This window comes from Cyprinus carpio, chromosome B14 (genome assembly GCF_018340385.1).
Source record: "Cyprinus carpio isolate SPL01 chromosome B14, ASM1834038v1, whole genome shotgun sequence".
Taxonomy (NCBI): Eukaryota; Metazoa; Chordata; class Actinopteri; order Cypriniformes; family Cyprinidae; genus Cyprinus; species Cyprinus carpio.
The window spans coordinates 27,160,578-27,281,061 of NC_056610.1; the positions used below are offsets into that span (position 1 = coordinate 27,160,578).

Sequence of the window (120,484 nt, forward strand, 5' to 3'; positions counted from 1 at the left end):
CTGCTGTGAGGAAAGGGAGGAGTGGGACTAAAATTGGTGCCCCTGAGCAGGAAAGCCCATATATGGAATCTGATAACGCTGTCATGCGACGTCAAAAATAGCAGGTACATTGAGTGTGGGCTGAGAGAAAAAGAGGGGGGGGGGGCTACGTGCGTGTGGCATTCAGTACGTGAGTGCGTCAAAACGGGAAGCTGGCAGTCTGTGAGAGTGCCGTCTATGTCAAGTGTGTGCGTCAGTCTGAGTCAGATAGCGTTACTCATCGCGAGTGTGCGTCAGTGCTGTTGCTGAGCCCCCCCCCAGTCTGCGCTCCAGGGAAAGAGTGAGGGAGAATGCTCTGAAAAGAAGGGATACAGCGACAATGGTGGATGGAGTAATGGAAGCGAGGAAAGGACAGTGGTTAGCAAAGGGAAGGCATTAGGAGGAATAGGAAACAACGACACATGAGTACTTTTAAGTGCACTTTAATATAAATGCCTCTGTTTTGACGATCAAATACACTATCAGCGACACAAAAGAACACTGATCCACAATGTCCATTCTTCATAAATAGCATATGTCAAGTATGTTTTCATCTCATACGATAGAAATGTCTCTGAATATGTACAGACGGTTGTTTGTACAAATGTACAAATGATTACAATCTTTAACCATTCCGCTCATGCCTAACTAGAGGCATGTGCACCAAGCACCCTGTAAATCAGCATACATACAATAAAATACTTTTTTATTTTTAAAACTTAGCATGTAAATAGCTAGAACATAGGAATCAATCCTTTACTTGACCGTAGACAACTCTACGTTAGCATGTCGACACCATGGGAATAGAACCATTCTCAACCCGTGTCGATTAGAAAAATGAATAGAAATAGAACCCCATCCATATTTTCTCACTCATTTTTTAAAACAAAACTTTGCTTTGTTTTTTTAACCCCTCTCAAAAAAGAAGAATCGATCATTCACACAATCATTGTCACCACTCCACACCGCAGACAGCAAAGTTACGATGTCACTGTGGTATTCACTGAATAAAGGTGCTGTTTCACTTAGGTCTGCAAACTCTTGATGTGCCAGGCACACAAGAGTTTCAGCAGATTTGCAAGCATTACAAATATTGATGCTGCAAAAGGTCCAGTGCAATTCCTTCTAGCTATGTCCATCGGAGTAGCGTTGAATGGATTTGTTACTCCGTCCCTCAGTAGTAGCTAGAAATAAGTCCAGTAATGTCCGTGCATGCAAAGCCATGCACAATATTTTGTCCCTCTCCCTGGGCGGCTTCCCTGCAGCTTGTGTCCACCGGCCAGTAGGAGGAACAATGTGAAAACTTGACTTGTTGCACACAAAGTGGAATTTGTTTCACATTTGTACATCACATTGAAACACATTTGAAATGACATGTCCAAGAATTGCATTCACAAACTCAAAGCCCAATGTAGTCTGAATTCAGTCGTTTTTGTTATTGTGTCTGACTTTATGGTTACTGAGCTGGAAGATTGGAGAGTAAAGTGAATCAGCTGTGGTAAACATGCTGATATTGATACTTTTAGAAACTGGTCACTTTTTGAAATACCAAATATTGATTTATTATGTGAATACTTTACACACATTGGGCTTTGTGTGTATGATGCTGGATGACAAGCGTTGAGCTCTCTGTTGTTTCTTACTAAAAGGTTAATCTTTTTTCATGTCCTCAAAGTTCACAACTGAGGTTTTTCACTACAAGTGAATACAAATGCAAGTCTGTAAGTCAGTTTACACTTACAAAGTCAGAGCTGTAACTCTCACTCATAAGCTCATGTTACATTATAGCAGAAAGACATAAATTGATCTCTTAGTCCTCTTAGGACTTGTTTAAGACTGGTATATTGCATTGCTACCAAAGGGTTTTGCACCATTATCAACACAAATGAATGGATAATTAGATGAACAATTGTGAAACATGATGATTTACTCTCCATGGATTTGAGGAAGTTCAAGTCTTTTTTTGGCACTATATACATTATGTATATATTTATATAGTTAATTAATATTAACTTTTCAGCAAAAGTAGCTCCATGAAATATGACAATATGCCATACTTAATGAAGTAAGTCACAGACTTATTTTAGAACGGAGGATCACTTCCACTCCCATCTGAAAGACAAAAAGAATGAACGGGACAAAATGTTAAAACCAATAATAACATCAGTTTGACAAAAATGGCAACAAAGCAAAGTGATCAGCAAAAGGCCAGCTCTCACCTTTGCGGAAGCACTGTTGCGGTGCATGAATTTGGAGTTGATACAACTCAGGTTGTTGCCCCAAGCCGGGGGGTGATCGAGGGCACCTGCCCCAAACATGGGTTTCCAGGGCGGCCCAGCTCCTCGAGGAGGGACTGGGCGCAGGGCAGGCCGGGCGATGCGGGGGCTGACAGGCGAAGAGACAGGCAACAAAACTGGGGTGGTGGTGGGGGGAGGCAGTCAGCTGCAGTGGTGGAGATGTTGGTATGCCCGTGAACAGAGGCGATGATGCTACCTCTGTCTCCATGGCAACTTCACCTGCCGCCTTCCCATCTGCCATGTTGCCTGTGTTGACTGGCGACATCATAGCCCCTCGCCCGCCTCATTGTTACAGTGCGCCGATTGGACGCTACAGAACTGACCGGCACTCACAGCAGAGACCCCGTCAAAGTGCAAGGGTGGGCACCAGCACTCAGGACTGGAGGGGGAGGAGGGGGTGCTGGAGTGGGAGTAGGAAGAGGGGTGTCGGTGAGAGGGGAACGGAGGACGTGAGGTCCTGCAGAAGGGTCTCCAAGACACTCTCCTCAAACAGAGAGTCCATCATCAGGGAAGATGGGCAGGTCCAGGCCTTTCCAGGACTTCAGTGGGTAGAATTCACCCAACAGTGGGGATTGAATCAGTTCCCGCAGAATCAAGAGATGGAGACTGAGAGCGTTCAGAAATGGTGGAAGGAACCAGCTTGGTCAGGAGTGGATCTAGGTAGAAGCCCTCTACTAGTGTGCTGATGTGCTGGGCTAAAAGCGAGATCTCCCTTCTCTCTTTTTCTCTCTCACGTAGTGAGGAGAAGAAGGGTAGACTGGGCTGTTTTCCAGGTGAGGCTTCAGGTGTGAGGAGACCTTCTGGTGGACAAAGGGAGTGGCCCATGGGGGACGTCAACATACAGTGGACCACGGACTTCTGGTAAAGTCATAACTGTACAGTCACCATCACCTGGACTGTCAGGAGTAGGAGGGGAGTTTCTCATAGAGTGACCCCACTGCAAGGCTCCACTGGGAAGAGGATCTCTGTGGTCGGAGATGTTATATTGAGAGGCAAAATAGTTGAGAGTGTTGTCGTTGGAGGAGGTGGACTGCTTTGTGGGTTTGATGGCGCAGATGGAGAAAGAGATGGAGCCATTGTCGTTGTTACTGTTGCAGTTGGAGCAAGGGAGGTGGTGAGGTAGCCCCGGTAGGATCAAAGCTAAAATGAGGTTCCCCAAGGGGGAAACTGCTTCCACCTAGTTGAGGTGTGTAGGGGGGTGTGCACACGAACTCCTTGGTCTGTTGGGCCTGGGAGGTAGGCACAGGTGGAAGTTGGAAGGGGCAAGGCAGGTAGAAGAGGATCTATTTGGAATGCGGTGGCAGGCAGAATATTCTGAGTGAGGAAGTCCAAGTCAGACACTGTTGCAACCGTGACTGGAATGGGAGATGATGCAGAAGAAGGACTGGCCACAGTTTCACTGGGCTCATGTTGGAAGAAGCTCTCCTCTTCCAAAGAGGAGAGACTGGAACGTGGGCCACTCTCTAGTGTGCAGGCTCCATTGAGGAGCTTCCACCTTGTTCCTCAGTAGATCCTGCACTGCATGTGGCCGTGCTGAAGTCAAATGACTGACCAGAGAGGCCACTGCTTCCTGGTGTAACACACTTGGTCCGGGCTTGAGAGTGTTTTCTGGACTCTGTAAGCTTAGGCCTTTCTTGTTGGGAAGTGCTTGAGCCCAGCACCAAGGAAAGCTGGGTTTGTTCAGAGCTCAGCTGCTGCCTGATTGACCAAGCCTCTGTCTCACTGTGGCAAAGAGAAAAGAGACACAGAATTAATGATATTCTTACTTATTTCAGTTTTGGCCATTATTCTTGACTTAACAGATGTAGGCTGAGCCTTACCTGATGATGAAATTGTTACTGACAATAGGGGTTTCCCCAGTTTCCAGTTGCAAGACCATGTAAAGCCAGACCCATGAGTGATCTGCAGTCTCTACACGGACCACCATCTCAGCCCTGCCTTCTCCTCCCTCTTTTACTGTGTGTGGTAAAAAGATGGGTAAGTTAAGACATTTTCAACTTTTTGCAAGGTTTTGTGTCATGTCTTGATGGTTGGTCAGAAGTGCTTTTTAACTGCAGATGCACATTACTCTGTATTGCTTTCTGTAAGTGTCAAATGTTTGATAGCCAACTGTGAGCTAGAAGAGTGCTCATGCTGGACCTAACCAAGCAAATGTGGCTGAGTTTTGTGTGTTTAGTCATTCAGGAGTGAGACTCACATAGGCTGCAGTGCTGAGCTGAGGCATGTGAAAGATCCTGAGGATGCAGGAAGCTGTACCAAGATTGGGATCGCAGAGTCTCCACATTTAGACCCAAATAAACATTCACACTGTAAGTAGCAAAAAAAAGGGAAAATGTAAGAAAATTCTTTTTTTTTTTTTTCAAAGCACATTTATTAGTTAGTACATCACAGGATTTATAAAATGACTTCAGTCATTTAACCTCACCTGTCTTGTGCTTCCTGAAGTCTCATGTCACGGCTGTGCTGAGAATGGAAACATGGCAGGAAGAAGCTGCTCTCTAGTGCTGGAGCTGAAGGTGGTTCTCTGTCTGGGGCAGTTCCACCTTGGGAAGTGTGAGGCTCCAGAGGAGCACAGAAACAATATCCACACTGGGTTGGAAGTCCAATAGGCTCCTGGGGAAGACTCGGTGGGAGTTTGTGACAGGCAGCGGGCACGGATTAAAACAAGCTTATTGCCTGCACTCTGCCTACGCACTGATTTGGAGGTGTTGAATCTGCAGCGGAACAGACGATCTAAAGAGGAAAGGCACAAAAATAATGAGCACATAGATATCTCATATGTATTATATCTCAAATGTGTGCCATTTTTTAAGGTCTTACCTGTGTCAGGTGAAGTTGGAGGCACCAAGTTACTCCTCATAATAAAATGGTCTGCAGTGTCTATTATGTCGTACACACTGTCCCCTTGAGCGACCAAATCTACCTAAATATTCAAAAAAGAATACAATGTGGGTGAACTTCCTCTTTCATTCATATTGCTTATGAATAGGCTGAAATAACTTGAGATGAAAGGGGGAGGGTATCTATAAACATTTAATGAGAATAACTTTTTTGTCTGTTTCACTCACCATTGAGTGTCCGAGATGCTCAGAGACGCTGTCTGACAGGTACAGTAACTTGCCTTCTCCAGTCAATAGCAGAAGAAAACCTGGCATCATTTGTACCAACTCATTCAGTTCATGAAATGTGAGGAATTCCGCAGTTTCCTCAGCACTGCTAGCTGCAGCTGTATCTGAAAGAAGTAATTTTAAGTCTGAATAAACTATTACATTTCATTCATAAGAAAAAGCAAATCCACAAATGCGATAGCACGATTTAATTTCAGCACCATGGACAGCGTTTCTGTTTCAGCACCATGGAGAGAAATGTCGTTTTAAAGCGCAGTTTGAACTACATGTTCTTTTGTATCTTAAACATAGTTCTCTAGTCGTATATTTATACGCATAAGCAGCTCAGATAGTGTTAAAAAAAATCAAGATGCACCTGTTGGCAACAACTCGTGGCAACAAGAGCCTAAAATGCAGCAATTCCTCAACACCTAATTCAAGGATTACAGAAAAGACTTTTATATTTTCCAAAACAACTGAAATTATATATTTACCTTGACTAAAGAAGACAGACTTTCTCGTGTACATGCAAGCCAGTGACATGATATGAAGATAGGACAGACGAGACTTGTCCGCATCGGAGATGGGCAACAAGTCCTTCAGGTTCCTCATTTCCGCGTTTATCTGGTCTCTTCGAGCTTTCGACGCTCCTTTTGTGGACCGATACATTGTGGTGACTGACGCTAAGGACTCTTACTGAGCTTCGCTAAAAGTGTAGACTAGGGTGCAAGTTGAGAAAAGTGTGAGGCTCCTTCCCAAAAGAGTTTAGGCGCGTTCCACAGGTGTGTCATCTCAGCACATGTCCAGAGTACGTCTGCTCTTCTCCTTTCGCCTGCCTGTCCCGGGTTTCCCCCCGCGGTTCCGCCACAGCGCCTTGCTCAGGTTGCGGACCGGAGGCTGGATGGATCTTTTCTCCGGGTCGGAGATTGAGTCAGTCGGCTGCTGCTGGAGCCGTTTCTCGCCCAGATATCCGGAGTCCGTAAATCTGGTGGAGTAACATTGCAAGCCGGTAACTTATATAGGCTGGGGCTTCACCAGTGTAGGGGGGCTCCCAACGCGCCAACACCGACGTAAAAAAAGAGCGCAGGGGAGGGGGATGGAGTATAAGGGGGGGCCCAGGGGGATTTATACGTTTCATATCAGTGTAAGCAATACTGAATCTCACTCGTCTCACCCCTCCCAAACCGTGAGCTCTGACTCTGCTCCGACGTCAGCATCCCCTCTCTCCGTTGATGACGTTGGCTTGAAATCGGGAGCTCCGGCGACGCAAAAAGCCCGATTTGGAACAAAACGAGCAATGGGCGGGGACAGAGTGAAACGTAGACGGAGTCACCGCACTCCGGTGTATAGACGTGTACAGAGAAGGGGGGTTCTGTTTCTGAGCTGCATACGAACTAGATAGAGGACTACTCTCCCCAAAATCCTCTTGGCAGTGCTGATTGCCTCCAACCGACCGAGTTCAGATATGATTCAGAAAATGACTTCGTGTTGTAGGGCTATTCCAATGTCTTGCATAGAAATGGTCATAGATGCAGAAAGTGTTTGCATGGAAGCACGGATGCAATCCTTGACATTAGTGCTGTAATTTCACGCATTGCTGCTTTATTTGCATCAGTTTCCACATCTGACAAGCTGTGTGACGACAGAATATATTAAGGGAATACAGTAGCCTACATTCACAAAAATGGCAGTTGTAGTAGCTCTGACAGCATGCGTGACAATGCGCTGCGCTTATTATGACTTTTAAATGCAGTAGTGCATGGGGTAATCGGACGAAACAGAAATCTCCTGCTAATTATTATAAATGCTTTATTTCTGTCCTTATAAGGGAACATTGGGCGAGCATAGACAAGGACAGCAGCACTTAGTTATGTCTTATTGAGCTTTGTGTGCGTAAAGGCGACATTGTGGGGAAGAGCCCAATGGCTCACTCAGAATCTATCCAGCGCAATATGTAGTCACAGTAATAGGGGACACTAATTGGTTTTCTCCATTATGAACTTGAGATGCTCCTGACGAAGGCAGTCTGAATGAGACAATAAGTTTTAAGAATTAAATGGACATCAGGTAGGGTTATCCAACATGCTTAACTCCAATGAATGATATTTTGTTCATGACGTGATATCTCTTAAAAAATACCCAATGTATGTCCGGGAAGTGTAATATATTTTGTCTAAATTGCATTCAAATACATGCAAATTACAAAAGTATATGTGGTAACACTGGTATTGTGCTATGTTTACACATTTTAATTCAACATGGTAAACACATAAGAAAACGTATTTAAAAAACAACAAAATTTGAAATCAATGCATAAAATATAGGTTAACGACTACACTCTCAAATTTCTGTCTACACGGTCACACATTCTCTGTTATCTAATGTCAGTTATGATCACAAAAATCAAATTTAAACCACATATCCAAATTTTGCTTTAAACTACCGAACCTCTGGGTGGGGGCGTGGTGTCATTTTACCCATGTAAGCTCATGTAATGGTGTTTAAAATGGTAGTTAAAACTTGAAACCACTCCCTGGTTTCCCCCTAATTAACGTAAAAACACCTGTCAAACCAATTGTTCATTATATGTCTCACAAGCTCTACTGACGCCTCTTTGCATCCTCTCTGGACAGTTGTTCAATCATAATCTCCGGACAAGCCGAGTGTTACAGTCTCGTGCAGAGAGACTCCAGCCCTCGCTGCGGTTCTGCCATTCGAGTCTATTCCTTTTCCAGAGAGGAAAGCGAAGTAGTCTGTTTAGGTGAAGGTGAGCTATTTTTAGCAACATGCAGAAACTCGAGTGCTTTTAGGAAAGTTACCACAGTGTTATCCTTGTGGCTTGCTGAGGTCATTCATTCAACGATGCATAAAGCAACGCGTTTCATTTTCATTCATGATAATTTGACCAGCAGCGATCAAATACATAATACAAATGGAGAGAATAGCTACTTTATTATTTTTTTTGTCAGAAACATGCTATTTTATACGAATGAATTAAACGTGTTCGTCACTCATTCACCGATCCGTCACAGAGGCACCCGCATTGTCTCTGAAACCTGTGTGCGCGCTTGATGAGGAGTTCGCTTTTTCTAAAATATAGTCCATGGCTAGTGTCTGACAAACGCACGCAGAAAGATTTCACCGTCCTCGGCGACACATTTAGTCTTCTTAATCACACATTTGTGTTTCGTTCGTCAAAAATAGATAGAGGAGTATTTGGGGGTTCGAATATTAATGGTCAGTGGTGTGGTTATTGATATCTGCGTGATAGGCTATCCCTTAAACAAAGCCTAAAATGGTTTGCGGGTTTGTTGGTCTCAGGATAGACTAGCTGTTCTTCCAGCCTAAATCCTGTCTTCATCCTAGCAAACAGACAAGCTGACGGAAGACCAGCATATTGGTATACACTGGTTTAAGATGTTTTTTCAGCAGACTTTACAATAGAGATGTTTTCAATAAGTTCTGATCACATTTATACAGAATTTGTGCAAATGTGGATTATAGAGGGAACATCAGACAGGACGACACAGCTGAAACACAAAAGGAATCCTGAGGGTGTTTGCTGGTACACATGACCATTAATTTGCCTCCAGGGTCTCAATTATCAAGAGTTAATGTCCTATTTGGTCAGCTCTAAACTAACTATTGACTATGCAAGATCACTGAATTAAAGTTTTACATTAGTTCCCTTTGATGGGATAGAAAGACCATCTTGTAGTTGGTCTAGACTAATTTAGGATGCACTCATATTCGTGGCAGAATATCCTCATGTAAGCTGATGCTGGTTATAGAATTCAGGCTAGATCCCTAATGGATACTGCATATCACAAGTGCACCATCCGGTGATTAAACCATGGCAGGTGGCACCAGTTAACAATTTCACCATCATGGAAAATAGTTGGTGGGTTTTTGTGTTTTTGAGCAGCCCACAGAGTGGATTCAGAAACCATTGAGCCATGCAAGGCTTTCTGTTTTTGGCTTTCTCAAGGTATATTTTGTATGAATTGCCTATGCTGTTGTGATATCTCAAACAGGAGCGACTGCATAATATGGAACACCATTGATATTGAGGGGGTTCCGTCAAGCACCCATTTCTTGTACATTGGTTGTATGTCAATTAGCACCCCTGAGTGCAAATTCTTTACAGTTAACCAGGGTGGTCACCGTATTTTAGGATCCAGTGCATGAACCGGAGATTCAAATGCAAAATGAAAAGTTTAAATCGAAATCCGATTTGGAAAAGCAAGTGAATGTAATGTCTGAATTTCTCCAAATCTGATTAGATGAAGAAAACAAAAACTCATCTGCTTATTGGATGGGCCTTGAGAGTGAGACATTTCTTTTTGGTTGAAATATGTCTTAAACCACATTCAATTCCAAAATCACCCACAAGTTAAAGGTGAGAAAGGCTTGAGTGGAGTGTTCTATAATGTTGCTTGGCAGACCCGTGACATCTGTCCAAAAATGTCTTAAAAAGTTTTTTGTAGTGGTCCATTTATAGTACAGTCAGGATATTCTAAGCATCTAGGCAAAAAACTGATAGTTTCGTGCCTTCCCGGATGCGTGTGATATCGTGTTTATACTGCAAAGCAGAGACGGTCATAATATTGGAACACCATTGGATATTGAGGGGTATGAATTGTTCTGCCATTCAGCACACCATTGAATTTGAGGGGGTTATCATTTCTTGTAAATTGGTTGTAGTCAATGAGCACCACTGAGTGCAATTCTTTACAGTTAAATGGGTGGTTCACCGTATTTTAGGATCCAGTGCATGAACTGGATTCAAATGCAAATGTAAAAGTTTAATCGAAACCGATTTGGAAAGCAAGTTATGTAATGCTGAATTTCTCCAAATCTATTCCGATGAAGAAACAAACTCATCTGCTTATTGGATGGCCTGAGAGTGAGTACATTTCTTTTTGGTGAAATATGTCTTAAACCACATTCAATTCAAAATCAAGTTAAAGGTGAGAAAGGCTTCAGAGTGGATGTTCTATAATAGTTGCTGTCAGACCCGTGTTACATCTTTCCAAAATGTTTTCAAAAGTTTTTGTAGAGGTTATGTTACAATCAGGATTTTCTGATCATCTAGGGGCAAAAGATAATAGTTGAGTGCCTGCCGGATGTGAGTAAATGGATAATGCCCAGTATGACATCCCTCTGTTATACCAGTATGTCGCTAGAAACAGGAAGATGTCATTTAGCCTGTGCCCCTGACGGGTTTTCTCATTCTTCTCCCTGTGGACACACACAAAAACATTAAAAAAAAAAAAAAAAAAACAAAAACATTAAAAAAAAAAAAAAAAAAAAAAGATTGTGAATTTCATTCTTAAAATCAATATGAGACTTGTGTGAAGGCAATTTCGAGATAAAAAAATTACAGTAATAATGGTGCATTTTTGAAATTAACCATCATGCCATGCGTTACAATACATATTTATTACGTTAAGACTCAGTTGAGGTAATTCAAAAGTCATCTGTTCAAGTTTAATTCTACTTTTCCATCAAAGAGTTTTGTAAGTGCAATCAAACTGCTCCAAAAGTAAGAAGAGCTAGAAAAAATACTGGTGAATGAGAAACAAAATGTCATTGGCCTCTTGTGCTGCTGAAGTATGCCTGTCCTCTATCTCAAGATTCTTTCTCCTCTGCACTGCTGTTTATTTTTACACAGAGAATCAAGGTCTTTACTCTGCCTCTTGAAAGAAAGGAGCTAACCTGTCGCCTAGCACAACACCTCCCACTCCTGCTGAAGCCAGAGGAAGAGAAGAAGGAAAGAGGAAGGACTGAAGCTGTCTATGAAACCAATAAGAGAGACAGAGGTAAAGAGTAGGATATGGGGTTGCCTTTTAAGTCAAGAGAGGCCAGCGCATCATGCCAGTGTGGGTATATTTGTGATATCCATAGTATACCGAGAGGCCGATGAAGTTGCACCTGTCGTGGCATTTAAATCATCTACATTTAAGTCTAAATTGTCTAATGCATTGTTCAGCCGTGTGCGCTGCTTGATTCATATAAACTGTTGTGAGTGAGCAGATGTAACACTCAGACAACCCACCACACTACCTCCCTCCCTTCCCCATTTCTGTCAGAGATACTGTCCCCAGCCTGCAGCCTGGTGTATTTTTAGACCCAGGGCTCAGAAACAGTGGGAAAATGTGGACTTTTGTTAAAGTATTTCTATCTCTCTATCTCTCTTTGGGTTTCTGTGAATGGTGACTACTAATTCATGACTTTTTCGTTGACAGATGTCAGTACTTGTTTTAGTTTTGCAGATATCTTGCCCTTTAAATCAGTTCTTTCACTGTTTTTAAGGAAAATTTCCACCAATCTATTTATAGTCCAGCAAAAGTGTTCTATAATTCCATAAGGTCTTTTTTTTCCCCTCTTGCTGTTTAAGCTCTCTACTCAATTCCAGCACTACATGCCAGCACATTGTGCTCTCACCCTCCTTTTTCACTCCCATCTCTCCTCTCCTTCGTAAGTTGTTGCTGATGCAAGGTTGCCATGGTGATGTGATGTAGATGTGTGACATCAAAACAGACCTCAAGCAGCAGATTTTTTCCCCCTTTCAGTCTGTCGCTCGCTCTCTATTCTCCAATCTCATTTCATATTAAGCCAAAGGCACTGCATTACAAAACAACTCCATGAGCTTCTGATCTAAACCAACCTCACACATGTAAGAAATATCCTTTTAACTGCGCATCCTGCAATTTCTCTTAAAATAATACGGCTCTTAGTGACCATAAGAGATCCATTATCCATCTTCGCCATTCAGGTTTGCCTTTGATAGTAGCCATCATTGATTCAGTGTGTGCGTCTTTGCCCATCTCTGTGCACTTCGATCTGAACGCATTGTCAATGTGTAGTGCAACTATAATCTTTGTAACAGTATTTGTAGTGCCCAGGTTTGTTCTTTGTCTTTCTAGTTGTGTATTTGTTGTTGGGGTCCACATTAAAAATCTAGGATTTATAAATTGAAAAATATTGAAAAAAGTGAAAAGTATTTTCTAAAATGCAAGTGAATGTTTTTAATCTATTAACATCTTGTGGGCTCGAAGTGAGTAATCAGATGTTTATTTTAATTTGCCAGTTCAACTATTCAGTCAAATTGTAATGTGCTGATAAAAATGTAATTTGTTATATAAAATATGTATGAAATTAGAAATGCAAATGCAAGGTCAACAAATCAATGGAAAAACAAGTGAATATGAAATTCCATAAAACATTGCATAACTATTAGAAGAGAAGAGAGTGGGCAGAGATGGTTAGAAAGAGGAAGAGAATGAGGCACAGGGAGGGGAGGGAGAAAGTAAGGTACTTCAGTGCCTTTTTTAGCTGTAGGCTAAAGTTACGATTATTGCTTTTATCCATCCTCAATTTCCCCTTGCCTCACTCTCTTTGCAAAGCAAATATGTTTGCCCAAGAACCGATATTTTCCCCATGATTAGTGATCATCTCAGCAGAATGAACACTTCCGCACCGTTGGCAGTAAGGAAGCAGAATGGCCCATATCATTCACCCTGGCTGGATTTGAACAATAGCTTTTTTTTTTGGCCGGCTGAATCACTGGTATGAATTTATGAATGGGGAGTCCATTACCTGACAGTTTTCCTCAATTCACGCTCCGAGTCATCTACACTGAATGGACATCCTGTAAGTTTTATTGTACTACTATATGAACACTTTCAGAACTTGACTTCCTCCCTATTCCGAAAAGACAATCTATTGAGAGCAAGCTACAAAAATAGTTTGTTCTGAACTTTCAAACCAAAACAAGCCAAGGGAGTTTAATACACCTAGAGAGAGTAATGTTATCATTCCCATTCATCTCAAAACCAGATGCTTGGCTGTGGTTGTTGTTAGCCAGTCAATTCATCCTAAGTGTCAGAGAGAGGATGGAAAATGTCATGAAAAGAAAGATTCTGACTGTTTTTGATGCATGCAAAAACTTTACTAACATGTCTCATGTATGTGTGTGTGTGTGTGTGTGTGTCAGGTGGGAAATGCAATGTAAATGAACATTATCAGGAAAAAATGTGCAAAAATTGCAGTATACTCAAAGGTACACCTTTATCTACCATTAAGGTACCAATATGCAACTTACTGAGGGTAGATACAGGTACATAGGTGTACCATTGAGGGCACATTCCCAGTTAAAAGCCATTAAGGTGTACACCACGTGCATTATATATGCTTTTGTGCTTTATGAACTGAATGAAAGTCATATAGTAGAGCAGTGGAATGTGAGTGTGATTTGCATTTTTGCAATATGTTGCTAAATCTGCCTGAAGCGTCATTTCGTTTTGCCACAGAAGCTGTTTTTTAACACCCTATGTTAACACTCAGCAGTCAGACTCTCACCCGCAGGCTTTTTCATGGTGACAGTCTCTCACACATTACTCATTCACTCATCATGAGGATAGACTCACTTTACAGACTCTCTCTCTCCAACTCTGACACAGATGAGCAGCATTAGTAAGTCCGAAAAGACATCTTTTCCCCTCTCTTTGGCACTTAGCATTAGGCCTCAAATCAAAATATGTGCATGAAATACAGCAAGCCATAAAGGGTTTTACATATTATGAGATTGCAATTATGATTCTGGATGCTTAGCGTTCATATATATATATAATTTTACTGTTTTAAAAAATATGCTCTCTTCCTCAATGAAGGAATTCTCTCTTTATTGCCTTCCCTCTGCTCGCACGCCCACGCAACCATAGCAACACATTGCCGTATCATAGTAACCACATTTACGCAGGGAGAAAAAATTAAGGGTGGGTTGTAGAGGTATCTTTTCACTGACCACCATGAGCATGTAGCTTGAAGATGGCTCCTCGTTTTCAATGTATGACAAGGGTGAGATTATAAAAATCATTTATCACTAAATTCAGATAAAGTTTGAATATCAAACCTATATTTTAAGGCTTTTTAATAGAGATGAAAGCATATAAAGAAATGTAGCACACTAACCAGATATTTGCTATAGCATCTTATTTGAAATTACTGTCAGTCCTGATTCTAGTTCCCAGTTTGTGAGCCATATAATATAATTAGCCCTCCTCGTTTGGTTCATCTGAATAGCCAATCAGTGGCAGATGAGGTAGATGACTCTTGTTATCAGAGTCACTCCAGCTCAGATGAGGCCCTAATCAAGGCGCGTCGGTAATATTCAGAGGTCAATTTAATTCCCTTAAACAAATGGCCCAATTATCAGTGACAAACATGTGTCCCTTTTCACTCTCCATCTGTGAAAAAGCCCCCGTCTGCCCTTCTATGGAGATCCTCCTTTATTCAGGGTGCAGTGGACTGAAGCTAATGAGACATGCTAATGGAGCAACTCTGTAAACCCCAATCACCCATTTGGAGCTAGTTATTCTCCACACGGACCTTGCTAACTGTCTGTCGAGGGTCGCAAAACATTACAACTGACACCTTTGTTTATAAAGACAATTGATATTTCTGATCTCATATCAGCTTTATTAGACAATCCTGCTGGAAAATCCAGTTTAAGCTGTGTTGATGTTCTTTGAAACATGATCGCTGGTTTTTAATTGGTGGACCATCAGTAAACCAGATACAAACTGCTTATGCCATCTTACAGAGATAATTTAGCCAAAAATGAAAATGTCGTCATTTTACACATTCTTGTCATTTCAAATCTATATGACACAAAAGATGGGATTATAAAATGTTAGTTTTTTTTTTTTTTTTTTAGTGTACAGCAATGAAAGTCAGTGTTTTGTTCCCTCATTATTTTTTATTTTATTTTATTTTTTACAAAAATATACAAATAATCTTTACATTATTAAAAATAAAGGTTCCAAAGGGTTTTTTGTTTTGTTTTTTCATCTATGCCACAGAAGAACCATTTTTGGTTCCCCAAAGAACCTTTCAGTGAACAATTAAATTTTAATTATTCAAATTAATTAAAAGAACTATTCTAAATAACCAGTTTCCACTATGAATAACCTATATGTTCAAAGCAAGCTTCCATTTTTTTTCCTTTTTGGGCGAACTGTCTTTTTAAAATGTCAAAGTTGGTTTTCGAGACCTGGTGGATGGTCAACCATCTAAACCAGTTCCAACTAGTTTAAACTTGATTGTTATCTGTCAGACTGACATGTTTATTTGGTGTTTATATTTAGAGCTACATGTAAAATTCCATTTTGCTTCGCCCACCACCTCCCCACACATGTTTAGCAAATATAGATATCATGAATACTTGTCTGTTGTTTGTAGTTAATGCAGCGGATGTCACGGATGGTGAGTGCTTGTTTTGTAATGGCCTAATGTGTTTGAAAAAGAGGCGGAGGGCAATAGTGTTTCCCCTTTTCATTCAAAAATAACCATGGATATCCAGGTAAATATAGTACTTTTGTCTCAATGACTGACAGCAGCTGTGTTTGTGGGGAATTTCCTGAGGGGTCCCGTATCTCAATTAATGTGCGCACTCAAGCATGAAGGGAAAAACTCTCTCGTTCCTGGCTATAAAAAAAAAAAAGCATTCGTTCCTGGCTGTGCAAAGAAATAATCAGATCAGCAGTTTTTTTGGAGTTGCCCAGACTTTTTGCCACACAGTTTCACTCTGGTGAGGACAAAATGAGAGATTGCAGACACAGCATTGAGAATCACCTTCCCAGCAAGAAAGTGATTAATTATTACAGACTGAACCAAATGCAGAAACCTGCCATTTTGAAAAAACATTTTGTTTTTGGCCTCAGCAGACAGGGAACATTCTCAAAATATTGTGTCCTATAAGGTTAATAGACACAAAAACAACATTTATACATTGTTAATAGAACATTATTCTGAAACTGTTTAGTTGGACGTTAGTCCTTTTTTTTTGTTACTACTCACTGCTAGTTTCAAATGGTTCAGAGGACATTCAAAAGTAACATTCCTATAATGTTTGTAAAATGATAAAATATTAATGTTTAAAAACATTTGAACATTCTGAGAACTTTCCTCACTTAATGAGAACGTTAGCAAACATTTTGAACATTTTTGTTAGTGGTGTTCAAAAGAAAGCAAAGTTCACATGATTCAAGGTAGATGATCAGAAAGGGCATCTGAGCAAGAGGACAGTTCAATCCTGGGACATCCGGTCCATTCCCACTCCACCCACTCATCTGTTCCTGACCCATAAATGAGGTCACATTTGGCATGAACTGTGGAGTCTCCCTCCACTCCATAGGACACTGTGACACAAGTCTCTATATAAAAAAAAAAAATAATAATAATAATAATAATTCACACACTCAGGGGTTGATGTGCACACACACCTTTTCTCAAGGACACCTCCACATGCGGAGGCATATTGGCACAGCTCATCATCCCTCCTCTGTCTTTGTGCCTGCTGGGTGGGTACAGCACGTCTCGCTCCTGCGTTTGGCTTACATTTGGGTTTACCGTTTGTCTGCCGTCCAGCAGGAAATGGCATGCCACATTCTCACCCACATACATCCCCGTCACCAGCTTCCTAAAGAACATGTCTTTATCATGATCTGTGCTATGAGGCAATGATCGAAACAACCTGCTGGTACCATCTGTGTCCGTCTCTGTTTACCAAATGAATGTGCCCTTTGCATTACTTGCCTAGATTCTCAGGTGTGCGCACATTAATGTGACCAGCTGTATGCTTGTTTAAGACGCCGTTCACAGTACAGTCTCGCTTGGGAACATGTAGCCAGTCAGTTCATAGGAAGAAGGTAAAGAATCTGGTTCACTGGACAATTAGGTTACAAAACCAGCTGCAAGATTCCATCACTTCAAGTTGTGTCTATTTTGGGCCTTGGACTCTGTGTGCTGCACTGCCCCCATGTGGCAGACCAGAGTCAGTTTTCAGACCTGTGATTATGTAAGACATTGCAGGGAATGAGTCATCACTGGGTTGCTTCAGATAGGGTAGAACTCTCTGTGTGTTTGTGTGTGTGTGTGTGTGTGTGTGTGAGAGAGTTTGTTGGCACAGAGCACTGGAGACAGCAGTGGGATGGGTGAGCAGCGCTGGGGACGATGAAACGTGAATTTTCCTGTTGCTTTTTTTCGACTCTGATTGATCGGTGTAAGTGGTCACTCCTGAAGAGCTGCAAAAGAACAAATGGAAGCAGTGTGGAAGGTTCTAGGACTCCATTCTTGTATGGCTACAAATAGTCCGACTGTATCTTGAGAATCTTATCTGATCATGGAATGATCTTGATTTTATTCATTTTGCTGTCCAGGTCAGTCCATGCAGAATTAATCTTCATATTTGAGCTAAAATTTTCAAGTAAAAGCATAATTTTGGTCCAAAGCAAATTTGCTGTATTATTAACATTTATATACTATACTAAGCAGTTTGGAGGATGAATGGATAGATGTACAGTACAGTACAATACAATAATATACAGTGAAATTCTAATATATAATTCCATTTGTCAACTTTTGAAATAAAAGGACAATTTCAGTCAAAATATCAAATCACCTAGATTGTAATGTAATGTAATATAATATACATCTGGCTGAAATTGCACATATTTCAAAGGTAGACTAAATGTAATATATTTATTAATAATGTATTATAAGTGGCCTTTTTATTACAAAAGAGAGCCATTTAATTCAGAGATTATATTATTTGAATTATTATTATATAATTATGTGTCTACTAAAAGGGCTATTTCAGTTAAAAGAACATTTTTAATTAAAATACATTATATTATTTAACATTAATAAAAACAAAATATTTTTGCAAAACTGAATATGAACAAGAACACCACCTACACACAATGAAGTACTGTAAGTCTTGTGACATCATAAACCCAGTAGCCTCAAGTACAATAACTCCATTATGATTCAGGCCACTGCAATTCCATTCAGAGGGGTTCTCTTTGCCATTCTGAGAATTGAGAAAGAGCTCTTGTTTCCAGTATTGGACCTGGTTTAGGTCCAGAAAGCTCTATTAACCTGCATCTGTAATTCAGTGGAACTAAAATAGTATTGATCAGAAAAGACTGAGTTTAGTCTGTCCTACTTTACTAAATGAAATGTCACTGTCTTGCACCTTAAACATTTTCCATATATAGCTCAGACATGATGCTGTAGATTATTCTGAATATGTAGTTTTCACCACTCTAAAGCTGTTCTTTTTGTAGTCAGGCTTGTGCTAATGAGGCTGCAGAGAGGCGGACAGCTGCTCAGTAGGGTTCCAGTCTATCCCGTGGTTAGATGAGTCAAAGATCGGAAGGGTGGGCAGCAGGGTTAAGCAGGGCACGTGAGCGAGACTTTCCATTTGCCGGAAGAGGATTCATAGCAGAGAAATGCCAAGAAAACATCCCAGCGGGAAGGCAAACATATATGGGTCTGGAGCCAGAATTATGGTCTTATCAAATTTATTAGAAATCCAGGATCGAAATACAACAACGGCAGCGTGATTTTTAAAAAAAACTACACAAAGTAACATGAGCATTATTGATGGTGGTGGTGGGGTAGAGGTTTGGAATGACTGAGTGGTTACTGAATAACAACAGTGAATAAAAACAAGACTGAACGCAGAGATATATTATGCATAGTGGAAAATTAAAAGAGGCTTTTTGACACTAAGAACATAGAGAGATACTTTTTACAGCCTTGATATTGCTACATTTATTTGAATAGGAGGGATTAATTATTGCTGACATCTGAACTGGAAGAGCAAACCAGTGGAAAGAGTCTGCAGAGCTGCAGCCCTCATCCTGAGAAAGAGGCTATTTTTAGAAATGACAAAAGACAGTTTACATTGGTTGTACAGCAGGTTTGGAATCATAGTGCAGGTAGTAACTTGGCCATTTTCCATATGGCACAATATAGTGGGTTGTTATCTTGTTGGCATTTTCTCCTTAAAATATAGTGCCTGTCTCTAATAGCCTTTTTATTATTAATGATGTAGAGGTTTTATAAGTTGGTACATGTCTCGTGAAAATTACTTCTCTACAATCTTGGTAATGATGTCTGTCAGTTGGCAGACATATCCAGCTCATAAGCCCTTCTTGTTGGATGAATCGATCAGTGCTTCCACTCTTCCACCCCCTTTTTCCCCTCTCTGGGCATCTCTACATCTCTCTCGGTTAAAAGGCATGAGGCCCAACGTAGATGGTCAAGCGCAGGACAGAACTGGTGTGGTAGGTCACGAGCGGGTTCATAGAAACCATCTCCAGATCCAGCACGTACTCTCTGGGGCCATTCACGGCACGGGCGAGAACAAGCATTGCGCTGATGTTGTTGATTTGCTGAGGAAACAGATTCAAAATTTGGCTCTATAAGAAATGTACTGGCTAATGGCTGGAATCAAAGGGGTCTTCCTGATTATATACACTACCCATTAAAAGTTTGGGGTCTGTAAAATTTTTAAAACTGAAGTCTCATGCTCACTAAGGCTTACTGACTCCCCACCTTTGAACTGTAGTGTAAATATTGAAGAATTTATAAAATAAAACTTTATTCAAGATATAAATTTAGCTTGTTTTGAGGGTGTTAAGCTCAGTGTTCTGGAAGGCGACAAAATAATTTAAAAGAAAATAATGTATGTCTGTTTTCAGTATAAGAAGATTATACACTAAATAAAGTTATTCTTTCAGAATATGCATTAAGTTATATAATTTTTAAATTACCCTGATGTAAAAGTCTCCATTGTCATCTCCAGAGCGGATACGGAAGGTGTTGTAGGCTCCAGGTGAGACGCTGGTGGCCTGGATCTGAAAGAGATCTGAGGGGACGGAGCGCTCGGATGTGATGCTCATGTAGCGATGCACAATTGAGTAGGGCAGGTCTCGACAGCCAGGCTTTGTGATAGGACATGTACAGCGGCTGAATGAAGCGAGAAAATTGCATCAGTTAGGAAAGATTTCAACTAAAGTGTTCAGGACTAAACGTAAGTGAGTTGAATAGATTTGAACTGACCTGCACTGAAAAGAATCAATACGCTTTTAGAGGACTGGCCTGTTTTAGAGTGAACTGAACTGAACCAGTAACATTTTACATGACTTAAATTGAATTGATTTAAAATGAACTGAAAGGAGATACATAAACTAAATAGTACCCGCTAGGTCAGGTTTTTGCATGACTAATAATTATGTTAGCCACAACTGTACCAAATTATACAAGTATGTCTACCATATGTCCAGAAAATTTGCTTAAAATTTTGGATGCCATCCATCTAGCCAGATATTTCTTCAGAAATGCCTGACCACCTGTTATTCATCTCAAGCTTGTGGAAATGCTAATTATGTTGAGACATGCTTAGAGGCACAGACTGAAGAACTGGCCTCAGATATGGAAAAATAAACGGGTCAATTAAAAAAAAAAAAAAAAAGTCAGGTATGTCTCAAATAGACACTACTGATGAACAATAGACAATCATGTAAAGGAAAATCTCATAAATGCTGATGCATAACTGTGTGTGAGCTGAATAGTATGCAAGTGTTTGTGGTATTTACAAATTGTTTACTTACTCTGACACTTGCACGTAGGGTTCCTCACAGCTTTTGCTGTCAACACACTTGTTACCTCCATGAATGTTAACACAAGTCTGTCCATCCGAGCACTGATGAGCTCCTGTCTCACATTCATTTATGTCTAGATTCAAAAGAGAAGAAAAAGTCTCTCATTTGTCCTATGAGTGAATTGTGAAGCAGAGTCTGCAGTGAGAGAGCATTAAACTGAGGTGAACCTTGGCAGAGGCGCGTGCCCAGGAGCTGATATCCTTTAGGACAGACACAGGAGAATTTGCCATGCTCATTAACACACTGATGCTGGCACAGGTAACTGGAGTAGCTGCACTCGTCTATGTCTGAAGACAGAGAATGAATATGATCAGTTGCATTTTTCTCTAATATGTGTATTTATTTTAGTTTATCCACATTTGTTTGTGTTTGCTCCCAGATTACCATTGCAGGCAAAGCCATCTGGCCCCAGCTCATAACCCTGCTCACATCGACACAGGAACGTCCCATACGTGTTATAACACCTCTGACTGCAGGGGGCCCCCATGCTACACTCATCAACATCTAAACACAACAGAATGACAAAGCAGACAGGATTGTATATGAAAACAAAAGTAAGGCAAACGGTGAAGTATTACAGAAGATTATATAAAATACTTTCTGAGATGGACTCGTTATTTTTGTTGCCATAAATAAATGTCTGGTCATTTTAAGTAGCCACTTAAGCAATATCAAAAACTCAGTTAATTTGTTTAAGGGATACCCTAAAGGAAGGAAGTGTTTCATTTAATTTCAGTGAACCCAATGAGTCAAAATGGTTTTAATGCACATTCCTGGTATTATTGTGTACAATTAATCAGTGCATGATATTCTACAGAAAAATATCATCCTAATAAACTGAAAAAAAAAAAAAAAATTAAACTTTTAACTTTTTGAAGCTTTAAAATGATATCACTTGCTCACCAATGGATCCTGAATGGGTGCCATCAGAGTGAGAGGTCAAACAGCTGTTAAAAACACCACAATAATTCACATGACTCCAGTTCATCATGTTAACATCCCATGCTGTGAAAAACTATGCGATTGTAAGAAACAAATCCATCATTAAGACATTTTAACTTTAAACCATCACTTTTGGCTTTGGACTGTTTTCGCTTATAAACGTCCTTGTTCTGTATATATTACTCTGATGATTTAGACAAGATGACATTTTCACTGGAGAAGGCAATATTATAGAAAGAGGACTTGTATTTTAGTCAGAAGCAATGATTTGAAGTTACAAAGTCTTGATGGATTTGTTTCGTACAAATGCAAAGCCTAGCTTTTCACTTCACAAAATATTTATTTATGGACTGGAGTTGTGTGGATTATTGTGATGGTTTTTATCAGCTATTTGAAATCTTATTCTGACGGCACCCATTCACTGCAGAGGAGCCATTAATGAGCAAGTGATGGAATTGATGAATTTCTCCAAATCTGTTCTGATGAAGAAACAAACTCATCTATATCTTGGATGGCCTGAAAGTGAATACATTTTCAGCAGATTTTCTTTTCAGGGTGAACTATTCCTTGAAGCAGTATAACAAAAAGTGTAATCAATATGTTAAAAAGCAAAATGGATATTCTGACAATATTGTAGAAATCTTGAATGCATCTTGACTCCATTCTGGTGCATAGCATTCACTTTTCCTGATCCACTCAATTACTGATGGATAAAATCAAGTCCCGTTCTACTTAATTTTTATGTTGAATATCCTGTTGCAAATGGAAATGCATCCAATTATGAAAGTTACATGTGCTGCAAACGGCGATTCACACTGACTTTAATGTCTCGATTTCTTGTTTTCCACTATGCACAAAGTACTCTTTTACTGGTTTATATTTTGGCCTTTACTCAAAGAAAATGAGGTGTAGGATGGAGTTGTGTAAGTATGTGGGTTTGGATTCCAAGTGCGTGTGTGTGTGGTGGGTTGGCCTATGACTCAGGGTATGGCAAAACGGGGCGTGGGAGTGAGTGTGTGGGTTGGCTTACCAATACAGGAGCGATTGTTGGCAGCCAGCTGGAAACCAGGCTCACACTGGCAGGAGAATGAGCCAGGCACATTAACACAGCGATGTTGACAGTAGCGGTACCGGCACTCGTCGATGTCTGAAAAGTATTAAAACAAAATTAGATCACATAAATTATTTTTATTCTTCATTTGTATGACTGAACAGACAATGATTATATGATCTTGCCATTTTATGTAATTTAAGGCACACTATACTCATAAACTGGAATTCTCTCTGGCACTTAACTTTGGGAACATCTTAGTAAATCAGTAATTATATCAATAGGTGTGTATACAAAATTCCTAAGTTTTAAAAGTGTATACTGATATTATTCATAAGTATATTTATATTATAAATATTAAGATAATATTTCTATAATAAATGTATATAATTACTGTAATATAACATAATATGAGATAAAATATCATATTTAAAGATAATATTAGCTCTTGTTAAGCTAGTAATATCTTTGCAGGTACTGGAGCGAACTTTATCGACTCTTTTTGCCTGCAAACATCAATTAATATTGAAATGGCACCCAATCCAAACTTTATAAGATTAGTTCACCCAAAATGAAAGTCTGCTGACATTTACACCTTCATGACATCATACCAGTTGAGATGCATCTTGATCACACAAAACATTCATATAAATTAACAAGACTCAATTCATAGCATAAAATACATTTAAACCAAATACTGTTCCTCACGTAAATGAATCGAATGTCTTCAGATGACTTGCATAAAAGATATTTTAAGAATATAGATAACCAAACAGTTGATGGAGCTCACTGACTTCCATAGTATGGGGAAAAAATACTGTGGAAGACAATTGGGACCATTGACTGTTTGGTTACATTTTTCACAATATAATCTTTTGTGCTCAACAGAGGAAAGTAACTTGAGAGTGAGTGATGACAGAATTTTCATTTTTGGGTGAACTACCCCTTCAAGTGCACTGCTTTTTCACAAGGAAGTCTTGAAACGACTTGAGTTTAAATAATTGAGTATAAATAGAAATGACATGAGTATAAATAAAAAATCTTTTTGACTGATTGTTTTGGAGAGGTGAACTATGTTGTGGTATTACTACAAAATTAGACAGGCTTTTTAATTTCTCACCGATGCATTCTGTGCCCACTTTGCGATACCCATCTGGACACTGGCAGGAGAAGGAGCCTTCTGTATTGAAACACTGCTGACTGGGCTGGCAGTCGTGACTGTCCTGTTCACACTCATCCACATCTGTTTTTGTGAGACAGAATCATGGAAATTTGTTGTGGACACATCACTGGTTCGGTTTTTATCTTTCTTTGTCTTCTCAGTTTTAGCACTGGAGCTGCCATAACTGTAGAATGTAATTATTACAGCATTTACTGGTTCACAGCTCATGAGAAGTGAAAGCTGTGTCTACATAGCGTTCTTGAGTAACGTTATCTCTGTTCGTTTCCTCTCGACGGTAGACGACAGCTGGGATGCCGCAGTCTTAGTAAATTCTTCCACCTCCTGCTGACCAGCCCCCTGCCAAGACTTCAGCACAAATCCCACAGTTGCCTCAGTGCAAAATCTAGCTGATCATTTCCCCTGACCACCTGTTTCTGTCTGAGTCATTTAAGCGCTAACAGTCAAAACTAAAACACTGCATGCAATAATCCCCTCTTTCACCATCTTGTTCACTAATACAACTGATTAGCATTTTCATTTTGATCTGAACACACATGACACGTCTGACACCTGTTCTGAAAACACAAGCCTGTTTTCACACACTCACCCACGCAGCTGTCTCCCTGGGGCTCAAAACCTGGAGGGCAGGGGTTGAATGGCTCGCTGGCTGTGTTCTCCAGGCTGGGGTGGATCTGGTTGGGTGGTTCAGGGGCAGGGATGACCGAGGCAGAGCGAGGAAGGCACAGGTACCCACCATAGTGGTTGAAGCACTTCATCTCTCCCTTACAGGCCTCTGGGATCGTCTCACATTCATTTATATCTGCAGACACACATTCGAAGCAGAATACATAGGTGTTTATTAGTAAAAATCACACTATTTGATAACAGTTAAGAGTTACATAACACTTAAAAAGACATACATATATTATAAACACTGCAACGGTTATTTATCACTAAACTTATAAGCTTTCTGTATGTCAAATTGTATTAATTTAAATATATAATAATATACATTACCATTGTTCTAATATACTAGTCTCTTATGCTCACAAAGGCTGCATTTATTTAATTAAAAATACAGTAATATTGTGAAATATTACAATTAAATATATATATATATTTATATATAATACGAAATTTATTCACGTGATGGCAAAGCTGAATTTTCTGTCTTCAGTGTCACATGATCTTTCAGAAATCTTTCTTATATGCTGCTTAATATTTTTGTGGAAGCTGTGATGTGTGTGTGTGTGTGTGTGTGTGTGTGTGTGTGTGTGTGTGTGTGTGTGTGTGTGTGTGTGTGTGTGTGTGTGTGTGTGTGTGTATTTTCAGGATTTTTTGAAGAACAAAGTTCAAAAGAACAGCATTTATTTGAAATAGGAATGTTTTGCATAAGGATCCTTTGAACTGGATATTTTAAGTTTTGAGGGGACATGTTTTACCTTTGCAGTGTTGAGTCTGTGGATCCCAGTGATATCCATCTGTACATTCCTATAAAAAAACACATGAATTAGTGCATAGTAACACACTTTACATTGCATAGTTACACATAGTATGTGTAAATATAAGATGTAATGATGTAACACACATTATGAAGATGTATTTAAGGAGAGCAAAGGGAGGGAGAGGGACAGAGGGAGGTTTCGTTCCTTCTTACCGTGTAGGTGTCAGTTTCTGTGGGTGGCTGTGAAATAGCGTGGTGGAGAAACACATAGATGCACATACAAAAGACCAAAACACACCCGGGCCGCATCCTCACACACACCTTCAACACGCTCTGATGAGCACAGGCACAAAAACACCTCCAAGAGTGTCGACTAAAGAGGAGGGATCAGACACAGACATGCACTCTCACACACGCACATGCACACACACTGGTAGAGTCTCTGGTGTGGATTAGATGATGCTGCGATGAAGTTACACTGAGGAATCTGTGGATGAGAAGTAAACAGCTTGAGAAAACTTCAGAATCAAGATTTACGCATCACTGTTTGAACCCATATAAGTGATCCCACTGTATTGGTCATAACTGCAACTCAAAACAGATGTTTGTGGTTTATTTGAGCTTTATTAAGCGTATCAGTATAATGTAGTGTCAGGGCCTCTCATTTAATAGCAACGCACACAACCGCTGAAATTGCTTGATTACCAGACTCCCCCTAGTGGTTGTATTAAAATTGCAACAAAATCTAAAAGATTTACACTTAAACTTACCTAAGATACCAGTTAGACTTGAATGGTAATGAAAAAAAGACGTTCATTTATTTAATGAATTAACAATGACCCACCGTGTCTTTTACAGAATTTATTTATCAAGGGTTAATGTTTATTTATAAATGTTCATTCATTTTGTGTTTATAGTACATTGATGAATGTTAATTTAAAACAAGTGAAATGATCTAAATTCTCTCTCTTATTTATAGTACTTTTTTGTTAGTTTGAATAAGTACTTTCTTTATTTCAAACACCCCCAGTACAACTACTGACTGTATTAACTATAATTATTAAATATTAACTTCAATTTTTATAAAACATTTCTGGCTTTGAGGGGAGTACAAAGTTTGCTTTTCATTAATGTCAAGTATCACACAGACCTATTAAATGCAGCACTATTTTCCTGGCCTTCTTTTCTGTAAATACGCACATACATTGACATTTATTTAGAGTGTGCACACAAACAGTGTTTTCAGGCGTAGTATGGAAACACAAAAGCTGCTCCAACATGACATGAGCCCAACAGTAGCTCTTTTCTGAAAATGCTCAGAGAGTTCAGTCTAAAAGTATTGTCATGTTGACTCAGTGCAACAAACAGCAAACCGCAGGGTGACGTGCAAATCTGCACATACTATCTCAGCTGCGTCAGCCTCCAGATACAATTGTTGTGCTTTTCCTCCCAAATTACATGAAATCATTCAAGCCTCTTACAGTAGCCACCATACAGGAAACACTTGCGACTTCACACGCAAACACACTGAAACGCTGCAACAAAACAAACATGCTCGCAAATCTCTCATATGTGTGATTTACCCGCTCCTTACTGACTGACCAAAATGCTACTTATGGTTTAAATAGAGACCCGCAAAATCTCAAAGCAGGCTGTCCCTGTGGTGTTGCTCCGGACTGGGAAAAACCTGAAATCAACCATCATAAACAAACTTGAGGCCAGCAAGAGCACAGTCCAGTCACTTGGCCAGAGTGTGGGCAGTGTGGAGGTGTGGGTAATATCATCTGCCGTCATGTCTGAGTGGCACTTGACCTTCTGGAATGCCAGCGGATAGGATGTGGCCAGTGCTCTGAATAACATTCAGCCGGACACTCACTGTGTTTCCCACAGTATCACATTCCCGGGAAAACCCCCTCAAGGTTCACCAGAAAGGTCAAATGTGGTTACCCAGAATGCCCTTGTAGAAGTCTTTCTTTCTGTTGGACTATTTTTTGATTCATTTAATAATTTTCTTTAGCAGATGTGTAATTGTATGGCTACCTATGAAGCAAAATATATAAATGTGGAGCACTTCAGATGGGAATAGGCACGTCTGTTTGCATTTGGTTGGCTGGTAGTTCCGTGACTTTGTAAAGTCTGCAGTGATTATATGACCACCAATAACACAAGTAATAAAGACTGGACTTCATGGGCAGACCACACATGTCTCATAACAAATGCTCTCTTCCTCCCACTCGTTCACCCTTATAAACACACTCACACTATTCCAGTGTCATGTCTACGGTTAATTCAGTGTGCTCAGCTGGGCATTAAATTCAAAATCTGACATGGTAGCCAAAGCACTCAGGCAGGGGATCCAGGTTTAAACCTTGCTAGTCAGTGCACTTTTCATTTTATGAATACGACCTCCTCTCCTCCCACCTGTGCAAACCAAAGTGGGATTTTTATGTCGGGACCCCCATGGCTGTACTGTTAACAAAGAAAGCATAGACAGATGCAGTGGTTGTGGTTTTTGCCCAAATGAGTTGGATAGTTAAGCCACAGTATAAAATGCATGAATTTTGCATTAGACACAAAATCATTAACATTTTAGATTAGGGAGCAATTCTCACTATTAACTTGATGTTTATTAGCATGGACATTAATAGCATAATAGTAATAGGCTGTTCATTACTACTTATAAAACACATATTAATGCATTATTCTGCATAATCATATTTTAAAAGTGACGTGACATACAGCCAAGTATGGTGACCCATACTCAGAATTCCTGCTCTGCATTTAACCCATCTAAAGTGCACACACACAGCAGTGAACACACACACACACCATGAACACACACCCGGAGCAGTGGGCAGCCATTTATGCTGCGGCAACCGGGGAGCAGTTTGGGGTTCGGTGCCTTGCTCAAGGGCACCTCAGTCATGGTATTGCCGGCCCGAGACTCAAACCCACAACCTTAGGGTTAGGAGACAAACTCTCTAACCATTAGGCCACGACTTCCCCTTTTAGACCCCTTAATCCTACCTCATACCTAAACTTATACAACTAACTAACTAACTATTAATAAGCAGCAAATTAAAAGTTTATTGGGACAACAGTCATAGTTAATAGTGAAAATTGGTCTCCAAACTAAAGTGTGACTAAAATATTGACAAAGTGGCATCTACAAATAAATGAGAGGCTGTTATTTAGAAAAGCTCTCTTTTTTAGCAAATTTTGCAGTTATTCTTAACTAAATGGTCTTAAGATCATTTCTAGGGGATGTACGAAGTCAGTTCTCCTCAAGTTTACACAATTGTCCATAAATGTAGTTTATCACATTAACTGTATCATTTTAGATCATTAAACGGCAGTAACTGAAGTTTTCGAGTGACTCAGTAGTTTGTATATTGCTACAGTATTTTACAGACACTGAAAATTGTCTTCAAAAATTGTTTTACAACAACAAAAACAAGTACACTACTGTTCAAACATTTGAGGCTTGATGAATGAATTATATTCGGCTTATTATACACCAAGGTTTTATTTATATGAACAATTAAGAAATAACTGTTTTCTATTTCATGTAATTTAAATGTATTTTATTCCTGTGATGCAAAGCTAAATTTTCAGGATCATTACTCTAATCTTAAGTGCCACATGATCCTTCAGAAATCATTCTAATATGCTGCTCAAGAAACATTTCTTATTATTATCAAAATAATAATTATAATTATCAATTATTATCAAAATTATTCTTATTATCTACTTAATATGTTTGTGGAAAGCATGATAACTTTTTTCAGGATTCTTTGATGAATATAAAGATTAAAATGAACATCAATTATTTGAAATAGAAATCATTTTGTAACATGAACTTACTGTCACTTTTGATCATTTTAATGCATCCTTGCTTAATAGAAATATACATTTTTGACTGATACTGTATATATTATAAAAGTTCTAAACAAGGACTTTTGTGGCCATCAATGATGCTCACTACTTCCACGTTGCCTACTTAAGCAGCCCTGAGAAGACATTAATATTTCCAACTACCAAAAATAGAGAATTAATGAGGCTACAACAGAAAGCCCCAGTCTGATTTACTCGACTCTGTCACGCTCTCTGCTTTTAAATGAATGCCCAAGTCAGCATCCAGCCATATAAAATAAAACATCTAACATAAGTAATTAACAAAACACATAAACAAATGTGATGTCACAAGAGTGGCCTGTAAAAATACAGTAAAGCAGTGTTCCATGTTCTCATGTCACATAACCATTTTATTGAGCCTTCATTCTTATAACAACACCTGTGCTTCCAACGGAGGCCAGAATGATTTTGGTATAAACACAAGAGTAACCACAAATTCCCCGACCTTTGTGTGTCCTCAGAAACCTTTGAGAGTCTTTGCGCAATGCTCCATTCTGTTGTCTTTCACATCAAATCAGCTCTTATAAACAGATGGGAGTTTGTATGAATCAGCTTTTTGTCTTTAAAAATAGAAACATTATGTAAACAAAGTCACCCATTTTACGTTCGCAGGCTCAAATAACAACGTACAGTCAATGGCATTAGTCTGGTTGTGAAAGAGGTTGGAAAAGAGATTGGAAAGTTTTGCAACACTTCAGACATGTAGATATTTGTAAAACCATCATGATGGTTGAGTAATAAATGTTTAAAAAAAAAAAAAACACACACACAACAACATTTTATGTGTAAGCATGGAAAGTTGGCAGATATAAGATAATATGACATTCACCAGTATTTATGGTAGGAGATGTGGAATCTGCTGAATAATGTGATTGATTGTTCTCTCTCTAGTGTAGTGTCTGTAGTCGTGGATGTTTGGAAGAGAGCCGGAGAGTGAGTGTGACGTGTGCAGCCCTGGAGCAAACCGGCCAGTTGAAATTTTCCTTAGTCTGCCCTTTATTGCTTTATCTCCTTCTGCCCCACTGTCTGTGACATAACTTCAATTCAGCCTGACGTTTCTGCTTTAGTAAGATGAGCAGATCCACAATGGTCCAAAGACCCCATGCAAACAACAGCTACTGGAGTACAATGACAATATATTACAGTGCAATATTAGATTTTCTTTCGCAAATGTGCTATACTCACAGGCCGTGCTTTCTTCTTGCTGTGTTCTTGAATGCAGTGTTTTTTCTTCTTTTCTTCCGGTGAATCACTCTCTAGTTTGTTTCAGTGCAGTGGTGGCACGTCTTCTCTTCTATCCTCACTCCTCAGCCTGATAGAGTGAGTGTGGAGACGGACAGCTGGACTGTGAATGTATGCAAGGGAGGGAAAGACGGAAGAGAGGAGAGAGGGACAGCCCATTCCGACCCCCATACAGCTTCCCTGCACGGCCATCCTCCGCCCCAGACCCCTCCTCATCTGACCCCCCAGGATGAAAATTCCTGGTCTGCGGCCCAAATTCCAAAATTCCAAATGTGTCCAGCTCAACGACAGAAAACAGCATAAAGATTCACACACACATGCAGCCAACCCCCCTCCATACACATGAGCCAGCCTCCACGCACACACACACACACACACACACGGGCAGAGACCCCACCTGGTTTCATTTAAACTCGCCCTCCACAGCCTGCAACTTTCTTTCTCTTTTCCCCTCCACCCTTCATCTCTCCCATCTTTTTCAGTCTCTTGCTCTCTCTATTCCTTTCATTTGGCTGGATATTTATAGCTTGGGAGAAGTTGGTGGAATGTAGACAAAAACTAGAGAGCAAACTAGAAAGAGAGAGAGAGAGAGAGGAGGCTGGGACGCACGTCTGCTTGGAAAAGTTGTTCACTTTTTTTGCCGTTTCTAAATATTGAAACTGGAGGTACTCGAAGGCCTATATTACAAGAAATGAAAGGAAATGGAAAGCCTCACGTTCTTACTGCTGGTATACTTTTACTTCAGACAATAAAGCATGAAATAAGAATTGGAGTTTTAGTCTGTCTATGCTAAAGTACTTGTCAATGTTAACAAAATTCACTTTTAACAGATATATATATATATATATTTGAAATCATTCTTTTATGGCATTGTTGCAAAACCCCATTTTGGACATTTATTTTTAAGAGTGTAATACTGAATTCAGAATAGCAACTAACATAATACTTAATTTGACACAAACTGTAATAATACTATGTTAATATAGTATTTGTATTCATAAAAATGTCAGTGATACATGCTTTTGTATATTTGAGGCTTTAGAGGCATGTACTTAATTCTTTGTGGTGAAAGAAGGTTCTTCAGATTATAAAAAGGTAAGAAAGAGATGGTTCTTTAAAGAGCCTTTGACTAAATGGTTCTTTGTGGAACCAAAAATGGTTCTTCTAAGGCATCACTGTTAAGAACCTTTTTTTTTAAGAGTGTACCAGAACACCTGTAGAGTAATGTGGTAGGCCTGACAGCTGTCATTACATACTATTATTGCAAAAACACACACGTACACTGTGCCACCAAGGCCTGACAAATTGTGGCCCCCTACTGCTTTCCCGTCCCCAAGCGGCCCACACACAGACCTCACACCCATCATGTACCCACTTACCCTAATCAAGCCAGAGGGGTCAGGAGTAAATGGACCATAAAGACTCACATGTAAGCCACAACATCCTTTGGACTGTTAGCATGTTATTTACCATTAAGACCCCCAAATTATGTCAGTCAAAACAAGTATGATCAGTCCATAATCTTGTTCTGAACCTCCGTCATTATGAAATATACTGTTGTTGTTTTTTTCAGTGGGTTTGCTAAAAGGGAAAACCCACAAAGCAGAGTTAATGAAAACACAATGCAGACAGTGTCTATGGAAATCATGCTGTTTATTTACAAGTCATACACTTCTGGAGGCCAAAGGGTGAAAGAATAAAGCAGGGATCGAGGGAGAGGGAGGTGAAGAGATGGACAGCTGGTCGGGGGGAACATATTTGGGAAAGGATTAAAGAAAGTAGATGATAAACAGGGAAAAATTAAACATCAGGCCAAATATTCATCAGATGCACAACTGCATTTAAATGAGTTATGAAGAGGAGAGAAAAGGTGTAAATGGAGATTCTTCTTCAGTCGTGGTACATTCTAAGGATGCAACTTTTGATAACTCCCATGTACCTGGTCCAGACAGCATGGTGCCTGGGAAAAAAGAGGGAGACACAGATTTAAAAATGTGTCACAAAATATACTTTTATTCAGCTTGGACTTACAAGTGCTTGGTTTGTAAACACATGAACATTTGAAATGTTTACTCTGATATTTTGATGTGAAATTCTCTTTATATACACTACCATTGAAAAGTTTGGGGTCAGTAAGAATTTATTTTTCTTTTATTCAGCAAGATACATTAAACTGACAGTAAAGACTTCAACAAATAAATAAATGCTGTTCTTTTGAACTTTCTATTAATCCGAGAACCCTGAAAAAACAATTTTCCTCAAGAATATTAAACAGCACAACTGTTTTCAACGCTGATAACTAATAATAAGAAGAAATGTTTATTAAGCACCAAATCAGAATATTAGAATTATTTCTGTATTAGTATGTGATACTGAAGACTGGAGTAATTATGCTGAAATTTCAGCTTTGCTATCAAGAATAAATTACATTTTAAAATTTTTAAATTTAAAACTGTAGTTTGGGATAAATACATATTTTCCAAATGATTCGGAGTGCTGTGGTTTCCTTATTTATAAACAGAAAACCACATTCCACAGTGGTCAAACCACATAAATGACTGGACAGGAAACAAAGGTGACTGCAGATAAAGCAATGTGCATACGATACAGTGACCCCCACTGGCTGCAAAGAGAATTTTCCCTGAATAAAGACCTCCATATGCAGCAATTGTTTAAAACAAATATCCTCGCACACTGTGCAACAAATATAGTGAGACTTACTTGAAGGTGTCAAGGATATGTGCCGAGTTAGTATAATGAGTAAGGTAGAGGTTCACATCTATTGATGTCAATTTGTCTGATCGACAAGGTTCAATAAACTGTGAAGAGAACAAGGAATTAATGTTTTGTGAAAACTTCAGCACTTCAGCTCTGTTAGTGGTTTTATTCAATTTAAAAAGTACCTTTTCGACAAGGTCAATGAAGAAATCACGAACATCTTTTGCGTTGATTAATTTGGCAGCGATATTTACAAGGCCCCTTGAGAGATTCTACAGCAGGAGATATTTTGAAATCAAGAATTAAGTAGAAAAGCATTTATTTCACAACTAAATAAATCCTCTTACCTTGAAATTGGCTTCCATCTCATTAAAGACATTGGTTTTACCCCGCAGAGCAGTGCACACTAAACTGAGTGGATAAGAGGTTTCATTATTCAGATGGCATGCAACATTTGAACATTTACAACGGCCCTCCTCAGACCCTTATCTCTCTTCTCCCTGTCCAAATCACTTGCTCACACACTTTTTGTGTTGGTCTAAGAGATCCTTGTCTGTGATTAGAATTTTGAGGTCTTTGAGGTCTTGAAGGAATTCCTTATCCAGATCTACATCCATGTCCTCCATCATGTTATCTAAGAGAGTACAGACAAAGACATAAAAGGAGATATTTTCATCTGTCTCAATATTTTTCTAAACTACACAATTGGTCAGAGTGACAGTGTCCATTAATAACCTCGGACTAGATGCTCAAGAACATGCAGATGTCAAATTAATTCAGAACATTAGGACATTAATGAATCACTCTGTAGGAGTTGATTTTACAACAATGACCAGTTGACTGTATATTCTCACTTAATATTTGGCTCCTTACAAATAAATGGATATATCATTATTAATATATATATATATATATATATATATATATATATATATATATATATATATATTATAATAACAGAAAAATTATTAATATTGTTTTTAAAACTTAAAATTGTATTAGCTGACTGTATAGTATCTTACCCTATAAATATATATATATATATAATTTATGTAATAAATTCTTTAAAAATAACAAATAAGTGGTAAAGTGACATAATTAAGCAATCCAAAATTAGGGAATCAGCTGCCTGGCATAATGGTCATTCAGTTTAGTGGCCATTATACAAACATATTTGACACATTTATTGCCATGATTGACCAATTTCAAGTATCGCAGATGGCTGTGTAACTGGTCTTACCCACAGCTCCTACAGTCCAGTTGTTGATGAGCTGCCCAGCACAGAAGGCAAAGTCCTGGAAGGTTAGATACTGCAACTTTTTCTTCCCCGTCTCAAAACGATGATTGGCAAAGAACACTATTGCAGCATAGTCTCTGCAGGAGGAATTGGCAGGATCATTTAGCAAGAGAAGGTGAATAAAGCACACCAGATCAGCAATGAATCAACTGTTCATGGAAACTTGCATTCTTACAATGTTAATGAACACACAACTGGAAGAATGGATATGTGTAGTAAATAAGTAGTTTAGTAACATAATCATATCTAACTATGCTTTGACTGCTCTCTCTCTTTTTTTCTTTTTGCTGTTTTTCCCCCCTCATTTTCTGAGTTCAGTTCTACCAGCATTCAGGATTAATTAAAAAGCTTTGGAAAGAAATTTCTCAGAAAAAGACTTTCTTACCTGGCTAATTGATCAGGTAGCAGAAAATGTTGCCGAATGTTTTCCACCAGGGGGCCCTTGAGTTCTTCCACCACTTTGAACACTCGCTTGAAGTTATCAAACTGTTTAAGGAGACGGCCATAATCATTTCATTTCCAAAAGGGTCTCGGAAAAGTATCCAAGCATAAATCTTAGTTATCAATGAGTAGTTCATATTCTTAGGGTGTGTTTATACTTGGCAGGTTCGGTTTGATTAAAACGTACGCTGGTGAGATTGCTCTGTTAGTGCGGTTCATTTGAATAAGTATGAACGCTGCCAAACAAACCTTGATGCAAACCAAACAAGTGCTTCCAAATGAACTCTGGTGCGATTTGACTGATATATGAACGAACACAGACCAAAGACATTTAAACTAAACAAAATCGGGACATGATGTCACAAGATCCGACCCTAAAAAGACAGAATGCTCAAGCCTGTTATAGTTCAGTATAGACTGAACAACTGTCTTCTTGCAGCAGATCTCTGCGTATGCAACAAAAGAATTCCTTAATCTGTTTCAACTCCTTCACAGATTTTATAAGCTCTTTGTGAGCTGGTAAAAATACCACCATATGTACAGATATACAACAAGTGCATGTAGCCCAGCAAGCAGCATTGTTTCGGATGTTTGGTAAGTGTGCAAAATATATGTCCAGGTTGTGGCCATATCCTTATGCCATTTGTTTTGTATGTTAAGGTTTGGTGTTAAAAATTACAGTATAAACACTAAGCTAATCAGGACTAAATTTAGAGTTTTCTTTCTAGGTCCGAACCAATAGAACCAAGAGAATGGAATTCCAAGTGTAAACACACCCTTAAATGGAGTCCTTCAGCCCACCTGTCTTCTGCAGCTCTTCAGCGTAATGCCTGTCTTTATACTAACATCATCAAGGTCTTTTTTGGTTCCTTTAGAGAGCTTCTTTCCCAAGACCTCTCGAACAAATAAATCATCAAAAGCATAATACCTAAAAAGGGAAATGCAAATAAATGTTTGAAATTGAATAATGACAAAATCAAGCGAATTAAACTGGCAAGCCAGTGCATACCTTTCAATGAGCATGGCTTGTCTGTCTGGCGGTATCTGAAATAGAAGCTGATTGGCTAGTTTAGCCGGATGGTGCAAAAGTCTCTCGCACATCTGGAAAGTTCTGTACTGGTCCATGGTGTCACTGAGCAGCACTTCTGCACTCGCCTCACACTCCTCCATCACACCTCCTTCTATCCGCACCTTCACTGCATCATTCACTATGAGGTCGACCACATTGACTAGTATATTATTAATGCTCTAAACAGATATTACAGTAGCTCATGGTCTGATATATACTTTACCTGTATATCCATTCAGCCACAGCTGATACACCTCTTTGTCCATAATGGTGGTGTTTCCAACAAATACATCCAGTTCCACAGACATCTTGACATCGACACTATATAAACTCTGCAGTCACATGATCAAGGTTAGTTAATACTTAACAAAAGATTTTAAAATCCAGATTTACTTAATGAGTTGTAAGGATAAACTGGTATTAGGAGTCTCACTCTTTGGCACTAAAATCAAAGAACAAGACTGACAGACAGTTAGCAGACTAATTCAACAGCTATTAACTATTCAGCATACATAACACAGTTTAGCATGCTACATTACTATGTATTGTCAAAGAAATCTTAAGCAGACTTACCAAACACAAGCGTATAAACGCGAAAGGTGGTTTTGAATCACATTCAGATGTCACAACATTAACGGTAACTCTTGTTTTGGTATGTCTCGCTCCTTTCAACTTCTATTCGTCGAAAACATAAGCTTCTCTGATAGGTAAGCGTGCACACGGTTTAAAGGTTATTACCACGAGCTGATCATACAGTGGTAAGTGGTAACAATCACGTAAATATTTACCAAAGCCTAACTGTCATATCGAGCGACTATTCTACATCCATAGCAACAGCGTACTGTCGTGACTATTTCCGGTTGTGCTCCCGGAACACGTCACATCCACGTGACTGTCTGTTACTGTAGTTTCTGGTAGCAAGTGGCCGGGTATCATCACATCATCACAACTGTATGTTTTATTTAGACACGTTACTGAATGTTTTGACAGGATTTAGTAAAATACCACTGGCATGAAACAGCACTATTTCTTTTTAAATCATTAATTCTAATTATTATTATTATTATTTTTTTTTTTTAGAATATTGTGATAGCCTGTTTTAGTAAAATACTGAGGCCACCATCAACTAAACTATTTGTGACTATTTTGTGATACCTTTAAATAGGAATGCTGAAACTATTCACAAAAACATGGTTAGCTGTTAAGAGAGATTGTGGATCATTGAATAGATAGTGTTAAATAACTGATGCTAAAGCTTTTAATTGTGTTACAGTTATAAATGAAATGCATTTTTTTTTTAAAAGAATCCATCATTATGGCGAAAACTGTAGCCTTTTCATGAAAGGAGTTTAATTCCAGGTAGAGTTGACCTAGAAACTGAAAAGTTAATGACATCACAATCCTGCCCTATTAGTACTGTGTCCTTGAGCCATTTACTAGGAAGAAACATCCCTGGCCTATAACATACAGTAAGTCATGAAACAAAAGCATCTGGGTAGGACATCAAATTAATTAAACTTTCACATTACCAAGTTCACTAAATCAATTTATGCATGTATTTATTTAGAACTATACTTTGATAAAGTAAATGAAAATAATGTAAGATGATTTTAAAAGATGATGATTTTAAGATATTACATTTATAGTTGTTTTAACATAATTACATTACAGTCTTAAACAATTATAACCTATGTTTTTACTAAAAATCCTAAGTGGACTTACCTGACACCACCATATTTTATTTCTAGGTATTATGCTTTTGATGATTTGTTTGTTCGAGAGGTCCTCTGCTGGTTCCAGAGCTTGAAAAATATCACTTTTACATTTATTCATTTAACAGGCACTTTTATCCAATTGACTTACAATTGAGGAATACAATAAGCGATTCATTTTAAGGAGGCAATAACATGAAAAGTTTTAAATACAAAGTTTCAAACATCATCTAGTAAACTGCAGAACAGAGATATTAAGAAATAGTACCTTTTTTTTAAAGACTCAATCATGACTCTAAAAGGTTTATAAGAAATGTCTATTTTCAAATAAATTCTTAAATTCTGACAGATATAATCTGAATTTGCCATTTGTTTTATTCATATAACCATCAATACCAGATTATTAGAATATTACAAAAAATTTAAATATTTAATCCACTGCAGCATCTTAACCAACATAACTCTTTAAAATTCAAACTGCTATTAACTCTCATTGAATCCAGCAAAGGGCACAAGTATATTTTCAACACTGCCTTATTATTCTGCACCTCTCCCTTATTGTCTTGCATGCGGTTGTTCACCCCTCCCTCTCATTTATCCGAAACTGTGGCCTGTTTCCATTCTCACTCCAGCGACCCCCCTCTCACCCCAGGCCCTGGTTAACACCCCACATTGTTATGTCCTCGTGCTAGCAATTGTGCTGGAGAGCAGGGAGGAAGGATGTAGCTAAATACCATGGCTTAAAGTAGAGAAAAAGCTTTTGTCACCCTTTCCGTTAGTTTTATGTGTGTCCCATGTAGTCTCATCCCAGCAGTGGGAAGACCTCATCTGATACATTTCACCATATCCTTTGCTTTGTATTTTCAGTGTGTTATATGAGTGTGGTGAAGCTTTAGATATTAGAAACAGCTGTGAGAGGGGAACTCACTCACTATCCGGGATACAGTAGAGATTTTTACGGTAAGGGAAGAGGGGAGGGGGTGAAGAAGGGAGGGGAGGAGAGCAGGAGATGGGGGAAGACATCACTGCCTCCCCAACCATCACAATCGCCAAAGGAAACACTGTAATCTCAAGGAACATCTCAACCAATTCCTCAGGAATCACCACGAAGTAAACTCGCGGGCAGCCACCATACATTTCAGCGTCGTTGATTCGGATTAAAACCGACCAATCGCATGCAGCACTAGCATAACCAGCCTGTCCTACATTTCGACTCTTATTTATTTATTTAATTATGTTATTTACAACGCGTTTCATGGCGAACGCTTTTGCTATTTAGACATTAAATAGCACCGAGGTTATTTAGCTTACTGGACTGCACTGGAATGGGTTTAAAGCTTCAGGGCGGAGAGAGACGGACATTGTGATCCCTGATAATACAGAAGAGAAGAGATGCTCCACGGGGATTATTTTAAACCTCCGTGTTGACCTCTCATCCCAGCCAGAGGAGCAGAAACAAACACGATGTGCTTCAGTGATTCCCAGAAGCCAAAAGACTGAGAAATGAATGCTGCCAAATACATTTTAAAGCACTGAGGAGAGAGGTAGGCCTTTTTAATGTGTTGCAATCAGGATGTGTTTGATATTTTAATCATTAAACATGACAAAATAATCCAGTTTGCATATAAGAATTGTCCTTCCACCCACCCCTCCTTATTATAGGTTACAAATAGCAGAGCGAAAAGGAAATTGAGCTTTTTCTTCGTGGCTGGATGAGGAATGTTGCAATCCATTTGCAGTGACAGACATCTCATGTGCCTCGTAAGAGTTATTTTATGGTTTAACCGCTGTAATAACAATTAATTTGTGTACAATATGGGGAGCGACAGTGAAATACTGAACCGGGAACTGTCAAAGATGTCCGAAGAAGACTTGCTGGCTTGTTCTAAGGAAGAGCTGGTGAGTCGACTCCGCAGAGAAGAATCTGAAAAGATGTCTGCTCTCATACAGCGTGGTCGATTAATCAAGGAGGTCAATAAACAACTGCAGGGACATCTGCTTGAAATCAGGGAACTCAAAGTCATCAACCAGACGCTGCAAGAGGAGAACCAGGAACTTCGGGATTTATGCTGCTTTCTGGACGACGACCGTCTGAAAGTGAAGAAGCTCGCCCGTGAGTGGCAACTATTCGGCCATCACGCTGCTAAAGTGATGCGGGAGGACCTCGGCGGATACCTCAAGAAGCTCGCCGACCTGGAGCGGGATGCAGGACGGTCTGGTGAAGGAGAACCTGGATCTGAAGGAACTTTGTTTGGTGCTCGAGGAAGAGTGCGTGAGCAGAAGTGATTCCAGCCCGGGTGGCTCCACGGATCTCAACATACCGTGTATGGTGGGCCGGGATGTGGGCGACGGGAGCTCCAGCACCGGGAGTGTTGGCAGTCCAGACCAGCTGCACTTGGTGTGTTCACCAGATGAATGAAGGAGAGGAGCAGAGCCATATTACTTTACCCTTCTCTCTTGATGCTGAGACAGACATTTTATATCTACTAAAGTAGTTTACATTTTCTGACAATGACATCTCAGCTATTTCGGTGGAAATAGACTCTAAAGTAGGCTAGTTTACTCATGGCCTTTTGATGCCATAAATACAGTTTCTCTATATTTCATTGATTAACATTTTATAGTTGGCAGACCTTTAACACTTGAGTAAAATTATTGGGTGCCAGGCAAAACAGAATTATTTTTAAACTTTTAAAGTGACAGCCTTTCCTTTCAAAATCAGTCCTCCTTGCTGGGAAATCCAGCTTAAAGGGGATAAAGTTCACACGGAAATGAATGGTTTGTCATAATTTACTCCCCCTGATGTCGTTTATGCTTTCTGCTGTGGAGCACAAAATGAGATATTTTGAAGAATTATTATTTTGAAAAACTATTTTTATCCATACATAAAAAGTCAGTTCCTTCCAAAACAGAATTGGACTCCATTGAGTTTTGAAAAAAGTGAAAAAAAAAGAAAGGGGGTATTTTAACCTCTGAATCAGTGTTTTTTTTTTTTTTTTTAAGGGAACTGCAAAGAGTTTGTTAGTGGATGAAAAGCTAATAATTAATTAAATAATAAAATTGTCACATTAAAAAAATAAAAATAAAAAATAAAAAACCTACAGACAAAGATGAAATATTTTATTTGCTTACCTGCATGTCATGCTGACCATTAACTGGTATCAGAGAACCTTGAACATTATGAGAATTAACTGTTAAATTCTTAAAATATTAACTAAGGGGTATTTCAAGTAAGTATTTTAGGTTAAAGTTGTTCCGCTGACAAAAAATGTACAATATAAATTGGGGAATCCCAGATATGAGGCATTTTTCAGAGTATCTTCTTTTGTGTTCTGCAGAAAGTCACACAGGTTTGCAACAAATGTGAATGAATCATTTTGATTTACTTTCTTTTTAAGCTGGTAGCTTTGTTTTTGGAACATGGTGGCTGGTTTCTACCTGGTCTAAGCTAGTCGAAAACTATTTTGACTGAGATGATATGACCAACTGGTCTAAGATGGCCCTCCAGCTTGTACTTTCTAGAAACCATCCACCATGTTCCAAAAGCTTCAGATTTTCCAGCAGACCTATTTATTGTATTAGTAGCATTATTTGAATGTATGATTTTCCAATAGTTGCAGGAATGTTAAATAAAATAAAAAATTTAGTTTTGGGGTTGACATTTTCAACAACATTGAGAGAAACTAACCATACTGCTAACTTGTACCAGGTTTTACTGTGCACTGATTTGTTCACGGGCTGATGTTTCTCCTACGATGCACTATGACAAGGCTGCAATGAATCTTGAATCTTTAGAGATTCACATTTTTACTGATTAGAGCCATATACTATGTAGTGATCTGTTTAAGATCATTTACAAAAAGCACTGAATCTTTTTCCGCAATGGAGAGGAAATGGAAGTATCAAAAGATTGTGGAAAGCGAAGCTTCCATTGTAAGCAGATCAGAATTTTTGTGACGTAATATGGCTATGTCACGGAGGCCCAAGAATGATTCACTGGAAATGCACATGTTACTAGACCACTTTTCTTCAGTATGAGATTGTTTTTTCCTGTTTGTTTTGAACTGGACAGTATAATTCACTAGATGTAGTGACGTGTGCTCCACTAAACAATGTTGCTGTGCTCTGCACTGAATCCACCAAAATGAACTTTCTTTTGCATTAACCCCACTTTAACTACACACCTGTACTGTACAAAGCTTTTTGTGTTCAGTTGTTGCTTTGAGAAGATTTAATTAATACACACTGAATTGACACTGTTTGGAGGAGAAAACATTGACATGTAGGTTTAAAATTATTGTGCTAGATATTGTTATTATTTTGTTGTATTTGCTGCATACTACAAGACCCTCCTACATAGGATTGTTCTGTTGTAAATGTTTTTAATCCAGATATATGATCAGTATTATTTCAATGACTGCAGTTTTATAGCTGCAAGACCCAGCTCTCTAATTGGTTAGTATTTGCTTTGTTTCAGGCTATACTCATTGTGAGTGAGATGGCTTTAAATACACTTGACTGACACACCATGTTCTGTTTTTGTCTTTTTTCCTCATACTTTCACTCTGCATGAAAATATATAAAAAAATTAATGTTGATAGTTAATTTTTTCTAGCAAAGAAAAGGCATATTCTAAAATCATCCCCCTTCAGGTCGGGGTACATGTGTTTTTTTTTTTTTTTTTTTTGCTGTGAAATGTTTAATGTCTTTTGAGGAACATTTATTGGTTCATTTCTCAATCATCACTGTATTGTGTTGCGCAGTGAAAACTACAGGGCTTTGATCATATGACTATTTAAATTTTAGAGACATTATTGGGAGATATAGAGTGAAAACTGATATTTATATGCATTTTAAATAGTCTGTTATATTGTTATAAAGATCTAATTCATTTGCAGTCATACTTATATGCCATAAAACCCTGATGTATAAAAAATGAATCTCAACATAACATCTAACAAATAATTTTCAAAAAACATACTATATGCGATAAAACCCTGATGTATAAAATATGATGCTCAATATCCCAGCTAACAGGGAATGTTCTCAGAACTTTGGTTAAATTTTTGGCAAGATATTATCAAAGTTCCGCTCAAACTTTCACTTAAATTTATATTTACATTTAGTCATTTAGCAGATGCTTTTATCCAAAGTGACTTACAAATGAGGAGAACAATTAAGCAATCAGACCAACAATAGGGCAACAGTTTACAAGAATAGAATAAAAAATAGAATAGAAAATAAAATAAAAAAATAAAATATAAAAGGACAATGAATAAAAAAAAAGGTAAGTGCTAGTATTAATTGGTCAGGTGTTGATGAAAAAGATGTGTCTTTTTTTTTGAAAATGGTTTAAGACTCAGCTGCTTGACTTGAGAAAGGCTGGTTGTTCCACCAGCTGGGAACAGTCCAGGAAAAGGTCTGTGAGAGTGATATTATGCCTCTTTGGGGATTGTTCACTTGCAGATTGCACGCTTATTGAGAGTGCTTGAGTCTGAACTAGCAAGTTTAGGTATATTGGTGCAGACCCAGTGGTTGTCTTGTGGGCAAACATCGCTACCTTGAATTTGACGTGAGCAGTTATTGACAGCTAGTGCAAACTGATGAAGAGAGATGTGATGTGGGCTTTCTTTGGCTCGTTGAAGACCACTCTTGTTTCTGCATTCTGGATCAGTTGCAGAGGCTTGAAAGTACATGCCAGAAGGCCTGCCAAGAAATCATGACAGAAATCATGAAGAAATCAGTCTGGAGAGAACGAGGTTGGACAAGGAGTTGTGTGGCCCGCTCTGACAGGAAGGATCTGATCTTCCTTATGTTGTATAAGGCAAAACTTTCTTTCAGTAATGTTAATAGAATGTTTATTCAAAATGATCTGTTCTGTTGTCATATGTTCAAAGAGCATGTTTGCAAAATAATAAAATGAAAAGTTTCAGAGAACATTCAGAAAAAACATTAAAATAACAGATTGTTCTGACAATCATTTCATATGTCAGACTTTGCAGGGTTAAAGTATATATTATAGCTCGCAAAGCACTGAATAACATGAATAAAAAGTTTTGATGAGGTCTTAGTCATGCTGTAGCTCAGGCCCTAATTTATTGATGTTTCACTGGTTTATTTTTGGCATGCTGTTTACACAGCTAGAACAGTAAAACTTTCACTGTGACTGGCATATAGAGGTCCTTTCAGCAAAACATGTGCTTGCTGGTTCATTTATTCAGCACAAACTCCCTCTTAATTATCTCAGTCATATGTTCTCATGTCCTCTCAAAGTGAGCGATAACAGAGGGCACAGTGTGGAGGAAATAGTGTCACCATGTTTATTTAATTTGCTCTCTGTATATTCGAGACATCTTGGCCTCTTTTAACTTACGTGCACTTTCACTTTATCACTTTTGTTCCTCAAGGCTGTTCATCGTTAATTGTAACCACAGGCTATGAAGTGATAAGGATCTTTTCATACATATTCTCATATGCTTGTCATACAGAGCATGTCTCTCATCATGTGAATTTTTCCCATGAACACAGATGACCAAAAAAAATGTTTATCCTGAGCAGAACTTTATTTATTTTCATTTGTCATACAACAATTAAGGATCAACACTGGTGTTTAACAACTGGTTTCAGTTCAGAGGCAAATATGTTTGTGACTCCTTGAACATTTTTGTCATCAGGACATCCTAGGAGGAAACTGTGTGCTCAACCCCTGCGTTCCTCCCTCCTTGTGCCCCTGTGTGCTGTGAGAGACTCTCTTAATATGATGTAACTTGCTAAACAGAGTCAGCTTCAACTTACATGTTTCATACAGTATAGAATTCAATAGAAGTCCACATTTTAAGGCACTCTAGTATGTTACAAAATATTTTTTGTATTCCCAATAGCAGCACACATTTTCAGTAATTGTTTATTAGAAGTTAAATAGCATGCAACATTTCTCCTTATTAAAGGAATCAACATCAAATCAGTAAAAAATATCTTGTTTTCAAAAATAAATACAAATCTATATGTGGTCAAGCAATAGTAGAGTCTAACATATAGTGTACTCAGTACAGTATATATCATATATAATTTACTTCTACTGGCCTGTGAATCACACACCTTTGCACTTGTAGAGAAAACATCCTGTATAGTAACAGTTGAAGTGTTTCATGAAGTTAAAATATTATTTTTGTAACCAGTGTAACAGTGAACTGTCATTGAAGTGCATATTCTCAGTGTTGAGTTTAGTGGTGTTGCAGACATTGTACGTAAAGAACCAAGTAGGCTGCATCCCTTCAGTTTCTTTAAAACTAGCTTATCCCGCATACACTGTTACTACGCTGCATTTCTTAAAACCAAGATTAAACATAAAATAACAAGACATTACATTGTGTAAATCCACAAACATGTGCATAGCAAGACAGTATAACCGATACAAATCCAAATCCACATTTCAATTGAAACATTAACATTTCTAAAATTGGTAACGTGATAATAAATAACGTAATAGTTGCTCTTTAAAAACTGCTTTCCTGAAGTAACTGACATTCCTTCCTGAAAGGCATAATGGTGATAGACCTACACTGTGCTCTAACTCTCAAACCCCCAAAGCAACCTCTAAACCTTTTGCTAGTAGGCCAGTTTTTTAACTGCTACAGTACCGTCACCAATACACTAAATATGTAGTTGAAGTAAATTGCTATAAATCAATAATACTATTATTAATGCCACTACAGTCATATGTTATGGCTAAAGTCAGTCAATTTTCTTTTCAGTGTTATATACATATGTGCTGTAAAAATTTAAGTCTACTTTGTATGTAGGATGATCAGATCTTTCATTTTGCACTACACATCCTTAAAGGTGAAGTGTGCAATTTCTATGTCACTAACGTCGGCAAACGAAATGCAAAAATACCTTTTCCTGAACACTTACTCCATATGTTATTCATTAAACAAACAGATCAAACAGACCTCCAAATTCACGTTCTTGGTTTATCCAGTATTACTAATCAGCCTAAGAATGGCATAGTTGGGTCTCCTTACTATATTGAGGTTACACACATCACCATTAACTTGTGCTTCTCTATTCTTATAGTGCATTCAATTTACTTGATAATTGCTATGAATAAAGGTAAACAGAATACACAGGTAAAAGCATACATGCTTGTATGTAGTAGTAAGGACACTTTTGGAAACACTTTTTCCCCTCGGCAGATAAGAACTTAAAGGGTGAGGATGGTTGGTGAATTGAGAGAGTGATCGGACTGATCTCCACTGCTGCTGCTGCGGCGATGAGCGACGCCACACGGCTGAGGGTTATGAGAAGACTGGCTGGTACTATGAGAGCTGGTGAGATTGAGAGCTTGGGAGGAAGTCGCAGAGCTGGTATCCTGTGAAGAAGAGGGGTAGCTAAAGACCAGGCTGGCAGTAAAAGGGGTCAGAGATGGAGTGGAGATGAGGACAGGAGTATGAAGAGACTCTGATTCAAGAGGTGCGCTGGTAACAGTGGAGGCTTGAGCTGGAGGTGGGATGGTAATTTTGGGCTTGGGTTTATTAAGCTTGGCATGACTCTTTGATTCTCTTGAAGGTCCACAGGAAAGAGATCAGGGTCCCACCACAGACTCAATCTTGATTCCACTCAGCGTCGGGAGGTCACTGTTGGAGTCAGAGTCAGAGTCCGAGTCCTGGACTTTGCAGATGGGTCTATGGGCTTGAAAGACCAACTCAAGCTTCTCTTTTTGCTTCTGAAGCTCAGCGATCTCCTTCTGCAGACGTGATTTTTCATCCTCTAGCTCGTCAGTTTCCTGTGAAAAGAAAGATTTCAAATGTTCAATTCGTGTAATGCAAAGACATTTTGACTGAAAGGAAACTTAACAAAAAATTAACAAAATGAACTTACATGTTGCAATGTGTCAGTCAGTTCGCGTCGACGGTTCCTGCACTTTGCAGCAGCCATTTTATTACGTTCCCTTCTAATTCTACGACGCTCAAGTTCATCAGGGGATAACTGGAGTGAGAAAGTAAAGCAAATAATATAATATAATATAATATAATATAATATAATATATATAATATAATATAATATAATAATATATAATATATATTCATGCAGTAGTTTGACACTGTATGTATCTGTAATAAAATATTTTAAAAAGTACAAAAAAAAGATAATAAAATAAAATAAATAAAATAAAAATATATAAATTACAAAATAATTATAATTATAAAACCTATGTCCAATTGGAACCATCTGAACCTTATCGGTCAATTCAATTTTTATAGTTCAAAACATGTGAAAATACTGCCATCTAGGGGATGAGATTTTTAATTTCATTTAAAATTCAATGACTACGTTGAGGCAATTTTGCAATTTTCATCTCTGTAATTACTCTGTTATGAATCCGATAATATATTGTGTTAATTAATTTCACGCTCTTTTTCTTTTGTGGGCATCATATGCAGTTTCCCTGACCTTATATTGATGAATCACCTGCAAACACCCTAGTGACTCAAGTATGAGTCATTATGTTTTACTCCAGTGAATCATATGATATCCCATTTCCGGTCTCATTATTTCACTCTTATCCTGCTATACCCAAGACTTGGATGCATGAGTCAGGCAGGATTTCATGAGTTAATATTGAATGAGCATCTCTTGTTTCCTCTAGGGTAGATGCTATGCTATAAGATCATAACATGTATGTGAGAGTCTTACATACAAAATTAATGTATACAGCTGAACACACTTAAATAAGCCCAAACGAGAGTCACACCCTGTGTGTATCAGCAATCATGTTTACGAGTACCCCCAGGTCACACACTTCAGACTCACAACAGGATATTACACATTCTGGATCTAGCACACTTTGATTTGGGTCATGTGTGAATAACACGCATGGCTGGTTTTGGTTTTGGCTAAGACCACCGGCAAAATTGGACAGGATGACAGGTGAACATAGTGACAAACCATGCTGTCTCTGTCTCCCATCATGACTCACCACGGCCTCATCACACAGACAGACGGACATCTATTAAACTGGACTCACATGTTCATCATTTCTGCTTCTTGTTGAGCTGCCGACGGCTGTAGCTGCTCTAATAACACCTGGCCGGGACATGTGTGATTGGGAAAGTTGAGGATTCATAGATGGGATTCTTGGTGGCAGTGAGTAAGTTGGTCGAAGTGCCCTGGATGGTCCCGGGGTGCCTAGAACGGAGGGCTGAAGCATCCATTGAAGGTCCTGGTTTGAAGTTATGGCATTGAGACTGGGCACAAACTGACTGGATCCTGCCACAGAATATTTCTGCTACAAAGTACAAGAGACAATATATCATAAGTTACCAAGGCAGTGGCATTAGATATTTAGGGAGGAGGCTTTATTATATTTCATTATGACTCAAAAACCCATTGTGTTTGCAGAAACACCCAGATATAAACACCAACTTGAATCACTAAATCTTTTATTATTATTATTATTATTACTACTTTATTACTGTCTGCTCTGGTCTCTGTTTTGGCTACATTTATTTGGTCAATAATGCTAAACAGGGGTCCGAAATGAAATGTGCTAAGGGGGTCCATAGAGAAAACATTTAAAACACAGGTTTTTACTTACCTTACTTAGGTGTTACATTAAGTTTCGAAATATATAATGCTATGATAAGACATGCCAGAATATGAATTACAACTAATTTCTCAATAAATGATATGTTGAGCATGTTATGTTGTTCATAGATAATGATACAGTAACTGTTATTTATTATTCATAGCTGGGGAAATGTTAATTGAAACTGTATTGAAATCTTAACTTCTAAGAAGAGTATAACATATGACCTTGCTAGAGATGAGATAAAGACACTTACCTGTTGTTGTTGTTGTTGAGTTGTGACAGCAGTTGTAGCGGAGCTCGAGCCTGATCCAGAGCTGTTTTCTGGGAAGGTCCGATCGATTCCTCTGCCCAGGTTTCCTTTCCGTAGTTGTACATGTATGCCGTTGACTCTTCAGTAATCCAAAGGAAACTGTTGACTAAATCTGTGAACTCTGTGTCGCTGCCTACTAACGTTCCCAAAAAGGTTCCTCCTACTTATATCACTGACAGTTCACGCGAAATTCAAAAGCAAGTTAAAAATCCACCTTATTGCGGGAAAATGGTAGAATCCACCACGATACGCCTGGGGGAGTCTAGAAGTGTCTGTCAACGTTTAAAATGTTCAAATCGCTGGCAGAGGTAGACTAAATGTAAAAATAACGTTTTATGATATGTATAACACAATTCTGTTTTTCTTCCAGACTGATGGTTCACCAGAATATAAATAAGTGATCAAGAACGGTACTGTTTTCGCCCCTCCCATCTTACGGGAAATGGTGCTGCCTGTCTTTAGAATGACGTTTGGTCACATGGAAGATTACGTATATGACCATAAATGGGTTTTTTTCCGGGAACGTTCCTTCTGTTTGAGATAGTGATAGGCGCTCTCACAATTAAGACGATTCTAAATGGAAACTTGAGCTTTTTACAGCAGCTTTCGTTATTATGTAGCTATTCATTCAGAAAAGTGTACAGGTCATTGTTTTTCTGTACTAGTCCGCGGGTTTATGTTAACACTTAGTAGGCAGCGTGTGGAAAATCCAACCAATTAACATACTCTTCCAATGAGTAAATAAGAGTGGCTGGTCTTCCACAAGTGAAGAGAGACCACATTAAAGCAGCATGCAGTGAATTAATGCCATGAATGAATGAAGGCTCAACTGCTTCTCAACATTTAGCTGAATCATCCCCACAGCAGTAAATAGGAAAATTATTCAGCTAAATGGTGCCAGGCGGTGAAATCTTGATTCCTGACTTTCCTTCTCGTTTTTGAAAACCACAATCTTTCGGGCAGTTCACTGTAGACCTGCAATCTGATGTATTTTGTGCACACATATTTTACAGTCACAGAGTAGATACTTGAATCAAGCTTGTGCTCTTAAGGTAAATTGCTCTCAGCCCAGTTCACACCACTGTCAGAAAAATCTTTTAGTAGCAGTAGCAGTATTGGCCCTCTGGAAATGATTTGAGGGACATGTTTTATCTTATGAGAGTATGTTTTACCTAATCGTACAGAAACACATATACCATATCTCACACACATAGTTAATATATCTGAAATTATAAGAAGAATTTTAAATCTGAACAATTATGACTTTTACCTGTAAAACAACATCTTCACCAACTACACCAAAAATTATTACAAGCGGCATTTTAATGTCATCTAGGGTCATTTTTTATTACATTTACTGGAATTTTTGACCTGGTCAAGTTCTTACTCTGGTCCCTCTGGACATCATACTTAATTGCTGAATTACAGAGCAAATTTTTTTAAAAATGTATCTTTTGTGGGTCGATCAAATAAAATTAATAACATGAAAACCCAGCAACATACTTTTTTCTTTTTTTTCTTTTTGTAATATGTTTATTACTGTTCAAATACAGTCACTCTTGTTTGTCACCACTTTTCAAGATCTGCTCCTTTTCAGCATCATGACTCATTTTTTTTTTTTTTTTTTTTTTTTTTTTTTTTTTCCAACAAAAGAAGGAAATAAATGATCATAAATTACAATAGAAAATTTTTGTCTACAATACAACAATAAACACACTTGACTCAACCTAATAAATAAACCAAAACAAAAAAATCGTCAAACAGAAAAACTTTTTTTATATTTTACAGATAATTCCAAAACTTTTTAATGTCATCTATGGTCATTTTTTTTATTTTTTTTTTATTTTTTTTAATGGAATTTTTGACCTAGTAAAGCTCTTACCCTGGTCACTCTGACATCATACTTAATTGTTGAATTACAGAGCAAATTTTGTATAAAATATGTTTATTTTATAGGTTGGTCAAACAAATAATTAATAACATGAAAACACAAAAAGAATTTTTTATTATTATTTTTTATATTAAGTTTCTTTTTTGTAATATTTTTATTACTGTTCAAACAGTCACTGTTCTATGTCACCGCTATTCAAGATCGTCTCCTTTTCAGCATCATGACTCATTTTTTTAAGTACACCAATGTTCAGTACAATGATCTGTTTGTGACAAAGGAAACAATGTTTGTAAAAATGAAACCACAAGGCTGAAGTGGACAACAAATCAAAATGAAAGGTAAGATGTCACTGTTTCTTTTGTCCTACTATTGATTGATTAATTTTTTTTTTAATATTATACTGTTGTAACCAGAGTGTTAGTGCCTCATTATTTTTTTTTTTAATATTATATTGTGGTGCTATCTTTTTTATATAATTATATTGTGGTGCCATATTTCAGATTTCTTCTGGCAAGATCTGGTTGTAACCAGAGTGTTAGTGCCTCATTGGGTGAATTATGACCTAAGCAAAATGGAATGCTGTGATGACACTCCCCTTTCGTAAGTCTCCACAACTAGCCTGGACGCGCAGGCAAGGTGCATCTTACCCAGATAGGATCTGCTGTTGCCCAAGTCTTGGTACTGATACAAACAATTTACGTAGGCTATGTTGACGTTCTGGACACTAAGAAATTAAAGGGCACTCCCCACTGCCAGTTATTTCATGTATTCAACCAAATGTTGCCATTCTGTCATTTATCACAAAAATATTAGAACTTCTGCACTATTAAGATAATTTTCAGTATGCCACATAATAGCTTATTATTTCTCACACACTTGTAATTTCACACACAGGTGTAATTATTACATATTACGATATGCTTTTATTTAAATGATTATTCTCACAGTAATAGACAACTGTGATATGATAGATAGAATTTGAATAAATTCTGCATCAACTTAACAAAGGAACACCGTAAATGATCATAAATTTATCTAATGAATTGTTTGGCAAACTACAATATATGCTGGGGTTACATAACTTCGATGACTTAACTAAAAAAATTGACAAAAATATTCAATTTCTCATATAATTTAATTTATTATTTTATTTTATTTTATTATTTTATGCGGCACTGAAGCATTCTTTAATGAATAAAATAAAGTATACAAAATAATAAAAAATTTTTTTTTTTGTTTTGTTTTGTGTAAGGGTGTGTGAAGCTAATGCTGCATTCACAACATATCGTAATTATCTTAATTTCTATATGACAGCACGTGACGTTCACGTGACGTTCTCGGAATTATGCTTTTCCATGGCAACCCTATCAACGCCTAAACAGAGGTCACGTGGTACGTAGCTCTCAGCAAAACTCTCAGTTTCACAAGTTGTAATTACGAGTTCTTCGAGGACGTGAACTCTTTTTTTACAAGTTGGAATCTCTTAATTACATACCATAAATATGGCGTGAATGCACCTTTAATTACCAGTGAAAATTAATGAACGCCACTGTTGTATGTATTTTCCTTTCGTTTACTTAGTACTACGCAACCCCACTTTCTTTTGATTGCCTTGCTTACAGCCAATCAACGTGAAACTTCAATCTACGCAACCGTCATTTCAACCAATGAAATTGTGAGGCTGTTCCTCTCTGCCACGCAGGCACATTTCTCATCAGCCAATGAGAAGCAAGAAGAGGCGGGTGTAAGAGTGAAGGCGTACCACAGACTGTACAGGCGTACCTGTGAGTATAAGCTAACACGAGACACTAATTCCTTAAAATACAATATTTCAAATTGAAATTATAAGTGACTACCGATCGTTTGTATCTGCATCAAAAATAAGCGTTGTTGCTTTTTGTAAGCGTTCTGGTACTGCATTTAAGGTTAATCTGACATGTTTTGTTAGACGTCTTTCAGATTAGCTACATAGCAAGCTAGTATATTATTAGTAGTCTGATGCTGACATCAGATGGCAACATATTAGTGGCAGGCTTTAATCGGTTGGATTGCAGATTGCTCTGTTGGTGAAGCTAATCAAATTGTTTTTGGAATTCAAAACAGCACAGAAGATGGATTTCCAACAGCATGGATACCGGGCAAGTACGTATGAAAGATCTTAGCAAAAGATTGTTGTTCTTTGAGATACGTGGACAACAACATACTGTGCTTTAAAATCAGCAGAGCCTAGATTGATTACATCACGAACAGATTGGCACTAAAGTACATTGCAGATTGTAAAGTAACTGATTAGACCTAATTGAACATCTTAGCTTGATGACGTGGTGTGTGAACTCTTTGCCACATCACATGTAATTAGTTACTGTAATATCACAGGTCATAGTTGAATAAAAAAACAAAAAAAATTACGATACTATCCTAGTTTTGATGAATAAAAAACCATAAAATATATTATATGATTATCCAAAAAATCTATCAGTAATTTCTTTCTCTCTCTCTCTCTCTCTCTCTCACTCTAACTCTCTCTCTCTCTGCTCTCAAAGCCAGAGCCGAGAGCATCCCTTCCGCCCATTGGGGGGTCCGCTTCTTTTTGATGACACCAGTTCTGGGCCCCCACCCACCCAGACAACCAGAACTACTATAGTTCAGGATATAATATGGCTGATGCATCGGCAGGAGGTCAAGATCCCTGGGAGCGGGCAGCCTCTTTGCTGATCCAATGGCCAGTGCTGCCATGATGTATGGCTCATCACTTGCCAATCAAGGCAAGGATATTGTGAACAAAGAGGTGAGATGCCATGTTTAACTCAAGGTATGCCAGTGGAATGTTATTTTAATGATAAAGTGCAGTCTTGCTTTGTGTACAGCCTTTATTGGGAAACCACTATATTTCTGCTGTTCCAAATCGCCACCTAGTGGCAGAAAAGTAATTAGCATTTTTCAATAAGCCCATCTGCTGTTTTTGTCAGACCAGTGCAAAATTGACCCATGTTTTTGCGCACACAAAAACGCAGAGTTGCAATAATCTGACATTTGATATATTTTAAATTAATATGATCATTTTGACTCATTCCTTTTCTTATAAATGGTTTAAAGGCTGATATATGATGTTTATCATTTTATAAGATTTTTATGTTGTTGTGAAAACCTGTATCTGAACTGTAAATCATATCATTTTATGGTTTATTATGGTACCATAGACAATGCACAACTCCACTCATACAGTGTTCATTTTATTTTTGCGGGTCCTAAAAAAAAAAGCCTGGAATTGATTTTTAAAAAAATCTGGCGACACCCTGTAAATAGTGAATTAAAATTCCTTCCTTGATATTTGTGTGTGTGTGTGTGTGTATATATATATATATATATAGATATATATATATATATATATATAATATATATATATAATATATATATATATATATATATATATATATATATATATATATATATATATATATATATATATATATAAATAAAAGAGTGCCTGACCGAAGGGCTACCAGGGATTTTGTAATTTTGTGAGCCCTGAACATTTATTGTGTAATTTTATTTTATTTTTCTTCCCACCTGTCTGGGAAATCTCTTTGGCAGATCAACCGATTCATGTCGGTAAACAAGCTGAAGTATTTCTTTGCAGTTGATACCAAATATGTTATGAAGAAACTGTTGCTTCTCATGTTCCCATACACGCATCAGGTAAAATATTAATTCATTTTCTCATTTTTAATTAGAATTGCTTCTTTATTGAACATTTTTAACTCTACATATTCTTGGATATAAAATGCATTAAATATAGCATTACAAGTTCTTTTAAACAGTTTTAATATCTTGTCACTTTATTATAAATGAAATTGTCACACTTGTCTTCCATCACCCAGGTGCATTCAGAAAGCCTAATTTATTGCAAAATTTAAAAGGTTTATCTTGCACTCTTTTGAACAGGTTCAATATAAACTTTTTTTTTCTTTATGTATACTATAATATCATCAGGACTGGGAAGTACGTTAAACACACAGAGACACTCATATGCTGTAGAGATCTCATACCACGCCATGATGTCAATGCTCCAGATCTCTACATACCCAGTAATTAATTTTGATCATTTATTCTGAGCAACCTGATAAATCGTTGATCTGTACTTACAAAATTGTTATTAAAAATCTTGCAAATAGTTTTAGAGAGTTTTGTTATGCCCCCCAAAACAAACATTAATGCAATTGCAAACTCAAGCTCAATTTTGTGCATTTTTGTGCCATTTTGTTGCCACAAGTGCCACTGTAGTGGACTTTTTCATAAACTCTCTTCTCCTATGGCCAGTTTTCTCTTCCATGTAAGCCAGGTCACATTTCAGGTCATGGCAGAGCTTCAGCTGAAGAGAATCTTGCTGAGCAAGTTAGATTTTATAAACATGTTTATAGCTAGCTACCTGAAAAATAACTCATCCTAATGGTACAGACATTTGCTTCTCTTGCTTCCTTGAGTACCAGGATTTAATGCAGAGAAGCCCATTAAGTATGAGCAACACAGTTTCATGCTTGCAGTGTGTTTGCCATGTAGTCACTGTAGTAAAATCAGAAAACCATGTCTCTGTGAATTTATAGAGTTGTTGCATTGTCTGCACTTGACTCTTGTTTTCATCATCAAACTTTTCTTTTCATCTAGCAATGGCTTTTATCACCTACATTTTACTGGCTGGAATGGCTTTAGGAATGCAGAAACGGTGAGTTATAGTGGTTTTTATAGAAGAAACACACTGATATGGACGTGCTTGGACATCCTAAGGGATTCATATAAAAATACATTTAATAAACCTTCAGCACTGCCATGTTCAAGTAATCTTTTTGACAATGTTGTTAATGAGACATGTTATATGATTATTAATTATGTTTTCTGTACAGGTTCAGTCCAGAGGTTCTGGGTTTGTGTGCAAGCACAGCTCTGGTTTGGATCATCATTGAAGTTCTTGTCATGTTGCTCTGTCTTTACTTGCTCACAGTTCACACAGACCTCTCAATGTTTGACCTTTGTTGCTTACAGTGGATACAAATATGTGGGGTATGTATATTATAATGTATTTTACACACCTGTGTAAGAGCCACATTTGTAAGGTGGATTGTGTGTTTTTATATTGCATTAAAGATGCTTTTTTTTCTATTTTTTTCTTTGTTTTTCAGGATGATTTTCACAGTGTTGTCTGGACTGCTCTTTGGCAGTGATGGTTACTTTCGTTGCTCTTGCTTGGTCTTCTTGTGCCCTCATGTTTTTTATTGTGAGTTTTATAAGTTTGTAAGTTTTTTTTTTTTTTTTTTTTTTTTTTTTTTTTTTTTTTCAATACATTTCTCCAATTAATTTCTTTTTTTTCTTTTAAGGTTCGTTCTCTAAAAATGAAGATCCTGATGTCTTCATTCTCAGCAGAACTCCATGAGTGCCAAAACCCCAGTTTCGCATGTACATAACCCTGGCATCAGCTGCCTTTCAGCCAATCATCATTTACTGGCTCACTGCTCACTTGGTCAGATGACCTACAGTATTTAAATTATGAAGGAACTTTAAAATGACAATGCTGGACTGGGATGGTTTCATTTTTTGGCATTGTTACAGAAAAGTGGATTACCATGATTGTGTTTTTATCCACAAAGGATGTATGTGGTCTGATCTTCAACATTGGCTCCGTCGGCATTGTCATCTGCAGATCAGTTGTTGAAAATGTAATTTAATATTTTTACAGGATTGTGTTTTTCTGTTGTTGAAAATGGGAAAATGTGGGAAAATAACAGTTTGACTGCTCTTGTGTCTTGGCCATGCTGCTTTAGTGTCACAAAATCCAGACTTCATTTTAAGAGGCATGCTGATTTATCTGCCCTGTGCTGTGATTCTTGTGTGATGTGCACACGATCAACTCAAGTGTCCTTCTTTTTTTCTGTGCATGAACAGTTTTCTTCTTTAGAGCAAAATAAATCCCGTAAACTAGACTTTTGATGTGTGTAGAATTTTCATCTTGTCAATTAAAATATCTGATATGTTGTACGTATAGCCTACAAGCAATATGACGTGTGTTGTGACGTTTTGAGTTCAGCTGCTGTAAACATTCGGGCAAAACCCTGCGAGCGTGTACAAAGGATAAACATATGGTGCTTTTCCACCAAATATATGAGCACAAACGGCCCAAAATAAAACCAAACTCGTGTTATTTCATCCATCCCTCGCTGAGTGTCTCTTTAAGGAGGGGTCGCGCGCTGGCTGCAAAGCGTCCTTCTGGTTTCCAAGGAAACGTAGGAAAGGACTGAACGCAGACAGGACGGGATAGTGCGAGACATAACATAGCTTCTTTTACAGATATTTTAACACTTTGACAAAACTTATAAGAAAAAAGAATCAGAAAACTGGATGCTATAAATTCATCCCTACTTATTCAGGTGAGTTTTTCGCTCTTTTGTCTTGACATAAAGGTTTCACGCGAGCATGAATGCTTTGGCAATTATTCTAAAACGCAATTTAATATCCTTGCGCCATTTTTTCTAAGGTGTATAGACCATGTGGCTTGGCTTTCTGTGTCTGTCATGTGACAGAATAATCTTTAAGTTTGTTAAGAGCCACTTGAATGGTGTGTTATTTCTCGCTCAATCAATTTACTCGGCTGTGCAGTCAGTATTGAAAACAGAAATGATACTTCTATGGCAGGGCACTGACTTTTATAGCCTCCTTCCTGGGTTTAATAACTATTTGTTTGTTTATGAAAACGGCTTCGCTGTGTGCTTGTTTTTTTTTTTTTTTTTTTTTTTTAAAAAGCATTTTGTAGGACATGTTTGAATGTGTGTACATATGCATTAATATTTCTCTGTTTGTTTGTTTGTTTCTGCAGTTAAACGGGTGGATGTGTGGACCTGTATCTTGCAGCTGGGAGTCAGATGGAGAAACACACACAAGCACTGCCACCCCATTCTCCTCTACATTCCCCCCGAAGTGATTCAGAAGCTCTGTCTCGATCCCCCTCTCTTCCACAGCCTGCTGCTGTTCAGCTCGCGTCCTTCCCTTCCTCCCGAACCACCCCAGCCTCCGATCTGTACTCAGCCCCTCGGGCATCTGGAGGGTCACACTGCCTCAGTCCCTCTACAGTATCTGACCAGGATGACCTGACCTGCCTCAGCTGGCTGCATCAAAGAGGGAACCTGTTGCCCCTGCAGCCACTGCCCAAAATCACCACGCTGCCCCAGACATTAGACCCGATTCCTGTCCAACAGCTGCTTTCCTCCACTGACAAACCCCCGTACTCTTTTAGCAGCCTCATCTTCATGGCAATAGAAGATTCGCCCGAGAAGAGGCTCCCGGTGAAAGGTATTTATCAGTGGATTGTTGACAACTTCCCCTATTATAGAGAGGCTCCCGGTGGATGGAGGAATTCGGTCCGACACAACTTGTCCTTAAGCAAGAGCTTCCAACGAATACATCGAGACAAGAGTCAAGTGCGTCAGACTTCCACTCAGAACTTTCTGAGAGAGTCTATATTGATTAGATGTTTAATGAAATATTCCTGCTTTGTTCCGCAGTCTGTTGGAAAGGGCTCATTATGGCGTGTTTGTCCAGAATATCGGCCAGCTCTTCTAGAAGTTCTTAGAAAAACACATTATTGTCATCATACCAACAGCAGTTTGCTGAACAAGCGCGTTTTGAGTGAGTTTGATTTTGCTTTCTTATTGACACACCACCTTCTTAAGTGAAATATTGAATTAGCTGATGTATCATGCACAACGTCAGAGGAACAAATTACTCTTTCATTGTGATACTGATACATGCATATCTGACCTACATTCTGAACAGGCTGGAGGCGGCTGATAATGGGCAGAACACCTTGGGTGAGACCATGGAAATTTCAGGTAAGCCACAACTGAACTCTACTTTTAAAATTAACTTACTGGAGCGAGAATGCTTCAACAAAAAAAAGTCAAATTTAGTTTAGATTTCAGCCGTGGCCAGAAAATTGATCTTTTGTCTCATCTCATCATACCAACAAACAATCAATTACACATACAACACAACAGACCAAAACCCACATAGAGTTACCATAAAAAACAGCACAGTTATAAATAAATACCAAATGCATCTAAGCAGCATGAAACAGACATGTTAAAAAAAAACAAGTGTTTGAAGTATATACACTACTATTCAAAAGTGTTTTATGCTCACCAAAGCTGCGTTTATTTGATTAAATGTACAGAAAAAACAAGTAAATGTGAAATTAGAATTACAATTTTCATTATCACATATTACAATTTTCTATTTTAATTGTTTTTTTAAAAAAAAGTAATTTATTCCTGTGATGCAAAGCTGAATTTTCAGCATCATTACTCAGTCTTCAGTGTCACATGATCCTACAGAAATCAGTCTAATATGCTGATTTTCTGCTCAAGAAGACATTATCAGTGTTGTTGAAAATAGTTTTACTGCCGTGATAAATTTTATTAGGTTGCTTTGATGAGGAGAAAGTTTATCATTTCATTATGTCATATCATTTATCATATCATTATAAATGTGTTTAACGTCACCTTTAATCAGTTTGTGTCCTTTTTAAAGACCCCAAACTTTTAAATGATAGTGTGTGATATGGTGCTTCTCTTGCATGCGCTTTTTTGTTTGCTACCCTTTATCTACTTTTTCCAGACACGTATGTATGTTTGGCAGCTGTTGTCTTGGTAACAGTCGGACATTACCCTAGCAAACCTATAGCCACGTTGACAATAATGGCCTTCCTCTCTATATGTCAGGCGTTTTACTACAGGGTCACTTAAGTAAATAAGTCTCACATAACAGATGGGTTTTCTCTCTTGATTTGCAAAGATCTTTTTCACCGTACAGTACTAATTAATTAGTAATAATACAGTAGTACAGTAACTGGGAATTGTTAGTGTTTTTTGTGAATGAAAGAAAATATGCAGCTATTTTTTTTTTTTTTTACAGAGAGTGACTGACAAAATTCAGAGTCGTTCTTACACTTAGGTTATGTATGGTACACTCCTCTAAATTCCATCACATTAACTGTACCTTTTCACTGTTCCTCAGATCTAGATTTTCTATCTTCAAACCCACCGTGCTCTTTGACACCAGATCACGAGGAGCTGGTCCCCATGGAGCCTGTGGAGCTGACAGAGGTTGCCGGCGAGGAGGATTCAGAGAAAAGATCCGTTGGCAGGACAGGGTTACATTGAGTTACACTATTATCAGTATCAGCCAGTATCAGTACCTGGTTCTTCCAGGAGACACTGAGGTGGACCTGGAGTCGGTTGAGATACTGCAGCTTGATGCAGAGGCACAGGAGGCTGCAGGGTCACTGCTTGACCTCGCGGGAGGCAACCACTGAGAGCTTACCTGTGTGTTGTGTACAAGCAAGGAGGGTTAATGGGGAGATAGGGCCACTGTGAGAACTCTAGGCTTGATGTACTATTGGCACTTTGTAACTGCCTGAACTTTACTTACTGTCGTGAAAGGTGCAGCATAAGCAATTCCAAATAATCTAGACATGTGTAGGGACTGACAACAGCACTGTGAGGGTATCCTTGGTATTACTGTATAATAATAAAGCATCTGCAAAATGCTTTCATAAAGAACAAAATATTTATTGTTTATTGACATGGTTGAAAGGTAATATTTAATGCACTTCCATGCCATTTTTAAGTCCCTTCCATTAAGATAATTCTAAAGATTTGTTGTGTTTCACATTTAAATTAGAGGGATAAAGTTCTGATGTGATATTTTTTTTTTTTTTTTTTTTTTTTTTTTTTTTTTTTTTTTTTTTACAGTATGAAATAGTTCAAAATTATGAACATGTTCAAGTATTATTGATATAAACTGCCAGCTGTTAGATTGGGTAGATGGAAAGATTTAATATCTAATGCTTATTTCTTGTTGATTATTGTCATGCTACAGCATTCTGTAGCTATTAGTTTTCTGTGTAGTAAGATGCATGTCATATTTTGCTTTATTGACGTGTTTATTTTTATTTTTTTTAGTTTAGTATGTTTTAGCAGGTTGACACTAAATAACATTCTGACCCCATCCTCTTCATGTGTAACTCATGTAGCAATAAAGTACTGAAATGTTATGATGAAATCATTGCCTGATTTAACCTGTGAGATTACATATTTTTAGTTTTTAGCGAGCACTAAGTAGATTGCAAATTTATTAAGAAGACATTGGGGAATGAATCTGTGTAGTTATTAATGTCTTATGGCTTCATTTATAAAATGACACATCCTAAACTTTAGATAATGGTTTCTCTGCAGTGGCCTCCTCCATTAATTTGAATAATAGAGAAAAAAAGGCCAGTGTTTCTGAATATCTGACCTACCCTTTTAGATATGTCCCTGTAGAAATATATAATTTTGAGCATGTGCTATAAAAAACACATTTAGATTAAGCTCTGCATACACTAGAAGCTGTTGTGTAATGTAGTAAATGAGATGTGTTCATGCGTGGTTCTTGGTCCTGGCTACACTAAAAGTGAATGCTGCCATACCAGTGTGAATCTCATTATGGAAAACCTGTAAGACACTCCCTAGATGTCTGGCAAGACCAAAGTATTTGTATTACATATATATATATATAAGATATATATATATAGTATATAGTATATATATTTATATAAAGATGGTTAGTATTGCTTGTATCATTTCCATGTTAGCATGAATTAACGTTTTTAAGTAGATAAGCATATCAAGTAAATGTGCGCACATTGTAATCAGAGAGGTGATATTTAATTAATATTAAAAACTGAGGATTAAAATATTATTTCACGCTTCTAAATCACTAAGCTCAATAATATTTACGTCCTCTGAGTGGACCATTACAGCAAAACCCGCTTCTTATGTGAGTCTGCTCTGGGTTCTCTTGGATGTTGTAGTTTTTGTGGCCTACTGACAGTTCGAGTATATACGAATTCGTTTACCCACATAACTACATTTCCCAGAACACGACGCGCGGTGGAACGTTCTTTGACGGGACAGAGTTGTGTTCATTAAAACTGAATCGTTCATAATCTTAAGCGGAGCCGCAGTGGGAAGGTTTTTGCAGTGTCGAAACGAACGAAGGAAAAGGTACTGTAAATGATTGGTTGCCTTTCAAAGTCGTTAATGTGTTAACCAACTCAAAACACTTTTAAGATGGCTTACTTTGGCTGTGTCGCCCGTTTCTCAAATATGTTCTCGTTTTGAGTGAAACTGCTCAATGCTGGGACCAGGCGATAGTAACTAACGTTAGCTAGTTTAATATCAGCAAGTTTGATTTTATATTGTAATCATATACATGCATCTGTTAAGATCTCACCAAACAAATTTCAAACTTCTGCTATATAACTTCATATTGGGAAAATAATTACATAACGGATTGGAACTCAGCCAAGTCCTGTTGAACAAGGAGAGGAGGTGCCTGCACTGATGTTTTAGATTTACTTATGAATATTAACTATAACGTTAATTTAATTAGACCCGAAACACAATCTGCATGCTTTTTAATAGTTGACATAGCAAGCAAGCTCTTATGTTCATTTTATGATATTTGACAGAAGTTTCTTAGTGGCAACTGCCACGTTTCCACCAATTGACTAAAAAAGCCATGCGAGTACTGCATGTGTCTGCAGTTATATACATATATTTTTTCTTAAGAAACAGCCAGGGATTCCTGACATTTTTCAGCAGGGTTGTCTGTATCTTTTTTGATTGGTTCCACCTGTGTATTTTATTCTTCAGAGTGTGTTATTTCGCTTGTACACATATCTGTGTGCAAACTCTTCCACCGTATGCAGATCTCTTCGGTTTGTTTCTTAAAAACGTTTCCACAGCAGTTGTTTGATGGTACTCAGTTTGCCCACGGAGTGCAGTTATTGAGCAGTCGTCAACAATGAATGTGAAAAAAAACAATGAGTTTCAACATTCAAATCCGGGATGGATTCATCTGTACAGTGGACGGGAGGAGGGTAAAAACAGCATGCTTGAACCTTTTAACTGGCTTGTTCCACATGTGCCCATCGCAATTTCCCAACAAAACCCCTGTCCTGCTGGCCATTTTGTGTTTTAGGGCCCAGCACTGTGTCTCAATAATGCCTCCCACGAAAGAAATGTGATTTCTACACACAGCTGTCTTTGATATTTCCAAGCAGATACTAACAGCTAGCTCTGTAAAGTTTCAAAACTAACTGTGCATGCACTTGAATGTGAATGTGTGACCTTATTTTATTGCAGCCAATAAGCTGAAACCTTTTAATTGTCGATCCAGAGTAAGCGCGGTGATCATAGGACAGAAGGATGAGGGGCGATCCTGGGCCAGTTCAGATCGTGACAGTCAACAAGGAGGATCACTCCCTTGACCTGGACACAGAAAGCACTCAGTCGAAATTCTCTTGCAGGCCTGATGGTTCGAGATACAGGATGGTGTGGTGGTCGTGTCTGTCGCTGGTGCCCTTCAGAAAGGGGGAAAAGTTGCCTTTTGGAATTTGCATTGCTTCGATACATGTATAGGGCAGGTCAGAAAAAAAAAAAAAAAAAAAAAAAAGGAAAAAAATAAAAATAATAACATTTAATATTCAGTACATCATGTAATGCAACACCATTTTTATATGAATGCAAAAAGTTTTAAGATGACACTTTCTAATATATAACAGGCTTCCTGGTGGTATGCTTGCCTCTAGAGCAGTGGTAAACCAGGCTATATTATCTCCAACTATACATTCACCTCTTATTATTTTGTCCTCTCCCACAGCCTGGTCAGGAACTGGCGTTGGGCAGGAGAACGAGCCCCTGACTGGTTTTTCTCCTGGAGATGGAGGCTCAGAGCCAGAGGACCACCGGCATCCAGCTATGGAGTGAAGTTTTCATTGTGCAGAAGGAGGACGGAAGTGAGGTAACAAGCCCGACCATCAGCAGGCAGATCACTCTGAGTCATTCGTGGTCTTATTCAGAACTAGTAATGGTTTTTACTTCCATTTTTTTATGGTTTTTAAACCATCTGCATTTTGTTCAATAATGCAAGAGGGTATACTGTAGTCAACAGAGTTGTGAGTATTGAGACAGAAAGAAATAATGCCATTGAAATTAGTGGTAAACATTTTTCCAATTATTGCGGGAACACACAAATTAGTGGTGAAATCTGCATGTGAAAGTTTTCACACAAACATATACATGATTCAAACCAAAAAAAATTCACACTAACCAACTAAAAATTGGAAAAACTTTTTATGCGTTTTGCCAAACCATTTACACAACAACGGCATTTTTGTGCAATTACATTACATTTACATTTATGCATTTAGCAGACACTTTTATCCAAAGCAACTTACAGTGCCTTCAGGCTATAATTTTTTTTTTTTTATAGTACCGTGTCTTCCCTGGGAAACTGAACCCACAACCTTTTGCGGCTGCTAACGCAATGCTCTACCAACTGAGCCTCAGGAAAACTTTTCTAATTACTACATTCGTATCTTTCCAAAGTGACATCGCCAACTACTGACCTGGCATGCATCAGCTATAGCAATTACTGAATTAACATCTCAACCTTAAATAAAATATTCTAGTGTTTTTCTGTTTAGATTTCTAGGCTGTGAGATCAGTGTTACTGACTGGTTCTGTATTAGTGACAATGTTGTAAGTAAAACACACATTAGAAACTTCAGATTTTAGTTGTAATATATGTAAGTGTAATACATGTTACGCAAACGATAGTCTAAGGATCAATTATATTAGTTGCTTCCTCTGAGGTGATGAGACCAGAAATAAGTGAAATTCCTTATAATTCCTGTCACAAGGGGAGCATGTTTGAGATATATGGTGTGAAAAAAAAAAAACTGAGTTTGAAACAAAAACTAAAAGAATAATACAATTCAATTTCACCAGAAACAGAAATTATATATGACAGCTGCATTATGCATTCTAGCTGTCCTGATTTCTATATCTGGTGGTTCTTGTGTCAATGTAAACAGTCTGCACTTGCACAAGCCCTGATTTTTATCAGATTCATAGTATGTTTGTGGCTGAAATTCTGTCCACTTCACCGTCAAGATTTTGCCGTCTGTGATTCTGGCGTAATGTTTTTAACGAAACCATCAAATTACTTTTTTCACATTCTTGAATCACTCACTGTCTCTTCGGGTCACTTTTCTCTCGTAGTGCGTGGGCCGCGTTTGAATTGTCAAGGACCGCCCAAGAGGCCTATGATGACAGATAAAGCAACCAATCACGATTCAGTGTGTGTCACGCCATGTTTAGAGGCGTGGATATGTCCCCACAATAACAGAGCGTGTGTAAATCTCTCAGACGTATTTTAAAGATTCCATGCTGTGAACTTTAAAAAAAACAAACACTTATTAAAAAAAACAAAAGCGTACACTTCATCACAATAATAACTCGTCATCACAGTTGTAAACACAGCGGATTTCTTCTAACATGAGGGGGTTTGGCATCACTGCGTCTTTGTTTCCAGGCGGACCGTTAAAGAACGTAACACGCACGTCTCCCGGAAATCCATAGTATAATTCAACCAATCCGATACGACCTTCGAAAAGACTCCTGAAGTGTTTCCAATTTTGTGTGCCGTATGCATCAGACGTTCAGTCAACGGTCTGTGGGCGTGACGTCTGAGCTTGAGACTACTTTCTGTCTTGAGACTGGAGAACCATTGTACTAAAAAGAGTGTTTTGTTTTTCTCTGTAGGTTGCAGTGCTTTTAATGGACACACAAGGAGCGTTTGATTCTCAGTCCACAGTGAAAGATTGCGCTACTATCTTTGCCCTCAGCACCATGACCAGTTCTATCCAGGTTTCTATAATGCATCTCCACAATTTTGCTACAAATGAGTTGAAAGGAACACTGGAAATGTATCATAGATTCCTATATATTTTTTGTAGATTTAAACCTGTCACAGAATATTCAGAGAAGATGATCTACAGCAACTTCAGGTTAGTCAAATCACAACTAGCCAAGAATACAGCAGTCTAAAAGCTGATTTATCTTGAGATGCCCCTGCAATTTTGATCTGGAAAAACTGATCACAGGTAAATTATTGGGTTTAAATGTAATTTGATTTAAAAAAATTATATAATGCAGTTATTATGCTTAAAATATTCTGATGTAAATGAACCCTAATGTTCAAACATTTGGGTCAGTAATATTATGAAAAATTATTACAGTCACAGTATTTTAATATATTTAAAAAATTTAATTTGAAATTTGATTTCTGTGATGCAAAGCTGAATTTTCAGCATCATTACTGCAGTCTTCAATGTTACATGATCCTTCAGAAATCATTCTAATATGCCGAATTTGGTTACTTTCCATTTCCATTTTTATTATTATTATCCAAAACAGCTTATGCAGCTTAATATTTTTGTGGATTCCATGACATATTATTTTCAGGATTTTTTAATGAATAGAAAGAATTCAAAAAGAACAGAATTTATTTGAAATGGAAATCTCTATATACCGTGTATCATTATAAATGCATTTATTGTCACTGTCACTGATCAGTTTAATGCATGCTTGCTGAATAAAAATATTAATTTCTTTAACATATATATACATATATAAAAACTTTTGGATGGTAGTATTACAGTACATATATCTTATATAAACACTTTTCCTCATTAGGTATGTGAGAAACAGCATATTGTCATACTTGACTAGTCAGCGAGTTGTCTAACTAGTTACTGTTTAGGCCGGCCCTGTATAATCAAAAAACCTGATACGATTAATTTTGTAGTGGGTTGTACAAAAGCTGTCCGAAAGCATTGTGGCCCGGCTATGTTTTTAGACTATACAGTATCCCACAATTCTGCTTTTTTTTTTATTGTGGTTTTATTCATTTGTAACTTTTAATGACTTTTGTCTTTGTTTTGTGTGTGTGGGTAGCTGTTTACAGAGTATGGGCCGACTGGCAATGGATGAAATCTTTCTAAAAAGCCTTTTCAGGTATTGAACACACCTTGCTGATTACTGAGATTGTAGTCTCCTCTGTTAGTTTAAATGTAGTACCTGTAGTGGCACGTGCCCTCTGTGCTCAAATTTGTATTTCAAATGGTGGTTGTTTACTTGCCATTCATTTAACTTCACAAGCACGATAACATCAGGACCTGAAAGAAATATGGGGGCCACACCATGTCACCATCAGGGTGGCAGTGATATGGAATTTGAAATCTTATACTGAATGTTCATCATATTTATATCCCATTCAGGGCTTGCAAAATTTCAAAATCCCTGCTAGCCTTTTGGGCAGACTTCAGATTTTGTTAGCCCAAAATGAATTTAACTAGCCTGAATAAAAAAGATGTCAGCTGAACTTCACTGCGGACAAATCAGCATGATCAAAAACTTCTGTGATTGTATTTTTCCTTCACATAACAAGTTATTTAGAGTAGAGTAGAGTGGGGTTGCAACGGATCACACAACTCATGGTTCGGATCGTATTACGGATTTTGAGTCACAGATTGGATGAGCAAAAATTTCAAGCATAGATAAAATAGAACAAAGTTACAAATAAAATAAGGTCAAACATTTTTTTTTAGGTACAGAAATGTAATGTGCAAAATAACACTGCATAGTGTTCACTGTATAAATTAAATATAGATTCATCTTTGTTACAGTTTGTGTTGTTGTTTTAACATTAATGACGCGCAGACAGCTGCAGGTTTTTATAGTTCTCCTCCTGGCCAAATGAAGAATCAGTTTAAAAACGCTTGAATGTTTTTTTAAAACTGGCAACCACGTTGCAAATGATCAGCTGCGATCAGTTTCCCTTTCAGTCGAGTCGAGAACAACAGCGTGAATCTGTGAAATACTGAATACTGTGGTTTAGCACCACATACAAACATTGTCTGAGAGCTCAGGACACTACTTTTACATATAACTCGAAACAGATATCAAAATGCATGTGTATAAAAAGGAAATGCTTATGCTTTCATATTTCCTTCATGTGGGTTCAACCCTTTCTTGTCCGCAGTCACTTATGTTCCTGGTCAGAGACTGGAGCTTCCCCTACGAATACAAATACGGGTTTAAGGGAGGAAGTGATTTCTGCTGGACAAAATCGTCTAGCGGAGTATGTGTCTAAGAATGATACTCATGTTCGGGTATGTTCAGTGTGTGTGCTTTTGTCTGTAGTGATATCTCTTTTTAATGTGTTTGTCTGGCGGTGTTCAGGTGAAGCAGACTCAGCATGAGGAGCTTCAGACTGTGAGAGAACACATTCAATCCTGTTTCACCTCCATATCCTGTTTTCTCTTACCACACCCCTGGCCTGAAGGTGGCAACAAGCCCTGGCTTTCTCGGGACAGCTGTGTGTGGTATTAGACTTCATTCATGTTTTACAACACCTATAACCTAGGGATGGGCAAAAAAATACCAGAGCATTAAACAGTGCCAGCAAAGATCCATCTTGAAAACACCATAGTTACATTTTATTTTTTTTTTATTTTTTTTTTTCACTTCATCACTTTTGTGATTTCACAGCACTTTGATCAAAGGGCCCATCCCTAATTCTGCTGGTACACATCCACACAAAAATTACATAAACTACCGGAAATTTGGGGTTGGTAAGATGTTTTTAATGTTTTGGGAGAAGTCTTTTACTGTATGCTCACCAAGGCTGTGTTTATTTGATCAAAATATAATAAAAGCTGTAATATTATGAAATATTACAATTTAAAATAACGGTTTTCTGTTTCATATATTTTGAAATGTAACTTATTCCTGTGATTTCCTTATGATACGCTCATTTGGTGCTCAAGAAACCTTTCTTATTATGCCAGTTTTTTCAGACTATTGTACATTTCTGGATTATTTGATTAATAGAAAGTTCAAAAGAACAGAAATTAATTTGAAATAGAAATCTTTTGTAATATTTTAATTGTCTTTTATTGTCACTGTTGATCAATTTATAATGCATCCTTGCTGAATAAAAAAGAATTAGAAAAAAAATCTTGCTGACCCCAAATCATAGTACAGTAGTGTATATTTGTCAATTCTCCACTTACTCTTTGCATCCCTCATTGTGGGTTTCATTTTATTTTTAATATTGAATTTTCAGTCTCTCTTTTTATGCTGCCATTCTTGTTATTTGTTGTGTTAACATGTTCTAACTCTCTCTCTAACAATCACTCCTTCTGCCTCTCTCAGACGTGGGTCCAGAGTTTCAAGGGAGCAGTTGTGTGAAACTCATTCCCAAATCTGCTGAAGACTGACGAGCTGGCTGTGAAAGAGATCAATGGGAATAAGGGTGACCTGCAGGGGGCCTGCTGGAGTACTTCAAGGTGAGCTCACGTCTGGCTCATGATCATCTTGATTTCTATTTTGTTGAGCTGCATTTTAAAAAACGTTTTTTCACCAATCTGTCAGGCATATATATTAGATATATCAGGGAGAGAAGACCTTCCACACCCCAAATCCATGCTTACAGGTAATGCCGTCTTTACTGATATATGGTATTCATTTTGGACCGGTCACAAAATGTCATGTTGTTGAATTAATGTTTTGACTCATTCAGGCTACAGCAGAGGCCAATAACCTTGCGGCTGTGGCATCAGCTAAAGATCCAGTTCACTACAAAGAATATGGAGAAGGTCAGTATGTCTACCTTACCTGGAATGTGGGGATTACACACTCATCATATGTACAATAAGAAGTACAGGTTAATACATACAGTGCTGAATGAAACTTAGGCATTAGTAATAATTCATAATTAACGAGAGACAAAACAGTTTCACTAATACACATTCTGTGTGAGCTTTTTACATTTGCATTGGCATGTGGTTGCCAAACCTAATATCCATATGTGACCCTGAATGCCAAAAATCATTAGGATATTAAGTTAAGATCATGTTCCATGAAGATATTTTGTAAATTTCTTACCGTAAATATATTAAAACTTAATTTCTGATTAGTAATATGCATTGCTAAGAATTCATTTGGACAACTTCAAAGGCGATTTTCTCAGTATTTAGATTTTTTTGCACCCTCAGATTCCAGATTTTCAAATAGTTGTATCTCAGCCAAATATTGTCAGATCCTAATAAACTATACATCAATGGAAGCTTATTTATTCGGCCTTCAGAGTATGTATAAATCTCAATTTTGAAAAATTTGACACTTTAAGACTGGTTTTGTGGGTCTAGGGTCACACATAACCTTTTATATAATTCTTTTTAAATTATTTTTTCACACATTCCCCTCACCTGCTAGGTGTGTGGTGGAGATCTGCCTTATGTGGCTCCTGACTCGCTGGAGGAGAAGAAGCCACCGTTTTATCCTGCAGGAGGCCCTTCATCTCTTCTCCAGCACTAAAGGATGGGTGGGGGTGGGCGGGAATTTTCGTGTAACCGTTACCAGGAACAGTTGGAAGCAGAGCTAAAAGAGCTGTGGGAGTCCTTTAGCAAACACAACGAGGTAACAGAAATGTGACAGAGAATCGATAAAATGAACGTGTGAAAAATATTTCAAAACTTGCTGTCTTTTCAGTCCAAGAATGTTTTTAGTGCTTTCCGGACACCTGCAGTGCTGTTTGTTCTGGTCCTGCCTCCTGTATGTGCTGTCAGGAGTTCTGTCCTTCATTGGCCTGGAAACTATTTCCTTTGCATGTGACTGTGTAGTTGGTCTGGCCATGCTTGCTATGCTGACCTGGGCCTTTATCCGGTACTCTGGCCAGTACAGAGAAGTAGGCACAGCCATAGACCAGGCTGCTGGAGTAATACTGGAACAGGTAAAAATATTATTTTAATAAATATATGAATATATTTTTTTTAAAGTAAAAGATTAAAAAATGATACCTTTTTCTTTTTTTTTTGTTTTTATTCAGGCCACAGAGGCCTGTGTTAAACAAGACAAGAAGCCAGAGTCAGGTGGCTGCACAACAGAAACGAACGACAAGATAGCTTTTCAGTCTTACCCGAAAATGCCAGAACAAGATGTAAACTGCACAGACGCGACCTATAATACGTTACCAAATAATGCACATCTCCAAACATAGCACTTAAACTTCTACTTCTAATTCAGGCTGACTGATTTTGTCAGAATATCTTAACGCAGATTTTTAAATATAAACACAAATATGAATAGAAGACCAAACATCACAAGCCAAGCAGCTGGTATTTCAGGGACAGGGATGGGATTCTAATAGCACAAGGGCTAAACTCTCCATAGAGCTGCATTGATACGTTTACAGTTGTTAATTCCAGTACAGCCAAAGACATCCTCTATAGCAGGGTCAGGGTCCGGGTAACTCTTAGATTGCACTTGTATTGCACTCTGTAGACAGGTTATCTGTTTGTTCTCTTTAGCCAGGAATACCTTTGCACATGAAACGCCCTTCACTTATTAAGGCTAAGCTATTTATACGATGTTTAGTATTAAAAGTGTACACTACGCTATAATTATGTGACCTTTGCAAGGAGGCTTTGTTCTATGATCTTTGTACCAATTTGTGGCCCTTCTATGCATTCCCAATCTGTTTCTTATGTGTATACATCCATGTATGATTTAAATCGGGAAGTTCTGTTAGTGAGTCGTTTCTTCTGTGTACTGGGTCTGACTTTGGAGCAGGGGCTCGTTTCAAACATCTAGTATTCCAGTCACCCCCCCAAAAACAATCTTAAACGTGCTGGATGGTCTACTCAACTTCTTCTTAACTGCTGGCATGTTTGTTCGGTGATTGTGTTGAAAACCATCCTGAAAGAATCATCAAGTTGAACTGAAAGTTCAAGTATTGCTAGAAAAGCTAATACTAATTATTCAACAGTGTCTTGAGGAACGCTTGGTCATCGTGCACTATTCTGTAATCAGGTTCATATTTGCATATCATATTAGTAAATGCACTGAATTTGGAATTGTTATTTATAGGTGGTTGAGCGCATTGTCGCGTCTTATGACTTATCCATTGTAATTTTTTTTTTTTCGGTTGCCAGTTTGACATTTCACTGTATGGTGATGTGGTCAAATAGTATAGGCCCCTGGATAAGTTCTGTTTCCTAGTGACATAGGAGAGTATCCCTTGAAGCATTTTTTCAGGGTTTTAATAGCGATAATGAAAAATATGCATATGTCCCACACAGGCATGCCTGTAATGTGCTATTTGTTGGGTGGCGTTTTTATTTGATTTGCATTCCTCCAGAGGCTCAGCTGGGGGTTTTGAAATGCTTTACCTTCATTTTTCAGTCGAGTGGAGTCTGCCTCAACTGACCCTTCCAGGGATCCTTCTCTATCCCCTGTATAATCACTTTCACTGGTTACCCGCGCACTTTATAGTAGTCCCTTAAATAAATAAAGCTCAGAAAGCAATGTTCCTTAACACTGATGGTGTACTTGTTTATATAAAACAATACAATTGGAGAGAAGAAGCTTAACGTTCTGTACACTATGGTGTCAGCATTGATTTAAACGGAGAGAACATTTTCAGCGAGCACCGTGGCCGTCGTTTTGAACGTCTGTTCATTTGCAAGATGTCTACAAATGAAATAAAAGCGAGCAAACGGATCACACATATATTGAATTATACAATTTTCACTGCAATATATGGTTAAATCGATATTTTGTCCTATTTGGTCAGCGAAACGTGGTGCTCCTTTGCTGTTCTCATTCTTTTCTGCTATGTACACCGCTCCCTCTAGCTGCGTGCTGTGTGAATTTTTTCCTATAGAAATGAAATGTCCTTGTTATCCTTATATGGCGAATCGGAGTCGCGAGCGCCTGACGTGCGCGGCTTTGGCTGATGCGCGCGTCACGACAGTCACCATTTGCTTCCTTATTGGAAGCGAGTTAATGCGAACCATTAAAAAAGGGGCAGAGACAAACCAAAGGTTAGGCTCAGAACAGCAGCGAGCACTAAACGAATATTGCTATTAGGTGTAGTATGTGTTTCGGTGCAGAATTTCCGTAGTATAAGACAGCACCTTCCATCATGTCACGTTTAACCTATGTATGGGGCAGAAAAAACTCCACCACAAGCATTTTCCCTAGAACCGGTCTAAATGATGAATATGTGAACATGTAATTAATAAGAATAATCGGGTATAGACGACCATACGTTTGTGCCAGTGTGCTACTAAACCAACAGTGATATATATATTTCACTATGCCCACAGTACCGTTGTACAGAGCTCCGGAACTCACAGAACCCATACCACCTCAATAACGCGCGTGACATGGACCGTTCGTTCCCGTCTGCTTGCGCGGCCACGCGCAAAAGGGCGCGCCGAGTGTTGTATCAAGTGTGCGAGAACCGAAAGCACTGCATCCAGCTCATTCAATTCCTATCCAGACGCCGACTAGCAAAGACAAACAACCATGGTATGTCTACCTTTAAATAACATTAATACAATTTGCAGATAGTTTTTAAACGTGTTTGAAGAGTTTAATGACTAGGTGTATGCTTTACTGGATTAAGTATCTGTGAATCAACATCTGCCGATTAACCCTTCCGCCGGACTAATAGCCGCAGGCTATGTAAAAGTGCCGTGAATTTTGAGAGAATACCGCAAGCCCGATAGTTCGTTGGTAACTCGTGGCACTGTGTGCGTAACATTAATCAACATTAGTACGATTAATCTTCTCGCGGTTCTCGTTGGATTGATTGTCCGTGGCCTTCAGCGCATTCGGATGCCCCCCCCCCCCGATGAGATGACAAAAATGGGACCCACCAACAAAAACTGGCGCCATTTCCCCGCTCAGCTTCCTTTATTTCCGTGAGTTACCAGGCCCAGGGGAAGGCCTCGCTGCTTTTGCATCACACACACTAACGTGTCCTACAGGCCCCATCGCCCCCACATACGGTCGTCAAAAAATAGGAAAGGCTGTGAAATAAACCAGTGACCGTTGACTGATGTGTTAATATGCGTTTTCTCGTGGGCCGAGTGAAGCGCTTTCACGACTCCGTCCTTTGTCTGCTCACGGCCACCGCGACTGATACACACCGATCGCTCCGCATTTGCGCACCCGAGGTGCTGCGGGGTGTGGTAAAAACGTCGATTATTCATTTTTAAGTCCGAATTCTCGCGGTTTACTCGAGGAACGCTTCGCGTCTTTAGACCGCGGTATTTTGCGGAAGTATTTGGAACACGCGCACGAAAACACCTGCATTCGTGGCCCCACCCTAATTATTGATGCACAGAATGGGTGTTGGTTCGTTTTTTTGACCAAAAAAAAGAAACCTCGACTGGGAGCGTGTGTTAGGTAGATTACAGCTCGATTTTAGCCGAAATATTACAGAAGTATTTGAGCTGAGTGGAAGGAAGCCAAGTTTTAAAATCCGTTATTGTGCATTCTGCGTATCATCAGGGCAGCGGTGCGCACGACTAACGCGTACACTCTTCCTTCGTCGGACGTAACGCGTGATGAGCGTCGCGTAACTGATTGTTGAGGGGAAATGGTGTTCATGCGCGCGTGTAGGTTGAAGGAAATGCCGGTTCCGGTTGCGATCAGTTTCGGTCAAAAGCACAAATATGCGACGTCAATATCGCTTTTTTTGAGAGAGGCATGTGACCCGAGCGCCTTATACAATAGCTTGTTCCTTTTAACACACAAACTATTTTCATTCGAGGACAGGAGACGTCACATTTCCTGTATCGCCAGTGCTCACGCTCTTCACACTGTGGGTTTCACTTCTCAGTGAACGTGGATGATTTACCAGCAGCATTAGTGTCCTTTGTACTTAAACTTTGGACTTATTTTGCACTTTACTTCATCTTTTGACACCAGATGACCAGACGAGGGGTGGGACGGCGTGCTTGTTTTCTTGCAGAGATCTTGAATTTGCATTTACTCTGTTTCAGCCTGTTATTTTTTAAACTGAATTGGATTTGAAGAAAGAGAAACATTCACGTATTGCCTCAGTCTTTTCAGCCAGAACAAGGATCCCATGATCATAAAGACCGGAAAGGTCGTGGTAGTTCATTGGTCTAAAGGTGTGGGAATCCTAATTCTCTTTTGGTCCTTCGGTGTCCCTTTTTTTTTTTTTTTTTTTTTTTTTTTTTTTGTTTTTTGTGAGCGTGTTGCGTAATGAGGCATCTTAACACGTACCCTTTCATTCAACCTTAAGCAAACCCGGTTCCACCCATTAGATTTGTGTCTCCTGTAAGTGGGCCATTTTTAGCATATTACCACCGCGAGGCTGCCGTGTGTCCACGTTTTTTAAAACGTCCTCATATGATGTATTCAGAAAGCGGGATCGGCGCTAGAGAACTGAAGGTTCGGGTTTCTAGCCTTTTTAAAAGGTTTTTCCTCATGCTCACAGTAGAATCTTCTTAGGAGCTGAAAATGTTGAATGTTGGTTATGAGGCAATGCAGCATGAGTCACTGATCCACTTTGCTAATGGAAATCAAGAGGACCTTAGAGGTTTACTGGGAAATGGTTGTGACTGAGAGCCATTTTGATTTTTCACAAGGGTGATCATTGTTGTTGTGATCTAAAGCTGTGCAGCAGCTTTGTATGACGCGCACTTTTATAGCAGCTACATCGATTGAGTAATTTTTGACACATTTAATGCTCATGCATCAACGACTATCAGTATCCCTCTGTACATCAGCATTTATGAGGAAGTGGCCAACCTTCCCTCTGTTCCAAATGTTCGAGCATATTCGGAACAACCATAACTGAGGAGTCACGTGACTCGGAATGAATGGTGTGAGCTGTTCAATAGTCAGCACCTTTTTTTTTTTTTTTCTCGGTAAACACATACATTTTTTTTTTTTTTTTTTTTCCCCATTAAGGAGCTAGGAAGTAAAAACCAAAATCCCTGGCAATTTTTTTTTTGCTAGATTGATATCTTAAGATCCTTTTGTCCTTGAATCCAATTTCACTGCCGCTTGAAGTGTGCTGTCCTGGTTATCCCATGTCAGTTTTTTTTTTATTTTTATTATATTACCGTTAATTCACATGGAAAAATTGGGTTTCAGCCGAAACAAGGCTTGCCAGATATAAACCATCCAGTCTTTGGTCAAAAGGGCAGCCAGTTTAGCTGGAACAGACAGCGTATTTGTTTTAAAAATCCCATTCACTCATTCTGACTTGCACTCACATCCGAATGGGCCCTCGTATGCGATCCTTAGAACCTGTGTGTTTGTTGTGTTTTCGCCAGGCCTTTGGGAGTTACACATGGATGAGAACGTGTGTGGACGATCCTTCAACTGACACTGAAGGTCCGCAAGGCTAATGTCAACGAGGAAGAGAGAAAAAGACAAGAGGAAGAAGGCTGTTCTCTTCTGCCTGAGCTGATGACAAAACGCATAATCAATCATGGAGGAGAGGCATTGAGATCCTGCAGGGTAGAAAGACATAATGAGATCCCTACCTTTAAGTTTCAAGTCACAGATGCTTCCTCCTAATGACGTCGCTACGCTCTCTACGGATGGCACATAATTGAGGACAACGGAGAACGCAAGAAGACGGACCTATAGTTTTCATTTTCTGGTAAGTCTGAAAGAGCGCACATAGAGCATGTGTGCTTCAATTTAGTGATCAATCAACCTGCTTTCCTGGAGCATGTGCCATTTCATGCAGACTTCATGTTCCAACCCCTGTTCCTGATTACCACGGGTCTATAACTGTTCAAGTGTTTTTTCCTTGAATGTCTTCAGTTAGCTGGTTCAGATGCGTGATTGGAAACAGTGGTTGGAGGATGAACTGTGGGTTGCTGAGGCAGGTACGATTCATCACCAGGAAACAAGTATTGGGGAGACCCCTTTACATCAAACTCTGTCAAATGCTTGGAGTGAATCTGATCTCATGTTGCTATTGGCACAGGGCCCTCAGAAAAGTGAGCCCCCACCAAACAGCAAGTATGATATACGCCAGCCTCCAAGGTATGGCCATCCAAGACAGAAGTTCACAGGTAATGCTAAAAATTATATAGTGTTGATATAGTAATGTTTACGTATTTGATATCAAATGTAGCTTATCCTATACTGAGACTGATGTAAAATGACAAATTAGTAAGTTAATACAACATGCTACGTAAAACAAAATGTACCATTTGTTTTATGTCGTTTCACAGGTATCAAGCAGCCGTGAGTGGCAAGTCTAACGGTGTTAGAAGGATATCAAGGAGCCGAAAAGACCCTTGCTGAGAAGTCTCGGAGGAGCGTGTCAGTGGTGGAACTCTCGAGGGCAACGCCTCTTAAATCGATTTGAGGCTGGACCACATTTCAGGGGCGTAGCTGTTCATTTCCAACATGGGAGGGGGGGGGCAGATGGGCCACGATGCGTTTGGGGCCACGGGGTGGATTAATGTGGGTTGGATTTTGGGAGGGCTTGCTTGGTAAAGTGACAGTTTCCAAACTCCACACATGAACAAGAAGTGTAGGCTGGTCATTTCCAATTCAACACAATACAAGATCAAAGAACAAAAAACATAAAGAGAAAAAAAAGATTTTTTTTTCTTCGCTTAAGAAAGAACAAAAACACAAGGGATGGAGATATAAACAAAGTAATATAACTGTCAAGTGTACTGGCAGGGTTTCGTTCTTTCGGGTTTCCATTAGATTGTTGAAAGGAAAGACTGGGACAGCAGCCGTGGACAATTCAGCTATACAACATACTATGTACTAAGATTTAACTTTTTTTTTTTTTGGGCCAAAAGTCTAGTTAAGTTTATTAAGTAGGTGTTGGATTGTAGAGGATGACGACTAAAGTAACAGTACAAAGAATTACTACACACAGAAATCACACAAAGTTGGTACGAACCATTCTAGAGGAACAACGGGTTACTCTTTTCTTCCCTCTTTTCCTTTGAGACTCACAAGTCATTTTAATGAATTCCATTTGATTTAAATATTCCAAATATGTAATTCACAAAGCTTATGGCACTGGTGTCAAGAAATTTACACATTCGCTTCTACTTCCAAAATCTGGGACCTAGTGGGTGAGCGTGTCTATTGATGAATTGGATTGAGTGGAATTGATGGACAGTATGGGCGAGATGGAAGTTTAGGATGGCGCGAATATTTTGGTTAGCCTGTGTACGAGCCTTCAGAGAAATGGATATTGGTCAAGTGGATGTTTTGTATCGTCTCCTTATCTCTAATAAAAAAAAAGCACTAAACAACTGCTGGTTTGTTTCTTTGTTTGGTAAATCCAAGCACCTTTTTATTTTTGGTGAATCTAATTTTGCTCTTAATTTTACTATACGCATTGATCATTTATATTGGTGTATATAGATATTTGTTTACATTTGGGTGGATATTTAGCAATTTTTTTTTTTGCTTGTTTTATCAGTGTTCAGCATGGTTTATGCACTGGAATATGTGATGGTTTACAAAATTCATAAAATTTCAAATGGATCCAAACAAAGACTGTTTTCTAATCTTCCTTATGGATTTGATGGGTGGCTGTGCTGGGATGCAACTGTGGAAATATAGTATTGTATAACTGCCCTGAGTGCCCTTAGTAGACTACAAGCTAATAATAAAAATAGCTGTTTATATTATAGTAAACTTCTTGGATTGCAAATGCAAGTGCATTTGATTTACGTATATAATTATGATTTCAAGGTAACTACATCAAACTGCTGAATGTCAGCTACATTAGAAAGTTAATAAAAATGCAGTTCCTTTCAAACAAACTTCGTCCAATCAGTTCCTGAACAAATCAATTTGTTACAGGTCTCTTCTCTTTCTGTTCAACATTCTTACTCTTGCTGGCACTCAAAAGAATCAACGTCAAATAGTCAAAACAAAACTTAAAGCCTGCAGTAATGTATCTGTATTCGCTTTATGCTAGTATGTAGAGGGTTAATGTAGTAGTATGCAACCTTAAAACTTACCTGTTACTGATCAGAAGCAGCTAAAAAAAAAAAAAGAACATTCTGATAAACTATTTAACATTTCCATAAAAAAACGGGATTTCAGTGTAAAGTGTGTGGTATGCTGGACGATTTTTTCCCTTTAAAAATAATTCCTGGAAAATGTGTCCTATATTAAAAAATGTAGCTACTGTAATTCTACTGAATATTGTAATCACGCCAGTATAATCGCTACTGACTGAACTGTTAATGACTACTGCTCAGCCAGTTGTGAAAGACTCAATGAAAGCTGTACCCATGTCAACCAGTGGAAGGCAGTAGATGATTCATTTCCAAACCCCTCTGAAAAACATCATCCCTTCCACCTTACTGTGGCCGTACCTACAATCTCTGACCTTTTCCCAGCGTTACTCCAGTAATTTTGAGATCATGAATACCAAACCCAACAATATCATAGCTACTGCAACACTGAACTAGTATATTATAAATAAGTAATACCAGCCAAAAGTGGTACTTGATACCTGTAATGACTTGCCAGGATCAGTTTTTGTTTTTGATTTGTGCACTTACCACCAGAGGGTACAAGCGTCGCATTTTACGTTTACAAGTCCCCAAAATTGTAATCGCTCTCTCTCTCTCTCAAATAATACTTGAAACATACAACACAGAATTCACATGGTGTTGCATCAGCTTTCAGTAGAACTAAAAAGTCTCATTACAAAATTACCTCTAAACTTTTTAATTGTACTGAAAACCCGGACAGCAAAAAACAACAGACATATTTAAGTTTATTAAAATAAAAGCTTTTTAAAAATAGGAATTATAATCAAAGATTTACCCCACAAGACCTTTTTCTTGTAGTTTGTGTCCATCTTTATATTAAGCCAACATAAAAGAATAGAAAATTATTTCTCCAAAGATACTGTAATGTTTACCAATATGAGGTCTTTCATCCTGTCTTGGAAATGAGTATGTAAACTATAGAAGCGTGAACTATATTCATAGCGCCAGATGAATGCATCAACACACAAACTGGAAGATTTGTAATCCATGCTTTAAAAAATATATGTTTTACTAACACTCTCATTTAACACCATACAAATCTCACGTCATCGATTTGATGTTACCATGATAATAATAAATCAAAAATCTAAAAAAAAAAGGATAATATGCCCCTAGCAGACCAAACGGATATGCAGGGGATGGAAAAAAGCCAAGATGGCATAGCCGTTTTTGCATCTACTTTAAGTCACCAATAAACTCTGTAGTATGTTAATCTAGCATTAACCAAAACCAAGTGATGTGAGAAGAAAACCTGTACTCCTACCCCAACTCTACTTTCTAAAATGTGACAACCTAACAGCTTGAAGCATTTATAATAGTGTAACGTCGACGTGAACAAAGCAGGCCTGGTGGAGAGAACGCATATACCCTGAGATCAGATGTCTACTTAACACGGACCAAAGAAATTGACGGAGAATAACATCTACTGGGTGTAGGAATCAAAGTCTAAATCTATGCGTAACACTTGTCCAGTATAGTGAGCAAAAACTAAAGCTAAGTGGTTAAACAAAGCTCCAGCCTCAACCCATGTGAGTGATCGAAGCCTGTACGGGTAGCCCATCCTTTTTCCAACCATTGACCTTTTTATTTCTCAGATTCAAGTAGCCACACCGTGTAAAAGGACTGTAAGTGCAGTTTCCAACATCGGGCCACATATATTTGTCCAATGTTCATTTGATATTGTCCATTCCTCTGCGTCATATTTTCAGTCCTGACTGCAGTCCACCTTATTTCCATGAACCCAGTAACAATATGAGCCTGAGCAACCTTCAGCGGAGTTAAAGCGAACAGCCACACGTTGTAATCGCGATTCTCACCGTTGAGGGGGGGTCCAGCCACTGGTGGCCCGAGAAGATCCCAATGACCTTGCGCCGTCCCAGCGCTCTAATGTATCGTCCCACACGCGTCCGGTATACACCAGAGCCGCTATGCTCCAGGGCGGGCGTCACAGTGCTGGTAGATCAAATCATGGACTCGTCCTCCACAGGACAAAAGCGTTAGTTTACACCAGTTCCCCAGGCCCGGTCGCTGTCAAATCCAGAGAAGTGGATGCGTTTACCAGCCAAACTGTCTGAGCGAGGGTGCCACAGCCAGCCGCATGAAGGGTCGCCGGTGAGGCAACGGCAACTCTAGAAGTGCGTAGTCAAAATCCCATGCTGACGTCTTGAGGGCCTTGAATCCAGCCTTTAGGAACCCGTGTGCGTTATAACTCTCACCCAGCGCACCAAGTGGTTTCTTCACACGGATAGAGCCTGACCGGCTTTGTACTGTTAACAGACGGAGGGATCAGAAAGCCCACCCTGAGTTTCCTCGCGACCTTAACGTAATCCTTCCCATCATGCACGCAGTGGGGCTGCGGTCAGGACATGCTGCCTGTGCACACCAGAACTCCAGTGCAGCCGGTGGAGATACGGACGGCTGTGGAGAACTGGGTAGTCCAGAAGGAAGTGGTCAACTCGCGGGATGTTAAAGCGCCCGTCTGAACCGTAGATCTGCCTTTTTAGCCGCTTGCGTCTTGGAGTGGTTACTTTTGGCCACTTGACAGGAAGTTCAGTGTCGTTTTTCATCCAGGTCAACAGTGGTTAAAGTTCGCGAGCCATCTGCATAAAGAGTTTCGAAAGCTAGGTGCTCTTTATCGGTGTCTTCTCCTTTGTTGAAGGCAGCTCTCGTTGCAGTGGGTAGGGAGGGTCCAGCTGAGCTTTGGCGCGAAGCGGGGCGGGACAGCGGCAGGGTGGCGTGAGGTTTCAGGGAGGGGAGTGGGGCATGGGACTGATGGCGAGATTCTCTCACTGAAACCGAGCTGGGCAGGAGGAGTAGGAACAGCAGCCCAATACAGCAAGGATGGGCCAGACCCAATCTCCAGTTAGGCACCATGGCTTATGCAACCTAAATGCAAATACAAAAATATATGCAAGCATGAAATAAAACTCAAGATCCTCCATTTTGCAGATATAAGGCTAAAGAAATTTAATGCTGAGCCTTCACTCTTAAAAACAGGTTCTTTATTGGCTTTTATGGTTCCATGCAGAGCCTTTAACAAAAGGTTGTATATATAGTGGGAAAGGGTACTTCACATTATTAACATTTTGAACACTAAAGGCTGGAATACACTTCATTACACAATTTCCAAACACTAGGCATAATACCTTTTTGTCTTTGCAAATGGTTAAAAAAACACGCTACAAGTTTTTCTGAACACAACAAATTTACACAGAAACATGTGCCTTGTTTCTAGACACATGACATGACAAATCATATACTGTGTCCCAATACCCCCATACTATATAGTATGGGACAAACAGTTGGTTAAGAGTAGTATTAGAAAAACAGCACTCCTACAGAGTCTCTGGAGTGTGAATTCAGTGAACACTTGAAGCCACAAGAGAGGAGCTGTGATAACGGTGATGCAACGCAACTAATGCTGGTAGGTCATGTGACAGTCACAAGATGACGGATGTAGTACGTCCGAATTTCATTCATACTATCCATATTCATACCATATAGAATGTACTTATCAATGGTTCTGAAGTAAGTTAACTAAATGTAGTACCTACTTTACAGATTGTGAATAAAAGCATTGTTCTAAAATTTGGCATCAAACATGTTCAGATATCCTCTGAATGGATAGAATCAAAGCCTGAAGCTAAAATTTGACGTGAAATCTGTCAACACAAGTTTGCAGACTGGTTTTAACTTTCGATAACTAGCAAAATGTGGGCAAAAGTTGTATAGAATACTTAGGCTAAGCCTTATGAAAAAAAAAAAAAAATTTAAGAACTTTACTGAAAGATTCTTTCAAGAACCCCAAAATGGTTCTTCTATGACATCGCTGCGAAAAATCACTTTTGGAACATTCATTTTGATTAAAGATTACATTTCTAAAACTTTGTCTGACACCTTTGAAATAAATGGATTTTAGATTAATCTGTCTGTAATCTGTTTAATAATACCAGTGGTTTTGGATATCACACTTAGCCTACACCCCCACTGGCCTGTAAAAATAAAGTTTGTTTACTAACTGCTGTCATTTATTATAATAACCATTTTTCATTTTATGATTGCCAAATTTAAGTTACAGTCTGGGGGAAAAAATATCAATGCACAACGCACATAATAGTCTATAGACATAGGCATAATACAAATTACTCGAGTAGTCCTAGTATAAAGGGACATTATCATCTGCTCCATTCATCATGGACACCCATGTGTGACACCTGGGGAATTCCCTGGACACAACCTGTTTCCCACAACATCCCTTTGTGCTGAAACCCCCAATCTCGTCTTTTTGTTGTCTTTCACATCTTGAATGAATGTCCAACCAACCCTATCCACGCCTTGCGTTGTTGTTAAAATCAAGGAAAACAAACTCTGTTTACCTACCTCACTTTCCAATTGCGCCTGTACAAACCAACAACTACAATACACTTACGCAAAAGACAGCTAGCTATTCCAATCTACACAAAATGAGCATTTTATAATGGCAAAACTGCTTTAAATTAATTGTGGTTTTATTTGGAGGCATCGCAATTAAAACGAGTTTAATAATACGTACAAAAAGAGCAGCAGTGCGACACAGCTTTACGCACACTCTCTGTGACGAACAAATAAAAGAGTTTAAAAGAAATTCGTTATCGGATGATACTTAACTTCAAGCTGTGTTGATAATGTCCAAGGCGAGTTTAAATCCAAATCACAGATTCTTCTCCTGGAAGTTCACCTGGTGTCCCAGTCTCCAGGTTTACTCCCATCTCCACTGGGAAGGTTTGTGCTGGAGCGCGGCAGGACCGCCAATAACATACACTGTCCTTTTAACGCCTAGTCTTTATTTAAACACGGATTCTTTTCAACTGCACTTATTTCATCACATCAGACAGCACACTTGCCCTCCGTTGAATGGTGTAGTGCCAAACTGAGGTCGTGCAAGCCCAATAACCGAGGCGCGATGCTGCGCCTCTCCGCGTGGTCCTAGTGCCGCAGCCGCCGCAGGGATAAAGGCAAAGATGGTGCCTCCAAAAGCAATATTATGCGTGAACAGATACTTCGTCAGTACTGTACTTCCTTTTGCTCTCAGTCGTAATTCTTTAAATATTATGACAAACCTGTCTGCTAAAAGACGCTATTCTGGGCATGCCTTGGCACACGTTAAAATATTCCTTCAGGTGTTATTAAGCGGTCTATCAAACGTAGGTCACAGTCATGTCAAGCATGTCTTGAGGATACACATTCTTCTTCTCACTTCAGTTAAATTACACTACATGTACTATGCCACTTAAAGCAAGTGCAAGCACATGTACGTTTGTTTAGGTAACTCTTTTATAATGTATTGCTTATTGCAACTCCTTAAGCTACCTATGGGTGTAACTAATCTTACCTGTTATGGGTTAAAATGACCGATTGTTGCAGGGTTGGTCTTACAGAAGGACACATTCCAGAAATATTTGGGTGTGTTTGCAGTCGTGATGGCGTCTTGAGCCATAGTTCAAGGTTGAATATAAACCTTCTGACCTTGATCTTCCTCGAGCACTCACACCACTTGCCCTAACCTGCACAAAACACTCTGGAGAGCTCTCAGTCAAAAGATTGCCATTTCTAAGAGGCATTGCACAAAAACAAGGAGCCTTTAAGCCTAAAATACACAGCTTTAAATAGTCTCCAATAGTATGCATGTGTGTGTAGGCAAAAAGAGTGGGAAAATGTTTCAATTGCCTTTGCTGCTCAAGTGCATAACAAAAAGGGTATCAAATCATATCACTTTTGCTCAACTAAACAAGCCATACAATCATGTGCCAAAGTATTCTAGCCTGCAGCCTCGGAGTAAAAAAGTTAATTGTGGGATAAAGTTTGAAAAAAGAAAAGGGTACAAAGAGAGATGGTGAGATATAAAGCCACAACTGGGAGATTTTTTATTTTGAGGCTTTCAGTTCATGTTAGTGTATAACTATATCTGCTTATTTATATTATACAATACAAGGGAATTTTCCCACAATACCCCAGGGCTGTTCACTCAACCTGCGGTTTTGCACCAGGATAAGGAATGTTTGAAGTCTTGTAGGGGTTCTGGAAGTCTTTAAATGTCTAATACTGTTGCAAAACACTGTACAGTGATGGTATCATGTACTACATTGAGTGTCACGGTGGGTGAGTGAGATTCTGTTGATGTGTGCTGGCACCGACACGCGGTTCACATTGTCTGTTTCCTGCCCCCTTTCTCCAGGTTTTCTTTCAGACACTTCCAGACATATATCTTATTTAACATCACAAGCCACCAGAGACAGAAGTGGATATCATTCCAGCTGACAAGCCACTGATATTTGCTATGCTCTTTCACGGTTAGCGATAAGGGGTTAGGACATTGGAAATGCAGCCTAAAGCTCATTCACTCGACAGGAATCCGCTACCTTGGACAATCCCCAGATCTCTTTACAGTGGGACTCTTGTTCTTGACCTGTCCTGGCTTCATGCCTCGTGGAGGGAGGTGAGGCCGTGAGGAGGGGCCTTTGAAAGTGTGTCCATTCCTCCAAAGCTGATCTTTTATCACCTCCAGCTCCAGCTCAAGTCCCGTGCCTCTGTGGCCTTTTCTTTATTCACCAGGCCGTCTATTTTCAGAACAACTGATTCTTGTCTTCTCTTCTTTAGAGTTGTTTTTAGACAAACAGAAAAGCCTTTTCTACAGCAGCACTAGATAATTGGCAGTATAGGAGAGACTTTGATGCTCCTAGTTAATGGAAAAGGGAAATTCTTCCACTGAAGGATGCAAAAAAAGTTAGTGAAGAGGACATTGGGTTTCCTTTACAGATATATACACAACTGTCATGATATAATGCTTCAGTTCAAAGCCATCGAAGCGCATATTTTAAAGCAGGATATTGTGGCATTTTTGAGTTGCTAAAACGCTGAAGTCACCAAGCACAAATTAAAGTGAAGCTGACTAAAAACAACACTTTTCTATAGCTACATACAAAAAGCAGGGTTGGGAACCACGAACCAGTTATATTTTAAAAAAAGAGAACAATATAGTAACTGAATGATTTGCATGACAGTTCGGTTCCAGCAGATCCAAGTCTACCAAAATTGTCTAAAAGTGTCTCCTGTATTACTACTCAGTGTGATATGCACAGTAGGACCAGTGAAGTCTTACAGAGGACCAGTTAAGTCTGCAATGCAGAGGTGGCACAAATTCTGCATCTGAAGTAGTATTTAGATGCATTTACACAGACTGTTTAATGCAGGACATGAATGCATTTAACCCGCAGTTACAAATACATAATGTTTTGATGATTAAAAAAAAAATGAATACTGATATTTAAAATGATTTAGGAATGGGGGGGCATACTTAAGTAGGTGGCGGCAAATCAGGAACCTGTGTCTAAAATATGTCACTTAATATCAACTTCTAATTTACTGAACTGTTCATCAAATCAATATCAAATTTGCAATCATGCTGATATTTGGAGAAATACGTCACTCTTCATGTGATATTAACTTTATCAGATGATATAAATATGAAAGACATTTGAAAGCTGTATGGGGGCATTTTTATGGCCCCTTATCTTGAATTTTGGTGGGAATTCTAATGTTTTTTAATAGACTAAATAACGCAGTGAAAGTGTGAACTCTAAATGTGCTTGTGCAGTAGGTTAACCTACATCATGTAAGTGTATGCATGCACTGTCTGGGTGTGTTTTTGTTTGGTTTTTGCGATAAACTCGATAATGTAAAATCGCACAGCAACAATTACAATATTATCATAGACTAAATATATCGCACACCTCTGACGCTGATATCTGAGCTAATGATGCTTATTTTTAGCCAAAAACATACAGGGCTATCAGGGAATTTAGAAAAACTTTTATGAGCTGCGTTTTTTAGTCAATAAAACACTCCATGACAAGCAAAGACTGATTTCCAAGCGAAAGACACTTTTAGTGAATCACAAACATTCGTCAATCACTTGGAGTAGATTCTCAATTTGAACAATAATGTCAGACTCCATGAACCAAGAACTGATGTATTATTTATGGCCAATGAGACCCAATAAGTGTAATTATTGACACTATTAAAGGGGTGGGCTCTCATTCGTTAAACATGGACACGCGCGTGCAGTTGCCATACTGTATTAAAGCTTTCATCAGGATAAAACCTTATATTAAAAGCTAACATAAGCAGTAGCATTTACAAATAACAGGTGTATCTGCCAGTATGAGACAACAACAAAAAAAAACACAGGCCTACCATTAAAAGCTATGCTTGCACAGGTTCTGCACGATCCTTTTCACTAATAGCCTCTGCTTCTCAACTGGGCTCAAACTGATAAGCGATATTAATGTCGCCGTTGTTTACAATATAACTGGAGCACATGACGCTGAGCTGAGAGGTGTGATGTTTAGATGCGCACTAGAGGCGGTTTAGCCAATCACAACACACTGGGCTAGCTAACCAATCAGAGTCCATCGCCTTTTTCTGAGGGAGGAACTTCATAAAAGCAGGAAATGATCAGCGCATTTCTCAGAGAAGGGACAGAGCGGTGTGGAATAAAGGTAAATTATGTGAAAATAATGTGTGTTTTTTTTTAAACAAAGCATTAATACATGTTAGACTGCACCCCATAAACACAACCAAGCCTAGAAAAAAACCAGTGAACCACCCCTTTAATACACCAGTGTGTATTTAAAGATAAAGACAAATATTAAGGAATTATTTAAAATATACAACCTTATTGTTCTTTTCTTTTCCTGAAATTTACTGCTGAAAAATTCCCAGAACTGTTAAGGAGTTGCAGTTGGATCCAGAATCATTAAGTTCATTATGATTCCCATCTCAATTATAAGTGATTCACAGATAATGTGTATGGTGGAAAGATGATAGCTGACTTTTTGTCTTGAACTGTAAGTGGAGAGGCCACATTAGCTTGAAAAGTATTCAATAACGGTCATTTTAAGGGACCATGCTTTCTTCTCTGCACAGGAATAAAGAGCCAGACCTATTCAGTGGCACTCCTATTAAATGCACTGTGAATGTATGTATGAACTCTGTCTTACATACACAGGTGTGGTTTAGACTAGTGCACAGCTTCCAATCTTTTGTAGGGTGTAGAACAGAAGTCCCATTTTCTCCTAACCCTTAATTCCCATTACACTGAGGCTCAGTGTACAGTAGCCATCCAAGCAAATAAGTATTGTTAACAAGATCAGAGACTCCCTCTGTTCTCTTTAATCCATTAATTGACTTTTGGTTCGACCCAGTGATTCGGACTCACAACAGCAGAAAAAGCTTTTCATAACAATGGTCATTGTATTTGACTCACTTTCCACAGCATACTGCCAATCAGACCCCGATATGGGAAAAATGACACATAATGTGGGTGCATGGGCCTTATTTTAAAATTAATTGTAAAAATATTTTAAATATTTTTTACAAACAAGCAACAAAGTTTCTCTCACTTATAATGAGATAATAAAACTACATGCATGATAATTAGAAAATGGCAAAAAATTTAAACATATACACTAAAAATGTTTGGTGTTGGAAAATTGCTTAGAAATTGATAGTAAATTTTACAAATTATTATAAAGAAATGGAAATTAATTAAACCTAAGAAAAGAAAACACTCTGATCATCTTTATTTACAACTTTTATACAGTAGAACTAAGAAAGCTACTAGATTACTTTTTGTGCACACAGAAAACAAAAATAACGACTTTATTCAACAACTCCTCTCCTCCTCATCCAGTCTCCTGCAACGCACCGCCATTGTGTACAGAGTATCTTCAGCATATCAGAGTATTCTCGTAGCTTCATAAAATTACGGTTGAACCCCTGATGTCACATGTCCTTGCTACCTTTCTGGACCTGGGAACATTACAGTTGTGTTGCTGTCTATGAAGGGTCAGAGAGCTCTTGGATTGCATCAAAAATATCTTAATTTGTGTTCTGAAGAGGAACGAAGCTCTTACGGGTTTGGACTGACACAAGGGTGAGGAATTAACGACAGAATTTTCATATTTGGGTGAACTATCCCTTTAAGCTATATCGCAATTCTTGTCTTTCAGTCCCCAAATTGAATACATCTTGAAATCATAATTGAGACATTGTTGTACCATTTAAGACTTTTTATGGCCTTAAAATCGATACAATTAAATTTAAGACTTTTTAAGGACCCGTGGAAACCCCGTTTTTAGCTCTTCCATCATGTCTTTTTAATCATCCATCTTTTTTAATTGGACCTCATCAATGTGTCAAACACCAGACGAGGTCCTCGACTGTCCTTTGTGTCTTGCTGTTCCCTGTTCCCCTTCAATGAATCTGACTTCTCCTCTCCCACAACACAGCTGTCCACCTTGACTCTGACCACTACTGTGCTACACAGTTTCTTCTTTCGTCTTCTCTAACCTCTTCTGACAAACTCTATCTCTCGCTCTCTCACTCTGTGCTCCCCTCCTCATCACGCAGGCTTGTTCACTCCAGGAGCTCCAGAGGGGTATAAATGCAGCTCTGCTTCCCCACAGTATGAGCTCATTCCCAACTTGGCAGTTCAGAGGAGTGAGCGGAAAATTGACACGAAAAACACATCATTTGCAAAAACAAGTTGAGGAAGGCAGAACAAAATATTCTTATCACAAAAACATTTATAAGGAGCATGTAACTGGCTCCAAGCACCGGGTTACTCTGTTTTGCTGAAATAAAACATTATTAATAAGGACTTTTCCTAATCCTTGAACAACTTTGTAATGATAAGCCGCTATCATGTTTAAGAGCTCAGTCACACCAATAACTGGAATTATTTTTTTGTCATTTGAAAAGTAATTTTAGATAATTACTATTATAGGCTGTGTTAAAAAAAATAAGATCCAGAGTACATGTAGAAAACTGGGAATGACATTTCATAATTTGATTAATTTGACCATTAAGGAACAAAAACAAGGAAAGACAAACACTGTGACATCATCCACTGTTCTGGTATTATTACCGTACTGGAAAATTATTGTTCTCATGGTGAGATATGAAGCCAAGAATAAGAGACATGTTGCTGAACCAACCTGCTGTCTGCAGCAGAAATGTCTTACTTCTTGCAGTCTTAAATAAATGTTTATTTTTCCCATTACAGTAGCTGTGGAAGAAAAAACACATTTCACCCACCACCACTTAAAGAAATAGTTCACTTGAAAATTAACATTTTGTCATCATTCACTCTCCTCTATGTCATTCCATCCTGTATTAAGAAATGTACAATCTGCTCTTTTCCACAAAAAAAATAAAAGTGGGTGGCCATTTATAAGCTTCAAAAATGATTTTAAAAAAATCACATTTAAAGCATTATAAAAGTGGTTCAGACAACTTGTACACTATATTCCAAGTCAAAGCATACTTTGAAAAATGTCTCATTGTTTTGGCCACTCATTTCTCTCTCTCTCTCTTACTTAAGGGTTAGTAAATGATCATTTCTGATTTTCATGTTCATTCACTGACAGCCTGTCCATCCACTGAATCTCAAATGTAATGTCCAGTAAAGTATATTCAGACTCACACTAGACAACTGTTTTGTACACTATCATGCATACCTGAAAACAAACAGACATGATTATTGATGATGGTATAAAAGCAATTTCTGCTAAACATTAAGCTTGATTCACTTCTGAGAGGAGTTGAGGTAATGATTTAGTCATTCCTAACAGTGTTCTGAGTGTGAATAGTCATAATGTCAGGACTGGCAGACTCAGACAGCTGTAGAGAGTCCGAAGTGACTGCTTTGCAGGTGTTACCACAGAAACACTCCAACACTGATCTGGACGCCTGACCTCTTTAAAGGACTCTCATAGTAATGGCCACTTTAATGTGCTCCACGTCAGCCCTGCACGATTGCGTGCTGTTTTTCAAGTCATTCCGAACAAGAACATTTATATATGTCATAAATATTGCACTGAAACACTGAGAGGTTTTATATCAGCACAGTGAACTGATTGGAGAAAGGGCTTCCCAAACAGCTGAGCAAATAGAAAATTCTGCCGTAATCATGGCAGATTAATGCACATATTTGGGATAACAGTCCTCCACTTTGGAGCTTTGGGTTAATTTATGGTTCAGACTATGAGAAGGAGAGGGAGAGAGGATTATGGGAGAAAGGGAAACTGAGAAAGAAAGAATATAAATGAATCTCAGTCTGTCGTTCTCTAAGCCAGTTTCAGTTCACTCAGACGCCCAGAGCAACATTTAAAGAAGACATAATTCAGTCGCACAGAACTGAACTAAAAGAAATGTATGAAATGTCACTCCCACGTGGAATAAAATCCCTGCATTAAATGTCATCTTCATGTGTTAAACATTAAACCAAAAGAAGAGTCTTTAGTAAGCTTCTCACAAAATACAGAGTCTTCTGCTTTCCTGACCACATACCTTGAACTGATAACACACTGAAAAGCAATCAGTTGGCCTTACTGCTTTAACACTGAGCTATTGTGGCCATGTGGGGGAAGAGAGCAGAAATCAAGCGGTCTAAACCTGTGTTTAGTTATGACAGACAAACGACCGCAGGAAAAAAAACACAAGTTAAAAAACAGAAAAATCAGCTCAGAGGCTCTCTATAAACAATCCCAAATATTTACGGTGGGCCTCACGGTGAACCGCTTAGCACTGCTTCTTTGGCTCTCACACATGTATTTTCTCTGTAAGCACAGGTGATTATCAAACACTGCCAGGATCTCTGATGTTTTAAAAGTGAGTTCACCCAAAAATAAATATTTTGTCATTTTTCACTCATGTTGTCCCGAATTTGTGTACTGTTTTTATTCACTGTTATTATTTTTATTTACTTTTTAAAGGTGCTGTATGTAAGATTTTGACTCTACTAAAGCATAAAAATATCATAATATGTTTGCAGATATTTAAGAAATGTGCTAAGTTAACATACTTGTTTATCTGAAAAACAATGTTACAGTCAGTTATTCTCCTTTGAAAATATGTGTTCCGGGCAGGAATGTCGTTCACTGTTTTGGTTTGTCAAACCTGCCCCTGCCAGTTTACCCCAAATGTACTGTATTTCGGTACCCTGGGTTGCCAGTTGATGGAAAACACAGCGTATTTCATTTTATTTATCCTCAAGTGCATTCATTCCTGTTTGTGTCGTCAATCTGGCAACCTGCGCGCTTCACGTCTGAGGAGGAGGGGCCGGGTGGAAAAAAAACCTCTTCAATATTTTGAACTTGGACTGCAATACCTAGTTCAACCACTCGGTGTCAATCCTACATACAATGTAATTAAAGGGATACTCCATGGCAAAATGAAAATTTTCTCATTAATCACTTACCCCCATGTTGTTCCAAACCCGTAAAAGCTTTGTTCGTCTTCTGAACACAATTTAAGATATTTTGGATGAAAACTGGAAGGCTTGAGACTGTCCCATAGACTGCCAAATAAATAACAGTGTCAAGGTCCAGGAAAGTATGAAAAGCATCATCAGAATAGTCCATATGCCATCAGTGATTCAACGGTAACATTATTTATCAATGAGAATACTTTTTGTACACGGAGAAAACAAAAATAACGACTTTATTCAACAATTCCTCTCCTCTGTGTCTCTCCAAATCAGCGTAGCGCCATTTTAGCAATTCTGAGCAGTATGCAGGCGGCGTACGCTCTTTCGTGTCAGCCGTTTTACGTGTATTTACACTTTGGTTTGAATGAAAACAGCGTATTGGAGCAGCACCGCTGACATTTTCTGAATTCTGAGTTTACATCTCAATTCTTTTTTTTTTTTTTTGGCATGTTGGTTATGGTTACTATGAATTACTTTTTAAAACTGTTTTTTATTCCACATTAAAACAGCATATGGAAGCTAGTTTCTGCCACATAGCCTTTTAAAAAAGCAATTGTTAAAAAAAATTCTTAGAATGGCAAGCTTATATCTTATTGTTGCAAGTTATAAACTCACAATTGCTAGTTTACATCTCACAATTCAGACCTTTTTTAAAGAATTCTGAGTTTACATGTAACAATTTTTACTTTTTTCGTGAAATTCTGCACTTAACATTCTTACTTGTTAATTCTTGTTTTTCTGAATTCTGAGTTTACATCTCAATTCTTTTTCCACCACTAAAATCAGTAATTGCAAATATATATCTCACAATCCTACCTCGCATTTAAAATTGTATACCATGAAATGTGAGTTATAAATTCCAAATTGCAAGATATAAACTCAAAATTATATGTTTGTATCGCACAATTGCAATTTTCTCAGAATTGTGAGGGAAAAAGCCAGAACTGCAACATGCAGTTACCTTTTTATCCCATGATAGAAACAAGTTTTCATAGTAAAACAGTTTAGAACAACATGAAGGTCAGCTTTTTGGGTGAACTAGCCCTTTAAGTATATGCTGAATTCTCTTTCCCTTTAAGGAGAGAACTAAGCTGAATAGCAAACAGGGTTGTGTTGGGATTTGATAAGAATGACAATAGTAATTTACACGCCAACCATGACAACTGGGAGTGACCGGAGGAGCAAGCTGAAAGCCTCTTGAGGCACCAGACTCATGTGGATCTGTCTCCAAAACTGGATTGTTCTAGAATGACTAATGCCACATCCTAGTGAATAAAAGAAAACTACAATATATACCGCTGTTCATGATTATAGTGGCCTGCCTGAAATATAAACAGAGTGTGTGGCCACAATTTCAATTTTCAAAAATATTCCTTTATAAACCACAGATTTACTTTTCTCAGCTGTCAGAACGAATATTTATCTATATACACAGCATAAGCTCATGCATAAGCAAGATAACAAAGTAACAAACAGAACAAAGACCTTTTCATCTCCTAGGTTTCAAATGTGATTTCAAATCCAACGCAGAGACATGTTTGAGCCTCGCAGTGCATGTCAGTCGTCTGCACAACCGCAGTTTTCCTTCACCACAGCTCAAACTAATTACCAGACGTATTTCACAAGCCAAACAAACTGCAGCCTGCGTTTCGTCTCTGATACTGCGTAATGAGACATTTCCCCTTTTGACACTTTACAAGAAAACAAACAAAACTGCTTTCCCTTGTACTTTCCCTATAGCTCTAATAGGTGTTGTAGAGCACCATTCTTATTTTTTAACATACATCATTATAGAAATTGAAACCATTTATCCATTCATACTGAGTCGATTTAGACTTAGACTTATTTCATTAGACTTCTCAGACTTCATTCAAAAGGATGCAAAACTATTCAGCTCTGCTACAATGTTTTCTTCTAGCCTGAAGCATTTGGAACACCAATGCCTGCCAAAATTGTGAAACAGGGGAAAAAAAGAGACAATTGTGGACAATGGATAGGACAGTTTTACATTTTTTAGAGAAAAAAAAAAAAAAAACAGTGAGTCAGATGAAGGGAAGAAAATGTGTCTTCTTTTCCTGCTGCATTCTTTCCTTCATCAGGAATTCACTGAGGTTTTGGCAGGCAGCTTTTATTACTGGAGTCTATCTCCTTTACTTGAAGAAGGACAGACTGTGTGGAGAGTGCTGGGATAACTGTTCAGGAGACTGAGCTGTAAATCAACATACAACCTTTCTACTCCATCTATTCATAAATAACAGCCATAAGACTGGGTCAAAGCAACCTCACACTACTGGTGATAAAAAACAGCTCATAAATAATATTCTCGGATTACACACTGCCTCTTCCAGATTTTGTTTTAATCTGCTTTACTAATCTCGCTTTTGGTATTTTGATATTTTTCAAAGAGCCCTGCCCTGACATGGTATTTATCAACTTCTTTCCGTCTGATGTGGATTCCAGCGCTGTACAGCAAGCATCGCTCCTCTGGGGCACCAGCAAGACCAGACTCATCACAACAGCACTGTTAATGCATGTCAGTGTAGCAGAAGATTCGTGCACGATCTCAAACATTTAGTGTCTGGCCAAAGAAAACATGAGGGAAAAACATCATCCCTGTCCATGACAGCAGGAATTTATCTGAGAGAAGCTTATAAAAACAGAGCGACGGTGCTATAAAAGAATGGATTGTGACAGCGAGTTTGTACCAGTAACAAAACCAACATCCCATCCTCACATTAATCTGCTCAGAGCACCCGCATTTGACACCAGCTCTGTGCTCTATTCAGGACATAAAGTACAGAGAGAATGTGCCTGTTACAAGACAGTTACACTTGCATACAGAGGCTATGGGAATAAAGCTCTCTAGGGCCTTCCCATAGTTCACAGCTGAAGCGAGTAAGTTCTTTTCTACACTGCAAAAATGTTTTGTCATGTGGACTAAAATGTGCTTCAGGCGGAAAAATCAATTGGTTTAGTCTAATAAGAATACATTATATCACCAAGTAGGTGTAATTTGTAATAAATTTTGTTTTAGATATACTATAAAAAATTGCTGAAAATGTACTCACCCTCAGGTCATCCAAGATATATGAAGTTGTCTCTTATTTCAAATAGAATTGGAGAAATTTAGCATTGCATCATTTGCTCACCAATGGATCCTCTGCAGTGAATGGGTGCCGTCAGAGTCTAAAAAGCTGATAAAAACATCACAATAATACACAAGTAATCCATACAATGAGTTAATGTCCTGTGAAGTGAAAAGCTGTGAAAATCCATCAAGACGTTTTAACTTCAAACGAGTCCCCTATCTGTACTATTTATTTCTCCAATGAAAAGGTTGTTTAGTCTGAAACAGGAGACAAATCACAGATCAAGAGCTGTTTACAAGCCAAAACAGTCAAAACAATTCTAAACAAATATGTTTGTGGATTTGATGGGAGAGGACAACATGGGATGGACTTTTTTCACTAGAGGAAGATGCAGTGCTAAATTTACCCAAATCTTTTCAGGTGAAGAAACAAACCCATCTACATCTGGGATGGCCTGAGGATGAGTGCATTTTCATCAAATATTCATATTTAAATGAACTATTCTTTAAGTTTAGGTTTCATTCCAGGTTCAAATAGCTATAGCTCATCTGCACATGAAAATTCGAGTCTTCATATACTCACCCTCATGTCTGTCTGACTTGTTTTCTGTTGTTTTTTTGTTTTTGTTTGTTTTTTTTAATGAAACACTAGGATATTTGGCAAAATCTAGCTCTAACAATGGCATAGAGACCACATCTGTCAGACCACAAAAAAAAAAAAAGCAACTGAAAAATTTGTTCTCTCGTGACATCAAACATGATGGTTGCGTGTCATATTTCACTTCAGAGCTTCACAGATGGTAATATTTTCAGTAAATAATGGAAACTGGCTGTTTGCTCTCAGACTTATTCTTCACAGTGATATATTTTAATTCTACAGCTCTGGTGTATGAAACCTTGATCTGAAAACAGTCCCGTGATTTAGTGTTTTAACAGCAATCTGGCCCTGTGGTGCATGGGGTGTTGGATTTTTAAACGCCCAATATGTCATTAACAGCAGACTCACAGCAGCACAATGGGACCACACATAAGAAATCTAGTTTCTGTTGTGCAATATTATATGATGCAAAGACGTGCAATAAATGTCCTGCACTGACTTTCTGTTATCCTCTTGTGTATCAAACCTCAATTCAAGAGCAGGCACAGCTGTAAACCAGCGCTCAGACTCTTAGATCAGTCCTGCTGCTTTTTAATTAATAGCATAAGGACTCAGAGACTGAGATGAGATGATGCAGAGACTGGTCTGCAGCTGCGTGTCCTCTTTTTCAACCTCTATATTTTGTCCGATTGAGCACAAACTCCAGTATCCCAGGAGAGAGCCTAGTCTCCCTAATATTCTGCCAAGCACAGGCCAATACATCCTCCTTCCCTGGCACGTCCCCAACATTGAATTCCCAAAAAGTTTGCATGCTGGAGACCAGGAGTGCCAACATCTTTAAAGACAAAATCCAGCTCATCCTTCTACACATATATGAGAAATGATGAAGATAAATGCATCATCTCCAGGAGTTTAGATATTATATTGCTTCCAGTGCAGTGTCTGTATTTACGATGAAGATCCGGAGTCATGGAGCCTGTCCAGTTCTGAAACCGTTTTAACTGTCAGTGAGGACCAAATGTGAAGCAGCTGTTATTATGTAATACCTTCCAAAATGACCTCAGCACATCGCCTCAGGGGTGCTGGCACAACCTGGGCAGATTGTAAACCCACTGACCTTACAGGTACAATCCCATCTGAAGACTTCCTAAGCCAATCTGCAGTGAAGGTGTCGCAGATTTATGTGCATAGTTTGCCAGGGTGTTGAGTGAAGAGGACGCTGAAAGCTGTCAAACTCAACTTCTTCCTCCACTGCTGAGGAATAGAAGTTTTTTTGTCAGAATAAAGGAAAATTCCCAGGTTCAGTGACAGCATTTGTGATATAATGCTGTTAATTACAAAAATATTTCCTCTTGCTCATAATTGCCAATGTTCTTGTGTATATATGACTTGAGTGAAAAAAATCTTTCTAACCTTTTCTGTGCAAAGATTCAGTTTTATCAACCAGCTACAATGCATTGCTGTAAACCTTAAAACCCTAAAACAAATGTGAAAAATGATTTAAAATTTAGATAAAACACAGGTTTTAATATAAGAATGAATGTCTTTTATATAATTGTAAGCATGATTGTAAATGATCCAAAAATGGTATTTTTACTTCCATTGTAAGTTGCATTAAAGAAGAGATTAGTCTTTTTTATGGTAATCAACATTATGCTACAAATGCTGACAAATAAGTTGTGTTGAACCAGTTCAACTTTGTATTCAATCCGAAATACTGAGTCATTTCTGTGACTTGTTACATTTGAATGTGAAGTCAAAAATAGCTAAAATATTTAATCCTAGTTTTAAATAATCAAAACAAGCTGATATGATTCTAGTCAAAGCTGACAATATAAATAAGCCTGGCAAAAAAACGACTGACAGCACAGCAAGATTTTATACAACAGAATAAACTTCAAAAAGTGTAAAAACTTGCAGAGTGGAGCCTGAAGCAAAGTTTTGGGAGACCTGGCAGCGGAGTTGATTTATTGCTGGGTGTCTCTGCTTTTTTTTATATGTCTATAACACAATGGCTTCTTCTGTGGTTTTTAACAGGCAATTGTAATGGAAGCCAACACCTAGCAGAACAACTGAACTCCTGTCTGGGGTTGCACACATCACCTTTAAGGTGTGTGCATTGTACACAAAATGGATGAAGTAAAGGTTGAATTCTATATCCTTTGACCTTCACTTCACTTTAGGGTAGCAATTCCTCTAAAAAGCTTGAATGAAACATTATATTAAACCATGCACTTTCCTCATCTGTCTTGGACGCTGATGAAACATGAACTTCTGACATGCTCCTTTAATGGAGTCATGAATGTTCTGCCAGTAAATGATAAAATGAGCTCAATTTTCCACATCAGTCAGGAGGCTGGTCTGGACAAGTTTTCACAGCACCCAACAGAAACCCCAGATGTAGAATAAGTGGTCTCTGTGTGCACACTCAATATAACACGATTAAGAGTGTTTACATTCAGACCAATGAGTGTGATGTTACTTTTATAGGAAAGTTCAACAAACAAAAACTTACATTTTAGACACAATATTGATAGTATCTTCCTGTTATTTTCCCCAGCCAACGACGTTCTAAATAAAGCCAATACAGAATCGTCCTATGCGACAACAACCAACACTCACTAGTAACATTTCAATCCTAAATAACTCAAACGAAGCATATGATTCAATGATTCACTTGTCACTGTGTAACGATGTAACCTGCAGAAAATCCCCACCACTAATGGAATCTGCAAACACAGGTCTAAATCTGCAAACACAGAAAAGCGAAAAGTCAGAACGCTTGGAACGCCATGCGACCAATCAAATTTGAGGCCTGTAACTAACATTTAAATTATGAATCTTGTGTATTAGTGCAGTTTTATCTCTTGTAATTTTTAGTTAGCAATACACACTTCTGAGTATGACTGGTTATAACAATGAAGATCAGAAGATATTGGGATAATTTACTTTCCAGTGAGAAAGTAAATTACATTAAATGTTTATAAATAACAAACTGCAATTGGGCTATTATGAAACTAATGGTGGGAAAAATGCAGATTACATACAAAGGGAAAATTCTAGATGAATTAAAAAACATTAACCACAAGTATTAAAGTGCAGGAAGGGTACAAAGACATTACAAAGCTGTTTTGTACTACTTTTATATCTCCAGGATATAAATCACACTCAGTAGGAACCAGTTATGGCTTTGATGATCACATAGAAACTGCATGACAAATACCAGGAACAAAAAAACAAGGAGACTAGCTGAAAGCGCTGATGTCGTTGTGACAGAAAGTGGTGGGAGAGGCTGAATTAATATCATCTGCTCAATACATATAATGTATTTCATTCAAAATTGCATGTTGGGCATATGAAACACAGATGAGTCTAGTTTCAACCCAGAAAGACGCCCAGTGAATACAAAAAAAATTCATATTTTTAGGGCAATGAAAGGCAATGTATTGGTGAATCTATATATCTGTGTTTCTCTTTGCCTTTTTATAAAACAGTGGAATATAAGCTAAAGGAACTGTTTTTTTCTGGCTGTATTTCTCCCTTTATTCTGGATCCAACCTATGTTTTTCTCATTTTGGCTGGAGCTACAGGTACAGAACATCCGTGGAGCAGCAGAATGCCTAAGCGACTCCAGAAAGCTCTCAGCACTTTGTAATCCTTCAGCTCTTTTTCTAATGACTGACCTTAAAGCCACAGTGTTGTGAGAGATATTGTGCTGTGGTAAAACAGCAGGGAAGCATGGAAACATCAATCCTTTTTAGCAAATAAAGTGATTTCAGCCATCATGGATTATAATAATTTATAATTTACAAAAAGTCTGGAAATAAACTAACAGAAATAAATCCTGCAGCTTTGTTTTAATCTCAAATGTACACTATGAATTACAGTGTTTTTTTTGGATTGTTTGTCCTGCAGAAATAAAAAAAAATGGAGATTAGACTTCTAGATGACCTTTAGCGGTCCTTGTGACCTCCTCCTGTGACTTAAGTAAACAGATTTCCGAACATGACTTTCTTTGGCCGGCATAGCGTAAAGATCTCACACTTACTGGAAATGCAGATCATCGGTGAAATCATTGAGGAGCTTTAATGTCTTAATTAACATAAAGAAACAAAAATCCTTCATACGCCTCTTGAAAACCCTGTCACACGCAGGCACTCATGGACTTTTAGTGCTGAATGACATAATGGTATAACAGACTACGGGACCTAAAGGTTGGCAGTCCACTTGGTTCCCAAAAAAACATTCCATAACATGTGCGAAATAATTCAGCAAGCTCACTCAAGTCAGTTACTGTTAATGCTCCAAACAGGCCACCATAGATCATTCTGCGCACAGATGGAAATAGTCCTCATGTACCACATCTAAAAAGCAAGACGTCATATTACGTTCATATGCGTGGTGTGTTGTGTGTGGCAAGCTGCTTTCACAGATTGGATGGATCCACTTAAAATGCTTTGAGAAAGATTAGGAGAGAGGAATGCAAAAGCAAACACACACACAACACAAAACCCTTATGATAAACATAGCAACTGAGCTGATGCTTGGTTTAGGCACACGTCTGTGTATTTTGTTTAGAGAGTAAACCTAATGAAGAGTTATGTATGGTGGGGGATTTTTTTGGGTTTGCATCTTGGTGATGATAAATACAAAGGATCCTTAGACGTGTAGTTACTCTGAAGATAGAGCTGTAAAGACAGTGTACACAAGTACATACATTTAAACGGCTTTAATCTTGTTGTTTTAATCAGTTCTAAATCAGACCTTTTGTCTGTAATACAGAAAGTTAGTCTGAGTGCATTTTTCATTAGATGGGTTTCCATCACCCTGCTTTCATGCACATTTTGAAGTGTTGCATCAGATTCGAGTGATGGAAACACTGAACTTTGAATAAAAATGCCTTAATTCACAAAAAAGTTTTTACGCTTGCTTGAGGTGGTTTTTGACTAGTGCGGAGCGAAAAAGGGTTAATGCGAATAATGGGAGATGTAAATGCATTTTGCAAACAAATTCCTCCAAATGCATCAGAAAAGTAATGTGACTTTCCGCTATAGGACAGTAAATCCTGACTAAACAGCGGACCGATCTTGTTCCACAGCATCAGAAATGTTGTTATATGGTCATTCGGAAATGCCAGAGCAAAGGTCTGCATCAAAGTATTTCTGTATAATTGCCTCCCAGAACTGTTAAACGACTGCGTTTCCCAAACAGCAGCATCCACCTCCGAAAGCAATAACCGCATGCATTGTGTTTCGTCTGCTCGTTCTGAGGTGCAAGTAATTTATTATATATGAAAATTTATTATATTCAGTAAACTTCTCCTACTTTTCTTAGTGATGTATAGTACCAGTGCTCATTCAATAAACTGATTCATTTAAACACTCTGATTCATTCAGGAAATAAACAAGTCAGTGGCTGCATCCAAAACTGTGTACTTCCACACAATAAAAAATTGTGTATATCCGGATTCACAGTATTTATTAAACAGCAGACAAAAAGTACCTGGATGACCCTACTATTTCCGGTGAGATTCTGAAATGCTGAATCTGATGCAAATATAGCGAATCGGATGGTCATAAGGACGGGGGGAAGATAATGGCAATGAAAGAGATGCAATTGATGCCGGTAGGTCAGTCACATGACAATGACAACATGACAATGTTGTTCTGGATTACATTCATACTACACACATGCATACATATAACACTTTTTTAATGGTTGCAAAGTAATGAATTAATTAAAAGATATACCTACTCAGAAAGTACCACAATTTTCAAAAGCCCCCAATGTCTTAATGAGCGAGTCATTGAATTATTCAATTACAGTTTCCTTAATTCAACACTGGTTGATTTTGTGGTTAAGCAAAACAGGGACAAAGTAACTGGTGATATTGTGTCTAAAATGTAAGTTAGTATTCTTTTTTATTGAACTGTTGTATAAAAACAATCATACTCACAGTCCAATGCTAGCTAGCATTCTTGCTTGTGTGGGTTTTGCTTAATTGTTTTATTATAAAACTTTGTCAATGTAGTCACAGATTTATATAATTTAATTTAATGCCTTGCAAATGTGGACACTAAACTTAGCAGTATGTATATAAAATATACAGTAGCCAAATGAAAAATCACAAAAGGGAGGCAAAAGAGGTCAACTGAAATCAGTATAAAAGCTTAAAAACCAAACAAATTCTCTGTGGTCTGAGCTTCAACTGGTATGTGACTGACCCCCTTAGCTGGAAATCTCCATAGTGATCTCAAAGGCTATTCACTGAGCGTTTGGTCTCCCTCTCATCAGTTTTTATACTGAGGTCGTAAATCTTTAACACCATCTTCTCCAAGACAAAGAATCCAGAGGAGTTTGAACAGAAGCCAGGGCTCCTAATGTCTACTCATTATACAAAATAATGACAATTTAGAAGAAAATGTTCCAAAACCTCAATAAAACAACTTGCTTACTTTCACACATCATCTGTGAATAATTTGCCTGGCAGCAAAGTGAGAGCACTTGTGCTCTGATCTTCTCTTGTTAAGAAGTATAGGTCTCATTAGATTTCTTCTCAACTTTTTAACAAGGAAAAATAATGTTTGTTTGGTGTTTTAAAACCCATAGCAGCGAACATTAAAAAATACCCACTTACTCCTTTCCCCCCTATAAAAAAACATTCTGGAATGGTGCCATTCCTGTGATAGGAGACCCCCCTGAAACGCCTGCTGTAAAGAAAACCAGGTCATGGGGATCTCGAAGGCTCCAAAACCACTGTGGACAATTTAGATCCAACACCTTGACACTTGGTTTGCTGTTTTTATCCCAGCTTTCACAACAACTCATCTGTGGAGTCCTAAAACAAAAAATATATATTTCACCATCATGTTGCCAATGACAGGGAAAAGTCTGTTCAAATTATCACATTTGTATAAAATTGTGCGAATGGATGTTAAGGTCAGCCTTCGGCCTTCGCATTTTATGTGCAAATTCCACATTTCAACCCAAAAAACCGTATAATAAATCAAATTTTGTAGCACATGAGGACACTGTCTACAAGAGGATAAACGATAATACTGAGATGGCTGCATTGACAGCTAACAGAACGAACAACAACAGCTGATGTTTATCACACACTGCTGTACTAAAACCTGTGTGAGAAATTTCTCCCACCCAGAATGCTTTTGAGGCACATGTCTGCAAATCCTCTTGAGCTGGGCCTCCCTCATTCCACTCTCCGTTCCATCGGCCACAAGGTACAGAGCTCACATGTTATTAAACGCCCTCTTGCTTCAGCCTCCTCCCTCTTGCTCCGTGACTTTTTACAGTGGCATGTATTTTGAACTCAAGGGGGCCACCTGGTAAAATAAACAGGCACTATAAAAGGGAGATTGTACAAAGCCCCGGTGCCTCCTCCAGCCCCTGCCATGAAAATAAAAAAAGGCATGTCCATTTCCCCTCCCCACTTTCAGTTCATGCAGCTCCAGCTCACTCGGTCTTATTTTTTACAGATTTTTCCTTGTGAAAATCGGCAGCTGTAGTGGCACTCTTGTCATTCTTATAATTGAGAAAATGGTTTACTAGATGAGCTGGGGTGAGCGGCGAGGGGGTGCTGAGTGACCTTTTGTGCAGTCCGAGAAGATTTTTCGCACATTCAAGATGTGGTGTCTGCCAGCTACACGATTGCTCTCACAGCCTCGAGCAGCGACTTGGCAGAGACTGCAAGTATGCGGTGCAGAATGACAGCTCTGGCACACATGCTCATGCCTTTTCTTTGTGGCAGGGAAATTTGTATGACACATAATACTCTCCCAGACACACTACTATTTGCTGACTCTGGGATAGCAACACAAATACCACAGGGCAAATGATCTGGATTGATGTTCACAGAGTCCCAGGCCAGGGGGTGGCACAGACCCAATGAAATAACGTTAAGATAGGGATGCACAGGATTGTTCAGCCGGTTCGTATATGAGAACCTGAGATTTGGTTTGGTCCTCACACTCAAATGTGTGACCCATCAAATAAAACTATAAAAAATGTATTAAATAACAAGTGGATAAATATATATACAATTTAGTAAAAATAATAAAATAATAAACTAAATAATAAAGTGTGATAATACTATTTTATTTTAAAATAAAAGGGAGCATTAAATAGAACTTAAACTTAATAATAAAATGGTATTTTTTTTATTATTATTATTTTAATTTGAACCTTAATTATTATTTTTAATTTGAATTATTTACATTTTTCATTTTCAAACTTAAAATCAGCAAGCTTTTATTTTGGTGGGTTGTAGGCATCTTTGCATTGTGCTTTGAAAATGTTAGCCTAGATTTATGCTTTCAGTTTGAATAGAAATCTTATACAGTACAGTTTGTCGATCTAAAATGGCAATTGTGCATTAACAGCTGTCAACCATGACGGTTCGCAAACGCGCGCTCTGAACTAATTTACACAGTGCATTTCTTATTTTAGTTACGCATGCGGACCTGCGGACCACTTCTGTGCACTCCTGGTTATATATATATAAAAATGGATGAGAAAAAATTTGTAGTACAAAAATAAAACAATGCAAATATTACCAAATTTGTCAATTGAAAAGCGTAGAAATCACTTGTTTTTTCTAAAGAAACACTGTCCCAACAGCAATACCAGAGGGTAAAGTTACAGCGGGTGTCAGCATCTGTCATGCCTCCCCTGAGCCCATTGAGTTTTAAAACAGACCAGCTGGTGGGTTTAGTGTGTACTTGAGAATGAATGGGAAAGTCACGTAAGGCGGGCAATGCCTCCATCGCGATATGATTTGGATATGGGCTGTTATTGGACTGTGTTGGTTCATGGCGATAAATCCGCCTCTTGGGTTTGTGCATTGCATCAGTATGATAAACAACTAATTTGTCATGAGGGAAGACACTCAATTACAAATAGATGATAAAACTTAGATATATTCCTGCAAAATAGACTTAAATGGCACAAAACATGATTGGTGGTAGTTTTAAGGGAGAATCATCTTGGTGAAATTTAAGGTAAACTGTCTGTGATCCAATTTTTAAACAAAATATTCAAAGCAAAACTTTACAAAGATAGCTAACATAAGTTCACAAATAAATATATAGCATAATGGTTACGGCCTTGTGAGTTATATTTGAAATATGGCCAATGCTAAAACATTACCTTGGATGAGATGCATATATTGATTACTTGTAATGTAAAAAATATAAAATATATGATTTCGCTCTCGGATCTCTTCTGATATTAAGTAAATGTTATTTAACCAAAGTTTTTTTTTACCTTTGAAGTAAAAAAAAAAAAAAAAAAAAAAAATATATAGATATAAATATATATATGCCAGCACAGTAGCGGACTGTGATCGCACGAGCCCTGATTTAGCTGTGGGTATCTTTCCCTAAAGTTTAATGTGTTCTTTTTCCTTCTCTGCTTGAAGTTCATGACTTTAAAAAGAAAGGCAGAAGTGTCCAGGCCAGATGCCAGAGGTTCAAAGGATGAGTCCAGAATGATCAAAAAGCCTGAAAGTTTTGCATCAAAGCTTTATAAAGAACTGCTCAAAAGCTGGGTGAGCAGCCTGCTTTCTTTCGTGAGCTCAGCCACGCAATATAATAAAGCTGCTGGAAAAGAGCACGAAACTGGCTTCTGGCCCTGGTCTGCCAAACAGCCTGTCAACAAACAGCCTGCAGTCAAAAAATGGCTGTGAGTGCAATGTCACACAGTCAAATACAAGATGCATACAATGTCATATTGTCAAAATCATGCATGCATAAGGCTGTGTTCAAAAAGTTTAGTGTTTCTTGAAAGCAGCCCGTGTCACCAAAAAAATGACAAAACCATGCAAAGTGCATTTTTAAAAATGGATGCTTTTTATTCTTAAACATTTCTGAGGAAATGGTATTTTTACTTTATGATGGCAAAAAAAGCTTGGCGAAAGTAGATTGGCCTCAGTGGCTCACATGGTCTCTGTGAAATCTGCCTTGTTTTGATTGCTGTTGTGTGCTGAAAAAACCTTTCTTGAGTCAATGCCACAAAAAGCCAGATATTTTTGCCACAGAGCAGCCGAGCAGAATTTTTGTAGTCTGTTAAAAAAAAAAACTGTAGTGTGTCCTGTAGCCATTTCCCAAAAGTAGCTAAAGCCCAAAACCCTCTGCATAAAATCGGTTAGCTTCCGTGCTTTACGGTGCTCATCCCCAGCCAAAAAAGAAAGAGCCTGCTGCATAGCAAACAGCTGTCACAAAAGTGTGGCCAAATTTTATCTCAGCCGCTTTAAATGCAGTTCATTCCGTCAAAGCCTCAACCTCGGGCCGTGTACTGGCTGGAAGCAAAGCCGTGTGCATGAAAGTTCAGCCACCTGTGGAAAGGGCTGGAGATCAGTCAAAACAGCAAAGTCACTGGAAGTGGTGCCTGCATTGGGATTGAAGAATGGCGAGGAGTGATGTGGAGCAGCTGCCTCCTGCATGCCTCAAAACCCTCTTCTGCTAGCGTTTTCTGTTTTTGCTTGAGCCTGAGTGTCAAACACACCATGTATGGTCAGTGAAAGTGGTGTGACGAGCATCCCCAGTGATCTTTCTCTCTTCAAGAACCTCTATAGTTTTTTCACTGTGCTTAGGTTTCATGTATCCTCAGCCAAGTGGAGATATACACAAACATGCTGAATGCATTACCACCCATCATTCTGCATGCTTACTGTATATCTTCCTCACTTGTATGAAGTAGAAAGTTCACATGAAATAAAGTGAAATTTTAGAGTGAAAAGATATATAGAGGTTCTGGAGAAAGGTCACTGGGGCACAGATCACACCACCCACTTCTCGACTATACATGAAGTAGTGTTTGACTCTTAGGAATCCCTAAAACCAAACAGAAAAGCATATAGAGAGAGGTTTTGGGGTGCCAGGAGGCAGCTGTGCTCCATCACTCTCGGCTGCCATTTCTTTCCAATCATCCACAAGATTTCTCAAGGGAACTATTGGGCGGGCAAGCCATTGTTTAGGTTAACCCTGCACCTGGATCCATCCCTTCACACACATAACAGGCAACAGAGGGACTCAGAACTCATGCGGCTTAAGCATATTATTACAGCCAAGGTTTAGAAGACTGATGGCATTCTCTGGGACTTGGCATTAAAGTGTGGCGCTTAGTCAAAATTAGGCCTACACACACACTCAATACATGTAAAATTCATGAACATATGGAGAAGGGCTAAACATATCTTTTAAGACAGTTAGCTACTTCAGAAAACTGGAAGCTGTGGTTGTAGAGGCTTGGAGCAAATACTTCTTTCACTCTAGGCACTTCCCTACAGGATATTACACTACAGTTTTCTTTTTTTTTTTAACTCTGATTTATAAAAAATTGTCAACAACGCATCAATGCTAACACAAAAATATCAAGCACGGCAATTTATTTAATTGTTTGATAATAAGAAAGGTTTCTTTTAGCAGTAAATCAGCATATCAGGAATGATTTCTGAAGGATCATGTGACACTGAAGTTAAGGATGCTAAAAATTTAGCTTTACACTATATGGAAATAAATGGAAAATATTTCCTTATAAAAAATGGTTCTGGACAGAGAAACAAGTAATTTAAATTTACAGGCAAAATATGCTACAATATTATGGTTTCCTAATGCATACTTTGATTAAGTGTTTTAAAAGATGACTTTTTCTCGAGGAAATACTTCCTTAAAAAATGATCTGTAGACTCTAAACGCACTTTAGAACTCAGATGCATGCATTATTTGACATTATGACATTGTATGCATGTGTATATTTGATTAATATGACATTGCATACATTTTTTTTTATTTCTAGATGTTTGATATTAGATATTTAGCAGATAAGGTTAAAATGTGGTTCATTCTCTTCTTTCCAACAGCTTATTATGATTGCGCGGCCCAGTGCAAGAAGGCTGAACAGAGCTCTCACCAGCACTGAGCAGCCTTCACTAAAGCGATTAAGACTTTGTGCTACGCCAACGATCTGATTCCTGGACTATTTCTTCTTCCTTTCGCCCTCTGCCAACGCCAACTGGAAACCTGACACGCCTCAACAACAAGTCATGAAAGGATCTCAAAAACAGAATGGAAATTTTATTAAACTAGGAAAGGTCTACACAAATTAGGGCTCATTGCGATCCTTAAAGAGTGAAAGAAATGTTATGGTCACATCAGCCTGCTGTCAGAACATCAGTGGAAATTGATCATAACGAAAACGAATATTGACCTTCCATAGAATGAATACAGGGCTGCGCTTGCTGATTTAATATTTGGTTAAAGAAAATGCACCGTTTCAACATTGCAGAACTATCTCACATTAATTCAAATACACCACGCGATGATGTCACAGAACTGAACCATCACATCTATACTACGCACAACACAGATTGCTTGATTCATTTATAAAGGACGATAGAATGTCTTCAACACCATTTTAAAAGAGTTATCTTTGCGTTATTATGGTACTACGACTGTATGTTGCCCTGTAATTATGGTCTATATATAAAATGTTTCATATATATATATATATATATATATATATATATATATAATAAATGTATAATAAAAATATCTTAAAATCCAGGAACACCAGAGTATTACCTTGAAAGGTTTCCTTTATTAATTTATAATATGCCAAGATATCATATCAATAATTTGTAGCTAATTTTCATAGCAGTGACAATAATAAAAGCATCTTTAATTGGCCAATCAAAACAAGATTGAGACAGTTTCTCTGGACACTCTTCCCACAACAACTGCACAAAAAAAAAAAAAAAAAAAGCCTCATCCACTCACACACACACACAATTAACACAAATCAGCCATTTGATGTGTTACTAATAAAAAACTCAACCGTACTCAAGGCAGATAAAGGACTCCATTATTACTCCATTAATGTATATTAATTTTTCCACAATCAAGAGGCAAACAAAACAGGCGACATACAAACACTCTTCTTTTTCTTCCATTTGAGTGGGAGGCCATTGGTGGCAGCTGTTCCCGGCACATCTTTACCTCTCCCCTAACTTACTGCAGCGCAACGCAGGGGTCCATGAATCCATAGCACTTATAATGGGGGCTTTACCAGCCTAGCCTTTCGATCCAGAACAGGGCTTTCACCTGATGGTTTCCTTATTCTTCTTCGCACTGGGCTTTATTAAGCTCTTGTCGCCATGCGTTAAGATGAGCATGGGAGAGGATACGGATGATATATCCTGACTGGGCAAGAAGAACAGTTTGTGTCATTTCACATCAAGCACAAAAAATACGACCTGCCCTCATGCTTCTTCAGCGGAGGCGAGGGAAAATAAAAACGCTGGACAGGGGTGGGGTGAATGGTTTTTTAAAAGTGGATTGGTACACACCCAGGGCGAGGAAACACTGAACTAGGGTCATGCACAGATGTCGGCCGCAGCTGATCAGTAAGAGAAGTCTGGCGACTTTGAGATCTACTACTCCGATTGGTCCCTAGGACAAAGGCAAGAAGCGTGGCGGCACATCATGGCACATCAAATCCACCAGCGCTACAGCAGACTCCCTGGGTCCACAGCAACAGACTGGTGCTCGTGTCATCACACCTCTCTCTCCGTAAGCTCTCCTTCTGTTCGAGGCAGGCGGGAGGATTAAGACACCAACACAATGGACTTCAGATAAGGATACTTGTGTTAAGTTGCAATCAAAAGTCTGAGATATGACGACTGTAAGCTTGTCTGAGTCAAGACGTGTGATCCAAGTGAACGTCTTGAAGCTTGCGGTGTTGGGAGAGCAGAAGGTCTTCAAGTCACAGGACCATGCCCCCTAAAAACCTTTCACACATCCGGTTAAACATTATTTCCTTTCAATGATTGATGTATTTCATATTTGCACAGTTTTTAATATTTTCAGGAGGCATGGAAACAAAACGCGCCACTTTCATAAGCAAGTTAAATTTGGCAAACAAAACGAAACGAGGGCAAACCGAAACGAAGGCAAAACATATGAGATTTGGGATAAACTTGGCACAAAGAGAGTCCTCAGCTACTATACAGAGCAAAAAAACACTAAACGAAAACCTAGTCGCACTCTTCCCTGGAGCTCTTCTGTAATAATCATCCAGAATGCACTTCGGGTTGGGTGAGCAGAGATGACGGGAAGCGGGGAGCTAGAAGGACGAGGAGGAGGTGGTGGGGGGGAAGGTTTTTGTTTGGGTTTCTTACCGCAGTAGACTATTGCAGCTGTCTCTCTTAGTCTTCTCCCTGTTCCTCTGGCCTACGAGAAGAGTTAGCAAAATACGTGAGTGCCACCTAATAAATCAAAGACAAAAACACAATCACAGGTCCTCGTCTTTCAGTGAGAAGAAATGACGAGGGCAAAAGGCAGTACACTATGGCATTTTTCAAAACTGAAGGCGCATCCTCTGGAGGTCGCATTTGTAGTCTGCATGACGTCATTAAGATCATCTTATTTTATTAACAGTTATAAATTTGACCAATTATTCTCTAGTTAAGGGTAAATTGGTTGTAATATGCTTATTGAGACGTCGTTGAATGTAATGCTCGGTTTAACTGAAACAAACCAGGCTTGATGACGTAATAAGAGCCTGCAAATGTGACCTCCGGAGTGAGCGATGCAGCTTTGATGACTTACGGAGGAGCAAATAGCTGTTTTTTCCTTCTTGAAGGACATGCTATGTGTAACTAGTCTGTAATTAATGAGGGGTGTCAATAGAGTCAACATGAAACCACATTCAGAGCGCATTTGCTTCTGTACATTTGACCGGCCTGTCATTGTAAAGAAGAGATATTGAATGAGATATGCAATACAGGGACGGTTTTTTTTATCCATCAGGAATGGGACTGGCATCCTGAAAAAGTGGGCTTTCTATACTAATCAGGCTTAAGTTAAGTACACTTGAAAAACATTTTGAACATTTTTTCAATGATAATGTTTTTATTGTGGTCATTTGAAAAAAAAAAAAATCATTTTATAAATTTTTTTTTCGAAAGCTCAATTTCCTACTACAGAAGCCATGAAGCAATGCTCTATTGGTTAACAGTAACCAAAAAGTACCACACAGCCCATGGTGAACCGTCTGCGGTAAAGGGATTGTAAAAAGTCATTTTCCAATGGTGGGAGGTAAGTTGAAAATCTACATATGACAAACACACATTAGTTTCTTTGGAAATAACACACCATGATGATTGCATCATTCACAGTAAGACCAAGGACACTACACGTTGCATAAAACATAGCCTCCTATGTTTAAGACAGTGTCTTATAAAACTAGTTTGACCAATTAACAGTTAGCCAAGGGGTAATTTAGTGTTATATTTTGGATTCATACTAGGTTTTTAATCTAAGATTTTATGTAACCAAATTTAAACATTTTTTACCCGTCTTAAAGAAAAAATTAGATGACTTAAGACTAGTCTAAACCTTTGAAATAAATTAATACTTTTTTCAGCAAGCACACATTCAATGGTTTGAAAGTGATAGTGTTAGTACAAAAAAAATTTAGATTTGAAATTAAATGCTGTTCTTTTTGTATCTTTACATTTATGAAAGAATCCTGAAAAAATCATGGTCTCTGCTAAATTTGAATATAAGTTTCTGAGCAGCAAATTAGCATATTAGAGTAATTTCTGAAGGATCGTGTGACACTGAAAACTGAAGTAATGATGCTGAAAAGCCAGTAGCCTAGCTTTCACAGAGATAAAATAGCATTTTAAAAATACATTAAAACGGAAACTGTTAATATTGGTCTCAATATTATAATTTTAACTGTATCCCACTGACCCCGACCCTTTTGAAAAGTAGGGATCTTAAACATTCTGCTCAATTCTGTGTTTCATGTTGACCCTTCACATGAAATCAGAAAACTTATAAAACCACACTGGGCCATTTTATATTCATGTTAACTTGTCCTTACTGTAAAATTGATAGCGTGATTGTTCTGACTCATAAGTGCCAGGAAAATGCTATTTTTTTGGTTATAATATATCCTTTGAAGGACATCAATAGCATGAATATCTCCTGCTGATCCCTTTGCATTCAAATGTAACGACAGTCATCATGCATTCAAAGCTTTGCTTCAATAAAGTCAGCACATCTCCTCATACAGGAAGCCACAAGGATAAGGAAACTTGTATACAACCTCTTGTATTACAGTGTTGTGGATGGATAAAGGATCCGTGCTCGGTCTCTAATATGACTGCATGCCTCTCATAATTAGTCTAATTGTTTTGGTAAGACCTTGGAGCCAGCTGCCACCATGGCCGCAGTCCTCCAATAACTGCTGTGCCCTTTTCTTTAAAACCAAAAGTGTGGTTGTCGATAGGCAAGCCAAGGACATTCAGCCATGTTTAGAGCAGCGGGAGCTTGCCAGAGGAATATTATCAGCACTTACCATGGGAGTTCGGCTCTGCAGTGTCTCTCTGGGCAACCAAGTGCATGACTGTTTTTCGGCCAGGGGGCAACTTCAGAGCTATTCAACAGAAGAAGTTGCTATAATGAATATCGACGTACAATTTGGCCACCTTCGCCAAGTAAAAACAAATGCTTCTGACCAACAGCATTTTTAACAGCTTCCCACTTTTCACTGTCCTTTTTTTTGCACACGAAATGTGTAATAGTGTCTAGAAGCTAAGTGGCAGAGTAACTGACCAGACAGAGAGACAGAAACAATAGACTGTCAAAGCAGGTTGACCGTGGACATAGACATGCAGACAAAAGGTCTAGTGCTCACCTCACTCGTGTGACATTGCCAGGCAGGAATCGGCCCCGGAAGATCAGCCTCAGGATGCTGGGGCTGCTCACGCCTCTCCTCCTCCAGCCTTCAACACAATACATCACATTCACCACAGAAACAGGCCTTGATGATGCTTTACTATGACAAAATGGTCTTATTTTGACCCTCTTAAGATCATATTTGACCCCAGTGGACTTTTGAACTGCCTGTGACCAGACAAAAGATGAAAATTATACTATTACTATAATATACTAAAAAGTACAAATAAATTAGCATTAAGGAAATCTTTTCTCCATACATCTAGAACATGCAACTACCATTCACAAGTTTAGGGTTGGTAATGATTGTTCTATCCGACCGTCATCCTCAGGAGACTTCTATTTATTTAATCAATACTGTGAAATAGTTTAATAATTTAAGTAGGGATGCATGATTAGCTGTATATGCGCACAATATTTAACTCGCATCATCTCGTCACTAAAGTCAGGTTCTGTAATCAGCGGGTAAATCTCTAGACCTGCATGCTTTCACGGTTGGAGCAGCATTTACTGACAAGCTGCGCAAAAACACAACCATACATCCGATCCGAATGGTTTTGTGCGACAGGGCTTGTCAGTGAAACACAGCGTCTCTGTGTAGTAAATGCTGCTTCGTTAATACCCGTGAAACCACTGCAGTGTTTTTTTTTTTTTTACACAAAGGACACTGCTTTGGCTAGTACCGCCAATATAGTTTTAAATAAAAAAGTGTGTTAAAGTACAAACACAATACTTAAAGCGACAAATACAACCCAAGCTAAAATTATATAATTATTATTTAAATTCATACCTGCCGGCCAGTTCTTTCTATGCAAAAACATGACGGGCAATTTTCCTGTGGCAGGAGGTCATTTGGAGAGAAAAAATGAAATCTCTGTGTCTTCCCACTCACAAGGATCAGCCGTAGATTCACGCTGGAGTCGGTTTTGAAAGGAGAAAGGGAAACAAATGGGAATCAGTAAACTGAAGAAGTGCCCTACAAACCCACAGAAACAGTGACATTTCCAACAAAGTAGACCTGCATGGCCCCGCAATCTGTGGCTCACACCACTACCTAACATGAGACGATCTGGAGAGTCCTTTGGAGAAATGGGGACTTCCTCCTAATTTAAATTTTATGTCCAGCTTTAAGGGTGAAGTGATGCGTAGGCTGTACACACGTTAAAGCTTCCTGTGAAATGGTCTGGCGAGTGGGTCATCGCAGGGTGGGACAGAGGAGAAAATCTACTGCGCTTTAGTTGCGTGCGGTGGTGGTCTGGGGGCGTACCGGTGAGGGGGGCTGCGGCGTGGGGGCCCCCCACCCCCATCCGCCTTTACTAGGCGACCCCAGTCATCCTAATGCGATAACCCCAGGTGTCCCAGACAACCACAGACTGAGTTATTAAATTTGCATGGCCCATGTCATACCCCCTTGCAGGAGCTAAGGGAGAGCAGCACGGAATGGATTAGCACAATAAATTTGGCATGCTATGAGTCTTAATAAAAAGCAACAGACAGACACAACAGACTGCTTTTACAGTCAGGATTACTTCACTGCCAAGCCTACCACACACTTCATGACAATTTTCATACGTCGTTAGAGAGACATCATGCAGTTACTGCCTAAACAAATAAGGATTCTGTGAGTGTTTACTTCCAACATGTTCAATGGCTCACAACAGTAAAAAGAATTTTCATAACAATTTGGTATCAGAAAAAATTAGTTTTATAATTATACTAAAATGTAGTTGTACAATAATAACTAATGTATTATATGTTTAACTTATATTTTTTTTAATTGTAGTATGTTACTTTCTAATAATTTTTATCATTTGAGAGTAGTATATTTGAATTATCCTGATAATAATAATCTTTTTTTTTAAAATAACATCCATCATTTGTACACTGTGGTTTCAACATTTAAATGAGTACAGTTTGCAACTAATATTCCAATATATTAGCAATAAATCAAAACGCTAATTAGAATTTTGCAAATAATTCCTGACCCACATACTCGATTTAGCAGCAAAATTAGGCAAGTGACTGATAAATTTGGGAAGTAATTTCCTCTTTGAACACTAAGCAGCCTCATGAGACTCAATGTCTGAACAGAAAAGACACAGAGTTCTACTAATGTCAGCCCAAAATAAAATCGGACCAGAATTCAGAGTAGCTTAGATTCCAAAGAGTCTCTTGTTCAGCAACCGTGGAGCATCGTTTTTTTAATACAGCTCCTTTTTCTCTCCTTTCATGGTTTTCAGGGACTGCAATTTAACATTACATCACCCACACTCAGTTCTTTGTGGAGCCACCTGGCTGGAGGAAAACGGTAATGCCTTTCGTTCAGAATCAGAAACCGAGACAGCTTCGCACATGAGGTAGAGCAGAATAGTATGCCACAAGGTAGGTCCCTGGCATCGCTGTGTTTTAAAGCTCCACATACAACACACTCTAGCACAAAAGACAAAGTAAACAAGTTTCAGGGAGACACTGCCAGGACCAATCCGAGAGGATCCAAGAAACTTTCAACCATGTTTCTCAGGCAAGCGTGAATGTGAAAAAAAAGACAACACAGTTCCTCTCAGCAGTTTCCTCTTAAACTTTGTATGGAAAACTGCTTTATTATTAGTCATTGAATTATTCAGATTGTGTCAAAACATGCTAAATGCGTAATATAAACATTATGTCGGATCCAGCTCATCATTTCGCGACTAAAGGGGAAGCTAGAGTTTTCCTTCCACCCCAACCTGGCTGACACAGCAATCCGAGGTCGTGACCCAATTAAGTCTGGCAGCAATCAAAAAAACATCACAGTACCCAAAAACGGACGTCCTCTTCCCCGCCACAAAATCTGTGCTATATCCTCTCGCACCACGTGACCCCTCTAAATCCTTACTAAGGGGGCCCCCAAGCCCTAATCCTAACTATTGTTGGAATCAGTCTTCTGTGCTGAGGGGCATTTTGCAATTAGGCACCCCACCCCCATGCAGACACACTTGAAAATATTTCGGCTCTGGTCACCTATGGGGAGTTAGAGACCCTGCAGTGAGAACAAAAGATGGTCAAGCCATAATCCCGACGGTCCATTCAGCACCCTGTTTTTGTTACAAACAACAAGCCCCCGATAAAGGCATGGAAAGCCCTCTCCCCCAGCCTCCTCGGTGGATTTAAGGGTGTTATCAGCAAATCTGTGACAGGTTTGGGAAATATAGACATAGAGAGCATAACAAACAAATAAGCACTCCCTGCTGCCCACAGTTCTTAAAAGCCTTGACAAATACAAAACCTCCAAAGCTGCCTAAATGACCTCGGAGACCAGTACATAAACACCTCCATAATGACTCACGGCTTATAACATTTTCTGCACAATTTCTGTCTATCAATGTTGGTTTCATCCCTAAATCAAAGCCTAAAATCATCACCATTTGCCCCCAGCTCTCAAATAACGGCTCTAAGTCCCAACCTCTGAACCAAACAGAAGGGGAGGGGGAAAAACAAACAAATCTCCAAGCAGCAACAACAGCTCTTTGAGTGTCAACCACTAAAAGCATTCGTCTCTATAACCCTCAGGCTAGACTTCTCTACACGTAAAACCCATAGTAGCACTAGACAAGAACAGGGGTCATTTTAGTCATTCATTTCCCCAATCTACCCTCTATTAAATACATTTTTTTGTATGTTTTGTGTTATATTTTTTTCATCTTGGCCATTTTATACATATATATAATATATATATAAAATGAAACAAAAGTATATACACACCCACCAAACCGGTCAAAAGTTTGATACGTAACATTACTGATCTTTTAATTTGTTTGAAAGAAGTTTTCGTTCTGTCTCAGCAAGCCTGAGTGCGCTCTTATTTGATCAAAAAATACAGAAAAAAAAATGTAATATTGTGATATATTATTACAATTTAAAATAATTGTTTAACTTAAAATTTTATATTAATCCTTTTAAAATGATCATTTTATTTCTTCTCGTGTGATCTGACAAAGCTGAATTTTTTAGCGAGGACCTCATATCAACATTGAGTCCTTTTAGCTAGAAATCATGTCTAATAGATGATTCATTTAAATCAAAGTTTGGAAACAGTTTCTGCTTGCTTAATCTAGATTTTTTTTCGAGAAACAGAAGTTGTACGCTTTTTGTGGATATCTGGAATCTTTTAAAAAAAAGTAAAAAGTGACAACAAGAAGAAAAAAAAAACTTTTGTTGTTAAATACGCGAATCTTGTTTTGTTAAAAACAGTAAACACATATTTTATCAGTCAATTTGGGGTCTACTTACTTTCTGAGTGTCTCTTTTTCTTTTTACATTTTTTTTTTAAAGATTAAAGTCAATCTATCTTTTAATTACTCTTCTTACACAGTCTGAAGGATTTGTATTTACAAATGTGTGTGTACAAGAAGTGATTTAACTGCTCGAAAGAATCATAGGATAGGATATATTATTAGCTTAATTGTCTTTACCTTGTTTTTTATATTTTGTATATCAACATATGAGTCATTCTGATAATCCTACCCATTTTGCAGTCACTGCAATTATAACAAAGCAGTACGGTTTCACAACCGCTCAGAAATTTCATACTATCAGACTATAATTTCTAATGATAATGAGTTTGACTAAATGGTACTGGTGCAACTGACTGCTGAGGGATAATGAGTGCTGAAAATTCAGCCTTCTGCATCAGCATCACACGGATAATTATTTTTTTAAAGGATATTCACATATGCAACGATTATTTTAAGTTGTAAGTAATATTTCACACTATTAGTTTTTTTTTTTTCTTTCTGTTTTTTGAGCAATCATGCGGCTTGCTGAGCAGATAGACTTCTTCTTTCAAACAACATTTAAACATAGTAATGTTTCCAAACTTTTGACCTGTACTGTAGCGTATATATATATATTTAGATATATTAGATAATAAGTATACTTGATACTATATATATTAGTATAATACTATATATATTATATTCTAAGATATTATTGTTTATTTTTTTATCTTACTTAAGTTCAACATGTTAGTTTTGTACTAATATGTTGTATGGTTTGTTCATCTAATGTTTTCTCATAAAGCGACAACTTTGGTCTCCCCCAAGTTTAGTGGTTCTTCAGTTTTTTGTTTGTACATCGAAATGAAACATAATGATAATGAACTCAAAACAAACAATATTATTAGAAGCCTCTCCAGACTAAAATCCGTAGCTTGTGTCATTCTACACCTATGAGAAACGCACGACCTTCATTTCGTATTGAAACATGCCCATGGATGATAAGACAAGTAACAAGGGCAGAGACCTGTTTGTTCCCGGATGAATAACGATTGCAAATGTCGATGTCCTTTCTTCCTCAAATACACGCTATCATCAGTGCTTCAGGTGGTTGTAAAAATTTAGTCGTGCAGAACTAATACGACCTTGGCCTTTTTTTTTTGTGTGGGGGGGTCTTTTTTCAGAGCTTTCAACCAGTGCACTTGTTGGGCCCACTCCATCGCATCATTTCATAGCAAACGTGGAACGTGAGTCCAAGCCATGGACATTGTTTTACACACCACTGTCACTTTTGCATCCGCCACTGAGGGATTGAACATTGAAATCCAACGTGTTTAGTGACTTTCCAAAGCTACAAGAGTGCAGATTGATGAGCTAGATGACATGCTTACCATTATGGCTCAATCATGAAACGTGAAGTGTACCTTTTAGAGATCGTAAGTCACATCCTATAAGGAGTGATATGAACACTTAGTGATGTTTTCTCATCAGTTCTTTGTATTGTATGAAACATTCTACCAACTTGTGCATCTGATTTCAATCATGTAAGTTAGCGAGTCTACGACTGACTTTATCTGTCAATCTCACATGTAGTCCATGGTCCGGCACTTCAGACATGGTACATTGGGCCCCCCCCCCTGTGATCATACAGATGTGGAAGCAGCCAGGAATCGATGCGGTGACCAACAGTAAAAGGGGAAGCACAATCCCCTGGCACAAAGGACGTTCAGTATTCAAATCTGTCGTCTTTCCGTCTGGCCTTTCTGCTGCTCGCACAGGCCATAACACCAATTCAATCATTCCACAACTATGCCCAACACAGATTAATTAACCATACACAGTCCATGTGGTCAGCAATGCATTAGCGCTAGATAATTATTACCAGTTTAGGTGACCGACTTTACTAAAGAGAAAATGGTATAGTATTAGGATTGGACTCCGCACAGATGGTGAGAGCTTGACAGACACCTTTCCGTACAACGATTCACAACGTCTCCTGGGTCAATGTTTTGCACTTCGTCGGTTAACGTGCTAGTTAAAAATGGCACTTACCAAGATGATCAGCGATAAACTTTCAGTCCATGAAACCACCTAAAGGTGATAATCTGCAGCAATTTATATAGCAGCAATACACTGTATATTAGCCGACGGTTACCATAATACAGACATGACTGAGATGTAGATAGCCCATGTGTATTCGCGTGTAGGCCGTGCAAATTTGCCGAATGAAGAAAAAAAACATCAGCGCATCCCCAGTTTGCTCTACTTGCACTTCAAGCCAAACATAGTGTTTGTATTACTGGACCAGCATTACTCATATCAGCTTGAGAGCACTCTGTGTTAAAAATCCAGGTCTGCCTGCAAATCAGACACCAAACCGGGATAAAAACACAAACGAGTCCAAAACCACATCACAAGTCAGCTCAAAACGATGATACACATACCATCAAACAGAGATGTGTTTTAGCTTATGAGGTGAGATATGTGGAAGGTTTTAGGAGCAGAAAACGTGCGCGCAGCGACCGCTGGCCTTGAGCTGGAATAATTTCTGACCGCGCCGGCAAATAAATTTGGACTGCTACAAAACGACCGTTTTGATCGAGTCACGGGCGGCCTGTCAGATCCAGAGCGGAGTCTCGGTTGATGGTCCAGTGCGTTTCTCTCGAACATTAACTGATGGGTACATCCATCCGGTCATTCACGTCTGATGTAGGCTAAATTCACATCCGCAGCGTTTCAGAGGTAGATTAATGGCCTGAGAATTTAAAGACACCGGAAAGTCAGCTGTAAGCCTATATGCAGGCCCATATAATTCCTCAGTAAACGGCGCGCGCAAGGAATTCTGGGACTTGTAGTCCCTTGGACGCAATTCCCCATTTTGATCGCACCTTGCAGAACGGCAGTCATTTCACCGTCCCTGTGTGGCGGGGTCGGAACGTGGGCTTCCTTTATATAAATTCTAAATGAGTTTATTTTTCTTTGGCTTGTTTTTTTTTCTTCGTCTTCTTCTAAACTTGGTCATAAATAAAAATACTTAAAAACATAAATGCTTCAACTTTCAACTCCCGTCCTCGTGTCAACGGTTAAACAATCTTTTTTTTTAACAATTGAGGGGATGATAAATACTGTTTTGTATATTCCCTGGAATATTATTCTCTTTCCATAATGAAAATTCTTAAAGAGTTTAATTCCGTCTATTCACAGACTCTCAATCAAAAATAATTTTAAAAGAAATCGATGCACAACTGAATGACAACACTTGGTATATTAGTTTTATTTGAGAAGGAGCATATCACATAATAAAGGCACATTAAGCAGGCTAATCTACATAGGAAAGCTGAAGTGTGTAATTGTTGTTTAATGTTACAAACAAACTTGCTTCTATCTCATCTGAACCACACAGAGACATGACATGCTAAAAGTGAGCCATTTTTCTAAACTAACCAAAAAGTGTAATACTGCAGCATTTGATGTTTAATAGCAATCCCATCCAGCAACTCCGGCTCAACACCAGTGGTGTGAGACTTTGGGATGGGACTGTCATCCTGTGAGCAGTTGATTGAAACCTGAACTATTTCATTTGCTGACAATCGGTGGCACAGAAATTTCACGACTTCACGCTTTAAAAGAGCAAATAACTGGTACATGGATATTAACATGTTACTTATAACACAGTAAACAGCCAATGGCTCTGTTATATTACATTTAGCAATACAGCATGATGTACTTTTTAAGACCAATCCGGAAGCTTGTTGCATTTTTTTTTTAAATATATCTAGGCATTATGTGGTACTAAGTTTCCATTTATTAAAGATTAGTTATCTTAACATTTACTAATATTGACATTTGTTCCTTTAATATATTTTTAAAGAACCTGTGCTAACAAGTAATGTCAATAAATCACAAATTCCCATAGGAAACTCCAGAG

General features: G+C 38.5%; 3 protein-coding genes, 2 long non-coding RNA genes and 6 pseudogenes across 6 annotated transcripts; 6 read left to right on the forward strand and 5 right to left on the reverse strand.

Moving 5' to 3' along the window:
- Positions 1–1,950: 1,950 nt before the first annotated feature.
- LOC122139677 lies at positions 1,951–6,467 on the reverse strand (annotated as a pseudogene).
- A 10,909-nt stretch (positions 6,468–17,376) lies between these two features.
- On the forward strand, positions 17,377–21,461 carry LOC122139678. Its single transcript, XR_006156484.1, has 3 exons — positions 17,377–17,646; positions 21,018–21,198; positions 21,320–21,461. It is a non-coding gene; the product is annotated as an uncharacterized LOC122139678 (long non-coding RNA).
- Positions 18,776–30,889, reverse strand: LOC109102181 (EGF-containing fibulin-like extracellular matrix protein 2). The gene is made up of 11 exons (XM_042738791.1): positions 30,640–30,889; positions 25,753–26,026; positions 25,538–25,586; positions 24,703–24,915; positions 24,054–24,176; positions 22,913–23,029; positions 21,325–21,444; positions 21,108–21,227; positions 20,890–21,013; positions 20,050–20,245; positions 18,776–19,668 (listed from the first exon to the last, which is right to left on the reverse strand). Exons 2-11 carry the CDS (start codon positions 25,846–25,848, stop codon positions 19,507–19,509), a joined length of 1,320 nt encoding a protein of 439 aa, XP_042594725.1. The 5' UTR covers positions 25,849–26,026; positions 30,640–30,889; the 3' UTR covers positions 18,776–19,506.
- A 1,441-nt stretch (positions 30,890–32,330) lies between these two features.
- On the reverse strand, positions 32,331–37,089 carry LOC109102178 (acidic fibroblast growth factor intracellular-binding protein B-like). 2 transcript variants are annotated; one of them, XM_042738792.1, is made up of 11 exons: positions 36,795–37,089; positions 36,445–36,553; positions 36,162–36,360; positions 35,954–36,080; positions 35,097–35,197; positions 34,655–34,788; positions 33,940–34,048; positions 33,762–33,825; positions 33,600–33,686; positions 33,418–33,515; positions 32,331–32,656 (listed from the first exon to the last, which is right to left on the reverse strand). In XM_042738792.1, the coding sequence occupies exons 2-11, from the start codon at positions 36,527–36,529 to the stop codon at positions 32,587–32,589; spliced, it is 1,074 nt and encodes a 357-aa protein (XP_042594726.1). In that variant the 5' UTR covers positions 36,530–36,553; positions 36,795–37,089; the 3' UTR covers positions 32,331–32,586. The 2 variants fall into 2 exon arrangements, with proteins under 2 accessions (XP_042594726.1, XP_042594727.1); XM_042738793.1 differs by lacking the exon at positions 36,795–37,089 and having other exon boundaries at positions 35,954–36,360.
- Positions 37,090–38,657: 1,568 nt separating this feature from the next.
- LOC109102644 lies at positions 38,658–40,408 on the forward strand (annotated as a pseudogene).
- Positions 40,409–44,477: 4,069 nt separating this feature from the next.
- On the reverse strand, positions 44,478–50,118 carry LOC109102171 (fos-related antigen 1-like). Its single transcript, XM_042738829.1, is given in 5 exon segments — positions 44,478–46,718; positions 46,814–46,921; positions 47,961–48,221; positions 48,778–48,913; positions 50,105–50,118. Coding segments are annotated over 5 exon segments (1,101 nt in total). The 3' UTR covers positions 44,478–46,136.
- A 1,958-nt stretch (positions 50,119–52,076) lies between these two features.
- Positions 52,077–53,100, forward strand: LOC122139680. The gene is made up of 3 exons (XR_006156485.1): positions 52,077–52,117; positions 52,428–52,509; positions 52,829–53,100. It is a non-coding gene; the product is annotated as an uncharacterized LOC122139680 (long non-coding RNA).
- Positions 53,101–53,311: 211 nt separating this feature from the next.
- On the forward strand, positions 53,312–56,492 carry LOC122139679 (annotated as a pseudogene).
- Positions 56,493–57,631: 1,139 nt separating this feature from the next.
- Positions 57,632–60,466, forward strand: LOC109102699 (annotated as a pseudogene).
- Positions 60,467–63,021: 2,555 nt separating this feature from the next.
- LOC122139709 lies at positions 63,022–70,628 on the forward strand (annotated as a pseudogene).
- Positions 70,629–80,238: 9,610 nt separating this feature from the next.
- Positions 80,239–83,622, reverse strand: LOC109102143 (annotated as a pseudogene).
- Positions 83,623–120,484: the final 36,862 nt, after the last annotated feature.

What these genes read in the sequence shown, in the direction of transcription:
- LOC109102181 (XM_042738791.1), bottom strand. Translation starts at nt 25,848, where the DNA reads ATGCGGCCCGGGTGTGTTTTGGTCTTTTGTATGTGCATCTATGTGTTT. An exon ending in CAACAATCGCTCCTGTATTG is followed by an intron (nt 21,445 to 22,912) that starts GTAAGCCAACCC and finishes TGTTGTGTTTAG; the next exon opens with ATGTTGATGAGTGTAGCATG. An exon ending in AGATGGCTTTGCCTGCAATG is followed by an intron (nt 21,228 to 21,324) that starts GTAATCTGGGAG and finishes CTCTGTCTTCAG; the next exon opens with ACATAGACGAGTGCAGCTAC.
- LOC109102178 (XM_042738793.1), bottom strand. Translation starts at nt 36,529, where the DNA reads ATGTCTGTGGAACTGGATGTATTTGTTGGAAACACCACCATTATGGAC. An exon ending in GTGGCTGAATGGATATACAG is followed by an intron (nt 36,361 to 36,444) that starts GTAAAGTATATA and finishes TCGACCTCATAG; the next exon opens with TGAATGATGCAGTGAAGGTG. An exon ending in TGAAGAGCTGCAGAAGACAG is followed by an intron (nt 35,198 to 35,953) that starts GTGGGCTGAAGG and finishes CTCCTTAAACAG; the next exon opens with TTTGATAACTTCAAGCGAGT.